This window comes from Pelobates fuscus, chromosome 2 (genome assembly GCF_036172605.1).
Source record: "Pelobates fuscus isolate aPelFus1 chromosome 2, aPelFus1.pri, whole genome shotgun sequence".
Lineage (NCBI taxonomy): Eukaryota > Metazoa > Chordata > Amphibia > Anura > Pelobatidae > Pelobates > Pelobates fuscus.
In genome coordinates, this window is record NC_086318.1 from 238529495 (window position 1) to 238673673 (window position 144179).

At 41.7% G+C, this 144179-nt stretch overlaps 1 protein-coding gene and 1 pseudogene across 9 annotated transcripts; one reads left to right on the top strand and one right to left on the bottom strand.

Moving 5' to 3' along the window:
* Window positions 1–9809: 9809 nt before the first annotated feature.
* On the top strand, window positions 9810–107280 carry REPS1 (RALBP1 associated Eps domain containing 1). Of its 9 annotated transcripts, none has more exons than XM_063443294.1 (21): window positions 9811–9959; window positions 10595–10748; window positions 47091–47214; window positions 49385–49578; window positions 49832–49985; window positions 51667–51791; window positions 57009–57171; window positions 58573–58636; window positions 59938–60092; window positions 62571–62689; window positions 66639–66719; window positions 72815–72902; window positions 74209–74310; window positions 81340–81409; window positions 82311–82429; window positions 83917–83981; window positions 88131–88310; window positions 102502–102591; window positions 102741–102889; window positions 104562–104667; window positions 105900–107280. In XM_063443294.1, the coding sequence occupies exons 1-21, from the start codon at window positions 9949–9951 to the stop codon at window positions 105966–105968; spliced, it is 2382 nt and encodes a 793-aa protein (XP_063299364.1). In that variant the 5' UTR covers window positions 9811–9948; the 3' UTR covers window positions 105969–107280. The 9 variants fall into 9 exon arrangements, with proteins under 9 accessions (XP_063299368.1, XP_063299364.1, XP_063299367.1 ...); XM_063443291.1 differs by having other exon boundaries at window positions 9825–9959; window positions 81337–81409; XM_063443292.1 differs by having other exon boundaries at window positions 9825–9959; window positions 83914–83981.
* On the bottom strand, window positions 84529–85257 carry LOC134587135 (high mobility group protein B2-like; annotated as a pseudogene).
* Window positions 107281–144179: the final 36899 nt, after the last annotated feature.

Here is a 144179-nt window from a genome sequence, read left to right on the forward strand (position 1 = left end):
CATTTATTGGAAGGTACATTACATCCTGTTACCATTCTAACTGACCACAAAAATTTGTCTTATATCGGAGAGGCTAAGCGGTTGTCCTCCAGGCAGGCTCGTTGGTCGTTGTTTCTTACCCATTTCAATTACGTTCTGACTTACAGACCTGGGTCAAAGAATTCTAAAGCCGATGCGCTATCTCGCCAATATGAACCCTCTGCTTCAGTTGAACCACTTATGTCCTCCATTGTACCCAAATGCAATATTATTGCTAATACCAGTCTCAAAATTCATTCTCCGCTACTTGACCAGATCTTGAAGTCACAACATCTAGCTCCCGAAAACACTCCTGAGGGAAGAAACTTTGTTCCTCCTGAACTTCAACTGGAGCTCTTACAATGTTTTCACGAAAGTAAAATAGCTGGTCATCCTGGTATTCGCAAGACATACTCTTTGATATCCAAGGATTTCTGGTGGTCTTCACTTCGAAAAGATATTGAGGAGTTCGTCGCAGCTTGTGAAACTTGTGCCAAGACTAAACTACCTCATGCATCTCCATGTGGCCTCTTACACCCCTTGGACATTCCTGAGAAACCTTGGTCCTGTTTGTCCATAGACTTTATCGTTGATTTGCCTGCTTCCAAGAGACAGACTGTTATTCTCACGGTGGTGGATAGATTTACTAAGATGGCCCATTTCGTGCCATTACCTAAACTTCCGACTTCTCCTGAATTGGCGGAGATTTTTGCAAGAGAGGTTTTTCGCCTACATGGGATTCCTTCGGAGATTGTTTCTGATAGAGGCTCTCAATTTGTCTCACGTTTCTGGAGATCCTTTTGTTCTCAAATGGGCATCAAATTGAACTTCTCCTCGGCCTATCACCCTCAGTCTAACGGAGCTGCTGAACGTACCAATCAAAAGATCGAACAGTATCTGCGTTGCTTTGTTTCCGAACACCAGGACGATTGGGTCGGTCTGATTCCTTGGGCGGAGTTCGCACACAATAACCTTGTTTGCGATTCAACTCGCTCTAGCCCTTTCTTCATGAACTATGGCTTTCATCCTTCGATTTTTCCTTCGGTTTCCTCTTCTCAGGGGATACCGTCGGTTGATGATCATGTCGCCAACCTGAAGAAATTATGGGATCAGACTCGGCAAATTCTGTTACATAGTTCCTCGTTGTTCAAGAAACACGCTGACAAGCATAGAAGAGCAGCTCCTGTTTTTGTTCCTGGGGATAGGGTATGGTTAAGTACTAAGAATATTCGACTAAAAGTTCCATCTATGAAATTTGCTCCTCGCTACATAGGCCCTTACAGGGTTCTCACTCGTATCAATCCGGTTGCGTATCGCCTTGCTCTGCCACCTGCCTTACGCATTCCTAACTCTTTTCATGTCTCCTTGTTGAAACCTCTTATTTGCAACAAATTCTCCTCTAAGGTCTCCTCGCCTCGTCCTGTTCAGGTGGAGGGTCGGGAGGAGTACGAGGTCAGCTCCATCGTTGATTCCAGAATTTCAAGGGGAAAATTGCAATATCTGGTCAACTGGAGGGGATATGGTCCTGAGGAGAGGAGTTGGGTACCTCAGGAGGACGTTCATGCTTCTCGCCTTCGCAGAGCATTTCACCTTCGCTTCCCATCTCGCCCCGGTTCCTTCCGCCCGGTGGGCGTATCTGAGAGGGGGGGTACTGTCAGGGTACCTGAGGTCTCTACCTCTAAGGGAGGTAGAGACTTGATGGTTTATCCGTCCAGGCGAGCTGTTTCCTCCGTTCCTCGCGGTTCATCCAGCCACTTAAACACCGGCCGCGAGGAATCCACGTCCTTTTCTAGCAGGACGCTCAATACGTGACGTCATGACGCTATCACGAGCGACCTGTCACTCAAGTGTCCGATATCCAATCGGCACTTGTCAGAGGCGTGCTTACCATCCGGAGCCAGGGTATTTAAGCTTACTTCTCTCTTCAGCTCATTGCCCTGTCGTGGTTCTAGCTTGTCTAGTCACTCAGTGCTCTGGTATTCTAGTTTGCTCTATTTGGTTTTGACTCGGCTTGTTGTACTTCCCTGCTTCTCTGTTCTCCCTTGACCCGGCTTGTCTCTCGCTTATCTGTCTTCCCGTTCCCTCGACCTCGGCTTGTCTCTGACTATTCTCTATTACTCTCGGTACGTTAGTCCGGCCATCCTAAGGCCCGGTATACGTACCTTTCCACTCTTTGTACTCTGCGTGTTGGATCCCTGTCCCGATCCTGACAGCCACAAGTACAAACAGGGATAAAGAGATAAGCGGAGTCAGATACAAAGCCAAGGTCAAGTACGAAAAATCACAACTGAACACAACAAGCGCTAAAGGGAACTGAAACTGAAACCACGATAGGGCAGGGAGTTAAGGGAGAGGTAAGTATAAATACCATAGTATTTAATTTGATTGGCCCCTGTCATATCCACGCCCCCAAAAGGTGAGTGTATGGGGAATGTGGGATGACAGGGGCCAATGGGAGACCATTTAAAATTTCAGCTCCCACTGTCCCTTTAAGAGCGCGCCCGAGACGGGCGGCGCGCTCTTAGAGCTAGGCGGGACACGTGACCGCATCTCGCGATCAGTGCCCGCCTTCGTCAGAACATTGAAAGAGACGCGTGTGGGAATAGAGGACCTCTGCCGGCCCCCGGATAAGGTAAGTACCGCTACAGTACCCCCCCCCCCCCCGAAGACACGCCCTCTGGGCGGGGAGGGCCTGGCCTGCAAGGAAAACGAGAATGGAAGGAACGCACAAGGCGAGGAGCGTGAACAGCCTCAGCGGAAATCCAACTGCGTTCCTCAGGTCCATAGCCCCTCCAATGCACCAGGTACTGGAGGAGACCCCTGAGAAAACGAGAGTCAAGCACAGCAGCTACTTCGAACTCCTCATGACTCTCCACAGAAACAGGAGGGGGAGGGGGAACATGCCGGGTATAATGGTTACACAGGATGGGTTTCAACAAGGAGGTGTGAAAGACATTAGGAATACGTAGGTTCCTAGGAAGATCCAAGGCATACGAAACAGGATTAACTTTATGTAAGATACGAAAAGGACCGATAAAACGAGGAGCCAACTTCATAGAAGGCACACGAAGGCGAATATTGCGAGTGGAAAGCCAAACCCTCTCCCCCACGACAAAGGATGGAGCCACCTTGCGATGCTTGTCAGCTTGAACCTTTTGGCGAGCAGTGGAGGTCACCAAAGAACGCTGAACCTGCTCCCAAGTAGTACGTAAACCAGCCAAATGCTCATCCAGAACTGGCATGCCCTGTAAGGAGAATGCAGCTGGAAGAACAACAGGATGCCGTCCATAAACAACGTAAAAAGGGCTTTTACCGGAAGATTCATGAGCAGCGTTATTACAAGCAAACTTAGCCCAAGGAAGAAGGTCAGCCCAATTGTTCTGATGGTGGGATACGAAACAACAAAGATACTGCTCTAGGGATTGGTTGGCACGTTCAGCAGCTCCATTAGACTGGGGGTGGTAAGCGGAGGAAAATGAGAGAGAAATACCCATCTCTGAACAAAAGGCTTTCCAGAATCTTGAGATAAATTGGCTACCCCTATCGGATACAATCGATTTAGGAATACCATGCAACATTTCCCTGGCGAAGATAGAAGAAAGTTCCTTGGAAGAGGGCAATTTGACAAGAGACACAAAATGAGCCATCTTAGAAAACCGATCCACTATCATCAGGATGACTGTTTTACCATTCAAAGGGGGCAATTCAACAATAAAATCCATGGATAGATTGGACCAAGGCCTCAACAACCCACAAGGAACTCTATGAGAAGACTTCATACTGGCACAAGTAGTACATGCCTGTACGTAATCGGTTACGTCCTTGCGTAAGGAAGCCCACCAAAAGTATCTAGAAACTGCTGATAAGGTTTTAGAAATACCAGGATTTCCAGCAGTTTTGGTGTCATGATATAATGACATAATGTCATGTCTTTCGGGGACATCAATGAACAGTTTATCAGCAGGTCTCTCTCTAGGTGCCAAGTTTTGTTTAGCCTGTATAACTTGCAAGAGTGAAGAAGAAATGGATAGAACCATAGTAGCTATTATTCTGTCCAGGGGAATGACAGGGGTATCATCAAACTCTTGTTTGTAGGTAGTTTCGAATTGCTTGGACAGAGCGTCGGCTTTAGTGAGTCTGTAGGTGATGATATAATTGAAATGAGATAAAAACAGTGACCACCTGGCCTGCCTAGAAGACAATCTTTTGGCTTCACTGAGGTAGGAAAGGTTTTTGTGATCCGTAAAAATTAGGATGGGATCCTTAGTTCCCTCTAATAGATGTCTCCACTCTTTAAGTGCTAAAATAATAGCAAGGAGTTCTCGATTGCCTATGTCATAATTCCTTTCGGCTTTGGACATCTGTTTGGAAAAGAAGCCACAAGGATGTAATGGCTTTTCAGGTTATTCTCTTTGAGATAAGACAGCACCTACCCCAATATCAGAAGCATCAACTTCAAGAATATAGGGCAAAGAAGGGACATGATGCTGTAAAATAGGAGCAGAGGCGGACGTAGTCTTAAGAAATTCAAAAGCCTCAAGCGCCTCTGGGGACCAGACACAAGTGTTACCATCCTTTTTAGTCATACGGGTTATGGGCGCTACAATAGAAGAAAAACCTTTAATAAAGCGCCTATAATAGTTAGCAAATCCAAGAAAACGCTGAATAGCTCTCAAACCTTGAGGTGGAGGCCATTCTATGACAGCAGAAAGCTTCTGGGGATCCATACGAAAACCCTTAGCAGAAATTAAATACCCCAAGAACTGGATTTTGGATTGATCAAATAAGCATTTTTCTAGTTTACAATGAAGTCCATTAACAAGAAGGGTTTTCAAAACAGTTTTAACATGCATATGATGAGTATGCAAATTCGTTGAATATATTAATATGTCGTCTAAGTACACTATTACAAATGTGTGAATAAACTCCCGTAAGACGTCATTAATAAATTCTTGAAACACTGCTGGTGCATTACAAAGACCAAATGGCATCACAGTGTACTCGTAATGACCAGTGTTAGTATTGAATGCAGTTTTCCATTCATGGTCCTTCTTTATACGTATTAGATTGTATGCACCTCTAAGGTCCAGTTTAGTAAACACAGTAGCGTGTTTGAGTCTGTCAAATAATTCTGTGATTAAAGGTATAGGGTAAGCATTTTTACGGTGATTTTATTTAACCCCTTAAGGACACATGACATGTGTGACATGTCATGATTCCCTTTTATTCCAGAATTTTGGTCCTTAAGGGGTTAAACCCCTATAATTGATACAAGATCTCAAATCACCCTCCTTTTTCGACACAAAGAAGAACCCAGCCCCAGCCGGAGAAGAGGATCTCCTTATAAACCCCTTTTGTAGAGATTCTTTAATATATTCCTCCATGACACGGTTTTCTTGAGGAGGTAAAGGATACACCCTACCTTTAGGAGGTATAGTGCCAGGCAATAAATCGATAGCACAATCGTAGGGTCTATGAGGCGGTACTTTGCCTCCCTTTTATCGAAGACAGTCTTGAGAGATAAGTACTGAGGAGGTATAACAGTAGACAAAGGAGGAGTAGTAGGAACATTAATAGAATTTAAAGGGGTGATTTTAACGATACAAGACTCTTGGCATGTATCACTCCAAGATACTATTTGTCCGGACTCCCAGTCAAAAATGGGATTGTGAGAATGTAACCACGGGTACCCTAACACGATGTGAGAAAGAGAGGTAATGACCTGAAACCGAATGGTTTCCAAGTGTAAAATGCCTGTATACATATGCAACGGTTCGGTTTCATGAGTAATAACTGGGAAGCATAATGGTCTACCATCTATGGCCTCAACAGCCAAGGGTGTCTTCTTCTCTCTAATGGGTATATTGTTTTCCCTAACAAAACCAGAATCTATGAAATTCTCAGCTGCCCCTGAATCGACCAGGGCTAGTATGTCCCCAGCTATGCAATTCTTTTCCATATGCAGAGAAACAGGAAGAAGTAATCGGTTAAGAGGCAATTTTGGGGACTTAGATATCGCACCCAAGGCCAGTCCCCTATACGGTCTTAGGTGCGATAGTTTCCCGGAAGCACGGGACATTCTTTTAGCATATGGCCCTTCCTACCACAATACAGGCAAAGTCCCTCCTTTCTCCTATACAATTTTTCAGCATAAGAGAGTTTGGCAACCCATAATTGCATAGGTTCCTCCTCTGATACCTTGAAACTCTCAGGATTAGTAACTCTAGGAGTATTTAGTGTAACAAAATGTCTATTCCTATTCTTAGTATAGAGTCTGTCGCGAATCCTATTGTCTATATCAATGAGATAGTCGATAAGGTCCTCTAATGGGATAGGAAGATCCCTAGCCGCTACCTCATCCAATATAGTGTCAGATAAACCTTCCGTAAATGCAGTAGTTAGCCCATTGTTGGTCCAATCTACATGTGAAGCAAGGGTACGAAACTGAATAGCATAGTCAGCAACAGACCTAGATCCCTGTTTGATTCTCATTAATGCTCTGGCGGCATTCTTTGACCTTTTAGTTGTGTCAAAGGTTCTACGAAAAGCCATAAGAAAGCTATTGAAATCATGCACCATAGGTCCATTAGCCTCCAAAATAGGATTTGCCCACTCAAGTGCTTTATCAGCAAGTTGGTGCATAAGGAACCCAACTTTAGACTTATCAGTGGGAAAAGAACGTCGATACATCTCAAAGTGGAATTCCACTTGATTAATGAAACCCCTGCATGTCTTAGCTTCCCCTCCATACCTAGGAGGAGGGGTTAAATGTGCAGAGGCATTAGGCATGGTAGATACATCTGGGACAAGAGGTGCAGGAGGATCTGGTACGGTTACCGGAGTAGTTCTAGATAAAAGTGTCTGGAGGGCCTGGGCTATCTGATCCATATGGTGATCCTGCTCTACAAATCTAGCCTCACGAGAAGCCATTTGCTGAGCTAAATCTGCGGGGTCCAAGGCCCTATCGTAATGTCACGGTAGTTTACCCCAACTTGCAAGATTTAATCCAACAATTGCCAAAATAGAGCAGAGATACGTCTTACCGGACCTTAGAATGGCCGTACTAGACGTAGAAGAGAGAAATACAGAGTCAGGAACGATCCAAGGTCAAGGATACAAAGAGACAGCGAAAACAAGAACGAGCCAAGGTCTGGTACACAGTAATCAGTAAGCTGGCAAACAGTACAAACAGGGATAAAGAGATAAGCGGAGTCAGATACAAAGCCATGGTCAAGTACGAAAAATCACAACTGAACACAACAAGCGCTAAAGGGAACTGAAACTGAAACCACGATAGGGCAGGGAGTTAAGGGAGAGATAAGTATAAATACCATAGTATTTAATTTGATTGGCCCCTGTCATATCCACGCCCCCAAAAGGTGAGTGTATGGGGAATGTAGGATGACAGGGGCCAATGGGAGACCGTTTTAAATTTTGGCTCCCACTGTGCCCGCCTTCGTCAGAACATTAAACGAGCCGCGTGCAGCTCGTAGAGGACCGCGCGCGGGAATAGAGGACCTCTGCCGGCCCCCGGATAAGGTAAGTACCGCTACATTCACAGACTGAATCATTACTGCTCGTCACAGTATTAGCCCCTGCCTGTAGCTAGTGGCAATTTAGATACATTGTTTCATTTCTGTATGATAATATTAACCACAGTATCTAGTTACAGCAACACTGTGTGGACTTTGGATTTTAAGTTTCCACAGAAGTTCATCTCTCCACTTACTATTAATGTGCTTGTCCGTCTCCCAGATTGATAAGTTAGCTTCTCTCGCTATTCAGGGCATACCATTTAAGCTATCTACCTTACTGAGGGTGTACAGATGTCATTTGGTCTCGACTGATTTCCCGGTTTATTAATATAATTATTTACTTTTCAGACATTGACCGTGCAAATAGAATTAAAGTCTAGAGTCTGAAGAAGAAAGGAATTCTTTAAACCAGGGGTATGGAGGTTTAGCCACTTGGCTTTAGTTATTTCTTATCTGTTTTTGACCACAACTCTTTAGTTTTGGAGTGGGTTGATAGGCATTAATCCTTTCACTTACCCATTTATTGATTTATTTACTTTTTGAATTTTCAGTTAGTCAAATTTCCAGCTGACAATCTCCTGTCTCGATTTTCCATCTAGCAGTAAGAGTGTCATTTGCAGTTTGACACTCAGTTTCATCTGAATGAGTCTATATCTCTCTCAGAGATTCAGTCACACTATAACACAATATAACCAACTACAACACAATACCTCTAAACCTATGGTATACAGATGACTATCATCCATAATAAGCCCCCTCAACCCCCATTGTTTAAAGGACCACTCTAGTGCCAGGAAAACATACTCGTTTTCCTGGCACTAGAGTGCCCTGAGGGTGCCCCCACCCTCAGGGACCCCCTCCCGCCCGGCTCTGGAAAGGGGTAAAAACTTACCTTTTTCCAGCGGTGGGCGGAGAGCTCTCCTCCTCCGATCCTCCTCTTCTCCTCCCCGTCGGCTGAATGCGCACGCGCGGCAAGAGCTGCGCGCGCATTCAGCCGGTCACATAGGAAAGCATTCATAATGCTTTCCTATGGACGCTTGCGTGCTCTCACTGTGATTTTCACAGTGAGAATCACGCAAGCGCCTCTAGCGGCTGTCAGTGAGACAGCCACTAGAGGAAATAGGGGAAGGCTTAACCCATTCACAAACATAGCAGTTTCTCTGAAACTGCTATGTTTATGAAAAAATGGGTTAACCCTAGAAGGACCTGGCACCCAGACCACTTCATTAAGCTGAAGTGGTCTGGGTGCCTAGAGTGGTCCTTTAAGTCTTCACCTTTCATTTAACCGTTAATTGTTTTACTGTACATATTCTGATAACTTTTTACCATTGAGAAACCATTAAAACTGGAGAACAATTGCACAATTCTGATGTTATTGCTTTGATATTCTGTCATTATGTCTCACCTAGGAATGCTTATAACTAATGGAAATGTAAAGATGTATCTCCTTTTACAAAATCCTCCCCCCGCCCCCCCCAAAAAATAAAAATTAGTCTGGACCACATCACTTCTAGTGACGCAGAATCAACTGTTTCACCACAATTTCGTGTTCACACCTGAGCGCAGGTGGAAGCATTCAATGGGGACTTGCATAACCCTGTGTGAGCTCACAAAAGCAGGGTGTATATATATATATATACTGTATTAAACATTTTTTGAGGGAGTGGTGGTTGAAATCTTGGGTGAGTTCCCACACATTCCCCCCACGACTCTATATATTTATTTATAAAATATTTTACCAGGAAGTTTTCAAGTATGTCCTGGGTCCACAAAACATTGCATTGATACGTTATGGTACAATAAAATACAAAAACAATATTAATACACAATATATACAACATTTAACGTAGAACAGGTAAACTCCATGCACCATGGCCACTTTAAACTAATTGAATCTTCATTTAAAGTTAGTAAAGTTTGTGGATTCAGATCTGTAGGGTCCTCACTCTGGCAATGAAATCTCTAGATTGGAATATGAAATTAGCGGCTGTTGGTTCGTTGACCAATAGGGATCAGGATGGAGGATGTATAACGAGGCGCTAGCAGCCATTTTCGTTTAGGGCACCGTAAACCAGAGCGGCGTTCTTTGCCTATTAGCAGATCTCGAGGACGGCCTGTGATTTCTACGTCATAACCCTGGATTGGCCTGCCCGCCGTGCCTGCAATCTCCCAGCTCTCTCCGCTTCCTTTCACATTGAGCCCCACTGGACCCGTCCATTCCTCCCGGCCGCCAGAGGTCGCTGTGTGACCTGCCGCATCCTCCCAGCTCAGTCTGACACGGCAACTAAAGGGTTTCCCTCGCTGCATCCGGCTCCCAAGCCTCACGTCTTTTGCGGACTTGTGTGTGCGACGACGTCAGCCCGGGGGCGCAGCTCTACCGCTCCTCTCCTGCTCTATGGCTTCAGCGTGAGCGCACAGTGCGCCGTCAGTGTGTCCGCGGGGAGGGGACAGACAGGAAGTGCCCCCTAGCTGGACTAGTCAACGGAGCGCCCTGTGTGCCACACATAGCTGTCCCTCCCGCAGGGGACGGGGAATCCCTCTGCCCCTACACCCGGGCGTGCTGACTGGCACTGCCACAGCCTCTGTGCAGGACTTAGTTATCCCCCCATAGAGTTGAGGGGCTGGGAACCCACCTGCTGCTCCCACACCCAGCCTGGACCTCTCCTGGTCTGCATCCTCTGCAGCTCAGCCTCTCTCCATCACTAGCCAGCCTCTCTCCATCACTAGCCAGCCTCTCTCCATCACTAGCCAGCCTCTCTCCATCACTAGCCAGCCTCTCTCCATCACTAGCCAGCCTCTCTCCATCACTAGCTAGCCTGGCCTCTGACACAGGGCAGCAGCCTCCCTGTCCCTGGACACTGTGATAATATTTAGGGTAGCAGATCCATTGGTCCAGGCATTGCCCATGCTGTGCTAACTATTCCAGGGTTATCCCTATCTAGAAAACTCAGTGTGGGGGTGGTTTGTTTTTATTTAATTTAATTTAATTTAATGTGATTTAGTGGCTTTAAGAACTAGCACTTTCTCTTCTCCCTGTAAAGCATGGAAGGACTGTCTTTGAGCGATGTTGAACAGAAATATTATTCGGATCTCTTCGCCTACTGTGATACTGACAGCACCAAGAAGATTGCCTCCAATGGGCGGGTGCTGGAGCTTTTCAGGGCTGCTCAGCTTCCCAGTGAAGTGTCCCTTCAGGTAAACTAACATTTGGATATGCTACAAAAATGGTCTCTTGTGAATCATTGAAGCTAAACCTTCACCTATAATTTATTTTTTAATTGGAATATTTTCTATAGGTGTATCCATTCAATTGATGTGTAATTTGGCTTACCCTGCACACCCTGAAAAGAAAAACAAATGGCTCATTATTATTATATGTGTCTTTAATTTTAGTAGCACTGTATTAATATTCATTAGGTAGGCAAGTTCAAGTTATCTGGGAAGGGAAGACATGAACAACAATATCAGGATGTAGGAAAGGAGATGAGGAAAGAGATGGAATTACTGACTTTTAATAATTGTTGCTACAGTTTGCAACATTTCTTTCAATGTGAACTGTGATTATACACCGATATTCATTGGATAATGAATGTTAATAATTGCACAATTGAAATTGACCTGTATTTGTTTATTTCTGCTGGTTTATAAAAGTTTCTAAAGATGTGTATTCTATACAGTCATTGTTCAAAGTTGCTTTCATCTCCATTAACTTTGCTTGTACATCTTTCATTTACTCTTGCAGCAACTCTTTAATATATGAAGTAACAAAAGTATTTATAAACAATTCAGCAACATGTCTAAACTGAAAGTGGGAAATTAAAAACAGGGTTAGGTCCCTTCATATGACATGTTATGTAGCAGCTATTTTTTAATGCAGGGGAGAACCAGGTATGCATGTAAACCTACGGTATACCCTTCTGTAAGTGGCTAAAACTACCCAATTAGATGTGCACAGTGCTTAAAAGGGCAACATTATATAATTGATCACATCCCTTATGGCATATTTCATGTTTTTGATACACAAGACTTTTATGTATTCATGAATATTATAGTATAAGATGTTTTGTAAAACCATAGCTTGTTAATGTTCACCAATCACTACATGCGGAATATCATACAAATCATATTGGTAGTGTGAAATTTTAATCCCTGCACTAGCAATACAGAGAATTAGGGTGTCCAGAGTGTGTCCCACAGACACTTAAGGCGATATTCGGTTTGGGTCAAACTTATTGTTATCATCCTGTCACTGTCCCTTTATTTCTTGAAATATTCTTCTCTGAGGACAGAAACACTATTTACTAAAGAAGGGTTTGACAAATTTGCTTGAAATCTAGCAACCAGACTTTTCAACGTCAAAAATACAATTCTTAAAGGGACACTATAGTCACCAGAACCACTACTAATGTATTTGTTCTGAAGTCTATATACTGTCCCTGCATGTTTTTCAGACAAAGGGCCATGTTTACATTGCTGTCTGTTAAAACCCCTAGTGACAGTCACTCAGACAACCTGTAGAACTTCTTCCTGGGTCAGTGCTGCACAGTGTGCAGAACCTACGTTAATGCTCACAATAGGGATTTTTTTTTTAAATCCACCCAGCTTCACTACTGGAGAGCTGGAATGGATCAGCTTTCCCTGGGGTACAGTGGAGTTGCCATCATCTCCTTGCTCTGCTCCCTAGAGCGCTATTTAGGGATGCAGGGCCAGACTGATGTGATAACCAAGCTCCCGGCATCATTGGGGGGGGGGGCGCAAGGGAGTAGTACAGGCAGATTTAGCTGCCCACCTCCCTCTCTCAGCTCTCCATGAGTCAAATATCCGCCTGCCTGCCTCCACTCTCAAGGTCACCACAGGGGCTGAACAGGTTCACAAATCCCAGGCACCAGGACAAATTTGCTGATCACCATGGCATTTATCGAGCTCTGCTCTAAAGTGGGAATTGAAAGTTAATTCCATGTGAATTTCAAATGTAAGGTCAAAATAGCTGAACTGACACAATTCTTTCTGCTTTTGGTTCTGCTACTCCAGTCTTAAATTTTAAATTCACTTTGAAATCACTGTAAAATCTAACTTAATTGAATAACCCTGTTAGTTATTCACTAAAGTCAGAATTCAAAGTGAATTAAAATGTTAATTTTGCCAAAATGGAAGCATAGCTAACTCAGGGAATATTTCCAGTTTGACTACTTTAAGCTTAAATTCGAAATTCACTTTGACTTACATTTCAATTGTCCCGAATAACCCTGTAAGATGTTCCCTGATCATTAGGGATGCACCAAAATTTTGGCCGAAAATGGGCCTATCCCGTTTCGGACGAAAACGGGTTAAACTTGCTGAAATTAAAGGATCGCTATAGTGTCAGGAAAACAAAGCTGCTTTCCTGACACTATAGTGCCCTAAGGGTGCCCCCACCCTCAGGGTCCTCCTCCCGTGGCACTGAAGGGGTTAAAATACCTTCATTAGCTTACCTCTATCCAGCGCCGGGCTTCCTCTCCTTCCCCGCCAACGTCGGCTCCCGAGTGGAACGGAATGCGCATGCGCGGCATTCAAACTGTCTATAGGAAAGCATTTCTTAATGCTTTCCTATGGACGTTCTGCACGCTGGATGCGAATTTCGCATCCAGCGTCGCAGATGCACCTCTAGTGGCTGTCAGGAAGGCAGCCACTAAAGGTTGGATTAACCCTGCTATGTAAACATAGTTTCTCTGAAACTGCTATGTTTACATGTGAAGGGTTAAAACCTGAGGGACCTGGCACCCAGACAATTTCATTGAGCTGAAGAGGTCTGGGTGACTATAGTGCCACTTTAAAAAAAAACAAAAAAAAAAACTAAACTTTATTTAACATTTATTTTTGTAGTGCATAGTTTAACAGACATGCTTTCATTAACAATTCAGATGATTATATATCACAATGTAAGATAGTAGTAGTAGTAATAATAACATGAACACTATGGGGGATGGAGGGGGAGGGAAAAAACACTATGTGGGGGACGGAGGGGGAGAGAAAAATAACACTATGGGGGGTGGTGGGGGGGGGGCAGAAGGGAAGTTTTTCCGTATTAGATTAATTAAAAAGTCTGTTGTTCCTATTTTTTTTTTTTTTTTTTTAATATTTTTTTTTAAATCATTTGGGGAAAAAAGTAGTTTTCGGGCAAGGGCATCATGAATTTTAGGTTTCGGCCCAGAGTTTTCATGTAGACCATGTTTACAAATTGTGGGTTTAAGCAATTAATTTAGGATCCTAAAATATACCTTTTCTATGCTTCCAATATTTTTACTTTTATGAACTCTAGTTTATTCTTTTCAAAGATTTTTATATATATATATTTTTTTAATTGAAAATTTGATATCAATATATGCAGTACGTTGATGAATTCTATTTTGAGATTGTTGGATGGTTTCTGTGTATATGGTTTTCCCATATGTGGTGGGATCATGTGAGAGCACGTGAAAAACATTTTAGCTTTGCTCCTTACCAGGCTTATCTACCAGAAGAAAGTTGGTTATTTTGTTAAATGGTGGAGAAGCATATTATGACCTACGTGAAAACCAGTAGATTTTCCAGATGTTCTGTTAGTAGCTAAAGATCTGGTGTCTAGATGTCCTATTGTGGTTTAACAGCTATCCAATTCTGTTCTTTGGTTTGAAGACTCTTTTTATTGTTCCCATATAGCAGTAAGGTAAGTGTGAACCTTTTTGTGCCCAAACCGCAATACAAACCAACTTTTTTCCTCAAAGTCCCATCACGACTATTAAACCTGAATACTGAGGTTTAAGTTTTAGAAAAAAACAAACAACTCATACAGTTGTCCAAACTAATTCTCCTCTTTTCTCCCCCCAGCATCTTCCCTTCTCTACCCGCAGTATACCCCCTTCTCCCACCAGCATCTTCCCTTCTCCCACCAGCATCTTCCCTTCTCCCACCAGCATCTTCCCTTCTCCCACCAGCATCTTCCCTTCTCCCACCAGCATCTTCCCTTCTCCCACCAGCATCTTCCCTTCTCCCACCAGCATCTTCCCTTCTCCCACCAGCATCTTCCCTTCTCCCACCAGCATCTTCCCTTCTCCCACCAGCATCTTCCCTTCTCCCACCAGCATCTTCCCTTCTCCCACCAGCATCTTCCCTTCTCCCACCAGCATCTTCCCTTCTCCCACCAGCATCTTCCCTTCTCCCACCAGCATCTTCCCTTCTCCCACCAGCATCTTCCCTTCTCCCACCAGCATCTTCCCTTCTCCCACCAGCATCTTCCCTTCTCCCACCAGCATCTTCCCTTCTCCCACCAGCATCTTCCCTTCTCCCACCAGCATCTTCCCTTCTCCCACCAGCATCTTCCCTTCTCCCACCAGCATCTTCCCTTCTCCCACCAGCATCTTCCCTTCTCCCACCAGCATCTTCCCTTCTCCCACCAGCATCTTCCCTTCTCCCACCAGCATCTTCCCTTCTCCCACCAGCATCTCCTCCTCCTCTTCCCTTCTCCCACCAGCATCTCCTCCTCCTCTCCCCTTCTCCCACCAGCATCTCCTCCTCCTCTCCCCTTCTTCCACCAGCATCTCCTCCTCCTCTCCCCTTCTTCCACCAGCATCTCCTCCTCCTCTCCCCTTCTTCCACCAGCATCTCCTCCTCCTCTCCCCTTCTCCCACCAGCATCTCCTCCTCCTCTCCCCTTCTTCCACCAGCATCTCCTCCTCCTCTCCCCTTCTTCCACCAGCATCTCCTCCTCCTCTCCCCTTCTCCCACCAGCATCTCCTCCTCCTCTCCCCTTCTCCCACCAGCATCTCCTCCTCCTCTCCCCTTCTCCCACCAGCATCTCTTCCTCCTCTCCCCTTCTCCCACCAGCATCTCCTCCTCCTCTCCCCTTCTCCCACCAGCATCTCCTCCTCCTCTCCCCTTCTCCCACCAGCATCTCCTCCTCCTCTCCCCTTCTCCCACCAGCATCTCCTCCTCCTCTCCCCTTCTCCCACCAGCATCTCCTCCTCCTCTCCCCTTCTCCCACCAGCATCTCCTCCTCCTCTCCCCTTCTCCCACCAGCATCTCCTCCTCCTCTCCCCTTCTCCCACCAGCATCTCCTCCTCCTCTCCCCTTCTCCCACCAGCATCTCCTCCTCCTCTCCCCTTCTCCCACCAGCATCTCCTCCTCCTCTCCCCTTCTCCCACCAGCATCTCCTCCTCCTCTCCCCTTCTCCCACCAGCATCTCCTCCTCCTCTCCCCTTCTCCCACCAGCATCTCCTCCTCCTCTCCCCTTCTCCCACCAGCATCTCCTCCTCCTCTCCCCTTCTCCCACCAGCATCTCCTCCTCCTCTCCCCTTCTCCCACCAGCATCTCCTCCTCCTCTCCCCTTCTCCCACCAGCATCTCCTCCTCCTCTCCCCTTCTCCCACCAGCATCTCCTCCTCCTCTCCCCTTCTCCCACCAGCATCTCCTCCTCCTCTCCCCTTCTCCCACCAGCATCTCCTCCTCCTCTCCCCTTCTCCCACCAGCATCTCCTCCTCCTCTCCCCTTCTCCCACCAGCATCTCCTCCTCCTCTCCCCTTCTCCCACCAGCATCTCCTCCTCCTCTCCCCTTCTCCCACCAGCATCTCCTCCTCCTCTCCCCTTCTCCCCTTCTCCCACCAGCATCTCCTCCTCCTCTCCCCTTCTCCCCTTCTCCCACCAGCATCTCCTCCTCCTCTCCCCTTCTCCCCTTCTCCCACCAGCATCTCCTCCTCCTCTCCCCTTCTCCCCTTCTCCCACCAGCATCTCCTCCTCCTCTCCCCTTCTCCCCTTCTCCCACCAGCATCTCCTCCTCCTCTCCCCTTCTCCCCTTCTCCCACCAGCATCTCCTCCTCCTCTCCCCTTCTCCCCTTCTCCCACCAGCATCTCCTCCTCCTCTCCCCTTCTCCCCTTCTCCCACCAGCATCTCCTCCTCCTCTCCCCTTCTCCCCTTCTCCCACCAGCATCTCCTCCTCCTCTCCCCTTCTCCCCTTCTCCCACCAGCATCTCCTCCTCCTCTCCCCTTCTCCCCTTCTCCCACCAGCATCTCCTCCTCCTCTCCCCTTCTCCCCTTCTCCCACCAGCATCTCCTCCTCCTCTCCCCTTCTCCCCTTCTCCCACCAGCATCTCCTCCTCCTCTCCCCTTCTCCCCTTCTCCCACCAGCATCTCCTCCTCCTCTCCCCTTCTCCCCTTCTCCCACCAGCATCTCCTCCTCCTCTCCCCTTCTCCCCTTCTCCCACCAGCATCTCCTCCTCCTCTCCCCTTCTCCCCTTCTCCCACCAGCATCTCCTCCTCCTCTCCCCTTCTCCCCTTCTCCCACCAGCATCTCCTCCTCCTCTCCCCTTCTCCCCTTCTCCCACCAGCATCTCCTCCTCCTCTCCCCTTCTCCCCTTCTCCCACCAGCATCTCCTCCTCCTCTCCCCTTCTCCCCTTCTCCCACCAGCATCTCCTCCTCCTCTCCCCTTCTCCCCTTCTCCCACCAGCATCTCCTCCTCCTCTCCCCTTCTCCCCTTCTCCCACCAGCATCTCCTCCTCCTCTCCCCTTCTCCCCTTCTCCCACCAGCATCTCCTCCTCCTCTCCCCTTCTCCCCTTCTCCCACCAGCATCTCCTCCTCCTCTCCCCTTCTCCCCTTCTCCCACCAGCATCTCCTCCTCCTCTCCCCTTCTCCCCTTCTCCCACCAGCATCTCCTCCTCCTCTCCCCTTCTCCCCTTCTCCCACCAGCATCTCCTCCTCCTCTCCCCTTCTCCCCTTCTCCCACCAGCATCTCCTCCTCCTCTCCCCTTCTCCCCTTCTCCCACCAGCATCTCCTCCTCCTCTCCCCTTCTCCCCTTCTCCCACCAGCATCTCCTCCTCCTCTCCCCTTCTCCCCTTCTCCCACCAGCATCTCCTCCTCCTCTCCCCTTCTCCCACCAGCATCTCCTCCTCCTCTCCCCTTCTCCCCTTCTCCCACCAGCATCTCCTCCTCCTCTCCCCTTCTCCCCTTCTCCCACCAGCATCTCCTCCTCCTCCTCTCCCCTTCTCCCACCCACCAGCATCTCCTCCTCCTCCTCTCCCCTTCTCCCACCCACCAGCATCTCCTCTCCCCTTCTCCCACCCACCACCTCCTCCTCTCCCCTTCTCCCACCCACCACCTCCTCCTCTCCCCTTCTCCCACCCACCACCTCCTCCTCTCCCCTTCTCCCACCCACCACCTCCTCCTCTCCCCTTCTCCCACCCACCACCTCCTCCTCTCCCCTTCTCCCACCCACCACCTCCTCCTCTCCCCTTCTCCCACCCACCACCTCCTCCTCTCCCCTTCTCCCACCCACCACCTCCTCCTCTCCCCTTCTCCCACCCACCACCTCCTCCTCTCCCCTTCTCCCACCCACCACCTCCTCCTCTCCCCTTCTCCCACCCACCACCTCCTCCTCTCACCTTCTCCCACCCACCACCTCCTCCTCTCCCCTTCTCCCACCCAGCACCACCTCCTCCTCCTCTCACATTTACCCTTCTCCCACCCAGCACCACCTCCTCCTCCTCTCACATTTACCCCCCCCCCCGCATCTCCTCCTCTCACATTTACCCCCCCCCCCCGCATCTCCTCCTCTCACATTTACCCCCCCCCCCGCATCTCCTCCTCTCACATTTACCCCTCCTTCCCCTCCCCTCATCCCCCCCCCCCCCCGGCATCTCTTCCTCCTTCTCTCCTCTCCTCCCAGCATCTCCTCTTCACTACCTCCAGTATTTACCCCTCTCCCTCCCAGCACATATATAATGTTGAATATATTTTTTTTGGTGAGGGTTTGAAGACCACCTGTGAGGGGGTGTGGGCGCGAGGGAGCACTGACTTACCTGCTGTTCCAGTACACTCCTTCCGCTGATGCTGCTGGGAGACCAAAAATTACGTCAATCAGGTGGTGGTGTCTGACGTCATTTACTGTCTCCTGGTGGCATGCTCGGAGGGAGCAATGCTGGAACAGCAGGTAAGTCAGTTCTCCCTCGCAGCCCTCCATCCCACTCGCCCAACAACGATACGAAAGCTGAGTAGGCTCCTTCCGTTTTGGGCAGGCAGCCAACCGGTGCCCCCATAAGCAATCCGGCGACCTATTTCTGCTGTTCTTTCCTTATTTAGAGAAATATCCAATAATTAGATATCAAGTCCTGTAAGTATGGATAACAAAATGTACTGCTCACAGATCTAAGCTGGGTTTATTTGGTGCTCATATGGATGGTGCCTGCTACAGAAAAACCTACCGAATTAGAATACTTTACTATAACCGTTTAGGTAACATTACAGCAAATATAATCTGTTTTACCAATGAAAGCATAAACGTCCATGTTATTTAATAGTACTGTATTACAGAACAATACAGGCACATTTTTTGTTTTAAAGCTCTTAGTCAGAGGTGTGTAGCTAAGGGTGTACAGATTGTGAGATTTTTTTTATACACATCCCATGCATTGGTTTTTATTATGAAGATTTGGAGTTAAACCACTTCTCAGCAGTATAGTATACTGGTATACAGTTATACTGTTTGTATGTTCAGAATGCTCAAACAAATCCAATAATTTTAACTTCCCTCATTAAAAGTATGTTTGTAAAATTGTTTTGGTTGTGTTATCTCTTTTGTGGAGACTGATATTAATTCATCTTACTCAGCAAGACCACAGCTTACATTTCCTACTACTGGCGTCTCTAGAACACAAGACATGGCATTGTTATACAATCTACAGCCTTATGTTTTGTAGACAGATTAACATTTTGTAGAATAACACTGACATACATTGTTTATAAAGTAATAACTTGTTCCAGTTCAGTTCCTTTTGTATGAAAGCCCTTGTTATACTAATTACAATAGGGGTAGCATTGTATGTTCCTAAACCTGCTAATTTGAAAACCAAACAAAACCCTAAACATTGTCTGAAGTATGATGCTCTTTTACTCGGGTCAGGTGCATGTATTTTTGTGAGTTTTGAATGGCTTTACAAACATGGGAATTAACCTGTTGGTTTATAATGTGCATAAACATTGCATTTAAAATACACTTTATAGCAACTGTCAAATGCATCTATGATATATAAACACAGAAAACCGCAATAAGAAGTAAAGGTATCAGAAAGTTAACTGGAGGTGGGTGGGGCCTGACAGCCAAGATGATCGGTTGTGTTTCCTAAGAGCTCCCACGTCAGAGAGCAAAACACACCAATTTTAAATTAAATTAACCACGCTACCATTTCGAAGTGCCTGGAAAGCGACACAGGACAGCCCAGGGAACGAGATGATACCTGTCCGGGAACCGAGACGCAGCGATAATGCCTAAGCTGGCCATACAGCCTGATACAGAGCGGGATCTGAAGTCTGGGGGAGACGACCGATTCCCCGACGGAGGTCACGCTCACAAACAAGACTCAAAGGCAACCCTGCTACCTCCCCCCTGGACCGGTGGGGGATATCCCGGTCCTCGCTGGAGACGACTAACCCCATAATAAAGCCTGAAAATCCACAGACTCTAAATGCCCCAGGGATTGCCACCATTAAAGCACATGCCCAAGCCAGGGAGAGCACGGAGAAACCTGTTGATTACTGCACAACGCACACTGATTACACGGCAAGGTTGGAGGCAATTTTCACGGCGTTCTGGTTAAAACTAGAGAGCGACGAAAACAAACATGTCGACCAACCTCCCAAACCACCACGAGGAGGGCATAAAATGGCCGCAGCAAAACTATCTCAGCGCACCCGGGGCAGACGACACAACCCGGCACACCACACCGCAGACCCCAAAGACTGCTCGGAGCACTAAACCTTCTTCTGGGCAGGGAGTTGCACAAGAATACAACGTGACCCACCGTCCACATACCCGGAGGGGCTTCGGGAAGTGGAGCTCCGGAGGGCTCAAGTGGTAATGGGACCCGAGGACATAGGCAAGTGATGCCTGCAACTGCCTGGGCTGGAGGATCTGAGCGGCCCCATCGCCAATACACCTGCCTCCCACGACACACACCAGGACACACTCCACTACAGATCCGCAAACTAGAAAGCGGCAACCACGCGGAGGTACCCCCAACATGGCCTGCATGTGGGGTGGGCTGAGAGACGCCGACAACAACTGCTTGCCGCGGAGACAGGGCACAGACACACTCCACCTAACCCTGGGTCCAGATGCCTGAATGCCCTCCGGCAAGATAAAAAAACAACCACTTTAGTTTCCATAGAAACTAAGTTTATTTCGAAAAATACAGTATATAAAAAGTTCCCTGACACTGGACGTTCTCTTGCTCGTAGGGTTTCAAAGTAAACAAAAGAGCAATTTTTTTTTTTTTTTAAAGACATGCATTTGAATATAACCAATTTTTTTTAAGGACTCCATTGAAAATAAGACAAATTATATTAATGACTCTTTTATTCATACCGATCTTAAGAAAAAATCTTCGTTTTATCCTATTAACCATAAATCTGACGTAATGAAAACCTTTGAAAAACTATGCTGTAAAGATATTAAAAAGATAAAATCTATTAATAAATATCATGAGAATTTAACAAAAGAAATTAGCAATGAAAGATTTAAAAACAGACAAATCAATTGTCATTAAACCAGCGGATAAGGGGGGTGGAGTGGTTGCGTGGGATAGGAATAGATATTTACAAGAAATACATAGACAACTTAAAGACGACAAAACGTATAAAGAATTAAAATATAACCCCCTTCCGGACATCCAACTAAAATATAAAGAACTTTTCCTAACGAAAAAGGAATATGAATTTTTAAATATTAAATATCCTAGAATCCCTGTGATCTATATATTACCAAAGATACACAAAGACACTAAAAATCCCCCAGGTAGACCAATTGTGTCGGGAATAGGGTCCCTTTTATTTCCTTTATCCCAATATATAGATCAATTTCTCCAAAAGAAAGTAATAGGATGTCCGGCTTACTTAAAAGATACCATGAGCCTCCTCCAAATTTTAGATGATTTTATATGGGAAGAGGACTTTATCATGGCGACATGTGACGTAAAAAGTCTGTACACAATTATAGATCATAAAAGAGGTTGTGAAGCAGTGAGATTTTACCTTGAAAAATCAGGAGAAATGGATAACATGCAAATTGAATTTTTAATTAAATGTATTCATTTTATTTTAACTAATAATTTTTTCTGGTTTGAAAGCAAGTTTTATCTACAGATTTTAGGTACAGCTATGGGGACCAGATTTGCCCCGATTTATGCAAACCTTTCCATGTACTTTTGGGAAGAACAATATATTTATTCCCAATCAGGACACTGGGCAAATCTGGTCCTCTATAAAAGGTACATTGACGATATTTTTATAATCTGGAAAGGGAATAGGGAATCTTTGGAGAATTTTATCCTCTCTCTTAATTGTAATTCTTATAATATTGACTTATCACATGAAATTAGTGGAGATAGCGTTAACTTTTTAGACCTTTTAATTTACATTGAGAATAATAGAATTAAAAGTAAAACTTTTTTTAAGAGTGTTGATGTTAACAGTTTTATAGATTTAAAAAGTTGCCATTTTAAGCCGTGGTTAACTAACATCCCAAAAGGCCAGTTTTTACAACTTAAGAGAAATTGTACAGAAGAAGAGGAATATTTTAACCAGGCCAGAATTTTAAAAACAAAATTTATTGAGAAAGGATATATTAAAGAGGATTTAGATGCTATCGAAAATGAAATTGCTGAAAAAGAAAGACAGCCTCTATTAAAATATAAAAAGAAAAAAGACACTGAAGACAAGCAATATCAGAATGAAGCAATTCCTTTTATTTTTAATTTTAGTTCTAATAATGGAATTTTACAAAAGATAATTAGAAAACATTGGTATGTTTTAAAAGAAGATCCAGATGCAGTCCCGTTTTTCCCTTCGTATAGTGGCAGTACTTACAAGTGGGATGTTCCTTAGGATTCTGGACAAGAAGCTCCCCCTTCTTTAGAATTTAAATGCTGTGCTCCGCCTGCTGCCTCCATATAAGCTGTAACTCAGAGACACTCACCAGTTCTTCTTGTCCCGGCAACGGGACGGACAGGTTTCCCCACAGTGCAGGTGGAGATTTGGTGCGTTCAGCACAGGTTGCTGACCGGGAGGTGAGTGCCTGATAGTTTCCCGGGCGGGAACTGAGCGGCAACAGTACTTCCGGGTTCGCGTTACGGAACGTGACCGGGTACTGTCTTTTGTGTTTTTTTCTGACGGAGTTCCCTGGCGGTTCTCCTTCATTGCTCATTACGCATGTGCACAGCGGTGGAACGCACGCCCGGGAGGCTTTGCGTTCCACCAAACACAGAATCACGCTACTGAGCATGCGCGAAACTGTGTTTGGCGCCAAATTTAAAATTTGGATACATGGCTGTGCAGGACCTTCCTGACCCCAAGGGTGGGTGTACAGTTCTGGTTCTCCGTGTCACCTGCCCTCCTACACGGATCTTAGGTGATTTAAGGTGAGGTTTAACTATTGAACTCTCCTTTTTTTCACCTTTTGTTTTTATGCATGCTTCTAGAATAAGTCCTATGTCTCCAGATAAGACAGATATAGACAAGATGTCAACTTCTGTTCCAAACACCACAAGTAAATCTAAGCACTTATGTTGTCTGGAATGTGCGTTACCTCTACCTGACGGATGTCGCAAAAATACATGCAATCAGTGTGCAACGGATCGGCTAGTAAAAGCCGAGCAGACTGATATGGCATCCTTCCTGGGCTGGTTTCAGGAAAATTTGTCCCAGACATTTGAAGCTATTCGGGAGAAACTGCCCACACAGCGTAGGAGGAATAGATCTCCTTCTGTGTCTAACGTCTCTTCGCCTTCGGATATTTCCAGCCTGGCTTCAAGTGTGGAGGAGGGGTTTCCACCAGAAGAGCTGAAGAAATTTATTAAAGAAGTGACGACGGCGGTACAAGAAACTGAACCTACCAAGGGTAAGGTTAAAGGTTTCCCAATGTCTCCTTAAATCTTGGATCTCCATCATAGAGAATGAAAGAATCTTGAAAGACGTACGCTCAAATCAAGCCTACAGTCTGGAGAAAAATGGGAAGATCTTCCTAAGTGGATGTTCAGATTGCCCAGCTATCAAAGAAAACCACTATACCCATTGGCGAAGTCTCAGGGCTTAAAGACCCAATGGACGAATGGGCCGAAAATTCGTGTAGTAGAATATTCCAGGCCGCAGGATATCAGTACAGAGCTGAATTTGCAGGTTCAGCGGTTCTCAGAGCTCAGAGCGTTTGGCTCCAAGCCCTGGAAAATTCCATTATGGGAAATCTGATACAGATCCTTCCCATCTCTTGTTCCTACTGAAAGATGAGTTTTCTTTGTTTATCAGCGAGGATTATGGGTTTGTCGTCAGTAGCCAGAAGAGCTCTTTGGCTACGAACATGGACAGCTGACTCTGCGTCTAAGGCATCCTTATGTGAATTACCCTTTGAAAGAAACAAAAAATTTTTTTTTTTTTTTGGCACTCCTTTGGAAGACATTGTTAGACAGATGTCTGATACGAAGAAAGCCCTGTCTCTGGATTCAAGAACCCAGGGATATTAAAGTTTTCAGTACAAGGGTCAGAGGTCCTTTCGTTACCAGGGCGGTTTTGCAGGTTTCAAAAGCATGATGGTTTATGGCCATACCAGCCTGAAAATCCCTGATCTCGTCAGATCTCAGAAGCCATCCAGACTCGGGCCTGGTTAGTACTTGTATGGGAGTCCAACTATGTACCTCAAATAAACAGCCAGTGGTCTTGACAGGAATCCAACAGGCATGACAAAAGAGGAAGTTTTGACGCCATAAGAATGGGAGGACGCCTTCGGTTCTTCACCCAAGACTGGGAAAGAGTGCTTCATAGGTGGATTACAAGAACCATTTCAGAAGGTTACAGAATAAAGTTTCATCGAAACCACGTCCATCCTTCCTACTGTCAAGCTATCCATCAAGAGTAAACAAATTCTATTCTTCTTTAAGAAATGTGGTAGAGAGGTACCCAAACGTTGGGTATTTCAGGGAGTTTACTCACGCCTTTTTTTTTCTGGTTCAAAAACCAGATGGAAACTAGTAAACACCTGCTTACCATGACAGAAGTTCTGTATGGAACGTATTTTGTCTTTTGACACACATTTTACAAAGGTAGATTACATGGCAGAGTTGGTTTTAATATGCTTATCTCCATGTACCGGTTTCAGAATCTTCCCGGAAGTTTCTCAGGTTTGCGGTTCTAGCAACACTGGCTTGTTGGTCTAGTGGTATGATTCTCGCTTCAGGTGCGAGAGGTCCCGGGTTCAAATCCGGAAGTGCCCAAGCATTCTTGTTTCAAGAAAGCGAAGGATTCTCCATTTACATTTAAACTCTTCCCTTTGGCCTGTCCTCAGCTCTTCGAGCTTTTACGGAAATCCTGGCATCCATAGCAGTGGTTTTACGTCTGAAAGGTATCTCGATTGTTTCATACCTGGACGTTTGGTTCCTGAAGGCCCAATAAAGACAACTGCTAAATCTTCATCTCACGATTACAATGAAGGTTTTAAGAGATCACGGTTGGATCCTGAACCTGGAAAAATCCAAGCTGACTGCGTCACGAAGTCTAGAGTTCTTGGGTCTTAGAGGAAATTCACAGTCCCTCTCTCTTTTTCTACCATTAGTGAAACAAATGAGGATTTTAAAAGCCGTATCAAAGCTGCATAAAAACCTAAGTTCAATCAGAGATGCTATGAGGTTCTAGGCCTCCTCGCTTCTGCAATCCCAGCAGTGGCCGGGGCATAGGCAGAAGCAAAACCATTGCAATGGGACATCCTTTCCCAATGGACACGAAAACAGGAAGATCTAGACTCTCCCTTCCACCTATCCAAAGGGGTGAAAGGACTCCTGAACTGGTGGAAACACAGAAGCAAAATCTCAAAGGGCCTATCGTTTGCTCAGAAACAATGGTTTGTGATATCCACATATGCCTCCCAGATGGGTTGGGGCGCCCATCTAGCTTCTCAGTTCCGTCAGGGTCTTGGAACAGAGTGGAGTCAGGCGCTTCCTGAAGTTTCAGGGATTAATGCGGTTTGGAAGGCACTGGTTTCCTTCCGTTCAGCCATCACAAATCAGGCAATGAGGATTCAGTCGGACGACGCCACTACAGTGGGTTTTTTTTTTTTTTCGCCAGGGTGGCACGAAGGTAAAAGCTCTTCAAGAGCTCTGCTACCTCATATGTCTTGGGCTCAAGCGAATCTTCTCGCTATATCAGCTACCCATGTCAGAGGGTCTCTAAAGTTAGTTCAGACGGCCTCAGCCGTAGACTTTGGTCTCAGGCAGACTGGGCACTGTCAAGCTAAATTTTTTTTTTTTTTTGGCGCTGGGTTCACGCTTCGGCAGGCCGGAGATAGACCTGTTTGCCACAAGGAGATACAGGAAAGTTCAATGTTTTGCTTCTCTCCATTCAGGAGAGTACCCAGTTGTCCTAGACGGTCTATCGATACCTTGGACCTTCGACATGGCTTATGTTTTCCCTCCTGTCGCTCTTATACCACGGATTGTTCATAAGTAAGATGAAGAAGGCAAGTTATTGGCAGTCCTGCCCTTCTGGCCGAACAGGAGTTGGTTTTCGGAAGTGGAAAACTTGACAATCTCACGTTGGCATCTCCAGTCTCTTCTCAAGTATTGGAGAATGTGACTCTCCCCGTGGAAACTCTGGATATTTTTCACCTGACGGCATGGTTGCTGCAAGGGTGATCCTTCAAGGCCATGGTCTCTCTGACCTTTATGTGATGTGTTGCTGTCTTCTGTCCGCTGGTCCACTTCGTAAATCTATTTCAGAGTTTGGATGAAGTTCAGAACCTGGTGTTCACTTCGAGGTTGGATCCGGCCAAAGCCTCTATCCTGGAAAGTCTTTCTTTTTTTGCAAGATGGGTTTGAAGCCGGCCTGGGAGTTTTTACGCTCAAAGGCCAGATTTCAGCTCTAAATCACTTCCTGGTTCGTGGCTTTGCCTCAAACCTGCTTTTTCTAAGATTTCTTAAGTCCATAAAGCTTAAGAGGCCTCCTAAGTAGTACCTTTCCCTACTTGGGATCTGTCTGGTGCTTCGAGCCCTTTGTGAACCACCATTTGAACATTTACTGGTTCCTATCAAGGTTCTTACCTTCAAGTCGGTTTTCCGGGTGCATATCGCCTCTGCTAGTTGAGTAGATGTGATCCGAGCTCTCTCTTTCTCTCCGGAATTCACCTTTTTCATCGCGACTAGGTGGTCCTGCACACCAAGCCTTCTTTTTTGCCTAAGGTTTTTTCTGGTGCTGCAATTACCAACCTATTGTTCTACCGGGGTTTTATCATTTTCCTACGTCGGATCTGGAAAGAATGTGACATCTCCTAGATGTTAGAAGATCCCTGAAAATCTGTCTTCAGATGACTCAGGGATTAGATCCTTAGATCTATGTGTATTCTTTCATGGCGCTAACAGGGGTTGTGCTGTCTCAGGACCCTCTTTGGCCTGATGGCTAACGTATACAATCAGGTTGGCTTATCAATCCAAAGGGATTCCCCTTAGTTTCCCTTTAAAGGCTCGTACCTCTAGAGCTATGACGACCTCCTGGGCTGAAAGAACAGCCGCCTCACCTGAAGACATCTGCAAAGCTGCTGCTTGGTCTTCCTTACATACTTTTATCAAGCATTGTAGGCTGGACGTATTCTCATCATCTGAAGCTGCTTTGGGCGTAAGGTGCTACGAGCTGTGGCCTGCTGAGTTCCCACCCTTTGTTGTTTGCAGGGGTCTTGCTATATCCCACTTGTAAGTACTGCCACTATACGAAGGGAAAAACAGTAATTTTACTTACCGTAAATTCCTTTTTTCTTAGTATAGTGGCAGTACTGGCTTTCCCTCCGCTTTCTAATAGATTAAATTCTATGCATCATTCGGTCTCCGTTTTGGTTCTTTTGTATTACTGGTGAGTGTCTCTGAGTTACAGCTTATATGGAGGCAGCAGGCGGAGCACAGCATTTAAATTCTAAAGAAGGGGGAGCTTCTTGTCCAGAATCCTAAGGAACATCCCACTTGTAAGTACTGCCACTATACTAAGAAAAAAGGAATTTACGGTAAGTAAAATTACTGTTTTTAAGTTTTAAACCGAAATTTATTTTTAGGGGGCGAATAATTTTACAGTTATTAACAAATAGTTTTTTAGATAAAGAAAAAGCAGAAGACAAATCATTTTTGAAAGGGAGTGTAGGTTACCACTATTGTGGTATATGCCAATAATGCTTATCGAGAACGAATAAAAATAGAAAAGTTTCTCAGTTTACCTCACTAGTTACCAAAAAAGAATATAAAATAAATACATTTATTAATTGCTCAAGCAAAGGGGTAATTTATTTACTTACTTGCCAATGTGGGTTTCAATATATTGGCAAAACCATACGTAATCTTAAAACCCGGATTAGAGAACATATATATTACATAAAATGCAAATTCCTAAATCATAATGTTTCAAAACATTTTGCAGAAGTACATAATGGGGACCCTAGAGGTATAGATTTTATGGGGATTGATATTATCAAAACCCATTGGAGAGAGGGGGGGGGAATAAATAATATAATTTAGGATATGCTGAGATGAAATGGATGTTTGAGTTAGAGACCATGGTTCCTAATGGGTTAAACATTGATTTCAAAATTAATAAGTATATTTAATTTTAAGTTAGAGACCATGTTCCCAATAGGTTAAATATTGTTTATTTTACCTTGTTTTTACCCTTCTTATGATTTAATTTTATTCTAATATGCACAATTTTATGTATATTTCATATTGATATTATATATATTTGTCTTGTAGTATAGTGTATTTTAAGTGTGAGATGTGGGAGGAAGTAGTTTTGAAGTATTATTTAACTAAATATGCTTTCTCTTCTCCCTTCTCTTTTCCCTCTTCATTATTATTATTGTCTTTATGTACGGGGGGTTGCTTGAGTATTCTCCATGCCCTCTACTTTGTAATCACATTGATTTTTAAGAATGACGTTCCCCACACGTCATCCTCGCCGAAACCGGAAGTAGCGTCAGGACGTCCTGACGCCGGAACCCGGAAGAGAAGTGCCGGCAAATCGGCGCCAAAATTCAGATTTAAAAGGAACTCCACGCCAGAACAGAAGACAACACCTCTGATGAAGGCTTTGTGCCGAAACGCGTAAGGTGGACCCTGAGGACAATTTGGGACTTTTTCTTTCAAGTTATTTTGGGACTTTCCTAATTTTAATTATTTTGTGTGAAGCAATTTTTATTTTATCCTGTTTTATGAATTTATATTAAATTTGGTGTGCAATCTACAACCTGCGTTCCTGTTTGTTGCACTAATCCTGGGAAGACACCCATCAAGATTTGTCCCTGTTCCAGTCCCTGGGAGACTTTCTCTGTTCAAGGCGTTTAGCTTGGGCCAGCTTCTAATTGGCTCCGTGTTTGTGAGTGTAATTTACCCATCTTTTAATTTCTGTTTGTTTGACGTTATTACCCTATATTGTGTTTTCTCCTTTTTAGTGTTATCCTCCAAGTGGGTAATATTTTCTTTTTGAGTGCTCTCACCAATTTGTATTTTATTTTGAATATAACCAATGTTTCAGTCCAACTGCCTTGACATATTAAATGTTTGGTAATGGGACTGAAATTGTGAACGTATGCTGTTGCACAGCTTAAAAATCAACAAGATAAATTGTTTTTTTAAAGTCCTATCAGTGTGTTCTTTACTTTGCAGAGATCATCAAACTTGATGATCTCAGCCAATCCAATGCTTTCCCATAGGAAAGCATTGAGAGGCTATTGTGCATGTGTAGCAAAAAGCTGCAGGGCCAATCAGCATCTCCTTGAGGAGCGTTCGGCGCCTACATGTAGACCCAATCTAACACACTGCCCACAAATCCAATACACTGTCCCACTCCCTCCCCCAATTTAAGACACTACCCTACTCTATTACACTGGCCCACTTCCTCCTCCAATTTAATACACTGGGCCCCCTCCCTGCCCCAAATAATCCACTGCCCCCCCAATTGAATACAAAGACTGCCCCCCTCCACAATTCAGATACACAGGGCCCCCCTCCCAAATTAGATACACAGGCCCCACCCCTCCCCAATTTAACACACTACACAGGAAGGTCCCCCAAGCCCCTCTTCCCCTACCCTAAGATGAGCCGCCTGTCCTGCAGTTCCAGGTCTGCTCTTCTCTGCTCAAGCAGGCCAGACACTCCTCTGGCACTACGAGCAGGAGGGAAGGGGGAGTGGCTGGTCTGCTCTGTGTCCATGGGAGGGAAGACAAGAATCAGGTGGGAAATAACTTTCCTGTCTTGTGGCTGGTTGCAGCTACAGCACAAAGTGCCCCCAGGGCAGGCGGGGGCCACAAATAGATTCATTGTGGGCTGCATGCGGCCCATGGGCCGAAAGTTTGACATGCTTGCCTGACAGTGTTCCTTTAAAGGAGCACTATAGTGCCAGGAAAACAAACTTGTTTTTATGGCACTATAGGGTTATTAGGTCTGCCCCCCTCCTGCTGGGCTGAAGAGGTTAAAACCCCTTCAGCCACTTTCCTTAATCCAGGGCCGGGCTCCCTCGGCGCTGGTGACCTATCCTCCCCCTGCCGACGTCGGCTCCGAATGCGCCAGAGCCTCGCGCGCATTCAAACTGCCCATAGGAAAGCATTACTCAATGCTTTCCTATGGATGTCCTAATCATCTTAATGTGATTTTCACACTGAGAATCGCGTAACAAAATAGTGTCTGGGTCATACGTTGGGCATATTGTTTTACTCAGAAGAGGTAACTTGGCATACTTTTATGGCAGTGGCATTTACCAAATGTACGAAATACCCAGCAAAAATGCAACATGTATGTATAAAAAATAAAAACATTTTTTGCTCACCACAAAATTTGAAGTAAATTGGCGAATTTTTTTTGGCAAGTTAAAGTATAATATATGCCTAATAAGATACCCTGGAGTGTCTGCTTTCTCTAATGGAAGGGCTTTGTAGGGTTATTTGAACAGTCAAACTGCTATGCCACAAAATCAGACATAGGACCATCTATAAAAATTCGAACTATAGAAACTGAAATAGCCTTGTCTCTTATATGGCATTGTAGCTTCACAGAATAGTGCAAATGGCATACAATGGGGTATCGTTGTACTCATCAGATATAGCTGAACACAATGTGTGTACAGGAATAGCACACACCAGCTTTATGAAACACACATTACAAAAACCTTGTTAAATGTGTATATGTCAAAATAGAGAAAAAAATTAATTTTACTCCAATATTTAGCAGAGATTGGCGATGAAATGGCTACATAAAAATTGTCAAAATAACCTTTAGGTAAATAGCCTCTGATGTCTACTTTATATAAATATATACTTTTGTGTGTCAATTTTGTTTTCTGTGATGACTACTAAACCTACAAGACAAACAGACCAACTTCCAAAATTGTTTCACATTGAACTTTTTATTTTAGTCCTTGTATTTTGTGACCTGTTACTTTCAAAATAAACTGAAATCCTACACATATTATGTACTCTGTAAATCAAGACACATAAATTAATTGATTTTGAATTACTTTTCCTAAGCTGGACATATTATGCACACGTTATTACCAAAACTTGGAGAGAATAAAAATTGTTTTTTTTCCCATTATTTTGCGTTTTTTATTTATTTATTTTAAATAAATGAGAATTTGTATATGTGACATCAATTTAAATCCCTTTTTTGTTGTCTAAAAACAGTATATAATATGTTTTACTACAATAAATGAGATGCAAATTGCAGTTGAACACAAACGGCAAACAATGCAAAAATTGCTTGTGTCCTGAAAGTGTATGTCCAGCTTCTGAAGCTGCGTCTTTAAGGGGTTAAACCGTGTGTCCCCCCCCCCCCCCCCCCCCCTGTTAAATAAAAAATACAAAACAGACGCCCATGCTAAGCTGGGAATAATTTCAGAATTTGAAACCTCCCACCTAAATGTTCTTATTTGAATATTATCATGGAGTAGTCAAGTAACTGTGAAATATTTTCTACAACATGACGATACTGACTTTTGTTTTGTCTGTAATTTCTAACAAGCACAACAGTGTGAAGACTTCATAACAGCTGCAAGTAAATTAAACCACTTGGCATGTGTAACCAGACAGCTCCTCCTATTTTTGAACATAGATTTGTTACACAGTGTGGGTGGATTGAAGATATTTCACCTCTTATCTCTAATTTGGGCTTTAGTTCCCTTACAAGTCCATGCCATAATTTTTTTTTTTTAATTTCAAGCAAAATCAGAAATGTTTAATTAAGGAAAACATAAATTTAGTGTATATGGCAAATAGCGGAGTAAATCCCCCTCCCTCCCCACTGTGCTGGGAAAAGCAAATGTAACCGGCTATAAAACCGGCCAACTTGTCTTATCTCCTCTAAAGATCTTAAAGGAACACTATAGGGTCAGGAACACAAACATGTATTCCTGACCCTATAGTGTTTAACCACATTTAGGTGGCTTAGCCCCCCTATAAAAGTTTAAAACTCACCTTATTTCCAGCGCAGTGCGGGTCTGCCAGCGCTGGCTCTGCCCCCTTTTAGTAGATATGGCAATGTTATGATTGCATGACAAAACATCCCCATCAAACAGCCGATTTTAGCCAATTTAGCCAAATCATTGGATTGGCTAAAATCAGCACTGGGGCAGGGCTAAATGCCTTTTTGGCCAATCAGGACCTCAGCGTCTCCATTCAGAGTGTGGGGATGCTGAATGTCAGGGCTGCTTACTGTGCAGTCCTGAGCCAGGAAGCCCTTCAAGTGGCCATCTAAGGAGTGGCCACTTGGAGGTGTCCCTAGACACAATGTAAACACTGCCTTTTCTATGAAAAGGCAGTGTTTGCATGGAAAAAAAGCCTGAATGGAACTATTATACTCACCAGAACAACTACATTAAGCTGTAGTTGTTCTGGTGACTAGTGTTCCTTTAACATCTTGTATATCTCCCAAGTGTTCTTATTTAGGTGGGGGGGACAGTCTCTATTGTGGACCCAAATTCATCTGTTCCCTTTTTCTAGGAGCTCCATATTGTTTGTGTTTCTGTGTGTAACAGAGCAGCAATAATTGCAGTAAAGTGTTTTTAACCTACAATAAAGTGTTTAGAAATCAGTGTGTAAATAAGATGTGGTGTTCTTGTTCTAAATTACATTTCAATTGTATGAATTATTAAAGGAACACTAAAGTGACAAGAATACAGACAGATAATCCTTTCACTGTAACTGGGAAATGTGATTTTACTCACCCTTTTTATTCCAGTGTCGCACTGGCCCCATCCATGCTCTGCCTCCTTGGCTGAGATAATCAAAATTGACAGTCTCTGCTAATGAAATGGATTTCCATAAGAACCATTTAGAGGCTATTGTGCATGTGCTCCAAAATGCAGCACTGCACCAATCAACATCTCCTTATAGAGACACCGAATGTACGTGCTGCAGTTTCTGTAAAGGCAATGTTTGCATTAAAAAAAGCTTACAGGGACAGGCAGTAGATACCAGGAAAAAAGAATATGCATTTTTTAGTTTAACCTGTACATTTCCTTTAAGCCGTAGTTATTCTCGTGACTATAACATTTCTCAGAACAGCCCTGTCACTGGCCACAACCCGAATGTTGGGAGGTATGAATCTATTTTTGATTTGCTTTCTTAATTGGTACATCTTATCTGTCTGCACACTCTTCTTTAGTTTATCTACCACCTATCCTAAAAGCCTGTTGTATGCAACCCACAATCTTCCTAATATTAAATACAAATTTCCCTACCTTAAAGGCCCACTATAGGCACCCAGACCACTTCAGCTTAATGAAGTGGTCTGGGTGCCAGGTCCATCTAGGATTAACCATTTTTTCTATAAACATAGCAGTTTCAGAGAAACTGCTATGTTTATAAATGGGTTAATCCAGCCTCTCTAGTGGCTGTCTCATTGACAGCCGCTAGAGGGCTTCCGTGAAAATCACAGTGAGAAGACGCCAGCGTCCATAGGAAAGCATTGCCTGGCAAGAGCCGCGCGCTTTCCTATGGACTGGGTGAATGCGCGCGCGGCTCTTGCCAGGCATGCGCATTCAGCCAGAGAGAGGAGGAGGAGGAGGAGGAGAGCTCCCCGCCCGGCTCTGGAGAATGAGGTAAGTTTAACCCCTTCCTCTCCATCCAGCCCGGCGGGAGGGGGACCCTGAGGGTGGGGGCTATAGTGGTCCTTTAACCCATTCTGACACATGACGTGTGACATGTCATGATTCCCTTTTACTCCAGCAGTTTGGTCCTTAAGGGGTTAAGGGTCAGGCAATATCATCTTTTTCTGGTCATTTCATTGAGAAATCTGTATTTTTGTGTTTCACCAATCCCTTCTCTGCTGTAAATGTATGTATTATGCAGACCATATACCGTATAAGCAATCTTGGTAGTATATTTCAAAAGATTTTTGAGAATTAGAACTTTTCTAGTTTATTTCTTAAAGGGACACTATAGGCACCCAGACCACTTAATGTGTACATGTAATATAGTGGTCTGGGTGCAGTGATCCTGGCTTTTTAGCCCTGCAGTATAAAACATGGCCTTTTAGTAGATATGGCAATGTTATGATTGCATGACAAAACATCCCTTTGTTGGCTGACTTCCTGACTGGCACAAAAGGTGCTTCTGCTGAAATGACCCAGATTAATTATTATGTGATATTTGCGTCATGAAATGCTGAACATAGGTTAGTATTGGATTTAACGAAAATCCAGGAAGTGACACATCCAGAATGATGTCACATAAAGAGGAGCAGGTGGCACACTGAGTGAGTCTTGGCATTGGGGTAAAAAAGTGTTATTCGCCCAATATGTTTTACATTTGTGTTGTTTTTGTTTTTTTTGCGTGGCCAGTGGGGTGTGTGTCCTGTGTCTAAATAGTGTAGAGAAGACATGTTTGTATTCCTAACGCTATAGTGTTCCTTTAAAATTGGTCAAATGACAATCTGTATTTTTTGTTGCTGTTGCTTATCTGTTTCCTACACAGCCAAGTATTGTAGCTACCACCTAATTCAGGGCTGATTTGTTTGGAATCTAGGAAGCCAGCTAAAGTTCCAAGCCATTTTTTGTAAAACTAGCGAAGTTCAATTTACGAGAAATATACAATTCTTAAAGGGACACTTTAGTCACCAGAACCACTACAGTTTAATGTAGTTGTTCTGGTGCCTATAGCCTGTCCCTGTAGTCACTCAGACGGCCACTAGAGTCCTGTGTCAGTGCTGCTCTCTCTCTCTCTCTCTCTCTCTATCTCTCTCTCTCTATCTCTCTCTCTATCTCTCTCTCTCTCTCTGAGAGTCTCTCTCTCTCTCGGAGAGTCTCTCTCTCTCTCTCTGAGAGTCTCTCTCTCTCTCGGAGAGTCTCTCTCTCTCTCTCTGAGAGTCTCTCTCTCTCTCTCTCTCTCTCGGAGAGTCTCTCTCTCTCTCTCTCTCTCTCTCGGAGAGTCTCTCTCTCTCTCTCTCTCTCTCTCTCGGAGAGTCTCTCTCTCTCTCGGAGAGTCTCTCTCTCTCTCTCTCTCGGAGAGTCTCTCTCTCTCTCTCTCTCTCTCGGAGAGTCTCTCTCTCTCTCTCGGAGAGTCTCTCTCTCTCTCTCTCTCTCTCTCGGAGAGTCTCTCTCTCTCTCTCTCTCTCGGAGAGTCTCTCTCTCTCTCTCTCTCTCTCTCTCGGAGAGTCTCTCTCTCTCTCTCTCTCTCTCTCTCGGAGAGTCTCTCTCTCTCTCTCGGAGAGTCTCTCTCTCTCTCTCTCTCTCTCTCTCTCTCGGAGAGTCTCTCTCTCTCTCTCTCTCGGAGAGTCTCTCTCTCTCTCTCTCTCGGAGAGTCTCTCTCTCTCTCTCTCTCGGAGAGTCTCTCTCTCTCTCTCGGAGAGTCTCTCTCTCTCTCTCTCTCTCGGAGAGTCTCTCTCTCTCTCTCGGAGAGTCTCTCTCTCTCTCTCTCTCTCGGAGAGTCTCTCTCTCTCTCTCTCTCTCTCGGAGAGTCTCTCTCTCTCTCTCTCTCTCTCTCTCTCGGAGAGTCTCTCTCTCTCTCTCTCTCTCTCTCTCTCGGAGAGTCTCTCTCTCTCACATTTCTGGTTATCAAAACCATTTTCAATTTGTTTTTTTTTTTTTGTTTTTTTATAGGCAGACCTTGAAATTGTTTTACAACAACATGTGTGTGTATTTTACTGAGAACACTTGAATATACTTTCTGATATAAAAAATATTGTTCTGTGGTTTTGTTTTGCACTTCCCTTATGGTTACTTTATCTTTTCCTATAATTGGTGCATATGATTCAAACCTCTTGTGAATTTAAAGTGGCACCTCACCTCTTAAGGACATAGCTTCAGTTTGCTTGTTTTGTACTTAAAGGGATACTGTAGTCAGTTAAACAACTAGCGTAACCCCTTAAGGACTGAGCCAAATGTACACAAAACAAAATTAAAAGCTTGAATTTGCGCTGTATGTCTGTTCAGGCATAATTCGCCTCTTTAATATTATGTGCATCCACACTTAATATATATCATTTTATTCAGGGGAAACAGGGCTTTCATTTAACATCAAATATTTAGGTATGAAACATAATTTAATATGAATAAAATATAAAAAATAGGAGAAAATAAGAATTTGTAAAAAAAAATTTAGTTCTACGTGACATTTTAACTGTGAATGTCATAATACTGTTTTCTTTTACTGCAATAAAATACACATTTGTATTCAGCGATCTCACGTGTAGAACAGTACCACCTGTGTACAGGTTTTATGGTGTTTTGGGAAGTTACAGGGTCAAATATAGCATCACATTTTTAATTTTTTTTCACATTTGAAATTCGCCAGATTGGTTACGTTGCCTTTGAGACCATATGGTAGCCCAGGAATTAGAATTACCCCCATGATGGCATACCATTTGCAATAGTAGACAACCCAAGGTATTGCAAATGGGGTATGTCCAGTCTTTAGTAGCCACTTGGTCACAAACACTGGCCAAAGTTAGTGTTAATATTTTAAAATGCAAAAAACTAATTTGACCGCCAATTTTGGCTAGTGTTTGTGACTAAGTGGCTACTAAAAAAGACTGAACATATACCCCACTTGCAATACCCTGGGTTGTCTACTATTGCAAATGGTATGCCATCATGGGGGTAATTTTCATTCCTGAGCTACCGTTTGGTCTCAAAGGCAACATAACCAACCTGGCGAATTTTAATATGAAAAAACTGAAACGCAAGCCTTATATTTGACTCGGTAACTTTTGAAAACACGATAAAACATGTACATGAGGGGTACTGTTATACTCGGGAGACTTCGCTGAAAATAAATATTAGTGTTTCAAAACAGTAAAACGTATCAACAATTATATCGTCAGTGTAAGTGCCATTTGTGTGTGGAAAAATGCAAAAAAAAGTCACTGTCACTGACTATATCGTCGGAATACATTTTAATGTTTTGAAACCCTAATATTTGTGTTCAGCGAAGTCTTCCGAGTAAAACAGTACCCCCCATGTACAGGTTTTATGGTGTCCTGGTGATATGATATATATATTTATATTTCGTTCGGGAGCAAGTCGGTTGTGGTGTGCCGAGACTGACGATATATTGTAGGCCTGTAAATAAAGAGGGCCTACCAAGGAGTAAGAAAGTAAAGTAAATGGAAAGAAAAGAGAAAGTGTTGAAAAGAGGAGTGGGTGGGAGGGTCATTCTGATGCTGACCTCAAGCGATATGAATCAGGTAAGGGGTGTCCCTTATATAGGGGAGTGAATTAATTTAAGCCCCTCCCACAAATACAGGCCAAACGGCCTTAATATATATGTGTGTATATGTATATGTATGTATGTATATATTATTTATTTTTACACTGATTTAACATTTATTATTTTATTTTCCGGCAGCAGGGGGAGTATCTGTCATACAGGCACTCCCCCTACTGGCAATGCCTTGGACGGCTATGCCGTCCATGTGATCGCGAGGCCTCGCAATCACATGGCCCAGGGAGGGCGGAGGGGGACTCCCTGGGCTCCCAGGTGAGTCCCCATACCGCAATCACCGGCGTGGGATCGCCGGCGACCGGGTAAGTACATAAGATCGCAGGGCGTTTTATGCCGCCCTGCGGTGTTTAGAGCCATCAAAATAGGGACGGCATAGAACGCCCGGCGGTCTTAAGGGGTTAATCTAATGTGACATTACAAATTCTCATTTATGGGGGAGGGGAGAGGACAATAATTTTTTACAGGTTTGGCAATAATAGTTATAATAATAATCAAATTAGTGTAGCTAAGAAAAGTAATTACAAATTAATTTAATACTCCTTTACCGAGTACATAATGTCTTGGATTTCACTTTATTTTTGCTAGTTGCAGGTCACAAAATGCAAGGAGTAAAATACTATTTTAAAGGGACATTAGTCACAACTTTAGCTTAATTAAGTAGTCTTGGTGTATATATCATGCCCCTGCAGTCTCACTGCTCAGTTCTCTGCCATTTAGGAGTTAAATAACTTTGTTTATGAACCCTAGTCACACCTTCCTGCATGTGACTTGCACAGCCTCCATAAACACTTCCTGTAGAGTCATCTACGGTTTATCCTTCCTTTATCGCAAGTTCTGTTTAATTTAGATTTTCCTATCCCCTGCTATGTTAATAGCTTTGCTAGACCCTGTAAGAGCATCCTGTATGTGATTAAAGTTCAATTTAAAGAGAACGAGATACAGTTGTTTAAAGGGACACTATAGTCACCAGAACAACTACAGCTTATTTAATTTTTTTCTGGTGAGTAGAATCATTACCTTCAGGCCTTTTGCGGTAAACACTGTATTTTCAGAGAAAATTACATTACAGCCTAGTGATAACTTCACTGGCCACTCCTTAGATGGCTGTTAGAGATCTTTCCTGGGTCATGGCTGCCTAAAATGCATCCAAACATTCAGTATCTCCTCCCTCTGCATGCAGACACTGAACTTTCATCATAGAGATTCATTGATGCAATTCATCTCTATGATGCTGATTGGCCAGGGCTGTGCTTGAATTGTGCTGGCTCTGCCCCTGATCTTCCTCCTTGTCAGTCTCAGCCAATCCTACGGGAAAGCATTGTGATTGAATCAGGCCACCACTTCTGATGATGTCAGCAGACAGGTTTTGACTATTGACTATTCTGAGGCAAACAGCATGCAGAGCTACAGCTTCAGGCTTGAATAAAGGTAAAATGTTGCTATTTTTAGGGAGACATGAGGGGACCAGGGGGGCTAGATGGTGGTTTTAACACTATATAAGGTCAGGAATACATGTTTGTGTTCCTGACCCTATAGTGATCCTTTAAAGGACCACTATAGTGCAAGGAACACATACTCGTTTTCCTGGCACTATAGTGCTCCACCCTCAGGGCCGCCTGGCTCTAGGGGGTGGAAGGGGTTAAATTTACCTCTTTTTTTCCAGTGCCGGGCGGGGGACTCTCCTCCTCCTTCTCTCCTCCTCCTTCTCTCCTCCTCCTTCTCTCCTCCTCCTTCTCTCCTCCTCCTTCTCTCCTCCTCCTTCTCTCCTCCTCCTTCTCTCCTCCTCCTTCTCTCCTCCTCCTTCTCTCCTCCTCCTTCTCTCCTCCTCCTTCTCTCCTCCTCCTTCTCTCCTCCTCCTCTCCCCTCCTCTCCTCTCCTCTCCTCCTCCTCCTCTCCTCCTCCTTCTCTCCTCCTCCTTCTCTCCTCCTCCTTCTCTCCTCCTCCTTCTCTCCTCCTCCTTCTCTCCTCCTCCTTCTCTCCTCCTCCTTCTCTCCTCCTCCTTCTCTCCTCCTCCTTCTCTCCTCCTCCTTCTCTCCTCCTCCTTCTCTCCTCCTCCTTCTCGTCGTCATCGGCTGAATGCGCATGCACGGCATGAGCTGCGTGCGCATTCAGCCAGTCCATAGGAAAGCATTCATAATGCTTTCCTATGGATGCTGGTGTCTTCTCACTGAAAATCACAGTGAGAAGCGCGGAAGCACCTCTAATGGCTGTCAATGAGACAGCCACTAGAGGCTGGATCAACCCTATTATAAACATAGCAGTTTCTTCTGAAACTGCTATGTTTATAGAAAAAAGGGGTTAATCCTAGCTGGACCTGGCACCCAGACCACTTCATTAAGCTGCCTATTGTGGTCCTATTGTGGTGCCTATTGTGGTCCTTTAAGGTAAATTACATCTGATTAAAAGTGAAAGTGTCAATCAGAGCCAGGTAAGGTGTCAAGGGCTGCATAAACAGGAAAAAAGTTATTTTAACTCCTAAATAGCAGTGAATTGAGCAGTGAAACCTGAGAGGCATGATCTACCCACAAACTGCCTCATTAAGCTTGTTTAGGTGACTATAGTGTTCCTTTAATGTGGAAAGTAATAGAGGAGTTGGAGAGTAATCTGTCCCAGTACTGTAGTCAGAGAGAGGTCAATAAAATCCTTTATTTATAAAACTAAAAAACACAACACATGCTCATTCACTTGCCTAAACCACCACCACTACTGTGGTAGTATTGTATCAGTGCGTGAGTCAAAATCTAAATAAACTATGTGAGGGTAATGTACAGTAGGAAGGGGAGTGAAAAAACAAATAAATGGACGGACAAATACTTGGCAGATACCTAATACCGGGGTTAAACCAGTACACCTCCGGAAAAATGGCTGTTCCGTGCCTACAGCACAGTATAATATGGCAGAATATATAGTAGAGAACTATGTAAAGCTCATTGGAATCTAGGTTACTAGTACATATGTTCCCAAAAGTTGATACAAATGTATCGCTGTCCTCAAGTGAAGTATCGTGAGCACAGATTCTATACACAAGGGTGGGGACACAATATGTTAAGTATCAGAATTAATTTATGTGACACTTAGGTATGCACTCTACCAGTTGACATACATTGTATCACTAACATTATTATGGCTATAACTATCCTATTTCAGCGAAGTACATGAGATTCCGCTAATTTTTGTGATGGTTGGTCCTTCTGAGCCACCGTACTTCACAACGGAGCATAACATTATTACTTTGGGTTTTGCGGCTGGTTCAATGAGTACCATGGGCGGGCTATTTAAACTTGCCTTTCTCGGGGAGTCAATTCCCCCTGATGAGCCGGAGTTCATCGAAATGCGCGTCGGGGCTCCTGACACTTTGTCCTTCCTGGTGTAAATTTTTTACACTCTCTGCCTACTTGCACCTATACACTTTATCTAGGAGCGACACCACAGGACGGGTTTATGGACAGTCTTACTAGTCTTATTAGCTCTATCAATCACTCAGAGGCAGGTGCCCGTGAAGGCACAGACCAGTGTAGTTGTGACTTGTATAACTGTGACCACCTTGTCACTCTGACCAATTACTGAGCAATGCCATGAGACCAGTTAGCTTTACTAATCAGCCAGAGACAGGTGCCCTCGAAGGCACTGACCAGGGATCTACACCATATAGTAGTGTGATTACCCGCTATTCTGACCAAACATCAAGAATAGTCAGTTAACTAGTCTGTAGATTCAGATAGGTGCCCTCTAAGGCATGGATCAATCTCTCTCGTTCTGGCACTCTGATAATATGCGTTACTATTTGTCCTTTTCATGGGGGTGGGGGGTGTGGCTCTCTCGAATATAGCTACATTGTCTGCCTATTATAGCTACATCTTGCCATTAGCCAGGCATTACCCCCTTTTTTCACACCAGTATATCCCAGACTTTTGGGCATTAGTAACAGAGATTTTGTGTTACATCTTTCTCTCTGAGATTTTGTGGGAGATATACAGGGAGTGCAGAATTATTAGGCAAGTTGTATTTTTGAGGATTAATTTTATTATTGAACAACAACCATGTTCTCAATGAACCCAAAAAACTCATTAATATCAAAGCTGAATATTTTTGGAAGTAGTTTTTAGTTTGTTTTTAGTTTTAGCTATTTTAGGGGGATATCTGTGTGTGCAGGTGACTATTACTGTGCATAATTATTAGGCAACTTAACAAAAAACAAATATATACCCATTTCAATGATTTATTTTTACCAGTGAAACCAATATAACATCTCAACATTCACAAATATACATTTCTGACATACAAAAACAAATCAGTGACCAATATAGCCACCTTTCTTTGCAAGGACACTCAAAAGCCTGCCATCCATGGATTCTGTCAGTGTTTTGATTTGTTCACCATCAACATTGCGTGCAGAAGCAACCACAGCCTCCCAGACACTGTTCAGAGAGGTGTACTGTTTTCCCTCCTTGTAAATCTCACGTTTGATGATGGACCACAGGTTCTCAATGGGGTTCAGATCAGGTGAACAAGGAGGCCATGTCATTAGATTTTCTTCTTTTATACCATTTCTTGCCAGCCACGCTGTGGAGTACTTGGACGCGTGTGATGGAGCATTGTCCTGCATGAAAATCATGTTTTTCTTGAAGGATGCAGACTTCTTCCTGTACCACTGCTTGAAGAAGGTGTCTTCCAGAAACTGGCAGTAGGACTGGGAGTTGAGCTTGACTCCATCCTCAACCCGAAAAGGCCCCACAAGCTCATCTTTGATGATACCAGCCCAAACCAGTACTCCACCTCCACCTTGCTGGCGTCTGAGTCGGACTGGAGCTCTCTGCCCTTTACCAATCCAGCCACGGGCCCATCCATCTGGCCCATCAAGACTCACTCTCATTTCATCAGTCCATAAAACCTTAGAAAAATCAGTCTTGAGATATTTCTTGGCCCAGTCTTGACGTTTCAGCTTGTGTGTCTTGTTCAGTGGTGGTCGTCTTTCAGCCTTTCTTACCTTGGCCATGTCTCTGAGTATTGCACACCTTGTGCTTTTGGACACTCCAGTGATGTTGCAGCTCTGAAATATGGACAAACTGGTGGCAAGTGGCATCTTGGCAGCTGCACGCTTGACTTTTCTCAGTTCATGGGCAGTTATTTTGCGCCTTGGTTTTTCCACACGCTTCTTGCGACCCTGTTGACTATTTTGAATGAAACGCTTGATTGTTCGATGATCACGCTTCAGAAGCTTTGCAATTTTAAGAGTGCTGCATCCCTCTGCAAGATATCTCACTATTTTTGACTTTTCTGAGCCTGTCAAGTCCTTCTTTTGACCCATTTTGCCAAAGGAAAGGAAGTTGCCTAATAATTATGCACACCTGATATAGGGTGTTGATGTCATTAGACCACACCCCTTCTCATTACAGAGATGCACATCACCTAATATGCTTAATTGGTAGTAGGCTTTCGAGCCTATACAGCTTGGAGTAAGACAACATGCATAAAGAGGATGATGTGGTCAAAATACTCATTTGCCTAATAATTCTGCACTCCCTGTAGGTATGTTCTAGTCTCTACTGGCTTTATCGTAGCCTGGTATTTTTATTGGTTCTGGGCAGTAACCCAGATAGCTGTTCTGATCTAGTGGCAATTACTACATCTTGGCTATCTTACTAGTACTTTATATATATAGACCCTGAACATAGCATTTTACACAATTTCTTTATATCTCTATACAGCACCCTTGTGCATAGAGTCTGTGCTCACGATACTTCACTTGAGGACAGCGATACATTTGTATCAACCTTTGGGATCATATTATGTACTAGTGATCTAGATTCCAATGGGCTTTACATAGTTCTCTACTATATATTCTGCCATATTATATACTATGCTGTAGGCACTTAACTTTAATGTGGAAAGATTTTAGAATTTGGTATGTTTGTCTTGTAATGATTTAGCATCATCACAGCACAAAAGAATATGTTTATACATCCTATTTAATTGTTTTTGACTTTTCTGACATCGTTCTACCATGGCCGGCATTAAAGGGACACTGTAGGCATCCAGACCACTTCAGCTAATTGAAGTAGTCTGGGTGCTGTCACACTTTTGCACTTAATGCTGCAATTTAAAACATTGCAGTTACAGAGAACTGTGATGTTTACATTGCAGCTCTGTCTGCCCACTGTGGCTGCCACTAGAGGAATCCAATTGGACTTTTTTCCCGTTATTTGACGCTGGACGTGCTCACGGACCTTCAGCGTCAGATTTTTCCCATTGGAAAGCATTGAATAATGCTTTCCTATGGGGAGGTCTAATGCGCATTAGGCCTCCCCTGCCAGCTAACGGCGTGCATGGAGTGTAGCTCTTCTGTGTGGTTGGACCAGACTGGCTAGCTTTTGCTCCCCACATACATCAAGGAGCCTTGGCTCCCATGACCTGGATGCTGGGTCACCCATTGTCCTTCTTTGCACCACTTATGTAGGTACTAGCCACTGCATACCAAGAACACCATTTAAGACTTGCCTTTTTGGTCATCTAGCCATCACTATTTATTTGGCCCTTGTTCAGTGGCAGATCCAGAACAGAGTCTTGGGAGGGGCACTTGGAGATTGACAGACAATCCAGGCATAATAACCATTTCAGCTTTCTTTAGTGGTTATGGTTCCAAGAGTGCTGTTGCACCCTCCCATAGTAAGTATTCAAACCGTTTAAGAACAGTTTGACAACTTACCTGGGGTCTGTCGGGATAGGGCCTGTAGTAGAGGATTTGGGCAAAAATGTGTGTATGTGTGGGTAGCTTAAAGCAAACCTGTTTTTTAAATTAAAAATAATGCTTATACTTTTTATCCCCCCTCCCGTCTTACTTTTATTCAGAGAGGGGGTATATTTCCTTCAATCTCTGGTGGTCCTAGTGGGTAGTGAACTCTAAAAAACAAGTGTTGCGCTTAAGGCGGAGTTTTTTATATTTTATTTTTACTTATTTCTGGTATCCTGCATATATTTTATGATTTTTTATACAGTTCCTGCTTTTATACCATTTTTACAATATATAACTGGCGCTACCTTTTCTCTTTCTCCTTTTTACCATATAAGTGGCATAACTATTTCAGTTTTTGCAGTTAGAATTTTGACCACCCTAATAATAAACCTCACCCTAATCCTATGCATAACCTTCATCGTAATCCTATCCCTAGCTATAGTGTTTGAAGATTCCCTCTGCTGATGTCAGCAGAGGGACTCCCTTGCTGGCTCTGATTCTAATCCAAAACCTTATTCTAAATATCCTAAACATAATTCCAATCCTAAATATCCTAAACCTAATGGGTTCTCACTGCTAATAGTTCTGATATTCGCAAAGAGAATTTTAAGCCAAGTCTTTAGTGAGTGCTAAGTTGGTGGATGAATTGCTGCGATGAGACTCTTTGCAGTAATCTAAAGGGAACAGTTATGTTAAAGACCGCATATTAACCACGATCAGAGTAACTTTTGGGATTTTGTTTTTTGGTCCCCTTGGAAGTACCCTTACAGATCAGTTAGTGGCATCCTCTGTGTAATAACCCATGGGTTCCTTTCTTCTTCTCTTGATTTCAGTGCGTTTTTATTCAAATTACGGTTTGTGGACAGTTAGGTGAGACAAAGTTGTATAAAAAAAAATATATTAAAGGTATCCTTTGTCAGACAAGCATTTCTTTTTTTTAAATGGTACCACCCTCTTACCACAATAACATTTCTGTGTACTTCATCAAGATAATATTTTATAATATTTTGTTATTGACTGCTGTGAAGTTTCGTTGAAATTACAAAGCGGTCAAAAGGTTTAAGCAAGAATTATAAGCTTAAAGGAACACTATAGTCACCTAAATTACTTTAGCTAAATAAAGTAGTTTTAGTGTATAGATCATTCCCCTGCAATTTCACTGCTCAATTCACTGTCATTTAGGAGTTAAATCACTTTGTTTCTGTTTATGCAGCCCTAGCCACACCTCCCCTGGCTATGATTGACAGAGCCTGCATGAACAAAAAAAACTGGTTTCACTTTCAAACAGATGTCATTTACCTTAAATAATTGTATCTCAATCTCTAAATTGAACTTTAATCACATACAGGAGGCTCTTGCAGGGTCTATCAAGCTATTAACATAGCAGGGGATATGAAAATCTGAATTAAACAGAACTTGCAATAAAAGCCTAAATAGGGCTCTCTTTACAGGAAGTGTTTATGGAAGGCTGTGCAAGTCACATGCATGGAGGTGTGACTAGGGTTCATAAACAAAGGGATTTAACGCCTAAATGGCAGAGGATTGAGAAGTGAGGCTGTAGGGGTATGTTCTATACACCCAAACTGCTTCATTAAGCTAAAGTTGTTCAGGTGACTATAGTGTCCCTTTAAATTAGCAAAGCGTGAAAAAAAAAATCTATTTTGAAAGTCCTGTCTAGCCGTTCCAAGTTTGTTCCTTGGTGCCCTGTATCCAGGGAAATCAAGAAATTGTTTTAGGGCAGCACATTGTGAGCGCTATGCATGGACAATAGGACCCTGCAGAGAGTGCTTCAGGAGCGCTCTCTGCAAGGTTCTGTAGGTGGAGGGCGACTAGCCAGATGGGCCCCTTGAAGTCGGTTGGACTGCCTCTTTTCACAGGTGGGCCAGCCCTTTATTGGTGTCACCAGTGGTGTGGGTCATGTCATTGGTGATGCACTTTCTCAGCCACCCATGTGTCCACCCATCCTGATTTCATATCTCTCACTTTTGGGAGGTATGCCTTCAATAAGGTATGTCAGTTGCCATAGCTGTTGCTAGCGTTTTCTTACGCATTGTGTAAGCTGCTCTGTGGAGGATCCTATGCTCTTCTGACATCCTCCTTAGACCTCTGTTTTCTTAAAGGACCACTCTAGTGCCAGGAAAACATACTCGTTTTCCTGGCACTAGAGTGCCCTGAGGGTGCCCCCACCCTCAGGGACCCCCTCCCGCCCGGCTCTGGAAAGGGGAAAGGGGTAAAAACTTACCTTTTTCCAGCGGTGGGCGGAGAGCTCTCCTCCTCCGATCCTCCTCTTCTCCTCCCCGTCGGCTGAATGCGCACGCGCGGCAAGAGCTGCGCGCGCATTCAGCCGGTCACATAGGAAAGCATTCATAATGCTTTCCTATGGACGCTTGCGTGCTCTCACTGTGATTTTCACAGTGAGAATCACGCAAGCGCCTCTAGCGGCTGTCAATGAGACAGCCACTAGAGGAAATAGGGGAAGGCTTAACCCATTCACAAACATAGCAGTTTCTCTGAAACTGCTATGTTTATGAAAAAATGGGTTAACTCTAGAAGGACCTGGCACCCAGACCACTTCATTAAGCTGAAGTGGTCTGGGTGCCTAGAGTGGTCCTTTAAGCATATGAAAGAGTATAGCAGTAATGTGTCTCCTGACAGGTGAAGTGCCAGGAACTAAATTAGATGATGGCAGCGCCCACGAGGGAGAGCTTCAAATATGTATAAACCACACCTAGTGGGAATGTAACCTTCAGGGTCAATGCAATACATGCAGAGTCAACTGAAAGTGACTACACTCAGTTCATGTGACAGTGCAGAACTTCTGATCTGTAATAAGCTCTCACCAATGCTATTATTGTGTAATTAAATTCCAAATTCTCCTGAGTGTGTCTGTGTAATGTGGGGTATTTTTACTTTTCCATTTTTTGGTTTGGTTTCCAAATTCATGCATACTTTCTTCCACAGAACTAAATTAAAACTGCTACTGTGGTTATCGCAGTTTTACACTAAATGCTTTTGTATTGCCAAACGAATGTGTGGTTAAAGAAAATTCAGCAAGACCTATATCCTGTGTTTTACAGATAATGGAACTTTGTGGTGCGACAAGACTTGGCTATTTTGGAAGAAGCCAATTCTACATTGCATTAAAACTTGTTGCTGTAGCACAGTCTGGTCTGCCATTGCGAGTTGAAAGTTTAAATACTGGTAGGTACCTACTGTCATTCATGAGACCTTTCTACAGCCACTTACAGCCCTCTAGCCAGGTTAACCTATTTTAACTTTTTAGAGGCATTTATTTATTTTAATGTGTGACAGACAAAAAACCCCCACAAAATTGTCGTTTTTTTTTTTTGCTCCAATGATCTGAGGCACAATTCTTCTTAATTGGTCATCTTATAAATTTTAGCCCCAAAACAAGATGAAGTGAGATATGCTTAAAGGATGTAAAGAAGTTCCTGGGTGCCAGCTTACCGCAAGGGTTTAAAGCGTTATCGAATGGTTTAACCTCAAAGTGTTGAATCCGGTGCCCAGTCGCTCTGTCCACCAAAATCTGCCAGAGACTTGAATTAGGAAGCTTGAATCAGGAATCTGCCAGAGACTTGAATCAGGAAGCCTCGGAAAGGTGCTCCACTAGCGTAAGCTTTAGGGGTTAACTGAGTTTTTTTTTTTTATGAAAGTGCCAAATTTAAGAGAATTAAATATCAAGTGCCTCACTCGTACTTTTCTCTTCCTCACTGTGTTGTGTTATGGCACAGAGTTGATGTGAGGTCTTCTCATAGAAAGGTATTGCATGCACCATGTGTCCCAATGCTTTTCTATGAGATTATCTCCACTGATGATCTCCCAGGTGTTTTGAAACAATACCTTACATTTTTCTTTTCCATGCTTAAATCAGCTGTCTCACCCCTACCTCAATATTGTTTGTTCTCTTTTGGGGTGTGTGGACATACCTTAAAGATGAGATCTTTAGGAAATGCTTAGAAAGACTCATTGAAAAGATATCAAAAGCCAAAGTAGGACTACTGTATTTTATGGTAAATGCCTAACTCGACAAAGGTGGAGCTACCTCTGTCAAGTTTAATCAAAATAATACATTGTCTCATTCATTGCTTGACAATATCTATGGAGGTTCCCATGATTTCTCTGGATTTACCATAGACATCTCTGTTGTACTCTCATGCATCTGTGAGTATTACAGTGATGTGGTCTCCTGTCAGATGAAGCACCAGGAGCTGAAGTGTGAAGAGGTTGGTGTCTGTGTGGAACAGCATCAGGTAAATATAATTCACATCTGTAGCACCTTCATCTTTGCAAAATATATAAAGACCCAGGAAGGTGACAGATGCTTTTAGCTTTCCAAAACCTCATGGGAGATGTAGCTCTACAACAGCAGGGCATCAACCTTTGGTCGTCCCTGACCTAGACTTTTAAGAAACCTTCTTTGCCTCTGAGGGCTTGATCCCTGATAAGTAATTTACAGGGAGAAAATTATCTATATTATTATCTATACATTTGTTCGCAATTCAGTTGACAAAATGTATTAATAGAATTTTAGTATACTTTTTTTTTGTCTTTCTTAAATTTTAGTTTTTTGTGCACCATGTCATGTACACTTTAAATCTTAATTTTAAGCAACAAAGTAATGAAATTGTAATTATGTATTACAAATTAAACTTTGGGCTAAAAAATTTTTATGATTGTGAAACATTTTTAATGGTGGTCGGTGTCAACAGGACATAATGAACCCATATAAAAATATTTTGTGAGCAAGTGTCTCTAGTGGCCATCAGTCTGAAGCTTGGTTTTGTACAAATATAAACATTACCATTTCTCAGAAACTGCAGTGTTTTACATTGCCTGAGGAAAAAAATGGTTTAGTGGTTTTGTGTCCCTTTAAACTCACAGCACTTGTCAGGGTAATGTTTTCTAAAATGTAATGCAATATTGAGTTAACCAAAAGTATTAAAAGGCGCATTTACCTTTTTCTAGCAGAAAAGCATGTTGTTTAAGCCCCTTCTTTACATAAAATAGTCAGAGAGCAGAATTTGGAAGACGACAGCCGTGTTGTAATTTGAGCTAGGAGTTCTAATTTGATTATGATGGAAATATAGAATTCTGTAAGTTAAGCCAATGTTGACACGGTGGTGCCTGTGACAACTTGCGCTTATTATAACTGCATAGTGTAAATATGATTTTATTCCCCTTGTGTTTATGATGGAATGTTATTTAGAATAGAACCAATTTAAAGTTTTTGTACATACCTTTTCATGAATATGTCTCTATAACTGGGTATTTTATTATCCTTATTGTTTTTTTATACTGGGTATTTTATTCATTCAGGCTATTTTGCTGAAATTATTATTTATTTATTTAGTAAAGGACCTCCCACTACCAAGATTTCTTGTGCCAAAGAATGAGCAGGATTCAAGACAGACAACCTCTCATGGTTCAGAGGGAGACAACCCTGCTTCTTACTCAGGTGTAATTCCTCCTCCACCAGGAAGAGTTCAAGTTAAAAAAGGCTCAGTTAGTCATGATGTTATACAAACCCGTGCTCCAGCAGAACAGGTAATGAATCTGTGTTTTGTCAGTCTTAATTGAACAGTAAAAATAAGTATGATGCAAGTGAAATAAAAATCGCAGAGTCTTGGGTGTGTCTTTTTCTAGTTCAACCATTTTGGCCCTGAATTTTTCATTCACTTTGAATTTTTACTTTAGTATAAGTATATCGATAAATAGTAACATATGAAAATCATTTACGTCAATTTACTGTTACTTTAATTTATCATTAATGGTAATCTATGTCAAAATGATTTTTCAGGACTCCACATCGCCTGTAGTATCCCCTCAGCAATCACCTCCCACCTCTCCACAATCTTGGAGGAAACACAGCCGACATGCTAGTGGAGGGAACAACGAACGACCTGTGACTGGATCTGGGCCTTTCTGGACACCTTACAACGAAGCCCAAACAGGTATGTTTCTAGATCAACATAATTCAATGATTACACTTAATTATTAAATCTTAATTACAGAAAAAAATTATTCTAAGCTTTGCAACCTTTTATCACTTGGCTGATGTTGAGTAAAATATTATGTTAAATGGAAACTAAATCCACATAATTCCACATTGCATTTCATGTTCAAAAATCACATTTATGTTAATCACAGCGGCTGTAAAACAATGTGTCCTTTCTTGTGGAAATATAGACATTGCTGACATCCCCATTACTTGCGGCCACAACAGCTAGTATTCTTCTAGATCTTTTGGCTATATAGATAGTGTTAGTTGCAGGCACAGAGTGAGGAATGGAGACGGGAATGCAGTGATTGACTCAACAGAACCTGGCCTGCTGGGTAACCATTATTCACAGAGAGCTGAGTCCCTTGCTTTTGATGACTGCAGTGCAGACATTGTTGTGAGATTAGATACCAAGTTGCCAGCAACAAATAAGTTATATAAAGCCTGTAACTGGTCAGTATACAAAAAACAAATGTTGAGTATAATAGTTATTCGGGTATAAGCAAAGTATGGTTAATAGATATACCAAAAGTTAATCTGGTACATGAACACTGCAAGAGGAATGTCCAGGCTGAAATCATGAGTTTTGTTAAAAGAACACTCTTTACTGTAAAGCTCTTTAGTTTTATTTTTCCCCACTTTACAAAAAGTTACAAAATAATTAGTTTTCAAAAGAAATTAGCACATTTATAAGTTTAACGTTGGCTTAATGAAGCAGTTTTAGTGTACAGATCATGCCCCTGCAGTCTCATTGCTAAATGATCTACCATTTAGGAGTTAAATCACTTTATGTTGATGCAGCACTAGGCACACCTCCCGACATGCGACTTTTACAGCCTTCCTAAACACTTCCCGTTAAGAGTCCTCTAATGTTTACACTACCTTTATTGCACATTCCTGTTTAATTTAGAATGTCTTATCTCCTACTCTGTTAATAGCAAGCTTGCCCTGTTGGAGCCTCCTATATATAATTAAAGTTAAATTTACAGAGCAGGATAGAAACTTTTGAAAGTAAGAAACATCGGATTGAAAATTAAACCATTTTGTTTCATGCAGGCTGTGTCACAGCCAGTAGAGGTGTGGCTAGGGCTGTATAAATGGAAACAAGTGATTTAACTGTTAAATGGCATATAATTGAGCAGTGTATCTTTAGAGGCATGATTTATACACCAAAACTGCTTCCTTAAGCTAAAGTTGTGATGGTCACTATAGTGTCTCCTTAACTTTGTTACACACCCATGGCTTTCAGACAACTGATGATGTGGAGCTAAATTTAAGAGGCAGACAATTGTCCAGAGCATTGAAAAAAAACTGTGCTGGGACATCCACAGAATTTCTAGGCTAGGGAAGAAGAGGATGGCTTTCAAAGCCTTAAAAATAGCTTTTGCATGCTATTTTTTGAATATAGCCCCAATGGGGAAAAAATAAATGCATGCATGTTTTCATTGTGGGTTTATCTACTAAATTGTTTTAAAAAAATCTGCACAGGACAAGGTGCTAGGCTGCACAGATGGGCAGCACCTTCCTCTAGTCTAGGGCACAGCTTATCACTGCTTATGTAGATGGCATTATGAACTTGTGTGTATATTTATATTATACATGTCAAAAACTGTGTTTTGTTTTAACTTTTGCAGGTGGTACATCTGGTGACACAATTTGGCCGGCGCAATCTCCTCTTTCCCATCAGGAAAATTGGGTCAGTTTTGCAGATACCCCACCAAGCAGTGCTCTTTTAGCCATGCATCCTGCCTCTGTCCAGGTGTGACATTTTATTAGTTGCATATTGATTTGCTCCATTGGAATGGCTTTTCCCGTGCTTTTTTTTTTTTTAATTTTCATAGATTTTTTTCATCGTCACCAGTTTCACTATATATGTCCATCCATTTTACAAAATACATGCTAGCCGCAGCAAAAAAATCCCTAAACATATCATTTAAATTCACACGTACCTCCATTTCTTGTATAACCGCAACATTCATTATTGCATTTTTCATATTGCTTTTTTCCCAATATGGGTTTTTACTAGTTTAATAATGTAATTTTTAATGTGATCTTCTGTTTAGAGTGCCATAGCATTTGGAGGTTTTTGGGTTTTTTTGGAGGGTTTTTGCCTTTGTTTTTCCAGTTTGTGATGGAGTTCTAACATCGAAATTATTAGGGCTCTTGACTACACATGTTGTACCTCGTTAAAGTAGACCTGTCTCAAAAGTGTGTGGTTGACTACATTTTTTAAAATTCTTTATTTTTATTGTGCTCAGAATAACAAAACACGCTTGTATTGCCACAATAGCAAGTACAGGCTGAAGGAATAAACAAGGATATCAATAATCATGGCAATCAGTATCAGCACACTTTTTTTTTTTTTTTTTAAACAAGAGGGGTCAGGCTAAGTAGAACAATCTGAAACTTTACAAGGCAAATATTGGTAGCTTAAACTTTCAGTTTGTGAGAGTTGTGTTGCACGTTAATTAATTTAACAGTGTTTAAACTAGTCTGTGGGCATCACAGATTATGCACATGAAGCAAGAAGAAGAAGAAACAGACGTAAGGGTTAAACATGCAAGTTGCCGGCAGACAGGTATATATTCGTTATGTTAGAAGGTGGCAGGCTAATTAGGATCATGGCCTATGCATAGTGCTAGTGTGGGATGAATATTATGAGTGCTAGACAAGTTAAGTGGGTAAGCGGTGAGTGTTGCTTTAAAGTCCTCTGTCGAGGGAAAGTCTCTGTTCAGGAGGTGTCTACATGGTAAGGACAGCGTCCATTGTATGGGAGGCTGTAGACTCATACCTCTGTGTTACCCGGTCTGGGAGTGCTCGGTCAGCCGATTCCCAGTGCACTGAAGGGTGCTGGGATCGTTTGAAAGTCCTGTCTCAGGGGTAGTGCGAGGGACATGTGTTGGAAGGCCGCCCTCCAGCCCCAGGTCATTGGGAAGGCCAGCACCCGTATGCCACAGACTCGGTGACTCTTTGAGGCCTGGTCTACCCCATTGTGGGCGTCCTGGAAAACCCGGGTGTTCTGCCGCCGCCCACGGCGGTCGGGCTTCCGGCGTTGTGGTCGGTGCATTGGAGTGATTCTCCGTTTGGCCTTCGGCCTAGGATGGCTGCCGGTATGAGAGTCGGTTGCGGTTCCGTGTGGTATGCCTGTGCGCGGCCCCCTCTCTCCCGACGTCCCCCGCCTATCCGCCTGGTCCGCAGAGGTAGGGTGTTTCATCTTGTTGCGTTGCTCTAGGCTGTCCCACCAGCGCTGGAAGAGCTTGTCTAGGCGCACAGTATAGTGCTCCATTGAGGTGAGCTGCACACTAGTAGCTTGTGGCAATATGGGCCCGTCCGCCATCTTGCTTCTGCTGCCGCCTGAGATGCTCGGTCGAGTTGGAGCCGCCCAGAGTGACTGTGCTTCACGCTGCGGGTCGGCGGAGACCGGGATGACCCCCACCGGTCCATAGGGGGGGGGGGGAAACGGGGGTGCATGCTTGGTCGTGTTGCGGCTATCAAACACAGGGGAGCGGCCGTCCCCCCCGCGCCAGCCGCGTGAGTAGGCCGCAGAGGCCGATACGGAGATTCTGTCTGGGTGTGCTGCATGAGTGGTGTCTCCAGGTAGGTCCCGGTTCTGAGTGCCAGGTCAGGAGCAATGTTGGTCTCTTCTACGGTCAAATAAGTAGTTTTCCAGCTTTGTTTGGTCGTTTAGTGCGGGAGCCCCGAGGAGACACATCCGCTCGGTTCTGCAGTCAGACCCCGCCCCCCGGTTGACTACATTTTGATTTACTTGAGGAACGTTTTTAATTGATATAAAGAGAGTATAAGAGTGCGCAATGTACACGTGCAGGTGTGAATGGAAACTGTTTTCAGCAGTAATGCACATAGTCGTGAACACCATAAAAGTAGATGTGATCTACACAGCATTTTTTAATATATGTCTTCGTGTGGTCCAAAACATAAATAACAGACATATTAATGACAGGCAAATATTAACCAGGCTAGCGGTATTCCCGAGCGTGACTCGGGGTTAATTTTCGCTGCCAGAAGCGGTAACCCCAAGTCACGCTCGGGGTAGATAACAGAGCTGGCAGCTGAGTCTCCTTACCGTCTCCTTGCGATCAAGCGATGTCCCTGCGCTGTGATTGCCGGTGAGAGCCCCGGCGGATGCCTCCATCTGACTTCCTGGTTCCGTCTCTGTGAGCCGCAGAGGCTCATGGGGGCGGAACTGGGCGGGTAATTCAAATGTTTCAAGCATAAAAGTGACACACACACATAAAGTTAGGTGATACAGTGAAATCCTGTCAGATTACATTGTATCACCTCAGATTTGAAATTTGATCATCCTACACTGCCCTGCCTGCCCTTTTTGCTGTAATTTCTGCCCATAAAATAAATGTTTTACCATGGCATCAAAGCGTCACTTTAGCATCTCCAAAGCGGGTTTGGATCAGATGAGTGACAGCGGCAGCGACACAGAGCCCCTCGCAGAATTGAGCGACTGCGATAGCGATTCGTGGCAAAATTCGTCATCCGACTCTGACAGTGACCAGAGAAGTGGCGACAGCGACGATTCTGCACCTGAGCTCAGTGATGTGCGCACTTGGTGCCTTATTGATTGCGGTATGGATGAGGTACCGCCGCCAAGATTTCCGTTTACTGGATCACCTGTGATGAAGGTAGACGTTGAGCACAATGATCCTTTGGCATACCTAAAATTATTTCTCACAGATGACGTCATTGAAAAGATTGTCACGGAGACAAATCGCTACAACGAGCAGCAATCAGCTACTCTGCATAGCAAGTTTTCCAGGAACAGAAAATGGGAACCGGTATATTATTTATTAGATTATAATTCATGATTTTATGTTTCGAACTTTATCACATCTGAGAGTACTTTTGGTCAGGTTTAAGAAAGTAATTACTGGCCTACAATACATAACACCAAATTTCCATGCAAAAAAATGGTACCGCTTTTGGTACAAAATTCCTGACATAATTATACCGCCAGGGAGGTTAAACAGAGGTGAACTGCCTACATATTAATGCAGCATCAATATAACTTACTGACTTCTATGCAACATGAAAACAACAAAATGTGGTAAGTGACATTGTAAAAATGGTCGTATGAGGGTGAGGAATAGGTGGTGTATGTGACAGTCAAATGTGTAGTTAAAATGCAATAGGGGATAGAAATAAAGTAAGTTCAGCTAGATTGAGTTCACTGATCATAGTTTGGTTTGGGGGTCTTTATAGGTAAATAAAAAGGTCAGGTGCTCACAAGTTTGATACTGTAATGGCACAGAGAAAAATTAAGTGCCAAGAATTACCGGTAGTAAAAATAAACATTAAATAAATTTAGCAAATTTCCCCATTGGGAGAATGTAGATTAAATGATCACTATAGCGTCAGGAAAGTGGTTTTCCTGACACTATAGTGCCCCCACCCTCAGGGTCCCCCTTCCTTGGCGCTGAAGGCGTTGAAACCCCTTCAGCAGCTTACCATAACCCAGCGCCGGGCTCCCTCAGCGCTGGTGACCTCTCCTCCCCGGCCGACGTCAGCGGAGCCGCATGCGCGGCAAGTGCCACACGCGCATTGAAAGTGTCCATAGGAAAGCATTTCTCAATGTGCAGATGCACGTCTGGGTGCCAGGTCCCACAGGTTTTAACCCTTCAGATGCAAACAAAGCAGTTTCAGAGAAACTGCTATGTTTACATTTGGGGTTAATCCAGCCTCTAGTGGCTGTGTTCCGGACAGCCACTAGAGGCTGGATTAACCCCAAATGTAAACATAGCAGTTTCTCTGAAACTGCTTTGTTTGCATCTGAAGGGTTAAAACCTGTGGGACCTGGCACCCAGACCACTTCATTGAGCTGAATTAGTCTGGGTGACTATAGTGTCCCTTTAAAGGTGGGGACTCAAAACATGACAGAAAAGTCTTGATGTTCCAGAGTGTCCCTCTAATAGGTTGAAAATGATGAAGCTTCAAATGTAAAGGCTCATAAGAATTTAGATGCTCTTGAAATATCTGGTAGATACAGAAGTATCTTCTTCGTGTACCAGGAGTAAGTGTGCCAGGCTCCATAGGTAGAGGATGGATATGTTTCTCTAGAATGAGAAATTAATGTTTCTCAACTAGAGATGTAAGCGGGTGTTTTCTTTTTTTCAATAAAATTAAACTGGTAAGCAGGATTTTACAAAATAATGAGATGGTTGTTTAGACTTTAGCAACATTCCCAAGTCTGATTCCAGTCTGTTTAAAATAGTATGAGATATGATTCATGTTTGTTGACTATGACTAATATAAATTAAAATGTGTAATTGCTCAGACTGCTTCCAAGTAGCACTTTTGGCAGCTGTTAGGAACTGTATGCTCTCCTTGGACTTCATATTTGAAGTATTTACATCTATTTTAATGTCTGTGTAGGAGCTAAATATGAGAAGCATAGGAAAACAGATCTTGAGCATGTGCACGCTTGCATCTCCTGCACCAAGGCTTCTCAGTGTGAAGCCACCGATTATAATCATCCCCGGGGGGAAAAAAGAGTAAATATATGGTTATTGCATTTATATCTATTAAATAGTGATTTTTATTCCAGCTGATTCGAGTGTTCATGTGAAACATCCATACCATTTTAAGAAATATTTTGTATATTAAAAAATATGCTTAAGTGCAAATCACAAGGGCATTTTTTTATTTATTTTTTCATTTTCCATTTTCTTGCTTAGCTTTCACTGTTCACAGCATTTTTGCATGTTGCTTACCTCCCCCCCCCTCTTTTTTGTGTTTTTTTTTTTTTTTTTTTATTCAAATGCTTCTTGTAGTGTGGTAAAGTATCTATCTCTCTCCAATTTTATCTTTCATCTTGGTTTTCATGTGGCTTACTGTGTTGTCTACAGGCCCTGCCTGTCATATAACATGCAATATGAAATTAGTGCTCTTTCTCCCTCATTGTCTGACTACGATTAAGACTGAGGACAGAATGAACTTCTAATTTTAGGACCAGACAACAGTGCGCACTGTGGCATCAGCCACCACTACAAATGAAATTCGTAGACAGTCCAGTAGCTATGATGATCCCTGGAAGATTACAGATGAACAAAGACAGTATTATGTAATTCAGTTCAAAAACATTCAAACTGACCTGAACGGATTTATTCCAGGTAAGCCAAATTCATCAATGTTTCATGCTATATAGTTTACCAAAACAAAATGTTCTTCTTATATTCATATATTACTTGCTTTCAAATGCAGTTTAGACAGTTTTTGTAAAGAATATACATACTTCTCAAAGGCTAGCTGTACTAAACTTATTTTATATATTTATTATAAATCGATTTGTACTATCTCTTACCAAATGATTATCATCCATGGCTGATCCCACTAAGGACTGCCAATTTGCAGAGCTCTTCTGAAGCACGTTAAGCAGTGTTTGAATGCCACTAAGTGACACTGTAAACTGGAAGTGCCTATATTGGGGACATTTTGGCAGAGTACCTAGATAGCAGGACACCAAACCGCAAATGTGGGCCAAGTACCTGGAATCAGAGCTGTTCCTGTGGTTTAGTTAATGCACAATAATCTTTTAACTAGATCCTCCATATGAATGTTTTATGGACATGGGGGAGTCACATGTCTGTAGCAGATGGGGAAAGCTGAAGCAGAGCTGTGTCAGAAGATCAAGCTATGTATTTATATCTCTGGAGTGCACGTTTATTTCTTTATTTGGCAATTTTACTCCACCCTATAAATTGTAAACCCATTGTTTATTTTAAGCCAGCTTCATTGAATAATTTGTCACAATAAGTAGTTAGTGTGGATCTAATCCAACTGGTTTAACTTGTAGGTTTTCAAGTTAGAATCTTGTGGGTACATGTGGCAAGAAACAAAGACCTTATTTAAAAGCCATTTTCAAACTCATGTAGGATATTTGTAGAAAATTATGTTGACAGTGCAATAGTATTTGTATTCCTCTTCAGCAACTACTGTTCCGTTTATTCTTTCTAATGGCAAGTGAGTATTCAGGTGAAGGGAAATGTTGATTCTGTTCACTAAATTCTGAACTGTCATCCTCAGAATGTAGAACTCAATTGGGGTAATTGTAGTGAAACTATTTGAACTTGACTTTAGCACATCTCCTGTTAAATAAATCAGTCCTTTCTGGAAATGTGCTTAGTGACCATACAGAGTTAATCTTTAAATTTCTAATCAAATTAAAAACAGTTCATATTTACAGAACTAATTATCTGTTTTCTTTGCCCACGGAATTACTATATCATGGTTATCTCAGATTTGATGGGATAAAGAGCTAGACAAGTTAAAGTGCCATTTTCTCTGCTTACCGATTATTTTAAAATTTGACTTTAAACCCCCACAATTCATACAAATCAAAATGAAGTTATGTATATGTTTGTGTGCATACACACACACACACACACACACATATATATATATATATATATATATATATATATATATATATATATATATATATATATTAGAAAGATAGGAACTCAACTTGCAGCTACTCTTTGTCCATACTAAAAAGATCTGATCTTTTCTAGGATCTGCTGCAAAGGAATTTTTTACAAAGTCTAAGCTGCCTATACCCGAACTTTCTCACATATGGTAAGTTAAACATATTTACTTTTTCACTGTCATTCTGATTTCCTGACCAAGTTACATACTGAAAGACATAGGTATACAGATATTATAAAATTATAGAGACTCTCCAGCTTATTGTAGTGGCTATAATGAAAGGACTCAATGGGTTTAGTCCCTTTGATTTTTGCAAAACTGTGCAAACATTATCACGATCTTAAGCATTGGCTGGCCAGCAGACACCTGAGGTTGTTTTTTTTTTTTTTTCGTTTTTTTTCTTCAAACCAGAAGAAAGTAGTTTGACAAATACCAGAGGAACTACATCTGTAGTCTTGCTCCACCATAACCACTTTAATAAGCAGCAGTGATTATGGTCTTTTAAACATCCTGAGCCGTGCTGTTCAGTTGCTTGGGAATGGAGTGACATTTTATTGTAACATTCTAGGGGCCAGGTTGCAGCGACTCTCATTATCTATTCTGCAAAGACCTCCAAAGGTGTCTGCTCCATTAGGTGTCTAGTGGCCGCATGGTAAAGGGGAAGGTACTTACTTTAACCTGTCTATTGAAGCTGCTGCCATGGTCTTCCTTCTGGTCCTATTCTGCTCCTGGTGCTTCCTCTGCCATGAGCCCACGCCAGTGTTGTTCTCACACTCATGTAAGAGTACACCACTTTGCTTTAGTGTAAATTTTTTATTGCATTGGAATCTCAGTGAAATTGCAACATAATGTGAGTAATTCGTAAAGATTTTATCTTTCTAAAATACTCATCATGGATGGGGGTATGACAGAGCCTTTTAAATAAGCTTTACTGTCTGCTGGGTTTTCTTCCTAAAGTGATTTTTAAAGTCCTTACAGTAGTATTTTAAAGCACCCACTCCCCTGTAAAGCCTACTGGGTTAGTTAGCCATTATAAGGTCAAATTTCTAGTTTAGTAAATAAATTGATGTACACTGCCATAAAAAAATGCAAGCCTTTTTGTTCTGCCTTTTGAGTTTATCTGCAGGTTAGTCCTTGATGACAGGAAACAATGCATGATTAAGTCTCGGACGAGCCGAACGTCGCACTGTTGAAATTACATGCCTATTAATACATACAGTTACTTCTTGTATCCTGGAGTGCTTTCTGTTCTTCTGTTTTCAGAGTTCTTGATGACAAACTGATTGCCAGCTGATGATAATGCAAGAAAATGCGTATTTCGGCATCTGTATTTTTACTTGAAATTTTTTACAATATCTGAATCTCTAATTATTAATAAATTATCAATACACAATTTTCTTGTTTTAGTAGTTATGTTAGAAATGTGAAATGTTTCTGATCCTGTGCTACAGGGAGCTGTCAGACTTTGACAAAGATGGGGCACTGACGTTGGATGAGTTTTGTGCTGCATTTCATCTCGTAGTGGCAAGGAAGAATGGCTATGATCTCCCTGAAAAGTTGCCTGAAAGCTTAATGCCGAAATTAATAGATTTAGATGATGCTTCAGGTATAAAGATGATAAAAAAAATATATATTTCAGTATTGTTATTTCTAATTTTTCCTGTATTATAATTCTCTAAAGGAACATGTATCACTCTGAAACCTATATCTCATTGAAAAGCTTTAGCTTTGAATCAGACTATTCCCTCACTCTGTAGACTAAGAAAGCAGGTAAACATGACTCCCTGCCCCCCACCCCCATGTTTATCTGCTTCTTCTTACTTATGCTTTCCACACCCACTATAGGGGGGGGCATTGATCTAACCAATCGGTGTCCTATTTTTAGGAATACTGGAAAATGCATTGGGCATGTTTGACATATTTACACATGCAGTTGAAATATCTCATTCACCTTGTAGCATCCTGATTGGGGTAGAAGAGAGGGAGTCTGATCGGTGTAGGGGCATACTCTGTGGTTGGGTTTCTCTCTCCTGCTGCTGCTGCTGCACAATAATGACCTGTTTCTGTCATTAGTGGACTGGTCTGAAGCTGAGATGGATGGGTTAAGGGATTGTTTGTGATAAAGTCCTAGATTTTGGTGGGATTTCATTTAGACCCCTTTTGATTTAGAATATATAAGATTACTATGTAGCTAAACTGACTATTTTGGCAAAATGTGGCATAGAGCTGCAGATGTTTCATTAGCCGTTACAAATGACGGCTGATACAAACAGGCATCTATTTCCTTGCTAAGTAGCTCGTATACCGTCTTATTACTCAGGAACAACATAATCTAAAATCTTTTTGTAATCTGTCACATGTGCAAGAGATGAAACTACCAAGAGCAGAAGATTAGGCTGAAAAGATGATGTTTGAGTGGAGGACAGTGTGTTTTTGGTAATTCCCCCTCCTCTCATGGGAGCCAAAGTGCAAGGCCACATGTGACCTTATTGGTTCCTTACAGAAAAAAGCAGCCTCTCTTGGCACATCTGTTTTACAGAGCACTCTGAAATTAAGCATTGCATTGCATCAAATGATGCTTAACATGACGCGTTATTCACTAAAATAACATTAAACACTGAATTTTTGCTAATGAATTCTGAATGGAAAAAGTAAGTTAAAAGTAACTGCACAGAAAAAATTATTCAACTCCGCCAAAATCACAGCTTGCAATTTTTGCCTCAGTTTTCCTATTCAGAATTAATTTGTGAAAATTCATAGTTTAATGAATAACCCAGGTATTCTTTGATTATTGAACGTCTTCAAGGGGAAGTGCCTGTATTGATTATCTGACAACCACTAGAGATGTGGTTCTGACAGAATCTATGCAGCAGCCCAGTGTGTTGAGATAGTGGTTTTGGTGGTTAGAATGTCTTATTAAAGGGACACTATAAGCACCAGAACCATTACAGCTTAAAGGGACACTATAGTCACCAGTACAGCTACAGCTTAATGTAGTGCCTATAGCCTTTTAATGTAAACCGTGCCGTTTCAGAGAAAAGGCAGTGTTTACATTGCTGTCTAATAACACCTCTAGTGGCAGTCATTCAGACGGCCACTAGAAGTGCTTCCTGGATGCAACGCTAAATGCTTCCCATGGCGATGTATTGATTTAATGCATGTCATGAGGTAATGCTGATAGGCACAGCGTAGTGTTTTGCCGCACATGCGCAATAGCCTCCCAGTCCTTGCCTATGGGAAAGCATTGAATTGGCAGAGATAGTTATCTCAGCCAAGGAGGCGGAGTGGGGGTGGAGCCAGCTGTGAGGAGACCCGTGCAGCGCTGAAAAAAGCGGAGTAAAATCACCCTTTACTTTCCTAACCGGGTATTCCTGTCACTATAGTGTTCCTTTAATGTAGTGGTTATTGGGAAAGAGACTGTTGCTGCTGTTTTAGCAGTGTAAACACTGCCTTTTATGATAAAAAAAAACAATTTGCATTGCTGCCTAAAACTATCTCTAGTGGTGGTCCTGTGGTCCTGAAAAGTCTGCAGGTCCAACATTCAATGTCATTACAATCAACATGAAAAAAATGAACGCTCCCTAAAGAGATGCAATAGTCAATGCGTCTCTGTGAGTAGATGCTGACTTGGCTTAGGACAGCATTTGCTGCACATGCACACAAGTACCTCTAATGCTTCCCAATGTGGAAGTATTGGATTGCCTGAGATCATCAGTAATGATGATCTCCGCAAGATCAGGAATGGTGCTCGTGACCGTTTAGGGTATGTTAAGATTTTTGTTTTTTACATCTGGGTGGGGGATATATTTAAATAGTATAACCTCTTTGTATTCCCAAAGTTAGTGCCCCTCTAAGGACTAGACCATCATTGATTTTTATTGTTAAATAATGTGTATCTAAAGCTAAACATTTTTCTTTTTAGGAATATATGTGTAGTATGTGTGTGTATATTATTTTCCAGTAATGCCCCCTTCCTGTCAGAATAAACATGTCCCTGCCATCTCATTAATATGTATATTTAATGCTTCACTTAAGTTGCTTAATTTCCCCCCTCCCCCCCTTTTTTTTTTTTATTATATTGAAGCTGCTGATCAGGCAAGTGATGTAGCATTTTCAAGTTCCCCTGCTGAAGCTCCTCCAAGCAAATCTCCCTCAATGCCATCTTTAAACCAGACATGGCCTGAGATGAATCAGAACAGTGAGGTAAGCTTCATTTGATTCCATAACTACAATGTGAACCAAAATTAGCAAAACTGGTCTGGAAACCAATGACTAAAGGAATACAAACGTGTATTCCTGACACTATAGTTCTCAGTGCCATAAAGGTATTTGGCCTCCCTTGTCCTTGGTTACAAAGGTGATTTACTTGCATTTTTCCAGTGCCACTCTGGTCTCCTCATGGCTGACCCTGTCCCCTAGGATGAAATTGTCAAACTTTATGATCGCAGCTAATCTAATGCTTTCTCATAGAAAAGCATTAGGAGGCTATCGTGCATGTGTGGCAAAACTCTGCGCTGCACCAATCGGTATTTCTTCAGAGATGCATTGAGTCAATGCATCTTTATAAGGAATGTTCAGCGCCTCCATGCAGAACGTGGAGATGTCCAGGAGGCACCTACAATGGCCATCTGAGTGACTTCCACTAGAGGTGCTACTTGATAATGTGAACATTTGTTTAAACCCTTAAGGACACATGACATGTGTGACATGTCATGATTCCCTTTTATTCCAGAAGTCTGGTCCTTAATGGGTTAAACAATGATTACATTAAAAAGCTGCAGGCACATGCTATACAAACCAGAATTACAACATTAAGCTGTAGTTGTTCTGTGAATACATTATCCCTTTAATGTAACGTGCACTATTTGTCTATAGATTTTTCTTTAATTTCTCTTTTTTTTTTTTTGTTTTTTTTTTTTAGTACAGTAGGAAATTAGGTTTAACATTTTTTTTCTTAGACTGTGCATGGCAGAACAAAACCACCTGCAAACTATTTCCTTTGCGGTTTTCTTATACATAATTTTGATCTTTTAATAACTTTATACGATCTTGAATTAAACAAATAAATTAACCAGTGGTTCTCATCCCATTTTGGAGTTTTGCTCATAATGTGAGTAATATGGTAAGGTCATAGAATGTGTTTTCCCTCATTCTAGTAAAATTCATTTTGGTTCTCTCTACAAGACAACTTAATCTCATCATATAAATTAATTTGTAAATATATGAAACTTATTGTATCTTACAAGCAGCACAGCTAGGATTCTGGCTATTCTAGATGTGTGTTTGTGTTATTGTGTCTTCGAAGTCCATTTCTAGGACAAGTCTTCTATCTCCATGGTAAGATAGATTTGAGTTACCACTATTTTGTGGGCAGGATGGTGGCTTTTTTTTTTCCAGAGATGCCTTTAATGTTTGCAACTCTAGTTGCACTCAGCTGGATAATGAGTTATGAAAACCTCTTCTGAATCTGGATTTTATCAGTGTTCTATGTTCAGCATGTTGAAAATGGTATTTAATGTCACCCCAAGCAATAAAATTACTTCTCTTCATTTTTTACATGGTGCAGTTACATTTGCACACACAATACAGTACCGTGGCCAGGATTTTGATATTGTGCTACATATTTTGTACACATAAGCATACACCATAGGCAGTCATTATGTCTCCTTTTCAATTCAACGTCAACCGAGGTTACGGTTACACTAATATAGGATCAGTTATTCCAGTGTTTGATGTATTTACTTATTGTTGCATATCTGAAAAGAGACTTGAGTCCATCAAGTTCAGCCTTCCTCACATATGTTTTTGCTGTTGATCCAAAAGAAGGCAAACAACCCAGTCTGAAGCGCTTACAATTTTGCAACAAACTAGGAACAAATTCCTTCTTGACCCCAAAAGGGCAGTCAGATATCTCCTTGCATCAATCAGCTATTACCCCACTAATTAGAAATTATATCCCTGTATGTTATATTTTTGGAAGTATTTTTCCAATTTCTGTTTGAACATCTGTATTGACTCTGATAAAACCACCTCTTCAGGCAGAGAATTGCATATCCGTATTGCTCTTACTGTAAAAGAAAAAAATATATATATTCCTTTGCCTTAGATGAAATCTCCTTTCTTCCAGATTAAATGCATGACCTTGTGTCCTATGTATAGCCCTGTTTATGAATAGATTTCCATATAATGGTTTGTACTGGACCCAAATATATTTGTATAATGTTATCATATCCCCTCTGAGGCTCTGTTTTTCCAAACAAAAGATTTAAATAGTTTTAACCTTTCTTCGTAACTAAAGTGCTTCATTCATAAAGTGCTTTCTAGTGCCATAATGTCCTTCTTTAGAACAGGTGCCCAAAATTGCAATACAAATTCAAGGTGTGGTCTTACCAGCGATTTATAAAGAGGCGAAATTATATTTTCATCCTGAGAATTTATGCCCCTATTTATGCATGACAAAAACTTACTGGCCTTAGCAACTGCAGATTGACATTGCATATTGCTGCCTAATTTGTTGTCTATAACAATTCCCAAATCTTTCTCGTGTGTGGTTATCCCTAATTCACTTCCATTTAGGGTATAAGTCTCTTGTGCATAACTGCATTTCTCTACATTAAATTAAATCTGCCGTTTCAGTGCACAGTCCCCCAACCTATCTAAATCTATTGTAAAATCCTTGTTGAGATTAATGTGAGTACGCAACATAATGTGTGAGGCAATACACCAAAACCATGGTCCACTGTTTTAACCACAATGGATAGTTGCAATGCTCATTGTATAAGAAACCAAAATAAATATGAATTCAGACATTGTCATAGATTTCTGATGGCTTTCTCGAGTAACATGGAAAGTATGTTCTCACTGAAGATAAAATGGCTGTACAAATTCTCTAGCAATGGCTTTGCTTAATGGTTTTGGTTTAAATCTGGTGATTTTTGCATGTCTTCTCTTTTCAAATAATGAAAGATTTGTGCTGTGAGATTCAAATTTCCCTATACAAGATGCAGTTCTGTATCTAATTGGGCTCTATTTATATATAATTAGAATTTTAAGATGGTAATTTTTACTAAAGTATGCAAGTGTGCTTTTAATTGTTCTTAATATAATAGTAGTAGTAAGGTTGCCATTTTTAGTTCATATAGAGCTCCTCCACAAGTGTTATAGGAAGGCAACCACTAGCAGCCATGTGACTGTAAACAATCAGTAACCGTATGCTCTAAATGAGAGTTGTCTCATTCCACACCTAAAAAATAAACCATTTACAGCGTATATTCACAACCATTATATCGTTGGTCTAATTTTAAGGGATAAGGGCCCATAACATGCTATTTGATTAATGCTCTTGGTTTGGCTAAGGTTTGCAGTCAATGCACATATTGCACGGTACATGGTAAATATAACTTGTCTTGCCATGGGTATTGCCTGGATGTTTTATGTGTCATAAATATGATTTTAAAAGGCATGCTGTCACCTAAACAGTATCTACGCTACATTGCAAGCAGTTTGCCAATTATGATGATAAAAGGAGGCTCAATTGTTCTATGCCCCTCCATGACATGTTTATCCTTTTCCATAGCAAATGCTCTTCCACTTTGGGTGATAATTTGCCTATGGTACTTTGTAGTGGTGTTAACAAGTTAAATACCGAATTAATAGTCCTGTATATAAATACTGTATATATCTGTATTTTCTGTACCGTATAGATAATTGTGTATGCTGTGGATTGTCAATACCGTTTGACAGTCCCTTTTATTACTCCTGAGATGTAGAACAGTATTTTAATCTTGCTCTATGTAGAATTACAACAGCACATAGCACATATGTTAATATATGTGTGTGAATTATAAATAACACTTTCTTATCTTTATAGCTCAGTCCTTCAGTTGTATTAACTTCTCTTTAATCAGTTTACTATCAATACATTTAATGCCATGCAAGTATCATGGGTTGCACTGTCAATATTGATTCTGTCTTCAATAAATTGGAAATTCCTTAAACCCTCAATAAGCACCTCCATAAGTTCCATACAAATTTGGATAACTGCATTGTAAGTCTTAATATGCATTGCAGTGCAACCCATGGGTGTATTTCTGCTTGGATCTTTACCTCTCCTCTCCCATCATGCTGACTATTGTCTCCTCTGTCTGTTTAGCAGTGGGAGACATTTAGCGAACGTTCTTCAAGCTCACAAACTCTGACCCAATTTGATTCTAACATTGCACCAGCTGATCCTGTAAGTCAATCACTTAGCTTGCTTGTTTTACAATTAATAATTGTATTAACACTGGATTGTGTACCTTGAATAGGTGTATGTTTTTTATTTTGCATGAATTGATTACTGCTGCCAATGTTGAACAAGTATTTAAAATTTTCAGCTTGAGAACAATCATTCCTTGTTATATTTAATTTCATAGATATTACAATTTGTAAAGGCATAGTAACACAAGAACAAATTACCTGCACATGTTATCTACAATAAAGGGACAGTCGAAGAACCAAAACAACTACATCTCAATGTAGTGGTTTTAGTGCATAGATGCTGTCCCCTGAACAGCATAAAACTGTACCATTTCTGAGAAACACCAATGTTTACATTTGTCCAAAAACACACTTATATTGGTTGTTTGAGTTTTGAAAGATATCTCATTCTGCATCATCATGTAGAGAACATACAGATGCCAAACACGGCTAATGTTTGAGTTGGGGGAAATGTGGTGGTTGCTTTATTCTCTGTAAGAAACATCAGTTTAGAAAGTCATCAAAGTTGGTGACTTCACAACTTTTATAGTGGTATTTTTGTGAGTGTTTCTTTAAAGCCCAAGGTTTTTTTGAGTTGCAAAGCATTTACCACCAAGGCCTTTTCGGCACTTTTGCGTTTACTCTACTACAATCTAGAAATAAGTCTCTCTTTTGATACTTTATATGTGTATTTATAATCTTATGTTATATAGGAATAAAGTATTAAGAAACTGGAAAAAATGAAAACACTTTTTTCTCTCTCTCTGTTTTACATTTAATAATTTCTACCCACCAAGTGCTAATAAAGAAAACTAACTCAAAACTATTGTTAAAATGACCAACATGTATAGGATTTTGGTACAGAATCCAAAACCATTACACAAAAGTATGTATTTGTTGAAAGCACATCTCCCAGGAACATTTTGACAGTTTTAATTTAACCATTTCATCACAAAACTGGGTCAAAATAATAAAACGTTTTTTTCTCTCTTTCTTTTCTACATTAATCTTTCTATTTTTTTTTTTCACACATGTATTTTGGGAAAATTCACAGACCACATCTGTCTCCCTATACTCTACACTATAGTGATGCTTGATATGTATGCGTATATGTATACCTTTTACCCTAATCTGGCTCCTAATCCTACCCCTAATATTGTCCCTAATTCAACCCATAATCCAAGTCCTTTTCCTATTCCTAATCCAACCCCTTACCCCATCTATAATCCCACCCTCTGCTACTACCTTCTATGCCCACCCTTTAATTTCACCTCTAAAGGGATTCCCTCTGCTTATGTCAGTACTGACATCAGCAAATAGATTTCCAAGTTCGCACATTGGATTTAACCCCTGCTGGTACTTTTACTGCATGACAGTATATGTTGTCACAAGGTGTTGAAGCCCTGCATGATAGAATAGACTGTCATATGGTCGTTAAATGGTTAAACATGACAAAAAGCAATTTGAACATTCGGAAGTCAGAACAATTTGACTTATTATTTGGGCTCTGCTCCTTACCTCCACTACTGAGCAGAGTTTAGCTCATTGAAGGAGATTGTTTAGCTTGGGCACGATAAGCTAAATCTGCATTGCATAGAGCCAAGTAGGAGCTTCAGCAGTGGATCCAGATAAGAAGTCAAACTATTCCAAAACCGTTTCACTAATTACAATGTGGGAGATGGGGCCCCAAGGCACTAATGGTAACACAAACACTTAAATGTTTTGTAGTGGTTATAGTGCTTAGAGGGATCCTGTAATAAATGTTTAAAATAATTTAGGTTGCAAGTTAGAGGTGACATTCAATGTTGTAGTAAATGGTGTAATTTCCATGAAGTGACACCTCTCCATGCATACAGACCACACAACTTTTGGTGTGTGTGTGTGTGTGTATATGTATGTGTGTGTGTGTGTGTGTAGAGGGGGTAGCCTCTAGCCCACATACTTTTTCAGAGGATGTATTGGCACCATAGAAACTATATAATCAGAGTTCAGATAATATGTTGCTATGACTGGCCACCAGAAACTTTGAGGGTTACATGCCACACTCCCAAGGGGTGAATTTCTACTACCCAGTGTTGAATTTTCCATTGCCAATGGCTTGTGAGCAAATGGAATTTTGAGCCCTGATAAATATTTTTATTGCAAGGACTTTACCAAGTTTTATTCCCTTGTGCCATTAGAGGAATCTTTTGAAATGTTGTGTCAGACATTAATAGCCAAGGTGCCAGATCCAAATTTTAGGCAGGCTCTCCCTGCCCGCAAGAAACACACAAACACCACATAATTATTATCCGTTTGCAGGCATGGTCAGTAAATCTATTTTGCATGTTTGTATTTGTATATGCATGAGGCTCTTGGTAAGTCAAAATGGATTCTTTGCTTTAACCCCTTAAGGACCAAACTTCTGGAATAAAAGGGAATCATGACATGTCACACATGTCATGTGTCCTTACAGGGTTAAATTGACACTGTAAACACCAAACAACTTTAGCTTAACCCCTTAAGACCGCAGGACGTACTATGCCGTCCTTATTTGGGCGGCTCTAAACGCCGCAGGACGGCATAGTACGTCCTGGGCGGTCTTCAGCCCCACGTGGCCGGCGGAACATGGCCGCTGCAGATCGCGGTCGGGGGGCATGCCTGGCCCCCCAGACAGCCCCCCTGTGCCTGGGGACCGCGGTCTGCAGCTTCCGATCGCAGTGACAGGCTGTCACTGCGACCGGTATTTACCATGTGTCAGCCGATTTTAAAATCGGCTTACACATGGAGCCGGCCGCATTTTAAATCTGCAGATCGCGGTCGGGGGACATGCCTGGCCCCCCAGGCAGTCCCCCTGCGGTCAGTGACCGCGATCTGCAGAGTCTGATCACAGGGAGAGGCTGTCTCTGCGATCTGAATGCAGAGACAGCCTCTCCCTGCGATCTGATCGCAGTGACAGCCTGTCACTGCGATCAGAGTTACTATGTGTCAGCCTATTGGCTGACCCATAGTAACTTCAGGCAGGATCCCCCTGCAGATCACGGTGGGGGGCATGCCTGGCCACCCAGGCACTCCCCCTGTGGCCAATTACCGTGATCTGCAGGAGGTGATCACAGTGACAGCCTGTCACTGTGATCACTGATCCTGTGTGTCAGCCAGTGATGTAAAATCACTGGCTGACACTGTCTCTGCCCCTCTCCTCCCCTCTTAACCCCTTAAAGTAAAAAATAAATAAAAATTAAAGTTAAAAATAAAATATACTTAGATCATTTATATATATATATAGATCATTATATATATATATATATATATATATATATATATATATATATATATATATATATATATATTATATATATGATCTAAGTGTATGTGTATATATATATATAGACACACACATTTACACATACACATACACTAAGTGTATTTTAATATTTATATATATAATTATATATATATATTAATATCAAAATACATGTAGAAGGATATTGATTAAATATATACATAATTATAATTATATATATATATATATATATATATATATATATATTATAATAAAAAAATATAAATACGTTAAAAAAAATAAATAAAACAATTAAAAAAAATAAAAATATATATGTGTGTAATTTCGTTCTAACTGTATTTTGATATTAATATATATATATATTGATATCAAAATACTCGTAGAACGAAATAATATATATGTATATACCTAAGTATATACGTATACATCACTATATGTATACCTATATATAAATAAAAATAATTGTAAAAAAATTATATACATATATATATATATACATATATATATCCACACACGTGTATATATAATAATTTTACATATATATTTATGTAATAATTTTACATAATTAGGTATCCTAATTAATTACAATTAGCGGGACCTGCCTGACAACCCAGGCCGAAAGTATAGGGAATTTAATTTGCTAGCACTATATTTAACCCTATAACTTTCCAAGACACCATAAAACCTGTACATGGGGGGTACTGTTTTACTCGGGAGACTTCGCTGAACACAAATATTTGTGTTTCAAAACCGTAAAATGTATTACAACAATGATATCGTCAGGGAAAGTGAAATTTATTGCATTTTTCGCACGCAAACGGCACTTACACTAACAATATTTTTGCTGTAATACTTTTTACTGTTTTGAAACACAAATATTTGTGTTCAGCAAAGTCTCCTGAGTATAACAGTACCCCTCATGTACAGGTTTTAGGGTGTTTTCAAAAGTTACAGAGTCAAACATAAGGCTTGCGTTTCATTTTTTTCACAATGAAATTCGCCAGATTGGTTACGTTGGCTTTGAGACTGTATAGTAGCCCAGAAATAAGAATTACCTCCATAATGGCATACCATTTGCAAAAGTAGACAACCCAAGGTATTGCAAATGGGGTATGTTCAGTCTTTTTTAGTAGCCACTTAGTCACAAACACTGGCCAAAATTGGCTTTCAAATTAGTTTTTTGCATTTTTCACACACAAACAAATATTAACGTTAACTTTGGCTAGTGTTTGTGACCAAGTGGCTACTAAAAAAGACTGGACATACCCCATTTGCAATACCTTGGGTTGTCTACTTTTGCAAATGGTATGCAATCATGGGGGTAATTCTCATTCCTGGGCTACCATACAGTCTCAAACGCAACGTAACCAAACTGGCAAATTTCAATGTGAAAAAACTGAAAAGTGTAACATGCTTTATTTGACCCTGTAACTTCCCAAAACACCATAAAACCTGTACATAGGGGGTACTGTTTTACACGTGAGACATCGCTGAATACAAATATGTGTATTTTATTGCAGTAAAAGCAAACAGTATTATGACATTCACAGTTAGAATGTCACATAGAACTAAGAAAATTTAAAAAAATCTTATTTTCTCTCATTTTTTTATATTGTATTCATATTAAGTTATGTTCCATACCTAAATATTTGATGTTAAATGAAAGCCCTGTTTCCCCTGAATAAAATGATATATAATAAGTGTGGGTGCATTTAATATGAAAGAGGTGAATTACGGTTGGACAGACATATAGCGCAAATGCCAGGTTTTGTTTACGTTTTTTTTGGATCACAACTTGTACATTTGGCTGCGGTCTTAAGGGGTTAAAGGGACACTGTATCATTAGGAATACAGATCTGTATTCCTAATTCTATAGTTTTCCTGTCCCTAATTAGTTTTAGAATATCTGATCTTCCTGCTCTTTTGAAACATACAGGCGATAAAAATGTGATTTGTAAATGGCATTCTAAATGGCAAAGAATTGATCATTGAGGCTACAGGGGCAGGATCTATACACCAAATTAGGATCATTAGGATGAACATTCCACTTGTGTCTGGAGTCTGTCATAATTTTGGCAGTTTGCAAAATGCAGATTTCTAAAGAAACTGGCACTTTTATAAATGGGGACAGAATACCTTTTTTCCACTTCCGTTAGTTCCACAGAGCTAATGGAAGCAGCAAGCTTGCTAAGTTAGAGTGCTTCTCCCCCCACTCCCTCTCAGAAGCTCCCTTAGGAGCATATGGAAGCCGTGATTGTGTGCATACATTTTAGAAACCTCTTGTTGGCGTATTTCCTGGTTGAGCAAAGAGAGCAAGGTTGAGGTGTTTTTCCTAAACCCCCACTAAAAAGACATGCATGTTTTCTCTGTGGTATATCTACTACATTGTTAATTTAAGCTAAAAAATTCCAATGTTCAGTGAGTACTTCTGATACCAGCTGCTACCCAGTGATTGTACACATCTGAAGCAATTGTGTAGATTTGTGTTTGGTTGTTTTGTAATTTATTTTTTTTTTTTTTTAAATGTCTATCCAAGTGATTTAAACCTTTTTTTGTAACATCTCCATATATCTACTTGCCAAAAGTAGTAGTCATTTTATCTATAAGTGAGTGTCTTATAGTTAAAGTAATTGAACTTCATACATGTGTGAACAAATCCTTTACAATAAGACTAAAAATCTAGTCTCTTAATTACATTTATTACAGCATGCATTTTTTTCTTTTTTACTTGATGCAGTTAGGCATTTTAAAGATTAATTATATTTAATCTGTCTATAATATTTATTTGTGTGTGTTTTTGTTTTCAGGATACAGCTATTGTGCATCCTGTTCCTATAAGAATGACTCCAAGCAAAATCCACATGCAGGAAATGGAACTAAAAAGAACTGGAAGTGGTTAGGCATATGAAAGCATATTCTCTCCTAAATAACTTTATTTCTTTACAAACCTACACACATGCATAATTTCCTATGTGTTTAGATGAATATGTTTTTGATTACCCTTTAAATTGCAAGTGATGACTCGAACCTACCATTATAAATGTTAATTCTCTGCTTGGTCTGAAATTACGAAAAAAAGAATAATAAATATTGATAACTGCCAACTATCCTAGATACTGTGTGACAATTATGACTGCGAACTCTATTCCCGGTCAGATTTGTTTGATGGAATCTTATTTTTAGAGAAACGTCTACAATACTTATGTGCAACCACATAATTAAACATTGCACTGTGAAATTAGCTTTTCTGCTGAGAGAGAGAGAACTTCAGAAGAGCTCTGTGCATGGGTACCCCTGAGAGTGGGTTACCAGCATGGCTGTTTAACCCTTGTCCACATGCACCAAGATGGTTATTTGCTTGGTTGGCTGCAGGCCAGTTTAGTAATATGTTAAAAAAGAAGTCTTTCAGGAAGACTACTTTTTTTTTCTAGCGGGACTCGCACCCTCCATGTACCTGTAGCATATGTACTCAATGTTGGGAGGTATGCATTTATCATTCTCATCCCTTAAGTTAAACTGTTAATATAAATGTGATAATTTATGATATAAAATGCCAGAAACTATTCTAATTTTATAAATTAAGGGGAAACCAACCAACCCTTCAGAAATGTCCTGTCAGAAAATGTTACTCTTACATTAATGTTCCGCTGATCTGCAGTGAAACCTCATGTAGGTTGGTAGCAGCTACCAGACTGCATGCTCTGTCAAGTGGATCCTGATGTACAACCCCCGTTCTTTCCAGATGTGTTTTCAGGTTTTTTTTGGGTTTTAATTCAGAGCAATTTTATTGATAACCTATCTCCTGGTACTCATGACATTTTTTAAAAATGCTTTAGAGTAAAATTATTATATATATATTTTTTTTTTTGAGAATTCCTTAACAAAATGACCCTTGAGTGCTTCCTTGTATTATTTTGTTCAGATTTTTAACTAAACCTAATTATGTATACTGGGTTATAACAAAGGCACATTGAAGAGCAGCAAAATGCAGTAGGGCCCAATTATCAAATCATGTAAAACATACTAATAACAATATTCACATGACCTGTTTGACCCATTATAGTTCATGCATTGGTTATGAAGTTCTCTGCCTCAGATGCATTTCATTTTTCTTGACAGTGGATTGTTCATTTATTTTAATGTTAACAGAAATCTTGAAATTGTAATTGCCGTAATTTAATGCATTGTTGTCTATTTCTAGATCCTTCAAATCCTACAAGCCCTCTACATTCAAAACCTCAAGAACTCTCTGAAGAAAGTAATTTAAGTTCCTCGGTTAAGTTTGTTTCTGGAAATCCTGTAGGTAAGTAATATGGTGTTTTGCACTACACTTTAACGTTTGAAGCTGCTGCATCTTCATAAAATCTTTTTAAATAAATTTTAAGCTCCTCCCCCAAATTACCTTTGGTACTATAAAGTGCCTCTTACCTCTATGAACCCCAAATGATACAAAAGCAGATAACTGCAAAATTTAGTTTTAGAAAATCGGGGGGGGAGTGAGCACTGCCTCTAATCTTCAGGAAAAAGAAATAAAGGTAAGTAAAAATGTATGCTTTTCCCTTCAGATTAGAGGCAGTGCTTTATAACAGAGAGATCCAAAGCAATCCCCTAAGGGTGGGACTCATTTCACAACTGCTTGCAACACTTTGCGCCCAAAAGTTGCGTCTTCCGAGACCAGCGTGTCTAATTTGTAATGTTTAACAAATGTGTGAAGAGATGACCATGTGGCTGCAGAACAAATTTGAGAAAGTGTATCTAAAGCCCTCAGGGCCCAAGATGTGGACGTAGCTCTGGTAGGATGAGCTTTAATTGAGATAGGTGTAGGAATGTTAGATGAGGAATATGTCAAACGAATGGAGTCCTTTAACCATCTGGCCAGAGAGTCTTTAGATGCCATAAAACCTTTTCTAGGACCATGAAACAAAACAAAAAGTCTGTTTGTTTTCCTAAAGGACCTTGTACTTTCTAAGTACTGGAGTAACGATCTCTTAACGTCCAAGCAGTGGAATTTTACTTCGAAGGCATTAGAAGGCCATTGGTAAAATAATTTCTTGATTGATGTTAGACGTAGAACAAACCTTGGGAATAAAAGAAGGATCCAGCTTTAAACCCACTTTGTCTTGATAGAAAACTAAAAAAGGAAAAACTGAATTAAGGGCTTGAAGCTCTCCCAATCTTTTTGCCGAGGTAATTGCCACCAAAAATAAAGTTTTGAACAATAAAACCTTGAGAGAAGACTTTTCTATAGGTTATCAGCAGAGCGCTGATAAAACCAAATTAAGATCCCATGGTGGAAAGGTTTCCCGGATGGTAGGAAAAAAGGAAACAAAGCTTTGAAAAACCTGGTGATAATAGAATATTCAAATCCAAACATCTGAATGAGAAGAAACTGATAGCAGAAATTTGGACCTTGTGCGTGGCAGGTTTCAATCCTTTCGCAAAGCCAATTTGAAGGACTTTAAGGATGTTGGGAATGGAAGCGGTTATGGGATTTTCTTTTGATCTTAACACACCAGAAACAAAATTTCTTCTATATCATGGAATTAATCTTGGAAGTTTATTCTTTCTTAGCAGACATTAAAATCTCAATAACTTCAGAAGACAAACCCTTTTCTTTTAAGATCTGGTATTCAGAAACCAGACCATCAGGTTGAATTTCTTCAGAGTTGGAAGCGGTGCCATGGAGTGTTCCAGGATTTCTACTGACTGGGTTGATACGGGTATATTTGGGAGAACGGAGAACCAACTCTTTCTCGGCCACTATGGCAGAGTTATGATTATTCTTACTCCTTCTATCCTGATCTTCGGTAAAATCCTGGGAATTGGAGAAATATTAGGAAAAACACGGGCTAGGCTGTAATTCCATGTAATAGAAAGGGAATCTATGACCTCACGCATGTATGAAGGGTTCAAAGATGCAAATCTTCTTGTTTTCTTGTTTGTTCTTGAAGCCACCAGGTCTATTTCTGGATAACCGAATTTCTTTATTTGACTGAAGATCTGGGATGAGAGACCAATCTGCTTGTTTTAAATGCTGACGACTTAGGGCATCTGCCAAAATGTTGAATTCTCCTTTTATTTGTACTGCTGAAATAGACAGAAGGTGATACTCTGACCATAGCATGATTCTGGAACATAGATTTTCCAAACAAGCTGACCTTGTTCCTATTTTTTTTCTTGATATATGCTACTGTTGTAGAATTTTTGGATCTGTTTCTGGAAAGCAATGAGAGCCAGCCAGGCAGCCTTCAGTTCTTTGTATTTCAGTGAACTTCTTAAATCTTTTACAAGCCAAATTCCTTGTTTCTTCTTTTCTCCCATGTGAGCACCCCAACCGAGACCTGAGGCGTCTGTTGTTAAAATTCTGAAGGGCTTCATTAAGAAAGAAAGGCCTGACTGCAGGAAATGTGATGAAGTCCACCAGAGAGAGCTCTTTAGGGCTTGACTGTTGCGTTTCATATATTTCTTTGAAGAGGTCTCATTCTGGCCTTTGCCCAATTGACTGCTGGAATTGAGGCTGTGAAAAGACCCAGCAAACTCATTGCTTCTCTGATGGAGCAAAACTTTTTTCTCTGAGCTTCTGAATAGCTTGAGCAATTTTCATTCTTTTTTTTTTTTCTTCTTCATACTGACTTTGTCTGTAATCAGACCCAGAAACTGTATCCGTTGGATTGGTACTAATTCCGACTTTACAAAATTTATGAACCAACCATGCCGCCTTAGGGGGTCTAAAGCCGTACTGAGGTCTTGATAAAGTTGTTCTTTTGAGTCTCCAATTAAAACCCAGTCGTCTTAATAAGGGATGACATTGATGCCTCTTCCCCTTAAATCTGTGGAAATAACTACCAGAATCTTTGTGAAAACTCTTGGGGCTGAAAGGAAGTGCTCTGAACTGATAATGCAGTGTCTGTTTATGGCGAACCATAGGAATGTTTGTAGGTCTAGAGAAATAAGCCAATTTCCTGGTTGAATAATGTGAGTTGCAGACTTTGTTTCCATATGAAACTTCTTTTTTAGAATAAACTTGTTGACTGCTTTGAGATCTAAAATAGGTCTGCAAGAACCGTCTGGCTTCGGAAACAGAGTATTGAATAAGTGCCCAGGAATCTTACTTTTAATTGCACATTTTCTATCACTATCTTTAGAATAAGCTTTGACACTTCTCCATAAGCTTTTTCTGTCCTCGTCGAGTGGACTGAAGAGCATTACAATTTTCTTCTTGGGATCTCTGATAGTTCCAGATAGTAACCATTCCTTATCACTAAAAGAACCCAGCGATCTGAGGTAGTTTGTTGCTAGATATCCAGAAAGAGTCTTCCGCCTACAGGAATGGCGTCATAAGTTTCTTTTTGTCAGAGAACTTCTATTTACTCTTGTAATCAAACACCCTTCTTTGTTGACCTCTGTAAGTGTTTCTCCAAAAGGAGCTTCTGTAAGCGGATTGGACTCTAAAAAACCTTTTATTCCAATGCTGTTTCCTGCTGTTCTTCTGGTAATGCTTTCTTACCATCCGTCATTTGCTTCAAGAGATCATCTAATTTGAAACCAAAAAGTCTGTTCAAAAGGAATGTCACATAGAGAATTTTTTGGATGCTGAATCAGCCGGCCAGTTTCTCAACCATACTGCTCTTCTTGCCACCGTTGATAAAACCCATAGCTTTAGCTGAGATCTTCAGACTTTCTGTAGAGAAATCAAATACGAAGTCAGATGCCATCTTGATATATTGTAACAAGTGAACTGGATCTTCTTTGGATTCACCCACATAAATCTTTTTTAATTCTTCCAGCCAATGCTTCTGTGCCTTTGCCACTGAAGTTCCTGCAATCAGTGCTTTACATTGAGATGCTGAGAAGATAAACTGTTTCTTCAAAGAAGAATCCATACGTTTTTCCATAGCATCTTTCAAGCCATTGCTTCCCCAATAGGTAAAGTGGTCTTTTTAACCAATTGATGGTAACAGATCTAAGAGGCACTCAGGATCCTCTCTGATGACAAAAAGAGTTTTAAAGTGCTCAGAAAAAGGTTTCCTTCCTTGAAATTTCCATTCCCTTAAAATCAAAACCTTTAGCTGTGGATGAAAAGGAAAAGCCTTAGATCTTTTTCCTTTGCTCCTGAATTGTTCCTGATCACCCATCAGAAACTGGACTTCCTTAACTAGTTTTCCAACAGATTCCTCTGGAAAAGAAAATTCTTCATACTGAAACTGAAGATTTAGATCTTACCTCAGACAATTCCCATGATCTAAGCCTTTTCTTAGCAGGTTTTTTTACTGCTGAATCATGAGAAGCAGAGGCCTGAGCAGACTGAACAACTGCAGACTGAATTTAAACAATTGTTGGTTGCAAACTTTGCTGTAACCAACTTAAGAAAGTTGCCATCTCTGATTTCTTGGCTTCCTCAGAAGCCTCTTTAGTACAATTGGAACAAATCTTTCACTTATATCCATCCGGCATGGGATGTAGAACATTTCCATTTCTCTGAAGCTCTCTCTGCAGTCTCAGATTAGACATACTGAAGAGAAAAAGAGAGAGACAGAGAAATTGAACAAAATATTAACTACAAATTAATTCAGGCCAGACATTATTATTTTATTTATATAGCGCCATCAGATTCCGTAGCGCTTTACAATGGGTGTAAGATAAAAACAAAAATTCTTACCTTAATGGCCAGAGTATGTTGAAGGGCAGGTGAGAACACACTTGCAACATATTCTGAGTGCACCAGGCAAACAGTTAGTTGCTGCTGGTTATATAGCCTCTAAAGCTCCTGGAAACCAAAATTTAAAGAAAAAACCATGTTTTTAAATGTTGGCGCCTGAATATTGGATTCGCAATGCGCGCCGCGATTCCACGGTGGAACGCATTGCAACCTGTATGTGCATTCCACCGCTAAGACCTCACAGCTCGTGCACTCATGCGCACCTTCGCCTTACGCGTCACTCGGCGCGGTCTCATGCAAGTGTCTGGCGTGCTTACCACTAGAAATGAGTTCTGGTGAAATCACCAGCGGTCAAATGAAGCATACTTCCTGGGAAAAAACTAAAACAAAGGGGAAAGCTTGATACAACCTCCTCTGTCAAAAGCAGGCAAAGAACTGTGGTTCCTTGAGGTAAGAGGCACTTTATAGTGTCAAAGGTAATTTGTGAGAGGTGCTTAAAATTTTGGGGGTTTGCCTGCCTGTTTTTTCCCTCCAGATTAGAAATGCCTGTTGCAAAGCACTACTTCTAATCTGAAGGGAAAAAATAAATTCTCCCAATGGGCCATAAAAATGTTGGCGTAACTGGGTGCATAAGTACTGCCCATCGTCGTTCCCCTTTTTGCAGGTAAAAAGAGGAGTTGAACCAAATAATAGTTATTCTCCAGGGTCCATCTAATACATTCTATAAGAAAGTTAATTTGTGTAGATGATAATGTTTGATCATGTAACAAGAAATACTTGACAGCTGCACATCCCTTGTCATGTGGTATGCATGTATATAAGTAGGTAACATCACAGGTTACCCAGCGGTATCCATCTTTCCATACAAAGTCCTTCAGCATCCTTAGGACATCCATGGTGTCTTTCAGAAAGGACTTTGTTTAAACCACCAGTGGTTGAAGATCAGAATCTATATACTTCGACAGGTTGTTGGAAATAGACACAATAGGTCTCGCTGGTGGGTTCTGTAAATCCTTGTTCACCTTTGGCAGAATATAGAAGACTGGGGTTCTTGGTGATTTTTATATTTAAGAACTCGTATTCTTTGGATTTTAGAATACCCTCCAGTCTTCCTCTATCCAAAAGTGCTGTCAAGGATTTTCTCATCTTCCCCAGTGAGTCTCAATTTAGTTTTGTGTAAACCTCAGTCTCCTCCAATTGGCGTGTGCATTCTGCCACATATTTCTGAGTGTCCATTATCACCAAACTACCGCCTTTATCTGCGGGTTTGATGACAATATGATCATTTTCTTAGTCCTCTAAGAACAGCCCTTTTTTTTTTTTATGTGAGGTTACAATTTTTATTGCCAAAACAAGATATTGAAGTCCCTTGACGTGCCAGTCCTATTTTATTTAAATTGTGTTGTGCTTTATTGCTGTATTCTGCTTGTGTTATTTATGGGTGCTGCCATTGCTTTGTAATACTGTATTTGTGCGTATGTGGGATGTTATATTGTATGTGTACATAGGTAAGTTGTGGTATTGTGTATGAATGTGAGCTGTGTATTTGGGCTTCTTGTGGAATTGTGTGTTGCATAGTTTGTTTGATGGTTTGTTTTTGTGTGAGACTGCTCGCAGGGTAGTGTGTGTATGTGGATTGTCAGTGATGTGTTTGTGGGGACTGTGTGTTTGTATTGGGGCTCTTTGTATTACTTGGATGGGGACTTGTTCTGCAGCTCTGTGTTTTTAGCTAGCCATGTGGGTGGCTTCCCCGGGGTCTAGTAGGTATCAAGCTGGATGGGTACATGCCAAGGGCAGGAGCTGAGATAGCTGCTGTGGGCCCCTCTACTCTAGTGTTGTTTTCTTTTCACAAGTGCTGGAAGGAAGTGATCCAAGTTATTTTCCTCTAAGTGCTGCAATTTTGCAAATTGAGGATTGTCCCTCACCTCTTTTTTGCACTAGCAGATATCTGAAGTTGCACTCTAGCAGCCTTGCTCTAGCACCCTTGAGTGTCGTGCAAAGGCACCTAGAGTGCCATAGGTTGCTGATCACTGGTGTAGATCATGCCCCTGCAGTCTCGCTGCTCAATTCACTGCCATTTAGAAGTCAAATTACTAAAAAAAATTTGGTTTACCTTTTAAATTACATGTTGACTTACTTCAGAAGTTTTTATCTCCTTCTCTGGAAATTGAACTTTAATAACACACAGGAGGCCTCTGTAGGGTCTAGAAGTCTATTAAACGAGCAGGCGATTAAGCAGAATGTGCAATACAGGAAGTGTTAACATTAGATGCCTTTACAGGAAGTGTTTAAGTAGGATGTGCAAGTCACATGCAGGAAGGTGTGACTAGGGCTGTGTAAACAAAGTGACTGACTTAAATCCTAAATGGCAGAGAATTGAGCAGTGAGACTGAAGTTACATTATCTATACATCAAAATTGCTTCATTAAGATGGTTATTTTGGTGAGTATAGTAGCCTTTTAAGCAGCCAGGTAATGAGAATGAGTAATAAAAAGGACGTGTGTTTTATCTACTACTATTTATTCTTAATGTCTATTCTGATTAGTAAACTGTTGTCCTTTTTCTATTTTTTTTCTATGTATCTGTAAATTAAATTATCTTTACTTGAAATTGTTGTGGTGTATTGTTGAATGTTAATGATTGTGTATGGCTATATCCTTTGCTTTGTAGCAGATGGTTACAGCAGTTCTGACTCCTTCAATTCTGATCCTGAGGAAATTGGGAATGTGGTTACCAGGCAACGGTGAGTATTCACGTGTGCTGGATTTACAGAGTAATTCTGATCATGCTGTGTTTTATGGTGATTTATCTTGGTATACCATACAGAGCCGTTATTTAAACATTTTATACATGCTCTAAAAATTGTAAATGAAAATGTATTCTTAAAATTAAAGAGGGGAATAATGGGAGTAAAACATCATTATTCAAATGGTAATGTTTGACCTAGTGGGCAAAAAAATGTCTGCCATACGTTACTATAAACCCTACCCTATCTGTCTAGTAAGTGTTTGTTGCAGTGCTTGGTCCATGTTTACATTTTTTTTTTTTTTATACCTGGAATGGAAAAAGAGAGAAAGTAATGGGGAGAGGCTTAAATGATGCCTAGAACTAAGATATTGTTTACAGTTGCATGCCCTGATCACTCAGAATAATACCAAATTTTGTCATGTTTTGATAATGTTCCTTAGTCTAAATGGGATTGAAAGCAATGAGAAAACATCAGTAGCAAGATGACGTTGTGGCAGGAGTAACTGCTTGAAGCGTTGCTCATTGCCATATTTTGCTGCTTAACTGGCTTTAATATGTATGAATATTTGACCATTTTATTGAAATTTCTGTGAAATTCCAATACCATCTGCACTAGTTTGTCTAAACAAATGGCATCTCTATGGAAAAATCCAAAAGTGACAATGCCACTTCATTATTATGTACCTGGTGGATAGGGCTGATAGTGTATTGATATCTCTTTGGTCCTTGTTGTGAAAAGAACCTCTTTATAGCCAGGTATTTAAAATATATTTGTTGAATTTTTTTATTCCTTTATGTTATTCATTATGAGATGCAGACACTGGACCTCTTATGTGGATATTGCAAATGTTGAGTTTCAAGTTATGGCAACATGTTTATTTTCGCTTATCGTACAGGTCCCATTCAGGCACTTCTCCAGATCATATAGCACCTCCTCCTCCACCACCAAGACCTCAAGCCTCCCATTCACGTTCTTCGTCTTTAGATATGAACAGGACATTTACAGGCACTACAGGTGAGCATGTATGTAACTACTGTTTAGAGGTACACTATAGGCACCCACACGATTTCATCTCAATCAAGTGGTCTGTGTGCCATGTCCCTGCGTTTTAACCCTGAAAGTGAAAAAGATCTGCAGCAACAGCAGTATTTACATTGCTGGGTTTAGATGCCTCTAGAGGTTGTCACTATGACAGCCACTAGAGGCGCTTCCCTCCAAATAGCAGAGTGAAACTCTGTTTCAATTATGTGGTCTCATCAAGACCATCTGATTGACGCAGTGCTGCATGTTGCCGCGCATGCACACCAGCCTTCCATTGCTTTCCTGTTGGAAGGAATTGGATTGGTTGAGATCTTGAAGGTGGGAAGGCAGCTCAGAGACCAGTGAAGCAAGGAAGAAAAGCCAAGTAAATAACTTTTTTTTAGAAATGGGAAGGGAGGGTTTGATCACCTAAGAGGTTAGAAGGGCAATAAAGCGTTAGGAATATGTCTTTGTATTCCTAAAGCTATAGTTTTGTTAACATCAGAGGTTGGGAAGCGCAATCAAGATATAAGGCAGTTATTTTTAAATGGAGTTTCTGAGCAATAGAATTTAAAAAAAAAAAAAATTTTTAATATAGGTTGAATATATTGAGTGGAAAAATATACCACTTGTAATGTATTGGTTAGCTAAGTAAGCATACATAACTATACATAACCATGGGTTCACCCTTCCCTAATTTAGAGAGTTTGCAAGATTAGAAAGAAATAAATTTATTATTTTGCGTTTACTGTTCCTTCTTAAGACTCTTTAAAAAGAGGTTACTTACCTCTCATTTAGTGGTAAGATGGTCTTTTTGCCATAGCTTTGTTTTTCCTATGGCAGGTCATCACTAGTGACAATATTTTGGTAAATTTAATGCTTATCATAGCGACATTTTCTGCGATGGGTCTTGTTTGCAGCAATTGCTTCCTTGTGAAAGCAATGCTTCTAGTAGTGAAGTGTAGAAAAAAACTTCTGTCACAAATCCTCATTTCCACTTTGAGGGAGTGTACAAGATGAGCGAACAGTGGAACACCAGGAGCGTGAGCTATAAAAGTACTGACTTCTCTTGAAATCAGCAAATTTATGAACGAAGGCTGCAGTGATACTCTGTTAATCCCAAAAGCATTGCAACACGTTAGGAATTAGTTGTGTCCATTTAACACCATGTTCCAAATAAGTTTGTGGTGGTCGTTCATAGCCAGCCAGAATAAACTCAAAAGGTTGCTGTGCAAGATCCTGAGCTTGCCTTCCCAAGTTTACATGCTACATATGTGCAAAAGAATGCACACTAATATAATCTTTAGAAGCATGATCACTAGAACAGACCAAGTATGAATATTTCATAGTTAAATTTTAAATACTTATTAACTGTGTTAAGGCAAGAATGTTGGCGAGAAGGATGGGTATAGAGCTGGGCACTCTTTATTTGTATCCATGTATTTAAACAAAAGCCTTGTCTTTCTTATGGTCTTCAGCAGGTCAGCAGCAGACTACAGCAGTTGCACATCCTCCTGCTGTACCACCGCGACCACTGCCCACACAGGTACAGTGAACTACCTATCTGCAATACTAGATTATTATTTTCAGAATCTTATGCTAGATTTTCTTCTCAATACATTGTAGAGGCAAATTTCAGGGCAACGGTTTACATTTGATACCAACACTGTTTGGTTTTCCACCTGATGTAACCAGATCTCATTATTCACCTAGTGTTCTTTTTATAACAAAATAAATTAAAGCGCTTCTTTTTTTGAAAATAAATATTTTATGACAAAAAAATTAGAAAAAGTACAATGCACCAGGTCTACAGGACTAAAGTATATTGGATGTGTCACTAACATCAGGCAACCCTTAAAATCCATTAAATATGCAGAGAATTCCCACTTCAAAAGCTTTAAGTCAACAAAAAAACAGCCCTTTGAACTACTCCTTATTTTAAAAATATAGGTTTTTACCTAATGGATCACATTACCTATACACAAGTCTGTGCATTTTTTTTTATATAACCAAGCGAACAAAAAGTTGCACTTGAGTTCATATTTTTAGGAAGACAATGGGCTTCAAAAAATTTATACAGCAGGCAAAAACATTCACTCATCATCCTCCTCCTCTTCTTCATCTTTTTCTTCCTCATACTCCTCATCATCTTCAGGCTCAACCTTCTTTTTAGAACCAGCTGGCCTACCTAGTACATTTTTGCCAACATCATCCTTGCCCTTTGCCCAGTATGCAGCAACATCCGTCTCATATTTTTATTTTAGTTTTCCTGCTTTTTGCTGATATGGCTGTTTGTCTTTTGGGGTCTGCTCGGTCCACATCTCTCCCAATTTCTTTGCTGTATCACCAATAGACAGACCAGGGAAGTCACTCTTTATTTGTGGACGATGTCCTGAGCAGAAAAGGAAGAATGCAGACGGTGGTCTTTTTGGTGCATTTGGGTCCTTCTTTTTCTTTCCTTTCTTCTCTCCCTTAGGTGGTACATAAGTTATAATTTCTTGTTCAAACCTTATCACCCTTTGCCAAACTTAGATTTTTCCTTGGCAGACATGGTCTTCCACCTCTCTGAGCATTTCTTAGAGAACTCTGTGAAGTTGAACAATGAGTCTGGGTGTTTCTTCTTGTGCTCCTCCCTGCATGTCTGCACGAAATAGGCATATGAGGACATCTTGCCCCGGGGCTTGTTAGGATCTCCTTTTCCCATGTTTAGTTATTTCTGAGTGTAGATCAGACTCAGTATCTGATGACTGCTCAGTGTGTGCTCTTGCAGTGAAATGCTTTACCTCACACGCAATACTGCTTCTTGTTTTCCACACTAATACCCCTCACAGCAGCATGATGGTCAATGCTGGCTGACACGCCCACCGGCACTCCGAAGATGGTCAATCTTGTGTGCCGAGATACAGATTCTTAGTTGCTAGAGGGAAGACATTCTTCCTCAGAATCATAGAAGATGAGGTGAACTGAAGTAATCAAAACAGTTGTCAAGAGGCTTCAGATGGTATGAAAAGAGACACCACAAGAAGGTAGTTTAAAGTCCAGAAAGACATTTTAAAATGTGTGTGTGTGTGTGTGTGTGTGTGTGTGTGTGTGTGTGTGTGTGTGTGTGTGTGTGTGTGTGTGTGTGTATATATATATATATATATATATATATATATATATATATATATATATATATTCTTCCAAATAGGTAGCTGCACTCACGGATTTTAAAAGTCCGAAATGTATTAGTAAATGTTAAAAAGACGATCAACGTTTCAGTCCTGCATAGAGGACTTTCATCAGGATCAAATACGGTGGTTTACTAGCACCCGGTCACAATGGGACATTAAGGCGTGAGTGCAAGAGCATTTTTGTATTATATATATATATATATATATATTTATTAAAATCATGTTCTGCTGATGTGCTTTTTTTGTCTTTAAGAATCTCATGGGCACTTTAGGTCTAACTGCACAAGTAGCACAGAATCTCCCAGGGCAGATGCCTTGCCCACTTAGTTGTCATCACATGTATACAACTCTTTAATTGACTTCCAAAAAGTCAATCTAGAACCCTAAACAACTTTAGCTTGTTTAAAAGCTTTATGAATGAATAGTGTGTCCTCTGTTTTTCATTTTGCAAAAAGTGCAGATTTCAATAGAAATTAATACTTTTAGGCATTAACCTGGTTACAACCCCTTGGCTTTCAAGCAGAAAACAGGTAATGTCACTTCCTGGTTTGGTTAGCTCAGTGGAGCTAAACTCACAGTGCAGCAATTGCCAAGAGCACCTGACTTACAAAGACTTCTTATTGAGCTGTATTGGGAAGTCTGTGATTGGACAGCCACAGAAAGTCTAGACAGGGTCAGAAGGGGAGAGCTTGCAAAGGCAGCAGACAAGAGAACTGCAGGTTTTAGATATATCCCCAATGAAAAAATACATAATTAAATGCATGCAAATTTTCATTTTGAGTATATCTTCTAAACCGTGATCCTCCACCTGGGGGGCTGTTTATTGGAAGGTGGGGTGGGGGTTTATTTTTACAACCGTTATTACAACTTTTTAGTAGACCTGCCCCTACTCGCGGCATAGCGAGTAGGGGCATTTAGGAGGTTTCAATCTCCCTTATGCTATTATTGGGGTTATATTGACCCCCATAGAGTGAGGGAGGACATGGGGGGCTTAGGAAGTGGTGGGGAGTGCTGATACCTGCCGCTTCTATTTTAAAATTTTACAAGGAGGGAGCTGCGATACCTTGTAATAAACTGAACAAACGAACACCGACATTCGGTGTTTGTTCGTCTGACATTTCTATTCATTCGGGTATTAAAACATTTCTAATCATTCATTCATCTTTCTGACGAATGAATAGATGAAATTCACGTTCGCATTTACTGGGCATGCGTAGGAATTTCACAGCACTATCTAGTGTGGGCAGATGACGTGTCCCACAGGGACTTCATCTACCCACACATAGATGGCGGCGCCTAGGTCTGGGCAGAAAATAAAGATTAAAAACGAAGTAATAGGGGCATTTGGGGATGAACAGGGGGACAATTAGATTTAGTGGAGTCCAGAGGGGGGGGGTTTAAAAAACAAAAAACAAAACTGGATTCGGCCATCAGTGCTGCTTTAAAGGATCTGTGCTATTATGACTTGGTGCCAGATACCTCAGGAAATGTTGAGTCCTTGTGGAGTCCATGCATCTTTGCATCAGAGTTGTTTTTGCAGCACGAGGGAAGCATGCTTGTTATTTGGCAGGATGTTTTAATGTTGTGGCTGATCAGTGTAAACAAAGGTAAATGCACAATGGTTGCTGTACACTGATGAGAGTGCCTGCTGGAAAACCTGTAACATCCATATAATCTAAGTACTGAGGGAGCAGTAGCTCATTTACAGGATTAGGTGCAATCATGGTGTTCTACTGACAAGCACACACTGGTGCAGCTTAAATTGGCTCTAAGCACCATAACCACTACAGCACACTTGTTGTTATATTGCTATTGCAGGCTTTTAACCTCATTCCCATGGGTTCTGTGTGAAACTATTTGCAAGCTGGGGGGACACAAATCAGGGTTCTTCCAGGCATCTGTTTCACAGTAATAGTGGTTATGGTACTATATGTCGTTTAAGCTCTATCCATAACATCCCAGTGCATGTAATGATGTTGCAGGATCATGTGCTTATTGGACAAATAGTTCTAGGTTGAGGGATATGTATTGCACAATGTTTGTGGACATATTACTGAGCAGTGGTACTGTTATACAGTGGCGTACCACTTTTAACAGTTATTGTTTAGGAGAAATTGGGCATGTAAATGTGCATACCAGTTGGGTTATGTAGCGTGCTACATGGCATTCAGATAGTTGAGGGTCTTCTTTGGATTGATATAATTCCACACAATTTCACAGAATTTGGTATGTTGAGGAAAGTGACAAACTTGTGCATTTGTTTCTAGTCTAGTAGCTTCAAAGTGGGCTTTTTTTGCAGGTCACAGTGTTGCCTATATTTATTACTGCACTCTTATGTATTTGAGTTTGAAAGCAAATAAATTAGCAAACTTTATTTCAGCTATTCCAAACTACTACAGGCTGCTATCAGCAATTATTTTCCACACTAAAGAATGGAAGCAAGCAACCTACTTCTCTTGCAGAGCTTCACAATTACACTCACTTTTAACATGTAAATGTCCTTTATTTATTACCCTTTCCAGACATCCGGTTCACATGGGCACCGCTCAGTGGAATCAGAAGGTCTTGTAGCTCATCCTAGTACTTCTCCTCAACAAATTCCAGAGCAGCCAAACTTTGCTGACTTTAGCCAGTTTGAAGCATTTGCTTCTTGTGCAACAGAAGAACCATCTGATGAATCAGAAAAACAGTCAGACGTACAGGTGAGTAACTTGCATATCTATAAATATGAACAGCCTATTGGATGTAAAGTTTGGGAGACTGAGGCTTTTTCCAGTACCTTACTGCTGTAAAATGTCAGTTTTTACAAATCATGGCTACGGAATTTGCTGGCACTATATAAATAATAATGGCTAGAGGAAGAAAAGGCCAAATATATTCGAGAATAAGGCTGTTTTGCTTAGTAAATCTAAAGAAATATGCAGTAAAGTTAAGGTCTGTGTCATATTGGTTAAAACAATATATATCAATAGAAAAAACGATTATAAATAGGATGGCGCAAATGAGAGAAGGATCTTAGTACATGCAGCAACCAACAAAAACAAATCCTGGTAAAACGATTTGAACATAAAATAACTTACAGTAGTGATGGTGCGCAAAAAAAAATAAAAAAAAAAATTCGTATTCACTATGGACCTCTTATAGAGAGTGAAAGTAACCCTGTGTACATAAAATGAGGTGTTTACATAGTGGAAATATTATAAATAATTGAAAAACAAACAGTGGTTGTGGTGAAACAAAGCACAATCTGTAGGTATACTTGCAAACTTGGAAATCACTCTGACACCTATTAAGGAGACAAAAACAGAAAAAGAGCTCCTAGTGCAGCATAGTAATTAACTTATAAATATATAGAATAAAGCAAACAGAGGTGCCTTTTAGGATTTACACTCACAAGATTGGAGTGGTAAAAGCACCACTCGTTGCTATAGCACTCAGGGAGGATCAGCCCCTAGAGTGCGTGGGATCCGTGGAAAGGAAGCTTGCAATCCGGATCTCAGGTAAGTATACTTTATTAATTTAAATTAAAAACAGCAAAACTTGTTGTGGAGGTAGTTAAAAGGGTCAAGGAAAATAAGTTTCGGGGATGCAGAGGAGGAAAACAGAAAAAGGGGAAAGAGACTGGACCGATAGCTCCAATAGGGATTAATAATATCTCCTCACACATCCTTACAAACAGTGAGATAATGGTCCTTAATAAGGGTCTTAAGTTTGCACCTATGCGGCACTTTAATCCATTTTCTGCATACATTGATCTGATGAAATATGGTCGGAGATTGGCTATTAAAAAGTTTTTTTTAAATACGAATTTTACTACAGAACAAAAGATAGATGAAGTAGATAGTTTTAAACATACAACTTTCCATAACAAATCAAATTTTAACCCTAGTCACCTCAAACATGGAAGCATTGAGGCATTTGAGAAGGCAGTTTTTAATGATTTTAAGAAACTGGAAAAAGGGAATAAGAATTGGAACCTTACACATGGTGAAATGGCAGCCCTTAGAGGTCTGAGAGAAAATGATCACATTGTCATCAAGCCCGCAGATAAAGGCGGTAGCTTGGTGATAATGGACACTGAGAAATATTTGGCTGAATGTGCACGCCAATTAGAGGATACTGAGGTTTATACAAAACTCAATGGAGATCCGTTGGGGAAGATGAGAAGATCCTTAACAGTACTTTTGGATAGAGGTAAACTGGCGTGTATCCTGAAGCAAAAGGAATATGAATTTTTAAATGTTGCATCACCCAGGACCCCAGTTTTTTACATTCTACCAAAGGTGCATAAGGATCTCCATAACCCACCAGGAAGACAGATTGTCTCGGGGATTGGCTCTATCTCAAACAATTTATCGAAATATATTGATTCCTTTCTTCAACCAGTGGTTTTTAAAACTAAGTCCTTTCTGAAGGATACAACAGACATCCTGAGGATGCTGAAGGACTTAGAATGGAAGGAGGGATATTGCCTGGTAACCTGTGATGTCACTTCTCTATATACATGTATACCACATGATATAGGATGTGCAGCAGTCAAGTATTTCTTAGAACAAGATCAGACACTATTACCTGCACAAATTGATTTTTTAGTAGAATGTATTAGATGGACTCTGAATAACAATTACTTCTGGTTTGGCTCTTCCTTTTATTTACAGAAAAGAGGAACGGCGATGGGCAGCACTTACGCACCCAGCTATGCAAATATTTTTATGGCCCACTGGGAGAATTCTTTTATTTATAATGAACATAGCTGGACTGCGCGGGTGCGGGCCTATCGCCGTTATATTGATGATATGATTTTTATTTGGGAAGGCACAGAAGACCATTTTAGAGAATTTTTAGAATACCTAAATAATAATACTTGGGGCATACGCCTTTAAAGTAATATCAGTACTTTATCCATTGATTTTTTTAGATCTCAAGATATACATAGAAAATGGGGTCCTGAAAACACTTTTTTAAAAAAGTTGATGTGAATGGTTATGTTTCATATCACAGTGGGCACTATTCACCATGGCTTAACAACATACCCAAGGGCCAACTACTTGGGTTGAAACGGAATTGTACAGAGGAAAAAGTGTTTGATCAGCAGGCTGAAGACCTTCTAAAGAAATTTAGGGAAAAATCCTATCCAGAAGATATCCTAAAAAAAGCTTTTAACGAGGTGAAACCAATTGCACAAATAGATCTAATTAAAAAAGAAAAAGTGAAAAATATGAATCAGGAAAGTTTTAATGAAGTGTTAGTCTTTGATTTTAATAATCAGCATAAATATTTGAAAAAAACTATCAACCGATTCTGGCCAATATTAAAAACAGACAAAGACTTAAGTGGGCTTCTCCCGTCCAAACCCAAAATTACCTTTAGAGGGGCTCAGAGTTTAAGAAGCAATCTTGTACACAGTTATTTGAGAGACAAGCCTAAGAGAGTAACGGAGAATTTCCTAGGACACCCCATCGGTTTCTACAGATGCAAGATGTGTCTTGCCTGTAGGAATATGGGGAATATTAAAGAGAGCAAAGTGGAAAAATTTAGGTCAGAGAGAACGCAAAGAGAATTCAAGATTAAAGAGCACATTTCTTGTCACAGCAATAATGTGATCTATTTGTTGAAATGTCCATGTAGATTGGAGTATGTGGGAAGGACGACCCGTCCACTCCACGTAAGGATAAGAGAACATATTTATAATATTAGAAAAGGATTAGAAAGTCATAGTGTCTCAGAACATTTTAAAAAAGTGCATGGACAGGATCCACGGGGACTAGAGTTCATAGGCATTAAGAAGGTACAGCGGGACTGGAGGGGAGGTGATTTTATTCGTAAGATCGGACAGGAGGAGATGAGATGGATATTTCAAATGGAAACACTAACTCCATCCGGTCTTAACAAAGATTTTGAACTTTGTAATTTTCTGTAGTTTAAAAAAAAAAAAAAAAAAAATTTATGTTTTTATATTTTTGATCTTAAATTTTTTTTTTTTGTATATATTTTTTACTGATTGTTACATCGTGAACATATGTATTTATATTCACGATGCTAATTCAGCTAAAATCGTTTTTTGGAATTTCTTATCACATATATAAATATGTGCAAAATTTGGTTTAGGCAATATACCCCATTTTATCAAGTTTTAAGTATTTTCAAAAGTAGTTGTATCTTTTTCTCTTTTTTTCTAAACAAATGAGCTGCCATGAAATAAGTTTCAAAGTGGTAAATACCCCCATTTACGTAGGGGTGTATATGTTTTTTGTTCCCTAATCCGGTTTTTAGATGTATTTTTAGTGGTATTATGAGAATGTGTGCTGCCATTTTAAGAAAAGAAATTGTCTCTTTTATTTAGAATTTTAAATGTATATATCTACTTAAATTCATAATGCTAATTGAATAAAATAAGTTTTTGTAGAGTTTCTTATTGCCCACAGAAATATGTGAAAAACTCGGTTTAGGCAATATAACCCATTTTTGTTCCAAGTTTATAATAAAAAAAAAAATATATCTATATATATATATATATATATATATATATATATATATTTCTTTTTAATATCTGAGACCCCATTTCTATCAGTTAGCACTGGGATCAGCAGTGCTACTAATAAGAGACTTATTTTGGACTTTGAAATGTTGATGAGAAAGGTTGTATTGATTTTAAAATGGTGGGTAACATGGACTGGTGTATATAAGACACAGGACAGTGGGAGGAAGCATCAGCCGTTTGACAAAGCCCTGTGGGTGGGGCGAAATGCATTACGGACCCCGAACCAGGAAGTGATTTGGAGACAGTCAGCAACAGCAGCCAGGATAGCAGCCGGAAGATTTTTTTACATTACATGAGTATATGGAACTTTCTTTGCGGTTTCCTGAGGCTGGTGAGCGGACTAACTACCTCCACAACAAGTTTTGCTGTTTTTAATTTAAATTAATAAAGTATACTTACCTGAGATCCGGATTGCAAGCTTCCTTTCCATGGATCCCACGCACTCTAGGGGCTGATCCTCCCTGAGTGCTATAGCAACGAGTGGTGCTTTTACCACTCCAATCTTGTGAGTGTAAATCCTAAAAGGCACCTCTGTTTGCTTTATTCTATATATTTATAAGTTAATTACTATGCTGCACTAGGAGCTCTTTTTCTGTTTTTGTCTCCTTAATAGGTGTCAGAGTGATTTCCAAGTTTGCAAGTATACCTACAGATTGTGCTTTGTTTCACCACAACCACTGTTTGTTTTTCAATTATTTATAATATTTCCACTATGTAAACACCTCAATATATATCAATAGTCTCTTATATTAAAAGTACAAGATTTCCTTATCTGTTTTTGAGCACCAGCTTACTTTTCATTTCTTTATATGTTGTATAGCAAATCATCCGACCTGGCATGTAAGAGATTATCCCCTTAAAGGAATTATATTTTATTAAATTCACTGCCTTAACCCCTGTAGCTTGGTGAGAGCACTAGTCTTATTGTCAGTGGGTGTTACACTAGATCTAAAGGGATACCATAGTCACCATTACAACTACAACTTCTGGTGAGCATAGTATGTCCTTGTAGGCTTTCTGTTGTAAACACGGCTTTTTTAGAGAAAAGGCAATATTTACATTACAGGAGATATAGAGAAAGGGACAGCGCTGAGAACACTTACTAGTAATAAAAGAATATATATTTTGGGTGGCAGCTAATCCTAGAAGTAGGGATCCCTCTTTCCCCATTTATGGAGACAGAAACCAAAATAAAAACAACAGAAGGGGTAGCGCCACAGAGTAATGATCCCCTAAGGTACAATGAAAAACAACTTAAATAGGGAAAATATTGATATATATTCGGAAATGTCCAGATTATAAAGTCCAGAGGTTGGATAAGTCCAAAACTAGTATTCCAATGTGGATGCAAATGTACACTTGCCAGGGGTGGTATCCGGATGTTTTAGGAGGATTCTTCTATGGGGATGTCACGAGATGATCAGCAGTGGATCCATATTTGGAAAAAGAAAGGAGTTGATAGTGCAGTATGTAATAGCAGGGAGAGTATAAAATAGATACGATATAGTCCTACTCACCTTGTATGAAGCTTGAACTAGCTCCAGTATAGTTAGCGTGCAGTGGTACAATCCCCATTTTAAGGATACGTGAATATAGCTTCGAAGTAGTGTGTGGACCATAAAATATAAAAGGAATGACAAAGAGTGCTCACAGTGTAAAATTCCAGGAGTATAAATGGCAAATATTGTACTTATTTGTTCCAGAGCAGGCAAACTGCTTTATGGATAGGGCATGGGTGGAATAATGGTAGGGATCAGTCTTTGTGTGTGTGTGTGTGTGTGTGTGTGTCAGTCACTCTGTCTGTGGGTTTGTATGGGTCAGTCTGTACCCGATGGATAGGCAGCCTTCTCAACCACCACAGAACGGATTGTGCCACCCCCTTCCTGCAAGGTAAGATCATGGAAAGGGGAATTTTTCATTTTTTTTTATTTTTATTAAAGAACACCATACACCGTCACAGATTACACCTTTTCATACACACACAGTGCACCCCTCACACACTTCATCCCACACCTTATCTCTTCACCCACATACACACTTCATCCCCACGTACATTTACACATACATGCTTCACCCCTTTACACACCGAATCATACACACATACACACCCCATTACACACACACACACACACACACACTACAGCTCCTTGATAAGCATGCAATGCAACCCCAATACACATACATACACAATGCAGCCCCCAGATGCGCGCACACACACACACAATCTCAAAATCTCCTCAAATGTGAGCATGGGCTACAGCCCCTAGTTACACATAGTACACCATAAACAGACTCCTATATACACACACTTCACCACAGCCCCTTCTAAACACCATGGAAAATTATCTTGCATCTCCTGAATAGGTTTTCCAGTTTCTGTGAAAAGGGGTCTTGCCTGTGGAACTACAGGCAGTGCTAATGTTGCGGTTACACTGGGGTCCATCGAGTGGCCCGTGCACTTAGGGCCACCCCACGGGCATGTGTCTTGAGGGGCACCAGGGCCCTCTCTGCCACTGTGCAGCAGCTTCCCCGGCACACAAGCCATTCCCCTGCATGGAAGATCATAAGCTCTGCCCCCACATGGAGCCCAGCCTCCATTCTCTAGCTGAGGACCGTGCTGCAGAAAGAGGCCTGAAAATGGCCTACCAGTTTTCCATCAGCCTCCAGTGCCAGGTAGGCTTCCAATACTTAGCATGACAGAGTGCTCTTGTATGTGCCTGCTACTGCGTGAGCTTATGTGTGTGTGTGTCAATGAGCATGTGTGTCAGTGAGCTTGTCTGTAGTGAACTTGTGTGTGTATCAGTGAGCTTGTGTGTGTATCAGTGAGCTTGTGTGTGTATCAGTGAGCTTGTGTGTGTATCAGTGAGCTTGTGTGTGTATCAGTGAGCTTGTGTGTGTATCAGTGAGCTTGTGTGTGTATCAGTGAGCTTGTGTGTGTATCAGTGAGCTTGTGTGTGCATCAGTGAGCTTGTGTGTGTGTGTATCAGTGAGCTTGTGTGTGTGTGTGTATCAGTGAGCTTGTGTGTGTGTGTATCAGGGAGCTTGTGTGTGTATCAGGGAGCTTGTGTGTGTGCGTATCAGGGAGCTTGTGTGTGTGCGTATCAGGGAGCTTGTGTGTGTGCGTATCAGGGAGCTTGTGTGTGTGCGTATCAGGGAGCTTGTGTGTGTGCGTATCAGGGAGCTTGTGTGTGTGCGTATCAGGGAGCTTGTGTGTGTGCGTATCAGGGAGCTTGTGTGTGTGCATCAGGGAGCTTGTGTGTGTGTGTGTGTGTATCAGGGAGCTTGTGTGTGTGTGTATCAGGGAGCTTGTGTGTGTGTGTGTATCAGGGAGCTTGTGTGTGTGTGTGTATCAGGGAGCTTGTGTGTGTGTGTGTATCAGGGAGCTTGTGTGTGTGTGTGTATCAGGGAGCTTGTGTGTGTGTGTGTATCAGGGAGCTTGTGTGTGTGTGTGTGTGTGTATCAGGGAGCTTGTGTGTGTGTGTGTGTGTGTGTGTGTGTATCAGGGAGCTTGTGTGTGTGTGTGTGTGTGTGTATCAGGGAGCTTGTGTGTGTGTGTGTGTATCAGGGAGCTTGTGTGTGTGTGTGTGTGTGTATCAGGGAGCTTGTGTGTGTGTGTGTGTGTGTATCAGGGAGCTTGTGTGTGTGTGTGTGTGTGTGTGTGTATCAGGGAGCTTGTGTGTGTGTGTGTGTGTGTGTGTATCAGGGAGCTTGTGTGTGTGTGTGTGTATCAGGGAGCTTGTGTGTGTGTGTATCAGGGAGCTTGTGTGTGTGTGTATCAGGGAGCTTGTGTGTGTGTGTATCAGGGAGCTTGTGTGTGTGTGTATCAGGGAGCTTGTGTGTATCTGTATCAGGGAGCTTGTGTGTATCAGGGAGCTTGTGTGTGTGTGTGTGTGTGTGTGTGTATCAGGGAGCTTGTGTGTGTGTGTGTGTGTGTGTGTATCAGGGAGCTTGTGTGTGTGTGTGTGTATCAGGGAGCTTGTGTGTGTGTGTATCAGGGAGCTTGTGTGTGTGTGTATCAGGGAGCTTGTGTGTGTGTGTATCAGGGAGCTTGTGTGTGTGTGTATCAGGGAGCTTGTGTGTATCTGTATCAGGGAGCTTGTGTGTATCAGGGAGCTTGTGTGTGTGTGTGTATCAGGGAGCTTGTGTGTGTGTGTATCAGGGAGCTTGTGTGTGTGTGTATCAGGGAGCTTGTGTGTGTGTGTGTATCAGGGAGCTTGTGTGTGTGTGTGTATCAGGGAGCTTGTGTGTGTGTGTGTGTGTGTGTATCAGGGAGCTTGTGTGTGTGTGTGTGTATCAGGGAGCTTGTGTGTGTGTGTGTGTATCAGGGAGCTTGTGTGTGTGTGTGTATCAGGGAGCTTGTGTGTGTGTGTATCAGGGAGCTTGTGTGTGTGTGCGTATCAGGGAGCTTGTGTGTGTGCATCAGGGAGCTTGTGTGTGTGTGTGTGTGTATCAGGGAGCTTGTGTGTGTGTGTATCAGGGAGCTTGTGTGTGTGTGTGTATCAGGGAGCTTGTGTGTGTGTGTGTATCAGGGAGCTTGTGTGTGTGTGTGTATCAGGGAGCTTGTGTGTGTGTGTGTATCAGGGAGCTTGTGTGTGTGTGTGTATCAGGGAGCTTGTGTGTGTGTGTGTGTGTGTATCAGGGAGCTTGTGTGTGTGTGTGTGTGTGTGTGTGTGTATCAGGGAGCTTGTGTGTGTGTGTGTGTGTGTGTATCAGGGAGCTTGTGTGTGTGTGTGTGTATCAGGGAGCTTGTGTGTGTGTGTGTGTGTGTATCAGGGAGCTTGTGTGTGTGTGTGTGTGTGTATCAGGGAGCTTGTGTGTGTGTGTGTGTGTGTGTGTGTATCAGGGAGCTTGTGTGTGTGTGTGTGTGTGTGTGTATCAGGGAGCTTGTGTGTGTGTGTGTGTATCAGGGAGCTTGTGTGTGTGTGTATCAGGGAGCTTGTGTGTGTGTGTATCAGGGAGCTTGTGTGTGTGTGTATCAGGGAGCTTGTGTGTGTGTGTATCAGGGAGCTTGTGTGTATCTGTATCAGGGAGCTTGTGTGTATCAGGGAGCTTGTGTGTGTGTGTGTGTGTGTGTGTGTATCAGGGAGCTTGTGTGTGTGTGTGTGTGTGTGTGTATCAGGGAGCTTGTGTGTGTGTGTGTGTATCAGGGAGCTTGTGTGTGTGTGTATCAGGGAGCTTGTGTGTGTGTGTATCAGGGAGCTTGTGTGTGTGTGTATCAGGGAGCTTGTGTGTGTGTGTATCAGGGAGCTTGTGTGTATCTGTATCAGGGAGCTTGTGTGTATCAGGGAGCTTGTGTGTGTGTGTGTATCAGGGAGCTTGTGTGTGTGTGTATCAGGGAGCTTGTGTGTGTGTGTATCAGGGAGCTTGTGTGTGTGTGTGTATCAGGGAGCTTGTGTGTGTGTGTGTATCAGGGAGCTTGTGTGTGTGTGTGTGTGTGTGTATCAGGGAGCTTGTGTGTGTGTGTGTGTATCAGGGAGCTTGTGTGTGTGTGTGTGTATCAGGGAGCTTGTGTGTGTGTGTGTGTATCAGGGAGCTTGTGTGTGTGTGTGTGTGTATCAGGGAGCTTGTGTGTGTGTGTGTATCAGGGAGCTTGTGTGTGTGTGTGTGTATCAGGGAGCTTGTGTGTGTGTGTGTATCAGGGAGCTTGTGTGTGTGTGTATCAGGGAGCTTGTGTGTGTGTGTATCAGGGAGCTTGTGTGTGTGTGTGTATCAGGGAGCTTGTGTGTGTGTATCAGGGAGCTTGTGTGTGTGTGTATCAGGGAGCTTGTGTGTGTGTGTATCAGGGAGCTTGTCTGCAGGGAGCTTGTGTGTGTGTCAGGGAGCTTGTGTGTGTGTCAGGGAGCTTGTGTGTGTGTCAGGGAGCTTGTGTGTGTGTCAGGGAGCTTGTTCACTCCCCGCAGTGACCGGCTTTAATGTGTCCTGTGCGGCTTGGCAAAGGGCTGACAAATCCCAGGTGCCAGGGCGAAATTTCTAGTTGCACTGGCGACCGGACACCTGTGATTTGTCGAGCCCTGGGTATTTGTGTGTGTGTGTGTGTATACACACACACACACACACACACGTGTGTTTGTGTGTGTGTATATATGATATGATATATACATATATATGTGTGTATGTACACTGTTCAAAAAAATAAAGGGAACACTTAAACAACACAATGTAACTCCAAGTCAATCACACTTATGTGAAATCAAACTGTCCACTTAGGAAGCAACACTGAGTCACAATCAATTTCACATGCTGTTGTGCAAATGGGATAGACAACAGGTGGCAATTATAGGAAATTAGCAAGACACCCCCAATAAAGGAGAGGTTCTGCAGGTGGTGACCACAGACCACTTCTCAGTTCCTATGCTTCCTGGTTTTGGTCACTTTTGAATGCTGGCGGTGCTTTTACTCTTGTGGTAGCATGAGACGGCGTCTACAACCCACACAAGTTTCTCAGGTAGTGCAGCTCATCCAGGATGGCACATCAATGCGAGCTGTGGCAAGAAGGTTTGCTGTGTCTGTCAGCGTAGTGTCCAGAGCATGGAGGCGCTACCAGGAGACAGGCCAGTACATCAAATGTGCATGTGTCTGCTCAAACGGTCAGAAACAGACTCCATGAGGGTGGTATGAGGGCCTGACATCCACAGGTGGGGGTTGTGCCTACAGCCCAACACCGTGCAGGACGTTTGGCATTTGCCAGAGAACACCAAGATTGGCAAATTCACCACTGGCGCCCTGTGCTCTTCACAGATGAAAGCAGGTTCACACTGAGCAGATGTGACAGATGTGACAGAGTCTTGAGACGCCGTGGAGAACGTTCTGCTGCCTGCAACATCCTCCAGCATGACCGGTTTGGCAGTGTGTCAGTAATGGTGTGGGGTGGCATTTCTTTGGGGGGCCGCACATCCTTCCATGTGCTCGCCAGAGGTAGCCTGACTGCCATTAGGTACCGAGATGAGTTCCTCAGACCCCTTTTGAGACCATATGCTGGTGCAGTTGGCCCTGAGTTCATCCTAATGCAAAACAATGCTAGACCTCATGTGGCTGGAGTGTGTCAGCAGTTTCTGCAAGACGAAGGCATTGATGCTATGGACTGTGCCGCCCGTTCCCCATACCTGAATCCAATTGAGCACATCTGGGACATCATGTCTCGCTCCATCCACCAACGTCGCGTTGCACTACAGACTGTCCAGGAGTTGGCAGATGCTTTAGTCCAGGTCTGGGAGGAGATCCCTCAGGAGAACATCCGCCACCTCATCAGGAGCATGCACAGGTGTTGTAGGGAGGTCATACAGGCACGTGGAGGCCACACACACTACCGAGCCTCACTTTAACTTGTTTTAAGGACATTACATCAAAGTTGGATCAGCCTGTACTGTGTTTTTCCACTTTAATTTTGAGTGGAAAAACACACTACAGACCTCCATGGGTTGAAAAATTTGATTTCCATTTTTTTATTTTTGTGTGATTTTTGTTGTCAGCACATTCAACTATGTAAAGAACAAAGTATTTCAGAAGAATATTTAATTCATTCAGATCTAGGATGTTATTTTTGTGTTCCCTTTATTTTTTGAGCAGTGTGTATATGCATATGAATGTGTATGTATGTATGTATATGTGTGTGTGTGTGTGTATGTATATGTATATGTATATATATATATATATATATATATATATATATATACACATACGTGTGTGTGTGTGTGTGTGTGTGTGTGTATATATATATATATATACGCATACATATATATACACGTGTGTGTGTGTGTGTGTATATATACACATTATATATATATATATGTGTGTGTGTGTGTGTGTGTGTGTATATATACACACATACACAGATGTGTGTGTGTGTGTGTGTATGCCTTGGCCTGTAGTCTTGGGAGGGCCTTGAATTCCCTTTAAAATGTCTGCCAATTCTCTCCCATCTTACCGTGGATGGTCTGGCGAGTCTGAAACGATTACGTCCGGTTCAGACCGCCATTTTGGATTTCTTACCTGTATTCCTCGTGGTCTCCTTGTCTGGTGCTTCCCAGCCTCTTCCAACTGTCGTTGGCGTTTGTGCAGCCCGTTCTCTGCACCACCAGTGGGTCTAAAACCGTAAGTCTGGCCCCTACCGTAAAGCAACGGCCGCAAACCTTGCTCGCTTTCACTGTAGGGGCTTCGCTCGTTTGAACCATGCGTTCGGCTTATACAATTAAGCTTGTGGCACTCACGCCGTTCGGCTAATTTTTCATATGCATATTTCCGATGTATGCTTGTTTCAAATAACCAATTCATACGAATGCGACCGTTCGTTCACATATTACAGTATAAGCATTCGGTACTTTCATAGACATGATACGAACGGCACTTAGAGGTCACAAAAATGCCAATCCTGACAAATCAAACAGAGCCAACGGCCCACGGTGCCCAGAACACGATGCAGAACCTCACTGGGACCAAAACGGTACTAATCTCGCACCGAAATGTCACACGAGCAATTGACCCGGCCATGCGGCCTACACTGGAGCGGAGCCTAGGGCCTGGGGGAAGCGGCCGATCACCCGGCACTGGACCCGCTCACAAGCATGAATCACAAAATGCCCTGTTACCCCCCCCCCCCCCCCCCTTTGGACCAGTGGGGGATATCCCGGTCTCCGCTGGGGACGGTCACCCCCACAACGAGACACAAACAAGCGACAACCACTGATAATGCCCGCGGCGGTCGGGGCCTACACAAGATGGCGCCTCAGACACGACCTGTGACAAACAGGTTCCCGGTCAAGCCGCCCGCACATACGCTCATATTTTATGACCGACTTGGCACCAACCTATGGAAAAAGCTCAGCACCAGGAGATGGCTCTACAGGCGGGCAATGAAAGAAGCAATGGCTTGGCTTCGTCCTGTCACCCGACGCCTCTTGTGCGGACACCCACCCGGAGCCCCCAGAGCGGCCCTCAGACAGAATCGAAGAAGGAGGCCGGGGCGGCGGGGCAAGAAGGCAGACCTCGCGGACGACATCACTGGCCCTCACGCACACAAGCGCAGGGCCACCAAGCACACTCGACCCACTTACCTCACAGCGGCATTCAAAGCCCGCGACCACAGCCACACGTTTCTGCGACCCAGGAGCCAAGCCGACAGCATTGACTCCAACCGGCAAGCAGTATAGCCACCCACCAGGGACAAACAGAGACAAAGAGATCTCCTGAGAGACGGAGCCCCACTAAGGTATCCACCACACCAGCGCTCCGATCCCGACGACCAAAAACCTAGAGCCGGGGTAGGCTGATTGAAGCGGAATGCCTCAGAGACCATCTGTGCCCTGCAGACCCTAAAGTAGAGACTCTGCAAGATACCACCGCACAGTCTGATTCACAATATAAACAGTACTGGCCCCAATACCACACAACAGGAACACTACTGATGACAGTGCTACCCTCTTCAAGATGTGCAGTATCTTCTGCATAACAAGCTAATAGATTCCACTGAAGTTGTAAAGCCTGATGTTTTCATGCTCGCACTATAAAACTGCAATGTTTCACCTGTCTCACTCTCATAGATCAATGTGTAGTTAACATTTAATGTTTATTAGGGTTATAGAGAGGCCTAAACAGACAAAGATAATTTTGACAATGGAACAATGGTAGTACACTGTACCTCTTATTTGTTCTTAAACATGTTCCGATCCCCCCATGGCATAAACCATGAGGGGTACAGATTAACCCTGATGAAAGCGATATCAAGCTTCAAGTGCATTGCTTAATGTGGGTAGGGAAGCAGACTGCCCGCCTGGGCCTCCTCGTTTGTACTCACGCCTAGTGGATGTTAACTCCTGTTAATAGATTGCTAACACAGTATAATTGTTGACCTTATTATTTTATCTCTATTTTCTATCGGTTACTCGCCACGTCTAGTTTATACGCTTTACTTTCATTTCTGTGTACAACCATAAGACGTATATGTATTACTTGACTAACTTTATACCAACAAAAAAAATGTGCTAAACCTAAATGTCATAACTGTAAAATGCTGTAATAATACCAATCTTGCATATGCTGTTGTGGCATTGTGAGATGCTTATGTTCACTCAAGCACTCAAAAATAAAGAATTATAAAAAAAAAAAAAAACTTTGGATCAAAGCCCTGCCCACTTTGTTTACAGATTTATATTAAGGTATTAATTTATATTAAGGTAGAGTTGCTGGTATTTTCATTTTTGTGTGTGTATATACAAATATATAATTGGAGTGTTTTCATATAAAGGTACTGTTGTGATTCCTAAGGATGTGTTTTTGCTTATAGCAGTATATATTAAATGGAGTGTCACTTCTGGCAGATAAACAAGAGCTTACAAATGTGATTTGTGTTTATCTAGGGTGATAAACTATCTTCTGATGCAGTTCGGAGTTCTAAACTAAATGGGCGTGTTGAAGAAAAAGCAGTTACTACAGCCCCTTCCAACCCAGTAAGTGGTTTGTTTGCTTTGTATAAACTAGCAGTCTCCATCTGTAAAGCCTTACCTTTTCATATTAATTATGTATGTATTTCAAAATACTGTGCACATAATACATATGTGGCTCTATTTAGACATTTATTGTGTAAATACATTTGCAGGGAAAGGTGAACACGCCACTTGCACCACCTCCTAAACCTGTTCGTAGAAGACTGAAGTCTGAAGATGAACTACGACCAGAAACAGAAGAGCCTAACCAGAAGCAAAGTGTTGTAACTACTGTACTACCATCTCAGCCATCTATACCCCGGTACGGCATACTATTGAGAAAAACACACAAAATGGTGTCTTACTAGCAGGGCTGTGAAGTTGGTTCACAAAACCTCAGACTCCCCAGTTTATGGTACCGCTAACTCTTTCCTTATAATATAATGCATATTATGATAATAGCTTCAGCTTATCTTTTAAATGTAATATTCTAACCTGTTTATCCTGGGTCACTATTTTTTATTTATATTGGTCCCATTTTTCTTAAGCAAAAAAAATGAGGACACTCTTCTTGTTCTGTATGCAAAACTAATTGTAGATATTTTATTTGTGTATAAAATCTTTAACTTTATCTTCATTTTTATGTAATTAACTTCTCTTATTTTTGTATTTTATAAAAATGTACTTATTTTTGAAATAGCGATCTTTGTTATGCTACAATTCCGATTCAAAGTTTCTTTTAAAAGATCAATGTTTCATCTCACTGCAGTAGAGATTCATGTTTCACACCAAATCCAAATATCTTAATATATCTTCTATCAATTGTATGTGAAACCTACCACTCATCCTACATGTTTAAGCATAAAGGCAAGTTTCTCGTGACTCCAAAACCAATGTTATGCAGGGTGAGCCAAAATTTAGAGTAGGATTTGACAGGTAAATAACTTGTTAGTAGTTAAATTTTTTTGTTGCAGTTACATATCATAACTGAGTCTTGGGAGATTCATCATGGGCAATTTCACAAAGAAACAACAAGTAGAAATAGTGGAATTTTATTTCCAAAAAGTCCATTATTTTGACGCAAAGAGCTTACCGTCACCACTTCAATGTAAGAATTAGACCCTGAGTGACCATGATTCGGAGGCTAATTCTACGTTTTGCGTTTTCTTTAATGAACCTTCCACATACTGGCAGGTAACTTTTGGCTCACAAGAAGAAAACATTGAATGAGTTACAGCCAATATCAAATAAGATTCACAAATTTTAACGAGAAGACGTTCTAGGTAATTCGTCTTCTCCCGAACATCCGTAAGGTGAACCATCTGGCGTGGAGGTAACCTGCAGCAAGTTATCCGGCCCTACTTCTTAGAAACTGACAATGCTTTGACAGTTACTAGTGTGAGATTTCCGGATTATGATTTAAACCATTTTATGTACTGTAGTGGAAAAACCTCCTGAAATGTGGTTTCAACAGGATGGGGCTACTGCCCATAAAGCAGAGTCGAGTGGGTAATTACAAGAAATTCCAAGTTTAATTGGCCACCATGTTCGCTTGACCATTCAGCTCCCGATAATTTGTTGTGGGGATATCTGAAGGAGCAGGTGTACATGAATAAACAGTGTACCCTAGCTCAAATAGCCCATCCGTGCACTAGAGTCTAAAACATTAAGTAATGTTATTAACTATGCAATCAAGAGACCCACTTTGCGAGTTGGCAAATAGAGCTCATTTAAAAGATGCTATCTTCTGTACTTAGTCAAACAATTCTCCATACGTTAAGCATTAATTGTATGTAATATCAATTTATTTCTCAAACCCCAATCTGAATTTTTGCCCACCCTGTATTCAGAAGCTCTATTTGATTATAGGACCGCAAATTTCATTGGGATGTTAAAGGTGTAAAGAATTATTCAGCCACACTAAATGTACAAATGATGATGTTGCAAGTTATTTCTTAACTACCTGAAATTATATTTCATTTATTTGACAACAGGTCAGCTGGAAAAGATAAGAAAGCAATACAGGCTTCAATTAGACGTAACAAAGAAACAAATACAGTCCTTGCACGACTTAACAGTGAATTACAACAGCAGCTAAAGGTTAATATCTTCATGATTTCCATTTCTAAATGCAGCTTCATATTGTGGGTTTTTCTGAGTGTACTTTTAGTGCTGCACCCAGTCTGTGTGTGGATGTTTTCAGCTGTTTTTTCTTTTTGTTTTGTGTTTTGTTTCTTGTTTTTATTTTATTGGCACAGGTTACATAGTGGCAGTTTCACGGTCATTAACCTAGGGCAGACTTGGACATGTATGTGCCAGTGATGCTTGAGAAAATAGGTCACTGTAGTATACCATGCCCTACTTCCAGGAAATAAATGGGAAATAAATGCATTGGTGATGTCTGCATCTATGCACTTTAGGATTCTAAAATATGATCCATGCAGACTTATATAAATGATGTCTATGTCTGCAAAATATATATTTTCTTTTAATTTTTATTGAAGACTTATCACAGTAGCAGGAATGTGAGAGGGCACTCATTTGACATAGTGCTAACATTCCTCGCACCGCCTGAGATTTAATTGTCACACTCCCTTGCTGCGACAATTTTTTTTATATCCCCCCCCCTCATTTGTGATGAGCAAGGTGAGAATTGATAGGATCATCATGATATGTCGCTCTCTCTGCCCTCTGGCTGGGCAAATCAACAACCCCAATAACAAACCCAAATTGCAGCCGCAGCCTGGGAGGGCAACCCCAATCAATCACAAGAAGCCTCTGACATACCTTTTCTGGTGCAGTTTTTGATTTACTGATCTTGTGCTTATTCAAAGTTGCACAATATGGCATTGATGTGCAAGTGTGGCATTTTGAAAACTGGGTCTGTTAATACATAGATTTGTATTGTAACTGTGCTTGAATACAATAATTCCAAAATTAAGTGTACATAATCCTACCATTGTGTTTCTCTCAACTCAAAATAACAATAATGGAATCATCATCTGTAGAACTTGCCAAGACTTCACATAGAATCCATTACCTATTAGTTGCCATACAAATCTTGATATATTTTATTTGCTGGCCTAGTTCTGCAACTGAGCACAGGTACACATCTTTTGGCAGAACATGTTCAGCATAGTTTTTAATGTGCTGTGATCAAAGACAAATCTGCAATAACTACCTTGAAATGTTTTGAGAGATTCTGCATTTGAAATATTACATTATTTTGATTGCTTGTCTAGTGCTTCTACATCCTTTTGGTTTCTAACTGGCATTGTATATGTCATGTACAGGAATTTGATGGGTTAATTAATTATTTGTTTTGTTTTTAGGATGTTCTCGAGGAGAGAATTTCTTTGGAAGTTCAACTGGAACAGCTTCGGCCATTTTCTCACCTTTAAATTAACAACCGCTAACCATGAATACAGCTCTCCTACCCCCGCCAAAAAAAACAAACCAATAAAAGACAAAACTGTATCAGATTCCCTGTGCTATGCCATTGTTCAAGCAGTATAATGATGTGCCTATGTTATGACTTGTACATTTGCCATATTTATCATACCAATTTATTCACCAAGTCACTGAACCTTTTTATTTTTTTTTTATTATGGACCTACATTTGTACATGTGCTGCCCCTCATATTTCCTTTATCTGTTTTTTTTTTTGTGTGTTTTGTGAACACAGGCCAGACATTTGTCCTAATCACCTCATAAATGTCAGAATTGTCTGTCATTTTTACTCTTTCCTTTTGAGAGGTTACATGCCTCTTATACTGTCTTATAAAGTTAAATTTAATTTCTACCATACTATATGGCAGACACCAAAACTATAAATCCCCCTGTTCCACCCCTCAAATATAGTGAGACTGTAAACGGTAATTCCCACATCCTCTCTATAAGGTTACAGGTACAAATCAGGATAAATCTAAATGGCTTTGCCAATTTCTATTAATTTAGAGGCTAAGGACATTAAAACATGTTTTTTTTCACTTTAGTAATGTTCCTTCTTGTATAAAGTTCAAACAGATTTGCTTTTCTACAATCAAAATCATGCTATCTTTATGCAGTTCTTAAGTAGGGACAGCATTGATTACCTAAGCTGCGTTTAATGCAGTATATAGAACTACACAAATTGACTGTGGAACAGTCAACTTGTAAATTGACACCTTTGGGGAAAAATGAATGTATCCATTTCCAAATTTGTACCATAACAGGTAGTTAAGTTGTTTAAATACTAGATAGTTAATATTTTTCATCTTCACGCACTGCACATTAGATGTACTAAGCCATTTTATTTTATTATATTAAAATATTTCACCCCATGAATTTGGAAAGATTTGCACCCCGTAATGCCACAGACCATTACGTTTTTCATAAAATGTTACTAGGTTTCTGGGTTCAATACTTTTTATGGAGGACTTCCTCCTTCGGACGTATAAATGGACTTTCCTTACAACAAAGACCTTCCTGAGTGTATCCTGCTATTCAGGTTGATGTACTGTAATAAGGTTTTGTTCTATATTGTATGATACACACCTTTTGATCTCATATGTAAATTTGCATTGAAAGCTGACTAACAGCAACTATTGTATTTAATAGCTTATTCTGGCTGTGGGATCATATATGTTAAAGTGCATGGATGTATCTCAGCAGCATCAGAACTAGCAAAAGTGTGATTTTTACACCAATAAAACGGCACAATATTTTAACTTATGACTGTACCTTTTCATTTATTGTATTTCATGTAAACAATTTGTCAACAAACAGTTGTTTAATTACAACCCTCAATGATCAGTTTTTTTTTTTTTTTTTATTTGACAGTTTTTATTGAGACATAAAAAAATAGTTGTCATGGGGTACAGAATCAAAAAGGGATTACATCGGGGTCGCAACACTGTACAGCATTTGTCTAACACTTTCCTTGAAAGCACCCCCCCCCCCCCACCCCGTTCCCGTGTTACACACATTTGTTTTCCCTGGGTGCGTAGTGTGAACATACCATGGGCAGATGGTTGTGAGTTAGTGGTTGTGAGTCAGTCATCAAGTATCCTGTTACTAGAAGATGTAATCTATTCATGGCGTCTCGTGTAGTTTAGTTCCATGGCTTTTCCTAAACTCCCCGTTTGTAGCATTAGTTCGTTCACACTGTGCCCCTCTAGGTTGCACCCACCCTTCTCGATCTGTCTCGCCGAATCATAGTGGACAGTATCGCCGCTTGATAGTATTGTTTGACGTTTGGAAGATTAAATCCTCCCTTGTCTAGCGGTTTGTGAAGGATTTTTGTGGCAACTCTATTTTTTTTTTCTTCGGTTATTCCAGATAAACCTCATAAATATTTTTGGGGAGATTCTCTAAATACTGTTTTGGTAGGTGTATCTGTAAGGTTCTCAGTAAATATTGAAATTTGGGTATTAAGGTCATTTTTACCGCTGCCATTCTACCCACTCATGTTTATGTTTTCCCATGATTTTAGCGTTTCTATCAATTGCAGTAGCAGTGTCATAATTTTGTTTAGCTAGGTTGGCCAAAGTTTGGGTGATTTTGAATCCCAATAACATGATGTAGTCAGTGCGCCAGTCTAGGGGAAATGCAGTTTGCAAGGCTGTTTGTGTCTTGTTCAGGAGGCCCATAGCTTGGGTCTTAGTGACGTTCAATTTGTAGTAGGAGTGTGTGTTGTATTCCCTTATTTCCCCCAGTAGATTTGGTAAAGAGATGTGTGGTTGGGTAAGCGTAAGTAACACATCATCTGCGAACAGGTTAGTTTTATATTCTGTGTCTCCGATAGGGACGCCATGGATTGAGATGTTATATCTGATGGATTGCGCCATAAGCTCCAGCGCCAAAACGATCAACAAGGGTGGGAATGGGTCTGACAAAAAGCCAGAGTTGAGAATCTGGGTTATGGGGGAGCTGTGTAAGGCCTTTACCACTGACAGAAAGCCCTCGGGTATGTCAAATCTGAGGAGCACTGCCTCGGGGAACCCCCAATGTAAGCAGTCGACTGCCTTCAGTGTCCAGGGAATGGACTAGACCTTCCCATGATTTTTTCTGTATGCTGTACATAATGTCAATCAACTTCCTTGTATTGTGCGCTCCTTACCTGCCCGCCCGCAATGAAACCCACCTGATCAGCATGTATAATGTGAGAGAGAATTTTACTTTGCCTGGTTGCATATTGCTTTGCAAAGAGCTTTGCGTCAGTATTGAAGTGAGATGGGCCTAAAATTTTGAGATTGTGTGGGGGGCTTGCCTGGTTTTGGGAGTGTGACTGTGTGTCTGGAGAATATCTCTATGGAGTGTTTCGCTTGGGTAGCCTCTGTGAATGCACGGACCATGTTGGGTGTTAAGGTTTCATGGAATTTCTAGTAATAAAAATTGAAGATTATGCTAGCTTTAGTGTACTAATAATCTAAATTTTAATAAAGACAGGAGGCGAGTATTTTGCATAACTCTCTTTACTAAACTCCATAGCAGTAAAGAAAGGGATAGTAAGAACCAATCAAAAAACAGTAGGAGGTATAGTATTCCCAGTGAACAGGCTCCTCCTCCTCTTTCAACTAGCGGCATCGCAGACGGGCAAAGTTCAAACAATTCTGAGTCGAAACCAGTCTTGGGTCTGTAACAGGAGAATCAATCCAAGCGAGTTAGGATAATCCATGTGGAGTGTAGGAGAAAACTTGGGAGAATCAATCCAAACCAATTAGGATAAACTTGGGATAATCCACATAGAGATAACTGTAGGTCCACGTTGATTTACGCTGAAACGAGAATGTGGAATAGGTTAGGTACTAGTCGTAAGACCCTGAAAAACATGGGAGTCATTCGTACAGCATATTTACGTAAGACTATAGTATTATAATAACAATATACTGGTAATAAATACTTTTCTCCTTAAGGTACAACAAGGTATAATAGTCATGACATATAAGATATACACAGAATACGTTGAACAGTCGGGATGATGAAGGGAGAGTAGAGACTTAGTTCCCTATAGAAGGATAGAGGAATTTGAAGAAGGAACAGCATAGAAATACTTGAAGACCGAAAGGGTGGGTATGCGCGGGAAAATACTCGCCTCCTGTCTTTATTAAAATTAAGATTATTAGCACACTAAAGCTAGCATAAACTTCAATTTTATTACATGACAACAGGAGGCTTTGTATTTTGCATTTTTAATGCTGATGCAACAAGGAAAACGCCGCGCAGGAGTTCGGTCTAAAGTAGAAGGTCCGAAAAGTGGATTCGCGGGACCAGTCAGCCGTGCGTAGGACATCTGATGGTGATGCTCCGGCTGCGTAGGCCGAAGAAGCAGCCGCGCCTCTCACCGAATGAGCCCCGAAAGTGGCGTCCACGCCTGCCAGTGACAAGATCCAGCGTACCCATCTAGCGAGAGTGGTAGAGGAAACTGGATTGTGAGGTTTGACATAGGAAATCAGGAGTTGACCGGAGGGAGTCGGGCGAAGAGAGGCGGCAGCCGTCCTGTAGCTGCGTAAGGTTGCGACCATGCATAATTGAGGCTCCGCGACGAAAAAGGGGTAAAAAATGGAGTTTAGTAAAAAAAGAGTTATGCAAAATACGAAGCCTTCTGTCATGTAATAAAATGTAGTCTGTCAGGGCCAGGCGATGTACCTGATGGGAGCGCTTTGATGGTTATCTTGACCTCTTGGTCTGTAAGCGGGCTCGTACGTTCTGTCTGTTGCGTAACACAATTGTGGAATGTTTATCTTATTGAGATCTGTATTAATTTCAATATAGACACAAAAGAAAATAAAGTGTGAAACCCCAGTAGAAGCTGGAGTACACACACACACACATACACACAACGGTCAGTGAGGTGGTGCCAGATCTACCAAATGGGGCTTGGACCCAAATGCTATTGATATAAGATTAGAGTCAAAGAAAGGGGGGGGGGATAATGCAAAAGGAAAGAATGCAACCTGTTAGAAATCCTACTTAGATCCTAAAGGAGTAGGAAAGGAGTAAAATGCTCCTGGATAGAAAGACTCCCATAATATCAACTCTGAAAATACTTTATTAATTACCAATAAAAAAAACAACAGCAGGAGACTATACATATGGTCTCTAGATTGCAATAAAGTAGAAGTTGGTAAAGCAAACAGCTGTGTAGGCAAAGGCAAGAGCAGCACACTAGCTTTGCTGAATTAAAAATGTAACAGCGTAAATAGCTACATAGTATCCCTAATTCTCCTAGGAAACACCTTCATGGGTGTTCTAATGCTTTCCCTAATTGGCTGTATCAAAATCAAGCACCCGCCCCTCCCCCCCCCCCCCCAGACCACCATTAACCTACTAAGGATCTAAGTTAGCAAAAATAAAAATACTAAGCAAACAGTGCCTCCATACGTGCAACAATGTGAAAAAGAAATAAACTGAGGTGATAACCCAATTTTTCTATGGATACACCTATTTAAGTGGACTATTTTGTCCTTCAGCAATTGGGATGGTGTCATCTGATTCCTGACATTAAGGTCATATAGGTCTTGCTGCCATTTTTATTTATTTTTTATCTGCGTTTGGGATTGTTTCCGCAGTTGACATGCTCTTTATATCGAGTCCTCGTACTACAGATTGGTGTGCTAGCCACACAGTTTCTGGGGTGATGTCAGGTGTGGTATTTTCTTCTAAATAGAGTTGCAGTGCCTTGTCTATTTTGGTTGTGAATTCGACGTTGTGTAATAAAGAGTCATTAATTCTCCACAGGTTCCTGTTTTTGAAGTCATATAGTTTTTTCAGCTCTAGGGTCACCGGTGCATGGTTCGACCACGTTATGGGTTGAATGTCACATTGAACTATTTGGTTAAGATGTGTGCCTATCATATACATCCCATCTATTTGAGAGTAGGTATTGTGCATTGGCAAAAAAAATAAGTGTATGCTTTTACTGAGAGATGGGAGGCCCTCCAGATGTCATAGAAGTGATGTTGCATGAGGAGGTTTTTCAGTGCTCTGCTTTGGCGATTGAGGTCTCCAGTCTTTTTCCTGTCCTGCAGCCTGTGTGATAGGGGACTTTAAGTTTTCAGAATTTGTACTGGGTCCCTATAGTGTTGCTGGCCCTTCTAGCTTCAGACCACCTGGTTGTCAGCCATTTAGCAGGAATGCCAGTGAACGCCTGTGCAATATGCAATTTTTATATGGCTGAACTGCACGACCCAGCCACTTTAAGTGAGGTGAGGGCAAGGCCGAAAAACAACCTAAAATCCAGGGAAAACGATCCTTCAGATATTTAAAGGACCAGAAAACATGGTTTAATGCTTCTGGCACCAAATTAAAGATGCTTGTTCTACTTTGAACTTGTGTTGCTGCAGAACACAGAGAGAGTTTCTTAAATTGCCAGTGCTCTTATTACCTTTTTTCCCACAGGTAGGATTTTTTTTTTTCTGTTAGGCAGATTTGGTTATATTTATCAATATATTTCTTATCTTCTTCTAAGGCCCATTTGCCTCTGTCTGCACCTAGGTAAGCAAGTCATTAATTTCTATGATTATTATATTTTAAGTTCACTCTGAGACTGTTCTTTAAATAATTTTCTAGTAATGAAAACCAGACAGTTTCTTATCCAAGAGGATATGTTCAGGCTGTGTTGGTAAGGCAGTTGAAAATAAACAGCTGTGTATGGGCTGCCTACAGAAGGTAGCAGCATCTTCATCAGGTGCTTCAGCCCAGTCTATGGACATATTGGCCTGGATCAGGAAGGAGATTGCCTAGGGTATATCAGAAGCCCTGACAGTGATCTGAAAAGAGAGCCAGGCAGAAACAAGAGCCCTCACAGTTTTCTGACTCTGACATTATTGATCCCATATGTGATTTTAAAGTAGTTGAATCAGGTGGAATCAAGTGAGAGTGATGTGGATATGCTGTCTGAAGCTCTGGAGACCAAAACTATTGAAGAATTGATCCTTATCGTGAGAAACTCTCTGGAAATACCAGAGGATGTGCCTAAGGCAGAAGGGTCTGACAAACAATTTGCAGACCTTAATAGGCAGAATGGAAGACAAAAGAACAAAATAAAAAATGTTCACCACTTCTGATGATGTCAGCAGAAGCAGGCAGGTCAGGGGCAGAGGAAGCAGCTGTAGACTTGAATACAAGTAAAATCTTACAATATTTAGGGGACCCAGGGGGGCTAGATCGTGGCTTTAACACTATAGGGTCACCCAATACATGTTTGTGTTCATGACCCTATAGTGTTACTTTAAGTGTCCGTATTATGTTCTTGGTTGTGGCTTTACTTCATAACAGCTTATAAAAGAAAACAGAAGAACAGGAAAAGACCACTAGTCCAGTATGCTCATCCAAAATATAGGACACAACACAAATGCCAACTCACATGGGATGGAGCTAAAATCAGCTCTGGATAAAACAGCATACAGGGGTATACATCACATGTTGTATGATATTCCTCGGGCAATTATTCACAGCAGTATAACGATATGGTGGACCACATAGGACAACAGAATAAGACAAATGGTGCTCTCTGTATCGATATGTATAAGGATGAAAAATGTGAGTATAAAATCTACTTACATTTAAATTTATATATGATGTATATGATTAAATATGATGTTTCAAGTGTGGGTGCTATAATCCCCACCTAGGATTGTGCTGGAAAGGTTACTTCCTCTAAAAGAACACAGAGCCGTGCGGGAGGAAGGTTGAGTATGCAGTGAGAATAGGTACTGACCAGGGGAGACGGAGCTGAACTCCCAGCAGCCTCAACCAGCCACTGGATGAGGTGTGTTTGTAGTTAATGTGGTGTGTATAGTGGATGTAGAATGTATAAAGTGGATGAGGTGTGTGTGTCATGGATGCGGTGTTTATAGTGAATGCAGATTGTACGTGTATGTAGTGTTTGTTTGTATTAGATGCAGAGATTGCGTTTGTGTAGTGTATGCAGTGTTTGTATAGTGGATGTAGAGTGTGTATAGTGACTGCACAGTGTGTGTTTGTGTAAGGATGTAGTGTGTGTAGTGTCCGCAGAGTTTGTGTAAGGATATAGTGAATAAAGAGTGTGTGTTTATGTAAGGATGTAGTGTGTGGAGTGACTGCAGAGTGCATGTTTGTGTAAGGATGTAGTGCATGCAGTGACTGCAGAGTGTGTGTTTGTGTAAGGATCTAGTGTGTGTAGTGACTGCAGAGTGTGTGTTTATGTAAGAATGTAGTGTGTACTGACTGCAGAGTGTGTGTTTGCAGTCACTACATACACTATATCCTTACACAAACACACACTCTGCAGTCACTACACACACTAGATCCTTACACAAACACACACTCTGCAGTCACTACACACTACATTCTTACACAAACATCCACTTTGCAGTCACTACACACACTATATCCTTACACAAAGTGGATGTTTGTGTAAGAATGTAGTGTGTGTAGTGAATGCAGAGTGTGTGTGTTTGTGTAAGAATGTAGTGTGTGTGTGTAGTGACTGCCGAGTGTGTGTTTGTGTTAGAATCTAGTGTGTGTAAATGTATGAGAATCCATACTGTGGGGAGGGGGGGGATAGAATTGTATTTGTTTTTCATTCATTGTAAAACATTTTATTTTATTCCCCCCTCTCAGCGTCTTACCTGAGGCCAGGGAGGGGGAAGATCACATTCTCTGGTGGCATGGTGCGGGCCCCTGGCTACCTGTACACTGCAGGGGGGCCCAGGACACTCAATCTCCACTTTCCAGCTGCTCTTCTCTGTCTAATTCTCGCGAGCCGCATGCAGCGTTGCCATGGTAACCCAAGGCAACACTCTGACAACCATGGCACTCGCGAGACTCGGGAAAGTACAAATCAGCTGGGAAGTGGAGATGGAGTGTGCTGGGCCCCTCTGCAATGTACAGGTAGCCAGGGGCCCAAAGGTGCGCATATATAGCGGTAATCGCCACATTAGCCACATTAGCTATGTGCACATAGGTGATGTGGGCAGGGGCGGGCTGAGAACCCTCAGGGCCCCCGGGCAAAATAAATCAAGGGCCCCCTTACAGGCCCCACCCATACTCCGCAGCAAGCACCACCCATGTCCCGCCTCCATGCACCGCCTCCAGCCACACCCTACACAATCTTTAGACACAAGGAACAAAAGTGCAATAATCCCTTCGAGGCCCCAGTAGAGACTACAATTGAGGGCTGATAGAATAGAAAGGTGAACAGCGCTTAAGATCAGAAATTGTACATACGTTTAGTAGAAATACTGGCCAGCGGAGTACCCTTTTGCATTTGATACTTTCAGTTTGAACTGCTGCTCACCCTTGAGAAGAGAGCGCTTATTACCCTTTTGCATACAATTGAGGGCTAATGGGCCATGGAGGGGGGTCTTTCTAGCAGAGGCTATCTCAGTGTCCTTTAGAGAGTGTGTTAGAAAGAATCCCCTCCAGGCTCTATTAGAGACTACAATGGAGTCTAATAGGCTTGGAAGGGGGTCTTTCTAACAGAGGCCATCTCAGTGTCCCTGCTGGAAACAGTCGCCTCCAGGCCCCAGTAGAGACTACAATTAAGGGCTAATGGGCCATGGAGGGGGGGGGGCATTCTAGCAGAGGCTATCTCAGTGTCCTTTAGTCACTCCCCCTTCCTCTTTTTACTCCCCCTCCCCCTCTTCTTACCCCCTTCTTACTCCCCCCTCTTCTTACCCCCCTCCCCCCTTTTCTTACCCCCCTCCCCCTCTTCTTACTCCCACCTCTTCTTACTCCTCCCTCTTCTTACTCCCCCCTTCCTCTTTTTACTCCCCCTTCCTCTTTTTACTCCCCCTCCCCCTCTTCTTACTCTCCCTCCCCCTCTTCTTACCCCCTTCTTACTCCCCTCCCCCTCTTCTTACTCTTCCCTCCCCCTCTTCTTACTCCCCCCTCCCCCTCTTCTTACTCCCCCCTTCCTCTTTTTACTCCCCCCTCCCCCTCTTCTTACCCCCTTCTTACTCCCCCCTCCCCCTCTTCTTACCCCTTCTTACTCCCCCCCTCTCTCTTCTTACTCCCCCTCCCTCTCTTCTTACCCCCTCCCTCTGTTCTTACCCCCCTCCCTTTCTCTTCTCCCCCTCACCCTTTCTCTTCTTACCCCCTCCCTTTCTCTTCTTACCTCCCCCTCCCTCTCTCTTCTTACCCCCCTCCCTCTCTCTTCTTACCCCCTCCCTCTCTCTTCTTACCCCCCTTTCTTCTTACCCCCTCCCTCTTTCTTCTTACCCCCTCCCTCTTTCTTCTTACCCCCCTTTCTTCTTACCCCCCTCTTTCTTCTTACCTTCCCCCCTCCCTCTTTCTTCTTACCCACCCCTCCCTCTTTCTTCTTACCCCCCTCTTTCTTCTTACCTTCCCCCCTCCCTCTTTCTTCTTACCCACCCCTCCCTCTTTCTTCTTACCCCCCTCCCCTCCCTCTCTGTTCATTTCCCCCCTCTCTGTTCACCCCCTCTCTGTTCATTTCCCCCCTCCCTCTCTGTTCATTTCCCCCCCCTCCCTCTCTGTTCATTTCCCCCCTCCCTCTCTGTTCATTTCCCCCCTCCCTCTCTGTTCATTTCCCCCCCTCTCTGTTCATTCCCCCCTCCCTCTTCATTTCCCCCCTCCCTCTCTGTTCATTTCCCCCCTCCCTCTCTGTTCATTTCCCCCCTCCCTCTCTGTTCATTTCCCCCCCTTCCTCTCTGTTCATTTCCCCCCCTCCCTCTCTGTTTATTTCCCCCCCTCCCTCTCTGTTCATTCCCCCCTCCCTCTCTGTTCATTTCCCCCCCCCACCCCCTCCCTCTCTGTTCTTACCCACCCCCTCCCCTGTAGCGTGGCCGAGCTGCTGTCCGGTCCGCGGTGCCCGGCCGGAGTGATAGGAAGGTGCACACTGAGTGTGCACCTTCCTGTCAGTCCGGCCTGGTACAGGAAACAGAAACTCCTGTTCCACGCAGAACAGGAGTTTCTGTTTCCTGTACCCGGCCGGACTGACAGGAAGGTGAACACTGAGCACCTTCCTATCACTCCGGCCGGGCATCGCGGACCGGAGAGCAGCTCGGCCACGCTACAGGGGAGGGGAGGTGAGAAGCTGCAGCCGCCTGAGCGCTCTTAAAAGAGCGCTCAGGCGGCTGCAGCATTTAAAGGGGCGGCCGGCCCCCGCAGAGTGTGCCGCCGGGCACCCCGATGGCGGGCCTCCTCCCGGCCGGGCCCTCGGACCATGTCCGAAGTGCCCGACCGTTCAGTCCGCCCCTGGATGTGGGGCCCGGGAGTCCCTGAGAAGTCTGGGACTCCCAGGACTGCCGGGCCCATGACAACCTGTCTGCATGTGTTTCAGTATGTGTATGTATCACAGTATATGTGTATATGTGCATACATCTCAGCATGCAAACTCCAACACTATAAACAAATACACCACTGCATTCAGATTTCAACAAAACATACAAACACACTACTACATTGAAACGTCAACACTACATACAAACACACCTCTGTGTTAAAAACCATCATTATATATAAACACACTCCTGCATTCAAAAACACACACTACACATAAACCCTCTTATCAAGTTTCACGGGAATTTGGGATATCCATTTTATAATCTAGTTCTCAATTGAAATCACCAGCTGTAATTAATATTCTTTTAGATATCTTCTGCACTCTTTCCATTATCTTAGAAAATACCGACAGGGTCTATGTTTGGCAAATATAACCTATTATCTATCTTACACACAATTATTAAATACCTAGCTTCTGGATCAGCATCTTGGTATAATATACAATCTAGGGAAATGGTGAAGCGCTATATTTATATATAAGGTAAGAAAAATACAGAGAATCTTTGGGAATAAGTGGATATACCTTAAATATCCTTTTTCTCTCTCTTTTGAGATCTTAACCTTGATATACGGTTCCTTAAAAGTATAAACATAAAGAATATATCATAGTATAACACTGTAAGGTATATTTTCAAGTATGTATATAAGATTATTCCCACTCACACTTTAAAGAGCCAAAATGTTTTAGCTCAGTTCATGCGCTTATAGGGTCCGTAAAGGCGACCCTCTCCCTTCTTGGGCGGCTTTTGTTCTTCCTTTTTCCAATCTAGGACATAAAGTGCATATAGTGTAGTACCTTTGGTAAATGGCTTATATAAGTGTAATTCAGAATGGGGTACTCACAAACCCAGAGCCTTCAACTAGGTTCAATGGTACAGCATATGTGGTTAAGGACCACAATCCTTCTTTTTGGTAGCAGGAACGAGATTTTGCCAGATAGTGTCTCAGTAAAAATAGTAATTTTATTTGACTATCACTTTTTTAAAAAATATATCAGTATAAAAGTATCAAACAGTAAATATAAATACACACTATAAAGGCAAAAAATAAAAAGTCCAATAGTTACAGTCTTTTCCAGGACGCGTTTCGCCAAATAGGCTTCCTCAGCTGGATAAAAAGTCTTTGCAATATTCTTTGGACAGGTTCCTGCTTTATATACCTTCTTCTTACTTGAATAATTGGTGTGCGGGCTTTTTAATTCTCGCGGGCTATTGCCATGGTAACGGCAATGCTCTGCGTGTCAAGCCTCTTTCGCAGTTGTACTTCCGTGTACGTCACTTCCGGTTTCGCTTATATCCGGTTTTCATGCGTTCCACTTGCGGTTCAGCTCGTGGATGCATCCGAATCGGCACAAATATAGAGGAAGAGAGGGAGAATACATCCCATCAAAGTTCGATCGTGTTTTTCTTTTTATTCCTTATAACTTTATACACATAAATCTTTGCTCTAAATTCGTAACATAACCAGATACTGGAGTTTTTATTCCACTTAAGGATCTGTCCGGTTGGTACTTAAGTGTGTGCTGTATAAATAAAATATAAGTTTTCTAATATTGTGTATCTTCTTTATAACTCATAAGAGACCGGATTATGTATATTAAGGGGATTACAATCAATCGCATTCAGTGCTTAGAGTTAATATGATATTATATAAAAATTAGTGTAGAAAACAAAGAGGAAATGCTTTAAAGTGCTGAAAGAAAGTTCCTTCTATGTATACAAAGTTATCAATATCCTTATAAAAACTAATCAATTAGGTGCTAGGTATTAGGTCTGATGCTACAAGAGAATCAGTCGTAGGCATAGAGGTGGTCAAAAATCCATATAAGTCAAAATAGGTAAAAATCTTAAAAAGGTAAATATAGAACATGTATAAAATCAACCACTATAAAGTGCTAAAGTAATTAGTAAAATATATTAGATAAAATAAACCACTTAAGGTGCTGTGTGTAAGTATAATGTAGCAAGGGACTAGTATGAGGCATAAAACGAGTTAGAAATAAAAGGATAAAATAAACCACTTAAGGTGCTGAATTTATGATGCTCTAGGGCAGGTAGGTGTGACACATATATGAGATAAAATAAACCACTTAAGGTGCTGGGTGTAAGGGAAAATGCTGACAAACAATAAAGTCAGAGGATGGATAAGATTCCTATCTAAAGACTGAATTTATAATCGGAATCTCTATGTATAGGTAATAAGAAGTCTAGAAGGTTATACCACACTTGAAATATAAGTTCATCTATGTATGTTTCCATAAAAAACCGTCTATAAAGAATAGGGTCAAGAAACCTAGAATCTATATGTGTAGCTCAGGGGAAGGAGGGGGAGCGGAACAATGTATAATCTATTTAAGAAAGTGACACATCTCGAAATCTGCGTTCAGCCCATTTGGAATAAGAGTATTTAATTTAAAAATCCACTCCATTTCTTGTTTACTCATTTTTGCATCAAAATTACCTCCTCTCCAATCTTTGTCTACTTTCTTTATGCCTAAAAATGTAGTGTTTTTAAACTCGCAGTTATGGACCGATTTGTAATGTGATGAGACACTGTGATTTTCAAAGCCTTTTGTAATATTCCGGCCATGTTCCTCTATTCTAATGTGTAGGGCTCTAGTGGTTTTTCCCACATAGAATAAGCCACAAGGGCATCTAAGTGCGTAAATGACATTATTCGAATGGCAAGTTAAAAAGTCTTTAATAGTGTACTCCGTGCCATCTTTATTTAAAAAAGTCTTTATGTGTCGCTTCTTATTAGTAGTTCTCTTGCAGGCTAGGCATTGGCCGCAGCCGAAAAATCCTTTATCGGAGTTTTAAAAGGGATTTCCTATTCTTTTCTTTTTTATGAAACTTGATGTCAGGGTGGTACGTAAATTATTTACCCCTCTATGTATAAACTTTGGTTTGTCAGGGAGGAATGTTTTTACAGTAGGGTCCTGTAATAGGATTGGCCAAAATTTAGAGACTATCTTTCTTACTTTAAAATTATCAGTGCTAAAATTGCATATGAAGGGGATTTCTTTCATTTCGTTTTCTTTTTTCTCCTTATATTTTAAAAGGCTATTTCTTTCTACTTTTTTCACTTCTTCTCTTGCTTTTTCTAATTTCTGTTCTTCGTATCCCTTTTCTAAAAAGTCTCGTTTAATCTTATCTGACTGGATTTTAAAAACATTTAGATCAGTGCAATTTCGCCGAATTCTTAGGAATTGGCCCTTCGGAGCATTTTCTAGCATTTTCTAGAAATGGTGAAGCGCTATATTTATATATAAGGTAAGAAAAATACAGAGAATCTTTGGGAATAAGTGGATATACCTTAAATATCCTTTTTCTCTCTCTTTTGAGATCTTAACCTTGATATACGGTTCCTTAAAAGTATAAACATGGGGGGCGGAGCTTGACCGCTGAGCCGTGCAGACGCATCTGCCACGAGCTCCGGTCCGACGGGCAGAAACCGGGGTACCAGCGCCGAATATTGAGCCCAAAAGCGTCGGAGGGAGCACTACCCGAGTTGGGGGTGCCCCACTGCGCATTCTGACACCATCCCGGTGCCTGTCGATGCCGGAGAAGCGAAGTTACACGTGCGGCCTTGTGGGGCTGAAGCAGGGAGGAGGCGGCCGCTCCTCTCAGCAAAAGACCCCACAAGCTGCTACACCTCTACCTACCCCCCCCCCCCCCAGGGACCGGTGGGGGACATCCCGGTCTACCAGGCACAGACGGATCAGCACGGAACAAGACCACACCAACCGCCAGAAATGGCAGGGCAACAGATCCCAGAGGAACAGCCAAAATGGCCGCCCAGCCCAAGCAGCGCAGGCGGAATACCCGCACAGAGACATACACATCTCCTATGACAATACTGGACCGGACCTGCGCTGGTCTCAGGGCAGCTCTGCGAAATCAAGGAGCAACTTACCGTCAAGCTGAGCAGCTGGTAGCCTCATGGCTGCGACCGGCAACGCGACGCAGGTACTACACACAGGTGCCCCACGCATCCAAGATGGCCGTCCGACAAAACAGATACCGAAAGGCATCAAGGGTCCGACCTGGCCCACAAGCTCACCTTAAATCCCGCATGCGGCGGACACTTAACCCGCAACCAGCAACAAGCAAGCTACAACCCCAGCCTCGATCCTGCTCGGAGCTATGGAGAGCCCCAGAGCACCAAGCGAAGAACACACTAATAAGCATTATCCACACCGGTCCCCGCGGTGACAAGCAGATGCAACAGCGACTGGAACCCACGACGCAGCACACTGCAGAGCCTCAGCAGGACTTCCAAAAGCTCCCAACACCCTTCAAGGCGCTGGGTATCGGCTGACCGAGCACTACCAGACCGGAACGCACAGCGGTATAATTCCAAGGACTTCACTACCATGGACGCTATCTATACCACAGTGGCACTTCCTAAGCAGAGTTTTTGTACTCCTTACAATGTATCTTAGCCACACCACACATTTGCCTTTCAAACGATTATTTACAATAGCCTTAATAGACAGCACAGGGATTACTCAGCTTGTCTCTCATGTGTTAATGTATATACTTTTCGTAATTGTTTAGCTCTTTGAAAAAGTTTGCATTGTGATTAGTTGGGCCCTACCTCTTATATATCTTTATGCTTATTCTAACTGAAATGTCTATGCTTGCGGATATGTCTGTCGATCGGCTGCTCCCTGATGGATAAACTTAACTAAGCTTACAGAAAGTTACTAATAACTACTCCTGAAGCATATGGTTCTTAACTGCCTCCCCACCTAGCCTGTCTAGAACTAACCGCTCTGATATTACTATGCACAGCACAATCGAGATATTATAGCCACTCTCAGGGTCAGTCAGCCAAGCCTCATGTAACTTTAGCAAGTTAATCACTTTTGTTTACCTAAACGCTTACTGCTAGCCTGTCCAGCAAGTACTTGTTTTACTGTATTATTTTATTACTAAACCTTCATGTCAGTTTTCATACTGCTCTTCCACGCTTTATATTGCCTCTTATACTGACATAACTGTTGTTTAACCTTGAACCAAGCCTGAATTTAATACCAAAAAATGTGCAGATGTAACCTATGCTGATTAATGACCGGTACCTGCTGTTGTGGCAGTGCCGGAATGTTTGTTATCATTATGCACGCAAAAATAAAGAATTTAAAAAAAAAAAAAAAAAAAAGTATAAACATAAAGAATATATCATAGTATAACACTGTAAGGTATATTTTCAAGTATGTATATAAGATTATTCCCACTCACACTTTAAAGAGCCAAAATGTTTTAGCTCAGTTCATGCGCTTATAGGGTCCGTAAAGGCGACCCTCTCCCTTCTTGGGCGGCTTTTGTTCTTCCTTTTTCCAATCTAGGACATAAAGTGCATATAGTGTAGTACCTTTGGTAAATGGCTTATATAAGTGTAATTCAGAATGGGGTACTCACAAACCCAGAGCCTTCAACTAGGCTCAATGGTACAGCATATGTGGTTAAGGACCACAATCCTTCTTTTTGGTAGCAGGAACGAGATTTTGCCAGATAGTGTCTCAGTAAAAATAGTAATTTTATTTGACTATCACTTTTTTAAAAAATATATCAGTATAAAAGTATCAAACAGTAAATATAAATACACACTATAAAGGCAAAAAATAAAAAGTCCAATAGTTACAGTCTTTTCCAGGACGCGTTTCGCCAAATAGGCTTCCTCAGCTGGATAAAAAGTCTTTGCAATATTCTTTGGACAGATTATCTTTTAGTTACGAGTGATGTAGCAGCACTTTATAGTAACATTCCCCATAAATATGGATGTAATGCAGTAAAATACCAACTAAATAACTTTTCAGATTACACAGAGGAAAAAATGGAATTTATTCTTGAAGGGATTGAATTGATTTTAAATAATAATTTCTTTTGGTATGGTGAGGAATTCTACTTGCAGATAAATGGAACGGCCATGGGGACCAAGTTTGCCCCCAGCTATGCCAATTTATTTATGGCCCACTGGGAAGATACTTTTATTTATGGCCCGCATAGCTGGAGGGACAACTTGGTCACCTATGGCCGTTACATTGACGATATTTTCTTTATTTGGAAAGGAGAAGAAACTGATCTTATAGAGTTTTTGAATTTTTTAAACTTAAACACGTGGGGAATCAAACTCACGAGCAATTGGAGTAAAATAGAGGTTATATTTTTAGATCTTTTAATATATATAGAAAATAATACTATTAAAACTAAGAATCACTTCAAAACAGTAGAAGCTAATAGTTATATAGAAAGAGACAGCTGTCATTTCTCACCATGGCTAGAAAATGCTCCGAAGGGCCAATTCCTAAGAATTCGGCGAAATTGCACTGATCTAAATGTTTTTAAAATCCAGTCAGATAAGATTAAACGAGACTTTTTAGAAAAGGGATACGAAGAACAGAAATTAGAAAAAGCAAGAGAAGAAGTGAAAAAAGTAGAAAGAAATAGCCTTTTAAAATATAAGGAGAAAAAAGAAAACGAAATGAAAGAAATCCCCTTCATATGCAATTTTAGCACTGATAATTTTAAAGTAAGAAAGATAGTCTCTAAATTTTGGCCAATCCTATTACAGGACCCTACTGTAAAAACATTCCTCCCTGACAAACCAAAGTTTATACATAGAGGGGTAAATAATTTACGTACCACCCTGACATCAAGTTTCATAAAAAAGAAAAGAATAGGAAATCCCTTTTTAAACTCCGATAAAGGATTTTTCGGCTGCGGCCAATGCCTAGCCTGCAAGAGAACTACTAATAAGAAGCGACACATAAAGACTTTTTTAAATAAAGATGGCACGGAGTACACTATTAAAGACTTTTTAACTTGCCATTCGAATAATGTCATTTACGCACTTAGATGCCCTTGTGGCTTATTCTATGTGGGAAAAACCACTAGAGCCCTACACATTAGAATAGAGGAACATGGCCGGAATATTACAAAAGGCTTTGAAAATCACAGTGTCTCATCACATTACAAATCGGTCCATAACTGCGAGTTTAAAAACACTACTTTTTTTTTTTTTAAATTCTTTATTTTTGTGTCAACACCGAATGCGGCTCAAAAACAGTAGAAGGCCCACGCAGGGGCCGATCATTGACATATAGTACATTTCTTTTTTACATAGAAACAAATAAGTGTGTACAGCATATATAATTTCTTAGTGCCGTTCGGTGTTGTTTTTAAATTTTAAAATTGTAGGGCACTTTAGGCCCTGTGTTCGAACATGAACATAAATTGAGTCCAGTCAATGCAATACTTGGCAAATTAACTTTTCTTTTAAAACCTTACAAGTTTTGTGCGGTTCGGGTGTCCGCGCTTCAGGGTCAACATTGTTGTGGTCGTGTGTGTCTCACTCAGAGCGGTTCTCATTGGTGTGTACCGGTTGTGTGTGTTAGAGCGTCTAGCTTGGCTTCAATTTGTCTTGGCAGCGGACGCCTCGTGGGTCAGACCCCTTTGGTCATGTGCAGCTGTGTCCTCGTCAGGCGATCTCCCCTGAGGGGGCGATCACCTTGGAGGTGTCAGCAGCCTGTTTGTGGTGTTCGTCTCTGACGTGGGGTGGGTCCCCGGAGGACCGCCTGTCGGGTCCTGTGCTTGAGTTTGTCTAAGTGCCATCGTGCATCGTGGGCTATCATAGCCTTAAGTGTTCTGCGCTAGATAACCTTAGTTTATTGCCCAATTGGGTTGCTCTGGGTGACTCCCTTTAGCATTCAGGTAGTCGTGAAGGTCGGTTTGTCTGTCTGTTCTAGTGTATCTCGTATCTGGTGAGATGGGAGAAGGGGGGGGTGTTGGACGGGACTGTGGGATGGAGTGAGGGGGGGAAGAGGGATAGGGTTATGAGTCGTCGGGGCGCCCGGCGGGCACTGGTCTCAGCTCTCGTCTGGTCCCCTGATCAATCTGAGTGGTCTCAGTCTGAAGTGTATGCCTCCCATGGTTGCCAGATTTTTTGGAATGTTTTTTCTGTGTTTCGTATTTGGGCTGTAAGTTTGTCCATCAGGTATGTGTCTTTGATTTTAACTATTACGTCATTGTCAGTGGGGACCGTGGGTTTCAGCCATACCTGTGCAAGGGCTCTCCTTGCTGCCAGGGTGAGTTTGTTCAGCAGTTGTTGTTCTTTCCTAAGGAGGCCGTCTGTTGGTCGGGACAATAGGATCGCCCATGGGTCTAAGTCAATGGGGCGTGTGAGAACATCTGTCATCAGCGACTGGATTCTCTTCCAGTAATTGGTTACTTCAGGGCATTCCCACCACATGTGAAGGAAGGTACCTTTACCTCCGCATCCCTTCCAGCATGTGTCTGTTGAGGTTTTCCCCATTTTTTGCAGCTGAACAGGTGTGGTGTACCACCTCATAAGCATTTTGTAGGATTGTTCTTGTTGCGTTACACAGATCGACGTTTTAGCCGTCGCCTCCCATATATCTACCCAGTCCTCTCCCTCTATGGCCCCCCCCAGGTCTGCTTCCCATTGGTGTATGTAACTGGGGTCAGTAGCTCCCCTTTCTGGGGCGCTGAGTTGCGCATAAATGGCCGTGATCAGACCCTTTTGAATCCTTTCCGTATTACATAGTTGTTCGTAAAATGTCATTGGGGTCTGGGCTGCTTTTTTTACAACAGGGTTTTTGGCGAAGTCACGTAGTTGTACGTATCGGAAGAAGTCCCTAGTTGTTAAGGGTGCCATGGTTTTTAAAGTGTCGAAGGTTTTAAAGGAGTCTCCGTCGTACATATGCCCGTATCTTTGTATACCTGTGTTTTCTATCCCCCTAAAGTCTCGTGCGCTCAGCCCGGGCTCAAATGCTTTGTTCCGTAGATACGGAGTTAGCGGTGAGGGTGTGTGTTTTAATGCATATTTAATGGCCGTGAGATCCCAGATCCTTATGGAGTTAAGGATTGCCGGGCAAGTGGTGCGTAGTGGAGGTCTGTCTTTTTTGGGCACCCATATCCAGAACTGTGGGAGGTCTGTACTCATTAGTTTCGTCTCCAGGTCTACCCACCTATGTGAACCCTCCGGTGTGTGCCATGCTATTATTTGGGCCAGTTGAGCCGCCAGGTAGTATAGGTATAGGTTTGGGAGTCCCAGCCCGCCCCTCGTTTTTGGTCTGTACAGGACTAGTCGAGCGATCCTGTGCCTCTTCCGTGCCCAGATAAAGTCATCTATATGCCTCTGAAGCGTCTGTAGGTCTTGTTTAGTCACTTTAGTCGGTAGGGCCTGGAATAGAAACAACAGTCGTGGGAGCAGTGTCATTTTGATTGCGTGCAATCTTCCAATCCACGATATGGGCTTTTCATGCCATTTGTCCAGATCACGGCTGAGTGCCTGAGTGTAATTGGCGCTATATAGTTTCTCCGGGTCCGCAGTGAGTTTGACTCCAAGGTATTTAATGTCTGTTCTAGTGAATCTGAGAGGGTGGGTGTTTTTGATGTAGTTAATCCCCTCCGTGTCCATTTCTATAGGCATGGCCACAGATTTGTCTAGGTTAATCTTGTAACCCGAGACACTCCCGTAATCCTCCAGGAGTGCCACCAGACGGGGCAGGGACTCCCTTGGATTGGTGAGAGTGACCAGGACATCGTCCGCGTATGCGGAGACTTTGAATTCTTCCCCCCCTGCTTGTATGCCTGATATGTGCCTGTCCTCCCTTATTCTCTGCAGGAGAGGTTCCAACGAGAGGACGAACAACAGGGGGGAAAGGGGGCAGCCTTGTCTGGTGCCGTTAGCGGGCGTAAATGGGGTCGGGGCCGTTCCCAGTACATTAGTCTGTGCCCTCGGTTCAGTGTACAGGGCTCTCACTCCTTTAACAAATGTTTCTGGCATGTGTAGTCGGTCGAGCAATGCGAAGAGGTAGTGCCATTGCACCCTATCGAACGCCTTCTCCGCGTCCAAAGATAGGATCAGAGAAGGCGTCCGGGTCCTCACCGCCCACCATATGACGTCCGCCCCTCTCCTGGTGTTTTCATACAGCTGTCGTGACGGCACAAAGCCAACCTGGTCCGGGTGGACCAGAGTGCCCAGTAGGGGGTTCAATCGCGTCGCCAGTATTTTTGCAAAGATTTTTACGTCAAAGTTGATTAGGGAAATGGGTCTGTAGTTTGCCGCTTCTGTCGGGTCCCTTCCTGGTTTGGGTATCAGTGCTATATCTGCTGTGAGCATTTCCGGGTTGGGGTGTCCACCTTCCATCCATTCGGCGTACACTTTCGCCAGTTTTGGCGTCAGCGTTTCCCTAAACAGTTTATAGTAGGAGCCGTCGAAACCGTCCGGTCCTGGGGCTTTGTTACCTTTGAGGGCCGTAATCGCCTTGTCTATCTCCTCCTCCTCTATGGGCGCCCCCAAGGTGTGTAGGGCCTCCGGGTTCAGTTCCGGCATGTGTGTGTTTGCTACGTAATCGGCTACCGCCTGTGTGTAATCCCTATTGTTGCTGTTTTGGTCTGGGGAGTGGTTGTAGATGTGCGCGAGGAATTCCGTGAAGATCTGGTTAATCTCCGTAGGGTTCTGGGTGATCTGCCCCCTTTTGTCTCTAATCGCTGTTATGGTTTGGAAGTGGGGCTTGGGGTTTAGTGCCCTGGCTAGTAGGGTGTCCATCTTGTTGGAGCGTTCGTAGTAGAGGCGTTTCTTACGGACTAGGTCTCGCCCCAGGTCCTCTACTGCTGCGGCTCTAATTTGATGTCGGAGATCCCTAAGGTCTTGTAGTCCCTGTGTCGTAGGGGATTGTTTATGTCTGGCTTCTGCCCTTCTCAGCTCCTTTTGGAGCCTAAAGAGGGTTTCTGCCCTTTGCTTCTTCCGACGGGTTGCAAGTTTGATGAAGATGCCCCTTAGCACCGCCTTATGAGCGGCCCATATCGTGGATTGCGTCAAGTCCGGGTCGTCGTTGTCGTCGAAATAGGTCGAGAGTTCGCCCTGTATAAGTGTCTCAATCTCTGGATCTTTTATGAGCGAGCTATTCAGTCGCCACTTCCATGGAGGTTTAGGACCTGGGAGTCTGAGAGTAATTTCTACATCTGCGTGGTCCGACCATGTAATAAGATTGATGCGCGCAGACTGTACCCATGGTATCCCGGTCTGATTGACCAGGAACATGTCTATACGGGAGTATGTGGAGTGCGCTGCCGAGAAGAAGGTGTAGTCCCTCTGTCCCGGGTTGCGCAGCCTCCAGGAGTCGAGTAGTTTCGTCTTCTGTATAAATTGGGTGAGGAGTTTGTCTTGGCCCCTCGTGTTCTGCGTCCTTTGTCCGCCAGTCGGGGTACTACGGTCTACTGTGGGGCAGGGTGTAGCGTTTAGGTCTCCCCCCATGACTATGATTCCGTACGGTAAAGCGTGGACTATCGTGTGAAGTCGCTCCCAAAAATCTGGGTCTGGCTGGTTGGGTGCGTATACGTTGATCAGGTGGTATGTGGTGGCGTGTATCGTCCCCGTGAGGATGATGTACCTGCCCATAGTGTCTGTGCTCGTCATCTGGGTGACGAAGGGGCATTTTTTATGCATGAGTATTTCTACTCCGTTTTTCTTTACCAATGCCCTGGAGGAGTATGCCCTAGTGTATAGGTGGTCCGTTAGTTGGATCCGGGCTGAGCGCAGGAGGTGTGACTCTTGGACAAATGCTATGTCAGTTTTTTGTCTTTTTAATTCCCTCATTAACAGACGTCGTTTAGTTGGTGTGTTTAGGCCATTAACGTTCGGGGAAGTAATTTTCAGTGTCGCCATGTTATATGTTACTGTTAGGTCTCTATTGGCCTTGATGCTTTGGTTCCGATACCTACCCGCCGTGCGCCCCTTCGAGCCTTGGTGTTAGGGTGACCTCCTGGAGGTCCCTTGGGTTTCTGGGGCCCTGGGCTTTGTGCCGGGCTGGGCCGGTGAGGGGGGAGGGAGGGGGGATAGGATTTGGTGGGAAAAAGGGGGGGGCAGTGGAGAGGTGCAGTCAGGGGGAGGTAGTAGGGAGAACTACCTTGGTTAGGGGGTGCTGGGGAATTCCCCGGTCTTATCTAACTTTGCCGGGTATCTCGGGGGATGGCCACCCGCTCCGCGGCAAAATATTTGGGCACGGAGGGGGCGGTCAGTCGCCGAGCACCCCGACATCGGCACTATGAGCAGGGTTATCTTTACCCTTGACTCAAATCCCAAGAACGTCTGTGTTTCAGGTCGTGTGTGTGTGTTCAGACATATACATTTTTATCCAACAACATTATATACAGTAGTAATCCAGACATAGAATAAAACATAGGTGCCATAAAAACATTTAGTTAAACCTCTTTCTGTCTACAGAGTCTACAATTTCCCAGCTATCTCCACTGTGTAATTTACATGAAGGATTAAATTCCTGTCCCAGCCTTCCATCTTACTGCCATTTGGGCCCTAGGGCCCGTGTGTTCCCGTACACCCCTAAGGAGGGAGGGGGTGATTCATGTGGTCTATCGTGTGCCTACTAGTGTCGTCTTCCTCTGTCTCTCTCCCAGTGAGGCTGTAGTGTCGTGTAACTTAATGTGTGTGTTGGTGTCAGAGTCCCTTTTCGGTTCGGTTATGAGATGGGATGTATATGCCTGTGTGCCCCCTTCTGTGTACTTTCTAACCTTATCTAAATCCCGATTGGCCCACAACAGTGAAATTTGCAGTATACGACATAAGGTATAAAACTTGCGTATCTGGTCAGGTAGATGGTGGGTACCGCGTTCTAGGTTCCGCCCCGGCAGTGTAACAGGTGACCTAAGTCCATAGGACTGATTGGTCTTTGCGCTCAGGGTGGGTGGCAAAGTCCTGTCGAGTGTATAGATTTTACTGCGGCTGTGTTCTCTCTCCGGCGATGGATCTCTTCTGGATCGTCGGTTGCCCTCTTCTGCCTTTCGCCGTTAATTCAGCTTTCGGTGTTCCTTATCTTTCGGTCTGGCTGTCGGGTTTTTGCGCGTTTGTCGTAGCCGGTCGCGCTAGTCCATTCTGTGATTGCCTTTATGCCTTGGATTGTATTGGGTGGAGTTGTCATTCATATTTGTTGTTTTTGTACGTTTCTCTCCGTTTTTTTTTTGTTTTTTTGTTTTTTTTTATTTTTGTTTATTTATTTATTTATTTTTATTTAATTTAATTTAATTAAAAAAAATTTTTTTTGGGGGGGGGGGGGTTTGCGTTGCTTTCGTTTCTTTGTTGTTTCGTTGAAGGGACGTCAAGTGCAGTGTCTATTTATTCCTATCTAGTTCTTGGTGTGGCAGTGTGGAATGTCCAGGACAGCTGTCGTATAACTTTACTTTAACTTTTTGTCAGGTGGATCTCCAAGAGATTCTATGTTAGGGGTTTTGTAGTCCCCACTATTGCACGATGTTGTCGCACAGTGGAAAGAGGGTTGAGCTGCGCGACTGTTAGGGTGCGTTGCCTTCTAGAGCTGCGCCGTCTCTGGGTATCAAGCCCATTGCTTGGGTGCCCCTCTGGGGGATGTGGAAGTCCACCGGGACCTCGATGCCTAACTCCCGAAGGAAGGCCTTGGTGTCCGCCGAGGGTAGTAGAACGGCTGGCCGCGGCCCGTTGAATACAAGCATCTTAAAGGGGTGCCCCCAGGCGAAGTTGAGGCCTTTGGCTCGGACGAGGTCTGCAATGGGCCTCCATTCCCTGCGCCTAGCTATTGTGGCAGGCGCTATATCTTGGTATAATTGCAGCGTGGCACCTTCAAAAGAGTATGTGTGATGTCTGGCACTCTTAATAACGGCTTCCTTGGTGGAGAAGAAATGCCACCGCATGATTACGTCTCTGGGTGGGCCATTGGGGGGACCCCGGGCTCTAAGCGCCCTGTGTGCCCTATCTATAGTCCACAGGTAATCAGGGATAGCTGGTAGGTGTGCCCTGAACAGATCTGTGAGCACCTTTTGGATGTCTGTGTCTCTTACCCTTTCTGGCAGGCCCTTTATTCTCAGGTTGTTTCTACGTGATCTGTTGGAGGCATCTTCTAATTCTGCTTCTAGTTCAGCCACTTTTGTAATTAGGGTGTTGGTGGCAGAGGCAGTTTCGTTGTGGGCCGCAACCACATGATCCATCCTCCATTCTAGTGCCTCTGTACGCTGCCCCACTGTCTGGATTTCTGCTTTAACTTCCCTCGCCGACCGTTCTATCTCTCCAGCGAGGTAATGTTTAACTTCAGCTAGTGATTGCATAATATCCGCTGTAGTGGCCTGATGTGGCTGGGTTGCTCGGTCTCTGTTACCCGGGGAGCTCGGGGAGTCCGCGCTCACGTGTCCGCCGCCATCTTTGGGTCTTGGCGTTTGGAGGAGGTCGGCCACAGATGGGGTGCTTTCCCGTTGTTTTTTGCCGGTCTTTTTTTGCTGTGCCATCTCCGGATCGTTCCCGCTGGTGCCCCAGGTATTTTTGGGGGGATTTGGTCGGGTTTGTTGCGTGTTGCTGGGCGTTTTGTGCCGGTCAGGGTGCAGAGCTCTCTGCTTAAGCGGCCATCTCTCGCCGCGGTCAGAAAACACTACATTTTTAGGCATAAAGAAAGTAGACAAAGATTGGAGAGGAGGTAATTTTGATGCAAAAATGAGTAAACAAGAAATGGAGTGGATTTTTAAATTAAATACTCTTATTCCAAATGGGCTGAACGCAGATTTCGAGATGTGTCACTTTCTTAAATAGATTATACATTGTTCCGCTCCCCCTCCTTCCCCTGAGCTACACATATAGATTCTAGGTTTCTTGACCCTATTCTTTATAGACGGTTTTTTATGGAAACATACATAGATTAACTTATATTTCAAGTGTGGTATAACCTTCTAGACTTCTTATTACCTATACATAGAGATTCCGATTATAAATTCAGTCTTTAGATAGGAATCTTATCCATCCTCTGACTTTATTGTTTGTCAGCATTTTCCCTTACACCCAGCACCTTAAGTGGTTTATTTTATCTCATATATGTGTCACACCTACCTGCCCTAGAGCATCATAAATTCAGCACCTTAAGTGGTTTATTTTATCCTTTTATTTCTAACTCGTTTTATGCCTCATACTAGTCCCTTGCTACATTATACTTACACACAGCACCTTAAGTGGTTTATTTTATCTAATATATTTTACTAATTACTTTAGCACTTTATAGTGGTTGATTTTATACATGTTCTATATTTACCTTTTTAAGATTTTTACCTATTTTGACTTATATGGATTTTTGACCACCTCTATGCCTACGACTGATTCTCTTGTAGAATCAGACCTAATACCTAGCACCTAATTGATTCGTTTTATAAGGATATTGATAACTTTGTATACATAGAAGGAACTTTCTTTCAGCACTTTAAAGCATTTCCTCTTTGTTTTCTACACTAATTTTTATATAATATCATATTAACTCTAAGCACTGAATGCGATTGATTGTAATCCCCTTAATATACATAATCCGGTCTCTTATGAGTTATAAAGAAGATACACAATATTAGAAAACTTATATTTTATTTATACAGCACACACTTAAGTACCAACCGGACAGATCCTTAAGTGGAATAAAAACTCCAGTATCTGGTTATGTTACGAATTTAGAGCAAAGATTTATGTGTATAAAGTTATAAGGAATAAAAAGAAAAACACGATCGAACTTTGATGGGATGTATTCTCCCTCTCTTCCTCTATATTTGTGCCGATTCGGATGCATCCACGAGCTGAACCGCAAGTGGAACGCATGAAAACCGGATATAAGCGAAACCGGAAGTGACGTACACGGAAGTACAACTGCGAAAGAGGCTTGACACGCAGAGCATTGCCGTTACCATGGCAATAGCCCGCGAGAATTAAAAAGCCCGCACACCAATTATTCAAGTAAGAAGAAGGTATATAAAGCAGGAACCTGTCCAAAGAATATTGCAAAGACTTTTTATCCAGCTGAGGAAGCCTATTTGGCGAAACGCGTCCTGGAAAAGACTGTAACTATTGGACTTTTTATTTTTTGCCTTTATAGTGTGTATTTATATTTACTGTTTGATACTTTTATACTGATATATTTTTTAAAAAAGTGATAGTCAAATAAAATTACTATTTTTACTGAGACACTATCTGGCAAAATCTCGTTCCTGCTACCAAAAAGAAGGATTGTGGTCCTTAACCACATATGCTGTACCATTGAGCCTAGTTGAAGGCTCTGGGTTTGTGAGTACCCCATTCTGAATTACACTTATATAAGCCATTTACCAAAGGTACTACACTATATGCACTTTATGTCCTAGATTGGAAAAAGGAAGAACAAAAGCCGCCCAAGAAGGGAGAGGGTCGCCTTTACGGACCCTATAAGCGCATGAACTGAGCTAAAACATTTTGGCTCTTTAAAGTGTGAGTGGGAATAATCTTATATACAATCTTGAAAATATACCTTACAGTGTTATACTATGATATATTCTTTATGTTTATACTTTTAAGGAACCGTATATCAAGGTTAAGATCTCAAAAGAGAGAGAAATAGGATATTTAAGGTATATCCACTTATTCCCAAAGATTCTCTGTATTTTTCTTACCTTATATATAAATATAGCGCTTCACCATTTCCCTAGATTGTATTCCTTGGTGTTAAGATAAGATTTTGGTGTTTAAGCAGCTACAATTGTATGATATTGTAACCAATTGGTGTATATTGTGATTCTCCATATTAGCGCTGGTACATCCATCCATCTTGGTATAATATATCTACCTTTATATCATTTGAAAAAATATTCGCTACACCTCTTTTTTTCTTTTTATCCAAAGAAGCTTGTCTTATTATTGGATATTTCGTCCCTCCCCATTTTTGAGAAATATTTTATTTTTTTTTTAATTCTTTATTTTTGACTCAGGTCATGGATTCAGTGTAACCGTTGAGTTTTACAGAAGAAAGGTAACTGTGTGGACGATGCAGCATATACATAACGTTAAACTTGACCAATGTGTGACATTCATGTGGGGTTAAATAACCAAGGGCCATGAGCTGAGGCAATTTTATTTTGGGTAGTGGGCATCAGTGTTAACATGTAAGCCTGGGGGTCTAGTGGCATGGTCATAAGGCCGGTATGGCCGGCGCTGCTAGGGGCTGTTAGGCTGTTAGCTAGATGACTTAATAGTTTAGGTATGGTACAGTTTTCCTGCTAGGGAGCTATTTCTGGTGCGTGGGTTCGTGAGCGGGGAGAGGGCGGGGGAGGTGAACTTATAGTTAGGCTCAGTGGGTGAGGAAAGGAAGAGTCCCGGTCACTGTGAACAGTGTGTCCATGTAGCCCTGGGGCTTTTAGGAGGTGAGTACTAGGTGGTTTTGAGTCCCGGGGCTTCTCAGGGGTTATTCATTGTTGGCAATGTTGGTGCGCCTCCTTCCGTCGGGGGGTGAGCGGTGTTTGTGTCGGATGGTCTCTTATTGCCGGGCGCACCGGCCCAGCGACGGCCAGGGTGTTCTGTGGCAGTCCCAGGGTTGGCAGAAGATCACTGGCTCCTAGTAGGTCGTGGACCTTGTATGAAGTGTCGCCGTGTTGAATCAGGAGCACCCAGGGTCGCCTCCACTGGTAGGTGATTTTATGTAGGCGGAGGAGGGCCGTGAAGGGTTTCAAGGTGCGGCGCCAGGCCAGTGTCGACCCTGAGAGGTCCGCGTAAAACGCTAGCTGTCTGCCTTCGAACACGTATGGTGACTATGTCCTGGTCGCTTGGAGGACCGCTGCTCTGTTCCCGTGGTTCAGGAAGCGCACTAGGAGGTCTCTCGGTGCTGTAGCTGGGGCTTTAGGTGGACGTGGGAGGCGGAACAACCCCCCCAGCGTTGCCTGTTTGGCGGGTAGCAGAGAAGCTAGCAGGCGTTGCATGAAGTGCGGTACCTCTGCTTCCGGGATATCCTCTCCGAGACCCCTGATTTTAATGTTCAGGCTTCTCCTCTGATCCTCAAGGTCAGCAAATCGTTGGTCTGTTGTGTGGGACAATTGTTGCAGGTCGTGCACAGCTTTATTTAGCCGCGCTGTTTCCCGTGTGTTACGGCGGGTGTCTGCTTCCAACGTGGTAAGGCGACCTGTCAGGCCTTGCAGGTCTCCGCGTATCTGGGCCATGTCCGCCTGTACGGTGAGTTGCAGCCCCGCCAGCAATTCTTTCATCACCGCGGTGGTCACGGGTGAGTTGTCCGCTTGCGGGCTTGCTTGGGCGGGAGCTGTTAAGATGGGTGGGCAGTGTAGGTCAGGCCCGCTTGTGAAATCGTCGGACATTTCGGAGTAGTCATCGGCGCAGTCGGCCATGTTTGAGCCTGTGTTGTTGCAGGCCTGCCGCCATAAGTCGCCAATAGTTCCGCTTAGCTGGGACTTGTCAGGCTTGGGCTTCTTAGTTTTCCGGGCCATCTTTTCGCACCTATTTAGAGGTGTCGGTTGGTACCATTTATAAGGGTTTTGTGCCGTGTTAGAGGGTCTACTGCTGTGGCTTGGTCCAGAGCTCCGGTGGCATGCGGCCATTCAGGTTCGTGGCTTGGCTCCGCCCCCCTTTGAGAAATATTTTGTTGCCAATGGGTTTCTTGTAAAAAACCTATTTGAGTTTTTTCCTTAATAACGGAGTTTTATATCATCCTCCTTTTTTCAGGTGTGTTTAGACCTTGCGCATTTATTGACATTAGTTTAAACATTGATATCTTAGACACTTCGTAATAATTAAGCTCCTGATCTAATTACATACTGACAATTTAGAGATCCACTGTCTTGGTTTTCAATTACATAAAAACATATCTTTCTAGGAACAATGTTCCATAATTTCATCTGTAACTCATTAGAGTCACAAGGAAAACTGTGTAGTAATACCACACAAAGTGGGGTGGGAGGGATATTTTTAACTGATTACTTAGATACACTTAGAATGAAATTATATATGTATCTATGTATAAATAAATAAATACAAATAATACGAGATATACATAATTACATAAATAATTTCATAAATATACACGTAGACTTCAAATATATAAATATGTATATATATTTAAATTCTACGTGCATATTTATGTAATATTTTTACATAATTAAGTAATTTTATTGATTGCAGTTTGAGGGACATGCATGACAACAACCCAGGCTGAAAGTCCAGAGAATTTAATTTGCTAGCACTGTGTTTAACCCTGTAACTTTCTATGACACCCTAAAACCTGTACATGGGGGGGTACTGTTTTACCCGGGAGACTTCGCTGAACACAAATATTAGTCTTTCAAAACAGTAAAACACATCAGCTATGATATTGTCAGTGAAAGTGATTTTTTTTTTTAATTTTTCACACACAAACGGCACTCTCACTGATGATATTATTGCCGTGATATGTTTTACTGTTCTGAAACACTAATATTTGTGTTCAGCGAATTCTCCCAAGTATAACAGTACCCCACATATAGAGGTTTTATAGTGTTTTTGAAAGTTACAAGGTCAAATATAAGGCTTGATTTTCCTTTTTTTTTTATTGAAATTTGTCAGATTGGTTATGTTGCCTTTTAGAGCGTATGGTAGCCCAGGAAAGAGAATTACCCCTATGATGGCATACCATTTGCAAAAGAAGACAACCCAAGGTGTTGCAAATGGGGTATGTTCAGCCTTTTTTAGTAGCCACTTAGTCACAAACACTGGCCAAAGTTAGCGTTTTTTGCATTTTTAACACACAAACAAATATAAATGCTAACTTTGGCCAGTGTTTGTGACTAAGTGGCTACTAAAAAGACTGGATATACCCCATATTGAATACCCTGGGTTGCCTACTTTAAAAAAATATGTACATGTGGGGTGTGATTCAGAGAGTTATGACAGATAATAGTGTTACAATGTCACTATTGATAAATTTTAAATATATATTTATTGAAACATCAATTTCTTACTTGTACTTATAGCCCTACAACTTGCAAAAAAAAGCAAAAAAGCACACAAAAACTGGGTGTTTTTAAACTCAGGACAACATTTTGAATCTATTTAGTTTTTTTCATTAGCTTTTGTAGATCAGTAAACGATTTTTCAAGTAAAAGTCCAAAAACTTGTTTGTTTTTTACATTTTTCACCATATTTTATTATTTTTTTTAAAGTAAAATATATGACATGATACAAATAATGGTATGTAAAGAAAGCCCTTCTTGTCCTGAAAAAAAAAATATATAATTTGTATGGGAACAGTAAATGAGAGAGCGGAAAATTACAGCTAAACACAAACACCACAAAAGTGTTAAAACCGCTCTGGTCCTAAACGTACAACATGGCCAAAACAGGCCGGTCCTTAAGGGGTTAAAAGGTCAAAGGACATATTAGCAAGAAGTAGATAACCTAAAAACAATGTTACCTAGTGGACTTGGCACGCGTAAATTTGAGCTGGAGAAACACCACCTATGCACCACCAGCAGAATATGCCCAAACCTTGAGGGCCGCAAGTTCAAATCCCCCCAAGGGATTTTACGTTTCTGAATTCCTATACATTTTAGATTCTTTGGATTTTTATCATGGATTATAAAATGTTTTGATACAGAGTGGTTGGGATAACGTTTGGTAATATTGCGGCAATGTTCTCCCAATCTTGTTTTTAAACATCGTGAGGTCACCCCAACATATTGGAGGCCACAAGGGCACTCTAATAGTTATATTACATTTTTAGTAGTACAACAGATGGAGATCTCTAATTTCATGAGACATTTTAGTGTTAGTTGACATAAAATGCGTTGTTTTTTATTTTATACTCTGATCTGTGTTTCTACATACCATACATCTATTACATTTTAAAAAAAACCTTTGGCTTATGGTAAGAAATATGAGAAATGGCTGGTTTTAGTCTTAGTGTTGTTTGTGGTCAGAATAAATCTGAAATTTGGGGCACCTCTAAAAACGACATTAGGCTTGTCTGGAATAAAATCATTTAAAATATCATCTTGTTTTAAAATGTGCCAATGTTTATTAATGATTTTTATCACGTTATTACTTTGATTATTAAAATAAAAAATGACTGGCATAGAAGACGAGTTCTTATTGTCTTTAACCTTATAGTCTAAGACATCTGATCTGTTTGTTTGGTAGATTGACGTTAAAGTTCTGTTCAGATTATCTGCTGAATATTTTTTATTAATAAATTTTTCGTTAAGGTTCTGGGCTTGTTCTTTAAAATCTACTTTGCGTGAACAGTTTCTTCTGAGACGTAAAAATTTACTCTTGGGTATTCCGTCTAACCATGGTCTATGGTGGCAGTTTGTTTATCAATGATAGTGTTGGTACATACCTGTTTAAAAAAAGTTTTCGTATGAATAATGCCTTCTTGTATAAAAAATTTTAAGTCTAAAAAATTAATAAAATTCTTCCTGAATTCTGAAGTTAAAATGATACCATTGTTGTTTGTGTTAAGATAGTTTAAAAAAGAGTTTAAAGAATTTTCAGAACCTTTCCAAATAAAAAAGAGATCATCTATATATCTAAAATAGGAGGCCAGGTTTGCTTTCCAAGCATGCTCCCCCCAGATGGCTTCTGATTCCCATTCGGCCTTAACCCCTTAAGGACACATGACATGTCTGACCCACGTCATGATTCCCTTTTATTCCAGAAGTTTGGTCCTTAAGGGGTTAAAGAGGTTAGCATAGCTAGGGACAATCCTGGTCCCCATAGTTGTACCTTGTTTTTGAATGTAAAATAATCTAAAAACCAAAAATAATTATTTTTTTAAATGATTTGGATACCTTGCATAATAACATTTATATGTTCGTCTGGGGTAGTTTTTTCTGCTTTTAATATTTTAAAAACCGCATCACAACCTTTATTGTGGGGAATAATTGTATATAGAGATTGAACGTCACAAGTGACTAAAATATAATCAGGGTGCCAGATAAAATTATTTAAAACACGGAGAAGAGTCATGGAGTCTTTGAGATATGACTTCATGATTTTAACCGAAGGCTGTAATAAAATGTCTATATACTCTGAAAGGTTAGATAGAACTGAGTTTATTCCAGAAACTATGGGTCTTCCAGGTTTTTTGTTCTCATTTTTGGTAAAAAATAAATTACTGGGATTTTAGGGTAGGGTACATTAAGATATTCAAATTTTTTTTATTAAAATGTTCGATGCAGGGGGCGGGGCCTGACAGCCAAGATGGCTGGTAGCACATTCTCAGAGCTCCAGCAATACCTGGCACAAAACAAGCTAAAATCGTGTAACAAAACCACACAAGCGACTCACAGTGACCGGGACCAGACTCAGAGTGCCATGCTGAACAGGACGGTACCAATCCAGCACCGGTGCTCTGCCAACAAATCGCTACTGGCCATGCGGCCTACTTCAGTGCAAAGCCTGAGGTCCGGTGGAGGTGGCCGCTCTTCCGACACGGGACGAGCCCACAAGCGAGAGCCCACTATGGCCCTGCTACCCCCCCCTCTGGACCGGTGGGGGACATCCCGGTCCTCGCTGGGGACGACTACCCCCATCCTACCGCCTGAACGAGCGACAAAATCTCCAGCCAAACAGGATAAACAAGGCCTAGCCAAGATGGAGGCTCAGAAGCAACCTCGGACCAAACGAACACCTCTTAAGCCACCCACGCACACATCGGAGTTCGTCAGTCGGCTATGCACTCACTTCTGGGCGAAGTTTCAAGCCCGAAGACGAATCTACAAGCTTGCACTGAGGGAGGTGTTGGCGTGGATCCGCCCGGCTACCCGGCGTCTCCTGCAGGGGTACCCACCAAGTAACTCCCGAGCAGCAACCCATCGGAAGCAAAGCCAAAGCTCATCATGGCAGGAACCAGCACCGGAACCCTCTGATAACATTACTCACGGCCACAAGCCCCAGAGGAGGTCCTGCCGGTACACCCGACCAGCCTCCCATCAAGCGACTCCACCAACCTTCACACATCAAAGTGCAACCCCGCGAGGGGATACACACAAAGCCAGCTGGTTTGCTGAACGGGACACAGCAAAGACGACTGCAGGTGGACGAAGGCAACAGATGACCCGTTTGCAGCACACCGGGGAGGAGATCCCGATGGGGCGCAAGCCCTGCCACACAGGCAAAGTCATTCTAGGACACTGCCATGATGCATCACAGGACAAAAGAATTCCCATTGCGGGCATAGGCTGACTAGGCTCCCAAGGCCTGGAAGTGCCCACTGTTATGGACGCTATGCAGGTACCCGGGCGTAGCACAAGGCACAGACACCTGACAGTCTCCCTCAGGCGTACCACGGAGCTGCATCTACAACCCTGCTGTGACCTCATACCCAGGGGTTCAATCTACCAGCTGACTACAATTATCCTGGCTTGTTTGTTGGTTATTTTTTCCTTTACTTTCCTATTTTTACACTACAATGATAACTCACTATACCTATCACTACTACTGCAAAGCTGATTATATTGTCCAACATACACAATGTTATTATCGTCTCTAACTATTGCATAGCATGTTTCCTTACTATTTTTTACTTGATAAATTGTGCGCAGTACCTCCCATGCCATGTTACAATATGTCGTCAAATAGTCTCCTGTGGCAGTAGTGGCGTAGCAGATCTAATTGTTATCCCAAGCATGAACCAAAAGTAATTTGTGAGCATGTGATGTTCATCTCCCTCAGCATGTCTGAAAGCTATATAGCTTACCATAACATATAAATGTCCTGCCGAAGCTTGCTCTGTCTTGCAACACTTAAGCATGTTTACTCTATTTTATTGAATATGTTAGGATACCTAACACCGTGTCAGACTCAGAGAAAGCTCCCATTGACATATCACTAATTTATAGCACTACCAAGCGACGTTAACACTGTTTTGTTAAATATTGCCCATATAGCGACGTTCATTCTGTTTTTTCATATTGCCCATCTCGCGACGTTAATATTGTCTAACTTGTTTTACACTTGTCTCTACTTCTACTCGAATGCTTAACTGGACATCTATGACTAGCCTGTTTACCATAATACTTAAAAATGTGCCACTTATTCATGCCATGTATTTGTATTGCATTGATATTATCGCTTACTTCTGCCGTCGTGGCAACGTAAGACCTTTTGTTATCTTGTGCACAGAAAAAATAAAGAATTAAAAAAAAAAAAAAAAAAAAATGTTCGATGCAAGGCCTTCATTTAAAAATTCTTCTAAAGATTTTTTGATGGAGGGGGTCGGGTCTAATGGTAATTTACCATAAACAGTCGAATTATTAAGTTGTCTAACTGCTTCATTTATATACATATCATTAGAAAGAATAACTATACCTCCCCCCTTTGTTTGCTGCCTTAATGACAATACTTTCGTCTTCTCATAATTCTTTAAGTGCTAATTGCTCCTGACGGATAAGTTGTGATCTTGAAATTGCTGTGTTTTTATTTTCTCCAGATCACTGTAAACCAACTTTTCGAATACTTCTATTTGCCTTTCTAACGAACTTAGTAACATCTATAAAAGCTTGGAATGATTTAAAAGAATGTGTGGGAGAAAATTTGAGATCTTTACTTAAGACAGAGATCTGAGTGGAGGTTTAAACTTTTTGGGATAAGTTAAAAATTCCTAATGATTGTTCATTTAGATGGGCTTGTGTATTTCCAATCTTTCTCTTTTGTGTTCTTCTGCCAGCTCTCCCTCCTCTATATTTAGTCTTCTCTTTCTTGCTCTCAATGTGTAAGGTGTATGAGGTAGGGGGTTTGCACGGGTTCTGAATTCTAAAAAAATCTCCTAATTTTCATCTTCATTTTTGTATGTGTATCTTTGTCTCTGAGGTCTAGGGGAAGTGTCATAGTTGGTTCTCCTTTGTACAGGTGGATTATGAGTAGTGAATTTAGTATTTCTTTGGGTAGGATAATTGATATAATTTGGTGATGGGATGTGATTCTGGGGGATGTATTTAGAGGTTTTGTGGTGATTTGTAATTTCTGTGGTGTTGAGTGTATGCATGACCTTTTGTATATCTACCAGAAGGGTGTGAAGGAATGTGATATTGTTGTCTTTCGTAGTGATTAGTGTTTTGTAGGGAAGTGTGATTATTGGGTCTTTCTTGGTTTTGATAATTTGAAAATTTGTTATAGGTAGAGGTGTCTGAAGTGTAATTTTTTTTAAGTGGTAAGTGCGAACTTGGTCATGTGCATAATCGGACATATTTTTCAATTTTAATGTGTTTAGTATCCATCTCTACCTTTTTGATTTTGTTTTGTATTAAAATAGAATTTAGTTTAAAAGCTTGAGTGTCTGTAAATGGTAGTAGTTTGTCTCTTAGGTAATTTATTTTGGTATCTAATATGGATAATTTTTTTTTTTTTTATTTTTTTTTTAATTAAGGTTTCCATGAGACGAAAGGAACAAAGTTCTAATTTGTCAATCCATTCTTTTATGAATTCTTCATCATCTTGGTCTAGTATGGAAAGTATATACCATCACCTTTTATTGGGCTCTCTATCTTGGACATATATTCAATATTTTATATTTTATTTTCTATTTGTCTTGTTTTTAAGGCATCTTATGCTGGTTATAATATCCTCACCAGTGCCTTTCTAGAGTGACGCTAATTCTCTACACTTTTTTATATTTTGAAAATGTAATTATGTATGTGAAGCCTTGTTGGACTTGTATGAATACACTGATAGCTGTCCAATCGGTAGTGAGCAGAGGAGGAGCAGTTCAGGAAGAGCTGCAGCTTCCTGTGAAGAACACAGTCTGATAACGGACTTCAGATAAAGTCCACATGATTGGGGTCCACGCAAACAGCTCATGGTCGAAGTTAGGAGGAGGAAAACAAGGACTATATGAAATTAATACAGCATCTTGCTTATTGTAGAAAAACAATATTTGAGAATTTCCTTCCTGGATGAACTCACTACTTTCTGATGTAAACAATATAAAAAAACTCTCTCTAAAAAAGAGATAGAGAGTGTTACTTTACAGTGCCCGAAATGTAAAAGCTGTTCAACACTAAAAGTGGAATACCCCTTACCCACAATAAAAAACAAATACACAAGAAATCAGGTATAAGAGTTATACCAAACAAGTGGAGCGCTCTAAATAGTAGAGGGGTTTACTCACCCCTTTGATGTAATAACAATCTTGAAAGGCTTGAATGCATATATACAAGGGAACAAAAAAACAAAACAAGAGATATAGTGTAGACGGTTTCTCAAAATAAGCAGTTGATAATTAGAAATGACTGAAACCACTCACATGGAGAGGAGGCTATGTAATATTGGCTCCGTAAAAAGATCCTTTTTGTTCTTAGGGCAGCAATACACCCCTTTATTCCAGGCTGTATTTCTCCAGGAATATATACCGAAAAAGAAAGCAGAGAAAGCAACTGTGTAGAATAGCAATGCTATAATGATATTGAAGATGTAAATAGTTGCGCTCACCTTCTCCAAAACCCTGAAATCCCAGCTCTGAGGTTGATAAACAGTGTGCTACATTGGAGGGGGGAATAGCACTTTCCCCAATGGAGTTCCTGACGGCTAGAAAGGACTTTGGACTAAAGTATAAAATAATAGAGCATATTTATTAACAAAATAGTTAAAACAAATACATACTAGCAAATAAAAAATCGATTAAGTCCAATAAAAAGTACAGAATAATCAGCTACACGCGTTTCACTCTATGAGCTTCCTCACAGTAGCTGTATGGTAGCCTCAGGAATCCTTCTTCTTTTTAAATGTTTGGAAATCCTTGTAGATCCTCCACTTGAAGTCACATGGTGTGTAATTAATCACTAATCAAAAGTAGGTTTCATCCTACATTATGTGCTAGGGAAGAGCATCTGTGATGGAAAAATTCTCATTTGCTGTCAGAATTGTCAATCATCAATAATGTTTAATTGCATGATGTTTATTGGTGGTAACATAATTTTAAGTATCCAATAGTATGAATGGTTGGCGGAAGTGGCATCACTAGATGATATTGCCAACCACCTCCGTCCTCCATTATTAACAGAATTACAACCGTATATATTTGATAAGCGAATAAAACTATTGGTTATCATATATATCACAATTTATAGATGTACTTACATAATCAAAAAACATTAGTGAGAGAAATCGAGCGTTAATCGGAGGGAGCGTTTCCGCTGACGGCACTAGAAGATGTGCGTCAGAACGTACACCCCCTCCGAGATCGCTCGCCAACCGGAACCAATATGCAAAGAGTCAGGGGGGAACAGATGGGCGACGTACACCTTCCGGCGGTAATCGCCGCTCTGTGGTGTCTACGTCCGCCGGAAGTGATGTGCCGGAGATCGAGCCCGGCTTTCAATAATAAAATTAGTAAATAAATGGAAAAAATATATATTAGTGAATATTAATAAAAATATATAATATGATTAATCAATATTTGTATAGAGTATAGTATAGAGGGAGCTAACATCTGCGGTTGCTAGAAAGCAATTCTCATTCCTAGAGTACCTAGAGAGGGGGTATGAAAAAGGTATTTTAAACCAAAAAGAATTTGATTATTT

Excerpts from the sequence above, each read along its gene's own strand:
- REPS1 (XM_063443290.1), top strand. Across the intron at positions 81,410-82,310 it reads AATGTGGTTACCAGGCAACG|GTCCCATTCAGGCACTTCTC; the intron begins GTGAGTATTCAC and ends CTTATCGTACAG. Across the intron at positions 102,592-102,740 it reads CTACAGCCCCTTCCAACCCA|GGAAAGGTGAACACGCCACT; the intron begins GTAAGTGGTTTG and ends ATACATTTGCAG.